Source organism: Corvus hawaiiensis, chromosome 17 (assembly GCF_020740725.1).
Source record: "Corvus hawaiiensis isolate bCorHaw1 chromosome 17, bCorHaw1.pri.cur, whole genome shotgun sequence".
Lineage (NCBI taxonomy): Eukaryota > Metazoa > Chordata > Aves > Passeriformes > Corvidae > Corvus > Corvus hawaiiensis.
Genome location: NC_063229.1, coordinates 5,763,741 through 5,906,432, shown reverse-complemented (window position 1 = coordinate 5,906,432; position 142,692 = coordinate 5,763,741). Strand labels below are relative to the sequence as shown.

The following is a 142,692-nucleotide window of genomic DNA, read 5'->3' as shown; positions in this document are numbered from 1 at the left end:
TCTGCTGGCAGTCCCTGTTCTGGAAAGCCCAAAAGAGAACAGGATTGATTCCAGGACTGTATAACCTGGGTTTTATGAGGCAAGCAAAGCAGCTGAACACATTGCCCAGGTCATTGTCCTAAAACGCACCATAAAAGTGCTCTAAATTCTCTCTGTTTTGGGGATGGAGTGGAAAGCTCACTTTTCTCCCCAGGTCCCTGAAGTTAATAAGTTTCTGTGGATTATAAAATCCCAGAATTGGATTTCAGCACAATTTCAATTTGTTGTTTCATTCTGTGCTATTAATCATATTTATTTTTATGAGCCCCCTTACTCTCCTCAGTCCCCAGAAACGAAGGGCACATCCTGCCGTTTGCTGCTGGCCCATAACACCGTAAGTTCTCCTGGGTCCCTCCAAGTCCTGCCAAGAGCTCCTGAGAGCGGCTCTGGACCAGCTGAACACGGGCTGAGTACAGGCTGATGGTCTGGGGATAACTCCAAACGTGGGATCGTAACCTCAGGAAATCCAGTCACTGTCTTGCAGCAGCACTGCCTCTGGAAAAGGCCCTGCACACCAGCCTAAACACATATCCTTAAGGAGTGCAAGTACTGCATAATTCTTAGCATTTTTCCAGTTTCCATTTAAGTCAGTGGGGATGAGAAGGAGGGAAGCTCCTGGCATCTCACCAAGCAAAGCCGGAGCACTGCACCCACCTCCTTTTCTCCTAAACTGGGTGCTTTGGGCTCATGTTGGTCATTTCAGCATTGCCATGGACAGCAGAGCATCACAGCCAACTCCTCTGGGTTCAGAGTGGCAGGAAGAGATGGATCACTCCCAGCAGCTTGAGAAAATACATTCTGCTGGGCACAGTTTGAGATTATTTAGTCAGAGAACCTGGTGTTTGACATTCCAAACCAGCTTGGAAGCACAGAAACACAAAATCATTAAGGTTGAAAAGGACCTGGTGAGAGCATCTGGTCCAACCATTAACCCAGCACTGCCAAGTCCACGACAAAACCACGGTGAGAAGCACCACACCTACCTCAGCCAGAGCTTCTCCCTCAGCCAGTTAAGGACTTCACATATTTCCTCCTCACTCTTTCTCCTTAAACAAGGAGGTGCCAGATTTTCCTCTTACCAAATTGCTTAGCAGACATGTTTATTCTGTCATTGTCCTTGAGATTTTATTCATTTATCTGCTAATTTTGATTCTATTTTCCACTGTAGTCCTGTGAGATGGAAACTTAATTGAGGTTCCTTCCTCAGCTGTAACCTGATCAGAGAGCAGATCACACTTGACACAGGTTGCTTTTGCCAAAAGTGACTTATAAACAGGGAGGAGGCCAACAGTGTTAGTGTATAAACTGCCATCCACACTGCTAATCACACTTGTTCTAAAATTTAGGGAGGAAAGGCTCCATTTTTATAGTTATTTAATTCAGCTCAATACGCAGAAGGCAAGAATCAAAAGGTTGGCTGTTGCCCACAGAAGATGAGTCCAGGTGAAGCTGATACTCTCCCAGGTACTCTGCAAACTCCACAGCAGCTGCTAAAAGCTTTGCCTGCAGTAAACCAAGCTTCTGGCACTCCCAAACTTTCAATCCTGCCATGGCAAGATCCTTATCCACCTAGCAGGCATAGGGGAGCTATTTTGTGACTATTTCTAAGCAAAGAAGAGAGTTAGTCATCCATTATTTTGCTTTTTGCCATGATGTGTAGATGGTTTTGATTTTGGGTTAAGGGGTTTGGGTTTAAACTGTTGAAACCCAAGAAAACTCCTTGTACAAGAGCATGAAGCACTCAAACAATTAACATTTTCCTGAGATGAAGCAGTTTGGCTCTTGAGCATTTTGGAGGCAAAATCACTATTTCTCACAGCTGAAAACAAATTAGACTGTGCTAACATGTGTCTCTTGCTCTCCACAACAATAAAAATTAAAAACATTTTCACAGGAGAGCTGGCTTTAAACCCAGAGCCAGCACTGACCTGTGAGGCTCTGGCAGGGCAGCAATGTTCGTTACCCCACTTTTCTCAGCCCACACCTGATTCTCTCCCTTCTCTCAGTAAAGAAAGTTTCAAAATTACATTTGTTCTTTTTTGTACTCTGCTGGCCAAGGAGAGCACTGGTGCAGAGTCAGATGTTATCAGATCAGCACAGATTGTAGATGTGCACCGTTTCTGTGTCTGATGGGGGAGTTTGAAATCAATACCAAAGCAAGAAAAAGGGGTTTATTACCAAAAATCACAAGTAGCCCCTGCCTCAGTGATGTCCAGAGCATCTCACAGTCTACACAGTTTTTCTGGAGGATTTTAGCATTCCCCTGCATGGATTTTTCAAGAAGCATTTCGGGATTACAGGTGTATTGCCACAGGCAGGTAACTCACTGCAAAGCAAATCACTGCCATGAGACAGGAGAGGGAGGAAGAGCTGAGTGTGACCATCCCAGGCAGCCACTGAACCCATCTGCCTCGACTGCTGCAGCTGACCTGGCCAGACAAACCAGCTCAGGCAGGGAACATCTCCATTGCCCACCTCTCCCTGTCTCAAACACTCTCTTTTCTGGGCTGGCTCAAAGGGCTGACACAGAAGTAGCAAGCAGTGTGTGGCAGGTCCGTGGTGGGTGCTCTGCACAGGGGTGTGCAATGATGAAATTCCCCCCAGTGCTCCAACCCTTGGCTGCCCTTTCCTCCTCTCCCCTCCAAGAAGTTTCTTTTCAGATGTTATTGTATTTGCACCATTAATGTCACCATCTGAGCTCCTCAACCTGCACACAGCAGCCCTGAGATGGTGGATTTATTATCCAAATGCCAAGAGTCTTGTTATCACTAATGAACTTTGGGAAGCAGGAGGACTCGCGCATGATGGTCTGGGTTTATTTACCCAGCTGGCATCTTTTAACTACTGAAAAAATGTTACCCCTTTAAATCATGTAGCCCCAGATATGTGTGTCTGCTTAAAGCCTGGTAACTCTGCTGACAGAACACGAGGTGACCTTCCCCAGCACAGCTGATGACTTGCAGATATTAAACAGGATCCATTGTCTTAGACTTTGTCTGAAATCACTTTCACGGCCAGAAATCTGAATTATCCCAGTCCAAAGAAAGGAAATCTGTGAATTTACATGGGAGATGAATTTCCTAAAAGACCAGGAACACAGGCATGTGGACACTGAGCTGAGCAAGCCATCCACCTCACTTTGTTACAAAAAAAAAAAAAAGTATATTTTGATCAGCTAATAATTTATCCCATTCAAAACACTTGAGTAATTTATGCTCTTTCCAGCAGCAAGTCTTGCTACGCTTCAGATCCCAATTCCACAATATATGAGGCAGCTTTGTGATTGAACAGGTAAGTGACACACTGAATGTGTCACGTTATAAACATTGGCTTTGCTCAAAAACTGTGAACTTAATACTTTGATTCTCACATGCAAACTATTAGTTTGGGATACAGAATACTGCTGCACACAACTTTAAACTTTATAGAAGAAAAAACTTTCATACCAGCAGGGTTTTATAGTCCCAATTTTCATGGGAAGTACTTGACAGAGTGGCGTGAACACAGCTGAAACAAATTCACCTAAGATGTTACACACTTCCCTCAGATTGCACATGTGTTTAAGGGTTCTGCTGGGCTATGGACCAAAAAAACAGTCACAGAAATCCTTCTTATTCACTCTGAAATTTTGTTTTAGTACTTCTGGCCCATCCACACACAGGCTGAAGTTTCTGAGAGAGGTCTGCAAAAACAGAGTTAATGTTCACCACAAAATTCTCCCATTTACATGGTGGGGCAAGGCCAGCTGCAATAGAATGGATAAAAGGTGTTGGGAAATGTCCCATTCCAGCAATACCCCCCAAATTCAGCCTGGTTCTCTTTAGAAACCAAAAACTTTAAAGATCAAAAAGTGTTCTGGAGAGATGGCAGGTACCACAGCTTTCTCACCAAGAGAACAAGAGAGCACTTTTGTGAACAGAAAAATTCACAGATAAATTTCTGTGAACAATTAACTGCCCCAATTCTGTTTTCTTCACAAGTATTTACACTCCAGCAGGCTACTCTGACACTCAGCAAATCTTCAGCTACCTCTGATTGTCTGCACAAAGTGTAACATGACAAAAAAAACCACAGATGCAGAAAAATTAATTTATACCATTTTCATGCCTAAAAGAAAACAAACCCCAAAACCAGCACTGGTACAGTTAAGACTTTTTGGATAATAACAGTCAGTTCTTTTTTGACCACAATCATCATCCAACCACCACCATATCCAAACCACTCAAGGTCACGTCACCTCTTGCTCATCCCTTTAGAGCCCAAGGTGCATTTCCTCAATTCCAGTAGCAGAAGTTCCTACAGCCACTTCTAACTGGACATAGATTCACCATGAAAAGTCATTTCCAAGTCCAGCATTCAGCTGCTTTGGCTTGTGTCGGATGTGGAGCAAGTGAAGCAGCACAGGGGGAAAGCAGTTTCAAATATTTTTGTTGTAGTTCATGGTAGCTGCTTGCCAATTCTTTACATTACACACAACTTTCCAAATGAAAAAAATCAGAAAAAATTGGAAGTGAATAGCTCCATATATATATTACGATATATATAGACACATATTGTGAGTATATTGTCCACCCACCTAATAAAAACAACATAAGTAGCTCAAAAATTAATTGGGTTTGTGCTTTTTTTAACTTCAGTTTTTATTTGTCTTCTAGTTCCTGACTCTTTACAGTGGAGCCAGATCACATTTTAAAGCCATTCTCACAAACCACAATTACTAGAAATGCTTAAAACAAAAGCCAAGATTCTCTTGTAGCCCCTTGCCTCCAGGAGCTGGGATAATAAACACAAACCCAAATAGCCCAAGACTCAGTAAAAGCACAGGAACAAGCAACACTGTCTCCATTCTGAAGTGTTTAAAGGTATTAAAAGCCCTGGTCACTAGAGGGTATAAACCAAGCATCACAGGATCTGTGACTGGAGATCCTATTACTCAAATGGATTTGTGCAGCTCTAATTTTATAGCCAAAACCAGAAAAATAAATATGTCCTGCAGAGTGTTATTGATAATTCACCCAGGGCGAGGGACCCCTGTAGATGGGCAGAGGGAGATGTGCCAGCTGGGTGTGAGCTCCAGAGACTCAGCTTGGCTTTGGGGGTGCAAGATCCAGGCTGGCCCCTTGTTGGACTTCATTTGGCCAACTTCAAGGATTCTGTTTGGTTTTCTTCCAACTGCTCAACTTCTTTTGGAAAACAAAAAAAAAGATGGGTATCTGGGCGGAGTTTAAAAGCCTCAGCTGAATGCAATGGGAGTTGGCACATCCAGGTTTTATCGTTGATTTTACCTTCACAAAAAGTTTTACAGCTGCAGATGACCCAGCCAGCTGCCCTGGGCCTCTTGCCATAGGCATGCTGGAAGTGACCTGCCCACTCTGCTCCCACATCTCCTGTCTCTCCACAGGTGATTATTGACCAGCTCAGGGCTGAGATTTAATCCTCATGTCAGTTCACTGTAAGAGAAGAGCAGGGGGCAGCAGGGATGAGGATTTCCCCACTTGGGATGTGCATTAGGACTAAACTCTGCACCCTGGTGTGACAGACACCAGGCCCTGAGCATCACCTCCCACCACAGCCAGGGACGGGCCAGGAGTCAGCCTCGGGAAGGGACTGTCCCCACTCCTCTCCTGCCACGTTGATAACTGACTGACCTCTGTGTCCACCTGGTAGAATCATTGTGGAGCAGCTGCCTCAGGCACGACTGAGATGGACTGAGGATTCAAACCAACTGCTTATGGAAGTTTGGGAAACAGCTAATCCTTTCCAGCACACTGTTCTGAGAACTGGAGCAGAGTGAGGTCATTGCCCAGTGAAATCCTGTCAGGCTTTCCCCTGACACTGATGGTTTACTCAGTAGCATTAATCACCTCCTGATCGATGACTGACTTCAAAGCAGGACACCCCCTTCACTAGAGGATCTCCAAGACCTCTGCCACCATTAATGCCTTTCACAGGATTCTCCACTCCACTTTAAAAGGAGCAAACACAAGTTAGGAGGAGGCCAGTGCTGCAGCCCCATTTGAGGGGAAGAGCTGGGAAGGAAAGACAAGAGCCCTGACTCCCAGCTCTGCACTGCAGGTCAGCATTTCTGAGGCTCAGCTCATGGCACCGGGAATAAACATCCAACCACCCAGCTTGGGTTACCCCCTGAGGATCCTCAAAGTGCTAAAAATAAATCTGAAAAACAAAAGCTCCTGCCTGGCGCACCAAAACACAACAGGCATCAAATTGCATTAGAATGTTTATATTGAGGAAAATTGCATCCTGCAAACTTAAATTATCTCTCTCCTCCCTCTCCCCTCCCACCTGCCATAGCCCATTTCCTATTATATTTTTCTAACAAACCAATAGATGCTTGAAATCATGGAAAGCCATAAAGAATTGGAATCAAATTAAGTCTACATTCTAACTGCATTAGGTGCTGTCAAGCATAGTTTACTCACTCTTCACAGTTCTATCTAGAGGCTAAACAATTTTGTACCCTTTCTCTACTAATCAAAACTGATTACTCTGATAATGGACCCCTGATGCTGAACACTTTATGAAGGTAAATTATGCCATATCGAACAGGAAGGGGAATGGAAAAAATCACCCGGAGATGAATAGGCCTAAAGACGCATATATTGATCTCACACTCATTCCTTCTCTCTCTCTCAATGTCTCTATGGCTAAAGGTTCAATCAATACCCCCAGTGCTGTAATGCCATCCTTTATAATCCCATCATAACTGGCTGTTACCATCCTGTGCCCTCGGATTGGCTCGAGCTTTTTAGAGCTGAGATCTTTTGTTTCTTCCCTTCCCAGGTCACGTTACTGAAGGGGCAGGTTAAACCCAGCCCCAGAGGTCTCTGAACCAGGACCTGCCTGCAGACCAGGGCAAGGGAGGGCAGGGATGCTCAGCCACAAGCTGGGATGGCTGGGAAATTCTGCTAACAGTCTTCCAATTCATTCACCAAGGAATGCTCAAGTACAAGCAGATCTTATGCTTGGGCATGTTGATTTTTGATTGAGAGAGACAATACACCTTCATTCTTCTGGATCTTCAAAACTCTTCCTGTCCCCAGAGAAAAGGATGGCTTCGCTTTACAAGGTTTGGCAGTTGGCAGAACAAGCTGCTCAACGGAAAGAAATGCTCATTTGGTGCCTACCCACCATGAATTTCAATAATTCTGGACTGTTCTGGCAAAGGACAAAGAACAGAACTGCTTCCCAACCCTGCCCACGCAAATTCCCAGCACAGTGCCCCAGTGGCCTCCCCTGGGGTAGATTTAGGGTTCTCAGAGACAGGGTGCTACAGGGAGCACAGTGCACACATCCAGAGGGGAGGGGAGTCAGGGAAAGGTCTGTGAGGGGGGTTGTTTTCACTGTGGAAAACCTGTATTTGGTCACACCAGGCTATGGCTGTACTGGTTTCCAAACACCCTCCAAAGCTTCTGCTTGAGACACCACTGGAACAAAGTTGTGTTACCCTGGGGTAGGAACCCCTCTGGTTTTGAACCAGGCCCAGCATCTTCCTTCTCATCCAACTGTTTATTCACTGTAAGAAGATGCTGTGTTTTTACAGAAACCAAGAGCATCCCAAAGGGTGGCACATCAGATGCTGGTTTCACTGCTGCCTCTCTGGGGCAGAGTCAGAGGTGCTGGGTTGTCCTGCAAAGGCCTCACCTTGCTGAGCTCAGTTCTAATCAACAGCAGAAGCCTCTGCTGTCAGAACAGCCCAAAATCCTCCACAGCCACAGAGGGCAATACAAGCATGAAATTCTCAATATCACAGGTTAGGGCATGATATGAGCTGGTGCAGGTATCAGTAAACCTCTTATTGGGAATCAGGTAGCAAAAAAAAAAACCCAGGTAGAAAATAAGAACAAAACAGAAAAACTGCATGAAAGCACACACTCCACAGAATAAAAAGGAGCCTTGATAAAATTCCTGAATTGCATCTATAAATGTTCCATAGGATTCCTTCACTGCACCTATAAATATTCCACATGTAACTCACATATGAGACAAGAGAGATTATAAATTGTTGGGATTTCTTGGGCCAAGATGTTTAAGCATCACCCAAAACAAGAGGAAAGTTTGTTGCATCACATACAAATTCTACTACAGAAGGTACAAGCTGCTCTTTGCTACCTGGATGTGGCCAAAGAATTCCACTCCCCCTTACTGATTCAGGGATTTAGACTGTTGCAGCTGTTTAAAGGCATCACAACAAACTTGATGAAACAAAATAAAAAGGCTCAATAAACAAGAGCCTGGTTGACCTGATACTGGGCTAAATCTTCTCTCTCAACCCATCCAGATTTCTCATTTATGTGTCTCTCAGTGAAGTAGGAATTTATACCCCACTCTCCACCCTCACAAAACATCCTGTCCTCTCCCCACGCCTGTGAATCTCCAGGAGGCTAAAATGCTTTGCACTTCACTAGAACAGGATCACTGACTCCAAATTACACCATAGGAAAGCACAGGGAGGATCCCTCTGGGAGGCCAGCAGGACTATTCTGGGAACTTCTTGATCAAGAGGAAAAAAAGGCAAGGAACACTCTCAGAAGGCAGGTTAATGCATACACACAAAATAAAAAGATGCATCAGGGTTCAATTTCCCACCCATAATTATACCCAGCCTAGACAAGACCATGGAATATCCTAATAAAACCCTCATGCCTCACCAGTTGAAGGGTTGTTTTAGATCTACATCTGCTGTTTGAATAAAGATGTCTGCCCTGAAAAGTCCAGGATTATCTTTGGCTCCAATAAGAGAAAGTTACTGTTTCAAACAGTTTGATTTGTTAAACTAACTCTTGGAACAATTGGGAGATTTTGCTTATCAAGGATGAGCACAATAGCTTGGATCACAGTCTCAGGAGTCTTATAACATCTCTTCGGGTCTCCTGGGGAAATGGCTTTCAGAACAATTGTGGGCTTGTTGTGGAATATTTAAAAAATTAAAACATGAATAACTGGCACTTACAGGTCAAAGCAATCTTAAATCCCACCACAGTCCCCACCCAAGCCACCCACTCAGGCAAACAGCACATACCAGCAGCCAGGGCTGCTCCTGCATGCTCAGCCAGATCAATGTCCCCCCTCTCCAGGACGAGATCCCCATCCCACAAATCACTGCTCTCTTACCCCTGCACCACCCCTTCCCTCTAGGCCTCCTCCATCACTCATCCACCAGAAGAAAACGCAAAGATTAATGATAATTAGACAAGTACAAATAGCAAGGTGGTGCTGGGGATGGTGCTTTCCCATAAATACCCAGCTGTTCCCATACCAATGGGCCTGACTGTGCTCACAGACCCTCCAGGGCTGGCACAGCAGCCTTTATCACCCTTCTGGGGTGGCACTGCCCAGATCCTCATGTCGCCTCAGTTTCCCTTGGACTGGTTCTCCTCAGGAAGGAGATCTGGGAAAGGCTCCATGTGAGCAGCCCATCAGGAGGTGGCTCAGCTTTGAGAGGGGGTACAGGCACAGAGAAAGCAGTTATGGGATGGACCTTGGGTCCAGAAGTGGGGGTGGGACAGCCACACTCTCACCTGCACTTCTCAATGTCTGCAGACAAGCTAAGCAGGATGTCTAAGCTGCATGAAAAAGTGGGTGCTCAAAAGGAAAGGAAAAGTGCTTTGTTTTAAGAGCAGATGTGAGAAACCCCCTTTGGGATGCTGCTAGCAAGGTTAACAAGTCAACTTGAGATATTTGGGGAAAAAAGCCTAGTGCAGGGCAGTGATGCTCTTTGGAGCGCAGCAGCACCCTCCTGCACCTGGGCTGCTCCAGGGTCATCTCCTTCATAATTTTCCCTGTCTGCCTGAGCATCTCACACCTGATTTCCTAGGAAATAAAATAATGAAATTTAACAGGCTCAGTGAGTATAGAACCCAACAGGGTGTGCAAGAAATACTTGTGCACCCCACAGTCACACGCCCAAGATCCCTGAGCTTTTAAAAATCTTGATCATTGCTCTGAACTTAGGTAGTGAAATCTGGTTGAAAGTCAACACCTGAAAACACCAAAAGAAGCACAGTTTTACCTTTCTGAAGGGACAGACATGCAAAGGGTTGCAGTGGGGGTTTCCTCTTTTTCCCCACTACGTGTTCCAGCCTTCAAAGCTGGAAGACCCAACAGCTAAAGAAAAATCCCAAAACACCAGAGTGCAGGTTACCAGTTTTTCTATCAGGTGAAGGGATGGGGAAATGGGAGAGGAAGAAGTCAATCATTTTCTAAGCCTTTGCAAAAGTATTTCATGAACAAACTGTTGCTCCATTTTATACCCTGCAAAGGTAATCAATTTTTCTCCCCAAAGTTTTTATTTAAGGTTTTATTATGAGGCTTAGCAATCACACATTGATTTAATTTATCTCTCTTTGCTGGCTGATCTGACCTTGCTGTATATAAAACAGTCAACATCCCATTTAAATTTAATGCTTCCAATGGCAACCCTACCCATTAAAAAAACCAGAACAAAACCAGTCTTCTGTGTTTAGGGTCTTCAGCTAGGAATTTAAGGTCCAGTTGTTCCTACTATCATAGAAACCTGATGAATCCAGCAATTGCTTTAACCTCTCTTCCCTGCAGCTGAGGTACATAAATCCCTTCTCCTCTGTCAGCTTCCTTTGTGGACTCTTCCCCAAAAACACCTCCTTTGGGGGGACCTGCCCGTTCCTGTGCTGAAGTTATTCACAGCACATATGCTTTTAGGACACTACATCATCACCACAGCAGGGATCTCATGTCTACCTTCAGTTAGCAAGTCAGTATTTATTTCATCTTCCTTTCCTGCTTCACTGCACGAGGGAGGGGGGCAAAAGCCAGAGGAAAGACAGGAGCCAGGGGAAGTGATCTTTCAAAAGAGACTAACAAAAGGGTGGGGTTTTTCCTTTTCTTTCGCAAGTAGCTCTGTTTTCCCAGTATTCAACCACAATAAAGGCAGGTAAAAGTGCACGAAGAAAACACTTCATGTGAGCAGATAGCGGTGCAAGTGCTGGGATAACTAAAATAGCTCAACAAAGCAGCCTAAACAGACCCTCTCTGTTGTTTCTGACTGGTTCTGGAACACTCCCCTTCCCAGACACACTAAGAACTGGAATAAAATGGCAGAACGTTTAGTTCTTAATTCACTTATTCCTAAAGTATGTGAAACAACAGAGATTTTGTTAGAAGATAAAAATAGTAAACAAAGGAGCTATTCTGATTCACTGGCTTTTCACTGTACAGATGCACATGCCCAAGAATTTCTCACTCAAAACCCACATACCTGCAAGGGACGAGCTCAACCTGTGTGAAACCTTTACATCAGGTATTTCCCAGCAGAGAGCAACCACTCAGAACTTCACTCCTTAAAAAACAGGGGAGGTGAAAAGACTCTCCTGATTCCTTTAATTCTAAGAAAACAGGAGAGGAGGTGTCTTCTTGTTTAAAATACATCATCAAGACCCAAAATAAAGTCATTCCGGTCCCCCCTGTAGCTAAGAACACAGCACCATTCATCTCTAATTGTACCTTACCCAGACAACACCTTAAAACACATTTACTTTCCCCACAACTACTTACCTCTCTTTTCACACTGTCCTCTCACCATAAAAAGTATTTTTGAAGCATCTGGGAGTTGGAACAGTTGGACAGTTCCCAACACACAGCAGTGCACAAACACCCTTTCACCCAGCTCTGGGGCAAGTTTTGGTTCATGAGGTGGTCAAGGAGAGCTGCAGATTGTGCCCGAGCCAAGCTGACCAGAGCCTACTTCAAACAGGAGATGAGAGCATCAAATCCTCCAGGCACAATTTGAGATATTTCAAGGGGGAGGAGGCAGGGAACAAACTTTTGTTAATTTAATTATTGGTCCTATTTGAAATGCCTGTGTCCTGGGAGAGGCCTGTCCTTACCTGCCTCCCTCAGCCACGGGCAATTAGAGGAAATCAAGGAACACAAATCACCTGATGTTCCCTGTGTGAACCCATTCAGGGCTTGTGCTTTGAGGGGTGTTGAGGTACATGTGCACAGGTGTCAGCACAGGTGCTCAGGTGACCAGACTGACCCATGTAAGCCTTGGGCCATGACCCAAAGCTCAGGTGGCTCCTGTAGGTGTCCTGATAGAGCTGCTGTCCCTCCCCAGCATCACGGGCTCCTCTTTTCTCTCCACACAAAATCCACTCAGTTTTCAAATAACACAGCAAACCTCATGCCTCTCCTCTGTGCCTCCCAACAAAGCTGCTCTGTCTCCTTTGCACTTAACAAGACAAAGAAGATGGTTAACAAGAACTTTTGCAGATATGTTTTATTTTTATTTTTAAGACCTTCGGAAGCCAACTCATCTGCTCTCATGGGCTTCTTGCTGATACGTCTCACTTTATTAGTGACTTTGGCCTTGAGTATCTCAGCTGTTTGATCAATACTGCAGGGGGTCAGTGATATTTTCTCACTTTTAGTGTCTCGCTGCCTTTAACTTTGTCACCTGATGAACAGCACTACCCCTGGAACGCTTATCTCGTATCGATTTTCTCCAGGCTCCTGCTGCACTTCCAGCTGTCCCACCATTTCCCTCCCTGTCACCACATGCCCATTTAATGTTAACTTATCCCCTTTCTCCCAGGCTTTTCATTCTTACAGGGCCTTTTGCCTCCCCCCTCTGCCCAACAGCAGATTGTCAAAAAAACAATTTCCTTTTTTCACTTGACTCATTGTTATCCTTCAGCCGTTCATTGTTTGTCAGCGGGTGCCCGTGGCTGGGCTGGGGAAAGGGGCTGAGTTGAAGCAGATGTTTCAAAGCCACCTGCACCCAGCCCGGGCTGGAGGGCTCAGATTTACCACAGAAAGTTTGTCTCCCTCACCAGCAGAACTTTTCCTCTCAGCTCAGTAGCTCAGAAAGCAAAACAAGATTATTTTTGCACAGCGAGGTAGAACAAAGAGCACTGTTTAATACCTTCTAAATGATACCAATTTAAAGACCAACGGTGGTTTTGGGGAACACTGGAAAGCAGAGCATTCCTCAGGGCGTGGGGTGTTTACTCCACTGTGCCTGGCCACAGGATGGAGAAGCCTCTCCAGCCATGTCTCTGGAAGCAGGGAGATGGTTTCAAAACTACCAAGGTGCTTCCTGAAAAGAATCAACTCATTCCATGCTCAACATCTAAGAAATGTACCAGGTGCAGGAAGAACCACTCCTGCAAACAGGCTCGTTTCCAGAGCTCTGGGCTTTCTGCCCTGTGCACTTCACCCAGCATTTGGTAATGGCATTTGTTAAGGGCAGAGTACTGTTCACATCTTCAGGTGAGAGTGAGATAATCGTTTCTAGTGAGAGAACTGTAGAAATGTACCTCAATTTAGAGATAACTAAAAGCAAACCAAAGTAACTCATCTGGAATTAAAACCAAAAAATAAATCATAAGATCCAAACCGGTATTTCTGATTTTGCATTCCAACAGAAAATTAAAATGTAAAAGATGTTTCACCTGATACTTGCCATGTGAAAGTTCAGTTTATGAAGGAAAAAGAAAAAGAAGCAATGACTTACACAGTTCTATTTTCAGTCACATAGGTGGGAGCCCACTGGTTTCAGCAGAGCAGATCTAACAGGTTTCTGTGTTGTTTCCCTGTTACCAGCTCTGATCTTTAGCCTTTCAAAGTCCTGAGCTCAGGGCTGGAGAGATGGTGAAAGACAATTGCTTACCTTGTTCTACTTTTGTTGTATGTCGTTGGCTTGAATTGCTCCAGTTTTAGGCAAGTAGTACAGTAAATCTTAGGGAAACTATTCCACTGCCTGCATTAACATAGGAACAGTCCTCTGCAGTAATTAGCCCAACATTTTCCTGATTTATACCTTTTGAAATGTTTATTTTCAATGAACACACCACCCTTTAGCAGTTGAGTATCTTACCACAGGTTCAAAAGCTGCCAATGAAATCTGGGGCACTGAGCAGTGAGTGGGGTTGGATGGTCCCCACATCCAGGAATTACCAGAAGGGAGAATTTATCTGTAGCCCAGCCAGCTGAACCATCACTAAGGAAGCTGGGGGTCAAGGTGAAGGAGGTAATCACCACGCTGTCGGTGAAGCAGCAAGGCTGGCCAGAGCATGCAGGAGGGCCAGGGAACAGTTTTTATCAGTGAAGGGGTTCACAGAAGCTTGTTTCCCCACTGGGACTAGTGGGACAGGAATCACAGGCAAGCAGCACACTCTGCCCAGCAGCAAAAGCAGAGTCCCAGCGAGTGGAGCAAGAGTGCAATGGGAAGAGCTGCTGACATCACCTCCCATCACTGCAAGGATGCTCCACAGATCCTGGCCTCCCAACTCCCTTCTACAGAAGCCACCCAGTCCCAAAGGAAGTTATGGACTGGTCTCACCTTCTCCTTTGCACCTGTGGTGGGTGAGGACAACACACACACCCAGGACTGCAGGGCAGCTTGTCCCTGTCCTGCTCATGGGGAGCTCTCAAACCCCTGGTGTCTTCCCGTGCCTTCCCCCGAGCCATCCCAGAGGATGGAGCCTCACAGCTGAAGGGCCACCTGCAGGTCCCTGTCCAACACTGAGCCCTTCCCAGGGCCACCTGCAGGCCCCTGTCCAACACTGAGCCCTTCCCAGGTCTTTACCCCTGCCCACTCCTCAGCGAGGAGCACAGCCCTGCACAGCCCTCTCAGTCCCTGCCATTAGACCCTGATTTAATGCCCATGTGCTCTTTTATTCATCTAACAAGTTTATTCCTTTGTCAGGTGCAGCCTCACGTCGGACTGCTGCGCTGGGACAGACGCGGGGGGGATTTATTGCGCTCGCAGGTTTATTCCTACAGCAGCTATTCATTTATGCAGGCTCCCCTCTCCTGGCGTCCCTGTGCATAAGTGGAGGCAGGAGGCTCCTGCTCAGAGCGAGCCTGCATTGCCCTCCTGCGGCCAGCACCCGGCTCCCAGAGCCTGCACATTAATCATAGCAGCAGGAGTGTAAAATTCAATTTTACCTCTCCATTCATTCTGAGATGAGTTGAAGGCCGGCCTTGTACATATAAACCACACTTTACTTCATCAGAGCCCTGGTAACAAATGGAGTGTCTTCTTCGGGGAGTTTAACCATCAAAAAACACCGCGCCATTTAATTCCACGCGTGCCGAGGGTCAAAGAAGGAGCTCTTGGCATCAGCAAATGCTTCAGCCCTCAGCTGCGCAGTAAACTATGTTTTAGAGATTGTTCCTCAATACGAAATGATCAGCCCATTTATCTGCTAAAGCAGCCTGTCTCTTTGTTCAGTCTCCCAATATTTTTTCCGCTGACCTGATCTGGACAATAAACCAAAGTCATCTTAAGATATTCACCATTCAATTTGTTACTTGAGTGCCTCTGGGCCCGGCTGGCCCTGCTGTCAGCATCCCAGGCTCCCCAGCCTCCACCATTAACCCCAGTGCCTGTGCCAGGCACCCCTGGCCCTGGGGCTGCACCAGCTCTGCCCAGCTCACGAGGCCAGGCTCCATCCCAGCTCCTGCCATGTCCCAAACCCCCAGCCAAGTGCTCTGCCCAGCATCCGTCTCACACCAAATGCACCCCAGTCCTTGTAGAAGGATTTGTGAAGCTGCTTCTGCAGAGGTGCAGCCCCAGTCCTTCCCCAGGGTGCTGTGATGGTGGTTCCCTTTTACAAGGGGGAGCTGGTCTGTACTCAGGGGGTGCCCAGGGCCCCTCTTTGCACCCTGACCTCTCTCCTGGAGCCGGTGAGTGCCACCACTTGCAGCTGAAGAGGGCTCGGAAGTCCCACCATATTTTCAGTGAGCGCATCTGGGCCATCATGCAGGGCAGGAATTTATCACTTACCTATCTCCTGCTATAGCTGGAATTGCAACTGTTTTGCAGCAGTGTGGTGCAGGAACTCACCATCCTTGCAGTTCTTTGCACACTTACTAGCAAAGGCCAGTGAAATGGTGTGACTGTGTCCCTCTCCCTCAGAAGGGGATGTAACTCGTGCACAGCCAAATCACTCCTGGCCATCAGCAGCTCACTGGTGTCTGAGTTCTGGGCTTCCACTTTTAGAACTGGTTTACCTCTCTCTACATCACTTTATGGGAGGCCTTTAGAAACTCAGTTCCACAAGAGGTTTCACAGTACCTCAAAGAGATGAGCTCCCACAGGCACTACCACCTCAAACTCTCTTTTCCCTGGCTATCTCAGGTATCTCAGTTAGCAAACTGGGTGTCATGCACCTTATCCTTTGGCATCAGCAGTCCCTTTGCACTGCATGGAAGATTAGACACCTACACAAGGCTGTGGTGTCCACTGCAGGAGCCAGACACCCAAAAGTCAGCCCTCACAGATCCCTGACTCACGCCCAGAGCCCTTTCATGCACGTAGCTGTAAACAACTAATGCAAGTTTACACTACAGTGGTGGAAGGATTTAATCTTTAAAGATGTTAAAAGACCTCCCAAACCACCAAACCATCCTGGCTGCACAGACAAGATGCTGCCCAGAAAAGCTGCTCCTTATAATCATTAATTTTGATTCACTTGCCATTTTTCACGCTGTGTTTGCCCCGTGTTGCTCCATGAGCAGCTCCATATCACCTATTCAGCATCACATAAGCAGCAAGATTTTAACAGCAGCCTGCTGGCAGCAGGAGCTTTCTCAATGCTTCCCACCTTGGCTGTGCCACACCAACCCTTCAGCCAAAACAACACCGGCCTGCAGAAGCAAATGAGAGGGGCTGGAAGTCTCTAGAAGGGCATTTTCATCTCACTGCAAAGGCCCAGTGGGTTGGACTGTTGTGAGTGTGTGTGAAGCACAGCTTGGAGAGACACAGCTCAACAGCTGGGCAGTGGCAGACAGTGCCACAATCTTAATTTGTGGGTTTTTTCACTGAAATCTTTCATTAAAAACATTTTGATCTTTTTTTCCCAAGGAGGATTCTAAGCCTTTCTCCATGTTTTGAAGTTTCACCCTGCTTCTTTCACATTTTTTTGAACAGAAAGGGAAGGGAAACAAGCTTCCTTTGCAGGTCTGCATCTTTCTGCAGTGGAAAAGCACAGCGAGGAGAGGGCTGTGGCAAAATACTTTCTTCCACTCAGCCAGAGAGAGTGAAGTGAGGAAAAAAGTGTGACTGAAATCAAGCACAGCATTTAAAGATCAGTCAGCACTGAGAAATATCAGATGTCAGCAATCTGCTCCTTCCAGTTTTAGAAAGAAGGGTTTTCTCTCAAACAGCCTCAGCCAGTTTTGGTGACAAAATTCCAAACATGCAAACCCACTTGCCAAAACCATTTTTGCCTTCCAGAAAGCATCGTGTTTGTGGGTGTCAATAAATCTGACAGACACTGCCATCTCCTACTGCTATAGGAGATAAAATTTCACCCGTATTTACACTTCAGTAAAATGAACTACAAGTGGATTTACCCAGAGAGAGACAAAGTCAACAGCAAAATTCACATGTTCCAGTTCTTTCTGTTTCCAACCAAAAAGTCATTCCAGAATAAAATTCAGAGGGAGGAGGTGGATATACAATGTTTACCTACAAACTTTGGTAAAAATACACAGAACAGCCTACTCCAAAGTTGTCTATAGTGCCTCTGGAGTTCTTGAAGGTGTTTTTCCCTGGAGAAACCACCTTGGGAAGACCTGTGATGGTGACAGGCACTGCGCCTTCCTCCTTGGCTGTGCCCTGGGCAAAGCTTTGTCAGGCTCAGCTCCACCCTCCTCCCACTGCACCTGACGCAGGAATTCTGGCAAAGCCTAAAACTCCTGTCTTGTCAGAAGTTATTGCTTGCTTAGGTACAAGGGCTCCTGGAAAGTTTCCAAACCCTAATGGGAACTTCACTCGAATGACTGAGTAGTGGGTTCCCACATATTTCAGCCTCCCTAGTCGCTGAGATTTCCTCCTACAATACATCTTCCCTCTGTATTCCACTCCTCACACTCACAAGACAACCCTTAAATAGACTCAAGAGGACTTTGTGACAAAGGGACAAGAATTAGGAGGTGTCTGTGAAAAGCTTTTGGATGGAGAGCAGCAGGAGGACATTGAGCAGATCCAGAGCAGCAGCTGCTCTTACCAGCATGTACCAATCACTGCTGCCATCATTCCCTGTTTAATGAGGAGTGCTTCCCACTTGGAGATCCTCACAAGCCTTCCTTGTGGCGCAGCACATCCTCAGGAGGTCTCCAATGGTGCTTACATTGAAAGGTGCAACGATGAATAACAGCAAGGGCACCAATACCCTCAGAGAGACCTGCACGGAGTGGGTGACACCCTGCTCACCTGCTGCACATCCTGCTCACAACTTGGCACCAGCGGGGACACTTGGAGCAGGGCTTCACGAGGTTTGAATGGGGCCATTTGCCATTTGCAGACATCACTTTAAATTAGCCTTTTCTGGTATATGTTTTGTGGACAGGATGAGAAACAGAACATAACATAAGTTTTGACAGCTGCTTGGAAAATCAGCGCTAGGGGATGTGGACACCTTACCAGCATCACCACGTGGGGACCCTTGGCCACACCAAGGGGCAGTGACAGCCTGGTTCCCCTCAGCGCAGCAAGAGAGACGTGCCCTGCTGCCAACAAGAACGCACACACACACACACCCCCCACCATAACTGCCTCCTTCACTCTGGTGAGCCCTGCAAGGCAGATCATGTGCCCAAACCCTGGGCTGACTCCCTGCCATGATGGTGCTCAGACAGGCAAGCTGTGAAGGCAGGTTTTGTAACAGAGCCAGGAATGAGCACCTCTGGAAATGCTCCAGTGCAGCAGGGTTCCCTGCACACAGCTGCAGGAGGAATCACTTTCTGCTTCTTTATCTAAACCAAGAGGCTTAAAGGCTTCTCTGATCGATCCCTCACCACTGTAACATGCTGCTTTCCCACCAGTGCGATGCAAAGGGTTAAATCAGCACCAGCTGCAATTTCAAAAAAACCCAGATTTTGAGTAAGAAAAGGCACTTGTTCAACCCTGCTGCGGTTCTGACACAACCCCCCTCCATGTGCCAGACTGCCCAGCATCCCCAGGGAGCTGCAAAGAGCCTTCCTGGTATCCTGACTGCTCTGACAGCTCCTAATGGCCATCCCTATTTCACACTGTCCCAGCCTGTATTTACATCCAGAGCTGTCTCTGTGATCGATGCCTCCCACCAGCACTGCCCAGCCTGTGCCAGCACAGCAGCAGGGCCAGGCAGATCCTGCTCCCCGTGGCAGAACTAAGCATGATCCTGGCTCTTCCAGGTCCTAGCACATCCCAAAGGATCCCTTCCCCGCCCTGGCTACAGCAGGATCTCTGCACAGCTTATGAAACCCTGGTATCTCACCAGACACCAAAGGGAGATGCAGCAGGACTTCCATAAAACCTGGCTCATGGAAGATGTTTCCTGACATCAAAACATTCCCTGTCTGATGGGATCCTCTCTCTGCCAACAGGCATCTACAATAAACAATCTATTTCTCAGCCTGCAGGGAACCAAGAAGCTGTTGTGATTTGTTGGTGTCTGTCCTGCTCTCTCTCCTGTAAGTTTTCACTTTCCCAAGCCAAGTAGTACAGGATGGAAAGCCTACAGGGATCTGGTGGGTGATCCCTGGTCAGGTGGGAGACTTTGAAGGGAGCCTTGCAGGCAGAGGCTGCACAAGCAAAGCAGGACTCACTGCAGGGAAACCCACCCACTTCCAAGCATGTGGGAAGAGATCAGAAACGCCCCAAGGACAGGAAACATCCACCTCTGACTGCTTCTACCTCAGCTCTTCTCCCCCTCTGCCTCTCCCCGCAGCACTCAGCTTGGGAGGAGAGCACAGGGAGCAACCTTGGACCTGGGAAAGCAAGGAAACAGCAAGGGTGGGATGTGCAGCTGCATCCCAAACATCTCCCAGTTCCACAGTGAACTCATCATCAGGGATTTGCTTGAGAGGTGCTCCCAGTGCTCCTGTGCACTCCAGAAACTGCAAGGGAGAGTTCAAATAAATCTGAGAGACAAATTAAATGCATTTAGTTATTTTAAATTCTAACTATTATTCTAGAAAGGAGAAAAGAGATTTTTTTTTTTTCGCAGGCGATTTTTGATCACTCATAAGTGGCAACACAGCCAAATACAACCCCTGCATCTCACAGCCTTGTAAAAGCCAATTTTGGAATGGAGCAGGAAGGTACTCCTGCATCCTCTGAGACAGATCAAATATGCCATGTGGCCACAAACAGAACAGGGATTTTCTTTTTGTTTGGTTTGGGGTTTTGGGGGCTTTTTTGCACTAAACTGTTAATTTTGTTTATTACAATAGTGGCTAGAATCCAACACATCTCAAAAATTCCTTTGTAGTGAATATGAAGTGTGGACAAACTGCCATTTTTTATGACTCAGTGTGTAAGTGGAAGAACCACCACAGAATTTACCGGTTGGGAATTTTGGGGGGTTTTTAGGGCATTTTGTTTGTTTGCTCTAAACCAGCAGGACATTCAGAGCTCTGGGCTATTCATTAATCTCTGCATTTCAAATACTGCCTTTATCCCACAGCCACCAACAGCTTTTTCCTTTACCCTTTCTCATCCCACTTATCGTTAAACTAATTAAATGTTGAAACTGAAGAATAAGGGAAACTTTTGAAGAATCGGCCAATTCGTTTTTCCCCAAGACACTTCTTGAAACCGGTGCCTGCCATCTACTGGCACTTTTCTCAAAATGCAGCCAGTTCTAAGCCAAAAAACAGAGAAAACAGCTTTTCCACAAGCTACTTAACGTCCATCTTCCAACTCGTTTATTCCAAGCCCCAGCAGAGGCACTTACTCTAAATGCTGAGTTGTGGTGTCGACTTTCTTTGCCAATTGTTATCGTATGATCACTTGATAGAGATTAACACTATTAAATTAGAGGAACAGACCTGGTTCCAAGCTGCTTTCAGTAAAATTGCCTGAGCCCAGTGACACTTACCAGAATCCCGGGATGACCACAGTTCTCCATGATGCTCCCAAAAGAAGGGATTCTGGAAGGCTCTCTGCTTCCCTGCTTTCTTCTCTCCCTTCCTTCCCTACAACCAAGGCTCACAATCTTTAATTACCTGTCTCTTTCTTCAGATTAACCAGGAAGAGTTGTGACTGTTACCCCATTCATTTATCAGAATTACTTTTAATCCACAAGATGGGAACTACATTTCAATGATGGCTGAATCTTTTTCCAGTTTAGCTTCATCTTCTTCTAGAGCTGCCAATTCTGAAGTCCTGAGTAGTAACCCTGACATCACTTTCTGAGGGCCTTGAGGAGTGCACCTTTTTTTTTCCCCCCCAGTCATTCGATGTCAATTTACTTCTTAAGTAATCTGTCTCCTTGCCAGCAGTGGAATGACTTCTATTCCAAGCAGTATTTTGAGTCAACAGGCTGATATTTTAACCTCATTCTCTAAAAGCCAGGGCTCAAAGCCTTAAGTGTTTCATAAACTCCTGACAACCATCTCCAAATGACTCCAACCTCCCCTGCAAGAGCCTGTTTATGCAGCAAAGAGCCACCAACAAGGCAGTGACCCAGCTCCTTACACAAAGCTATTTAAAGCAGAATGCTCTGTACAAATCCAGCAGGGAGCTGGAGGCCAAAGCTTTACAAAATAAAGAGATTGTCAGGGTTTTTAAAGTTTTCTGTCTTCAAACACCTCCAAAGGGCTCACATCTCTGATGAGAGCAGTGTTTTCTCTCTAAACGTGTGACCTTAATCTGGATCCTAAAAACACTTATTCTTGGCCTGCACCTCTAGTATAAGGTCTGCCTGCTCTGTGTGTGGTGAGACCTCAATAGTTTGTAAAACTGCTAAAAAGACAAGTCTCAATTTCTTTTTTTTTTGTTTATAAAGACCTTCTGCACTGATAGAAGTACGATGGCTTGCAGCATGTGGCAAAGCTTGCACACCCCTGGGTTCTGAACTCAGCAGGAATCACCAGCATTCTTAGAGGAAATTTTGCAGCTCTGGAGCCTGGTAAAAGAACATCTGGACAAGTTCAGACCCACCTGAAATTCTCAGAGCTGGCAAATGCAGTGCCCACCCACTGGCAGCCCAGCCCAGCCCAGCCCAGCACACCCAGCACTGGGAAATCAACCCCTGCTCAGGCCAAAGTGATGCATTCCCAAGCTTCCTCAATTCAATGGTTTTATTTTTTCTAAGAATACTTCCAGAGGACAGAGAAACACAGACAACTGGCAAGTCTTCATATTCAGTTCTTTCTCCAATCCTTTAAGAGAAAAAAACCTGCAAATTGAATCTTTTCAGTGAGTTCCAACACTGCTCTCAGCTCTGCCTAGGAGACAGTCCCTGCCCCGAGGAGCTTCCACTCTAAGAGAGTAATACAAAGGTGAGGGTCACAGGGACAAGAACGAGAAAGGTGACACAGTTTTCATGCTGCTGGTGCCATTCCTGGAGACTGGTACATGTGTTTGTGCTGGCAGTCAGGATGGACACACTGAGGAGACCACACAGTGCACCCGGCACAACGTGTTCTCTCTGCAGGTATTTGGAAGGGACAAGGTAAAGAGGATCTCAAGAAAGTTTTCAAGGCAGTCCTGTGATGAGGAAGGCATTTGTTCTATGTAGAAATTTTTGCCTATTTACATACTTTTTTTTTAAGAAGAAAATAAAATAGTTATTATGCCAAAAAACCATTCTTCAAATCAGCTGAATGACAAAAATAAAATTTTCAGGTGATGTCTTTCTAAAATAAATATCAATAGGTAAAAATAGAAAATGGAAATAAATAAATACATGTATCCAAGCTATCTTGTTAAAACACAAACAAGCATAATTCCTTATTGAAAAGTAGCCATGGAATCCTGATTAAAGCAGCGACTGTTCAGAGCATCCTTCTCCTCAGTAACAGAGAAAAATCAGTCCCAAGCAGTAAATAAAAGAATTTCTTGTAATAAAAGAAATATAAAGGACTGTGTTCTTTATAGGAAAGTACAGAAGACTTCCCTGTTTGCTGATCAACAGAGGCTAAAAATCAGTGTTCCATGATGCAGCCCAGATGAAATTTACTGGTATTTCCAAGCAGTGGAAGGTTAATATTTTTTCTCCCATAGGATAAAAAAGAAAAGTAAAGCCCCATCTGTGATTGATTGTGAACACACATGTTTAGTCCCCTGATTGAGCAGAAAATTAATCCATCTTAAAAATACTGAGCTGCTCTTTGTCCCCCTCCCCAAATAGCAACTCCCACGTACAGAACCAGACATTTCAGGACACAGGGACTGCTCAGCACAGCGAGCTGGGCCAGCTCAACCTTGGGCAGGACACTTTTACTGCTTGGGAGCACAAGCTGCACCAGTTTGGGATGGTCCAACACGAGATCAATGTTTCCATGGCAGCACCTTGCATTTCAAGGGTAGTTGATTGCCCTGAGCTCCTGCTGGCAGGAGCCAGGCTCAGTTTGGCCGGTGTAAGTCACAGTGCTCTGGGTGACAGGAGGCAGGGTACCCTACTCCCCATACTCATAAGGCAGTACCACTCCAGGAAATCTGTTTCTTTCTTGAAGGTTTCAGGTTTTTTGTGGTCCTGTATGTCCTCTTACTTTTTAAGTTGTTTTTCTACCTATTTAAAAGGAGCAACATGCCCAGATTAACAACAGAGGTCAAGTAGGCAAGGATTAAAATGTCCACAATGCAAGCTCTAGATTTACAATGTACTGGTCATGCATAAACCCCTACAGATCCTGGCAGGCATTTAAACATTTAGGTTGATGGAAGATCAAATTGCTAATGAACTGACTGCTGAATGGACTGTAACCAGCTTGAAATCACTGGTAGGTTCTCCTGCTGATGTCACAACAACTGAAGTCATGTCAGTGGTCATCTACTTTAGCCCTTTTTGCTTTCAAGGAAAGATGCTGCAAGAAAAGAAAAGAACAGAAAAACTGCTTAGCAGACACACCAAATTTAGAAAAAAAATCAACTACAATGCTTTCAGTCCTTAATAACAACTCAAATAAATTCTAACATAAATATCCACACCCATCCAAGCTCTGCTAGTTACTGACACAACTAAAATAAACCCATTAAATAATCCACATGTACCCCAAAGGGATATTCTAGGTTGGTATAAAATAACTTCTTCTGCACTAACTGCAAGCACAGGAACAATTTCCCACTGGAAGCAATTTTCCAAGTGTAAAAATGCACAGAAAGATGTGCTCCCAACAATACACCTGCAAAAAACACGAGGAGAATGTACGGGAAGGATGAGATTTTAACAACTGTATTAATCCTGAAGTTGGACTGGATCTTTGGAACCTCTGTGCTCTTAAAGGCCTACAAAAATGTGGGATTTAAATATGAAGGGAGTTCTACAAAACTTGGAATGAGAAATAACTGACAAAGATCAAGCTGTAGGAGAACATTTTTTAACACAGAGTCCTGTTCAGTGGTAATTTGTTTTTAACTTGACACAGAAATAAAACCTTTATTATTTCAGGAATCTCTTCCTAGCACAAAGATGTATCCTTCAGTAGAAAAGGGGTCTGAATATCTATAAATTAACACAGATCTGTTTGATTTGCAATGGTTCACTTATTCACATTTTACATATATGACTCAAAGTTTTATACAAGAGAAATATTTCTAATTTTCAAACATTTTATAAGGACACCCTAGCCTTTTGGCTGATATGGATAACTGACCAGGCTGGAAAAGAGAATTTTCCTCAAAACCAGCACCATCCTTCAGAGTTTCCATTTATTTTAGGATGAAAGCAATGATTAGGTCATACTGCAAACTGAGTTCACTTGATCGAATCAAAAGCATGGCAATGGTAAAAATTAGGTTTTGATGTAATTTCATAGATTACCTACAACAGAAGCAGCACTACCCTGAAAAACATGTTCCCTCAGTCAGGTAGGCAGCACAATTCAAGACAAGTCGTCTTTGCTACCACCTACCTAAAGGAAAACCTCATCCCAAACTTCAGCCCATGGAGAGGTCACAATGGGATTTTGTGTGGGTGCAGGATGTTAAATGTAAATTATGTGACAACATGTAAATATGTGAGTCAAAGGACTAATTATTGCAGGAACAGATTTGATACAACATTGGCTCAGCTCCTTTTTACACCATGTCTGCAGATCATCTCCCAGCAGCTGAAGGCTCAGGGGTCTGCCCCACAGGGTCATCACTGCCTTTGTTAAATGTCTTATAGGAAAAAGGCAGAAAATATTCAGATACTTAGTAAGTCCATTTATAGATGGGAGTTGTCTGGGTAATTGAGATGAATTATCCAAAATCAGCATAAAAAACCCTTCTCTCAAGTCGGTCACATGAACAGATGCCAGACTGTTGGGAACTGTAACCACAGAGCTGTCCTAAGGTGCTCCATGCACCACAGGATTCTCTACTCTGACAAAACCCCAAAGAAGTGAAAGAAAACAAATCAGATTCTCCAAAAAGTCAAATAGTGTAGCAGATATATAAACCGGAAACAGACCACCTTTTTCACAGGTCTGATATGCAAATGCATTTTCTCACTCTGATTTTGGAAATATTTCATTAATTTAGAATATAAAGCTCAGTAGTTATTAATGTCCCATGGGAAATTCAAATACAAGATCAGTTTGGTAATCTGTACAGTATTTATAGGCTATGTGGTACCAACAGCTGCAGCAGAACTAACATTTAGATAATATTTCATACCAATTCAGTTCTCAGAATGACCAGTGAGTAAGTCTGGATTGACAGATTCACATGGGACAGAGTCAATAAAGGTTGGTGACAGCTGTTAAAAGATACTTGTAAATAAAAGGTATCTGTAGCACACACAGCAATTTGCAATAAAGGTTTGCACAAACAGCAGCTGTTCTTTGCCATTACACATTTGAACAGATCAGAACTGATTTTTCTGCAGTAAACATAATTAGTACTCAAAAAAAGGCTCAGGATTTTCACAAAGATTTGCAAGCATACAAAGGCTCTCCCAAAATTATTATGCAAAGTGTGACCACTGCCAACCTACAGCGCTGCTCAGGGCAGTGCTACCAAGTGCCTATATTCAAACGTAGAATGGCTGAAGGCTTCATTTCCCAAAGTGATACGATGGAAAATGCAACTTTACCAGCAAATGGATCTCATTTTGTAACTCTGAGATCCACTGGCTGGCTAATAGGGAAAAACCTTTCATGCATCAACTTACTATCCTCTTCCTTCATATTAAAACCACTAGAGCTTCATTTCTGTCCCATTAGACCACACCAAAACATAAACCCTTAGAAAGTTCAGATACAAGAGCTGCTCATGCAGCAATGGTACCGTTTGGCCTTTTTGCCGATTCCGTACCGTTCCTTGCTGGTAAAAGTGAGGTGCCAGTTCCAAGAGCCAGGAGGATTCAACAGCTGTCACATCTCTCATGTAATATTTAGCAGTCTGTATGACTTCATTGTAAACTACCCTGAGAGAAAGGAGACAAAAATGAACAGTGTTTGCTGTAAAGCAATGCGGGAGAGCTATTAACAGCACAGTTTCACACACATGCTGCGAGAGGTGGCACTTACAGAGGGACAAGAGAGTCTTTAAGCTGTAATTCAGCCTCTTGCCTCTTTCTCTCTGGTTGGTCAGAGTTCTCTACTATCTATCTCTAAGAGGATAAGTTAAGACAATCTTTAGAATGACATGAAAACAACTTCCCATACTACCAGACCATATGGATGCAGGTATATATGAAAGAATGGTTCTTATAATAGGGTCTAGGGGGACTCGCAAGTGATGCTTTGGAAGACAGAATATGAGTTACTCTGTGATATCATAAGGAAAGATGGCCAAAGCACCAAAACCCTGGACCCACAACAAGGAGGGCACAAACCCCAGCATGACTATCCCTGGCGCCAGTCTGCAGACAAGTAAGATAAGCATCAGAGGAAGAAATCAGCTTTAACTCCTGCCAGAACATCTCCTGGGAAGAGATTTAGGAACAGCCCACCATGTGGACTCATCCCCACTGCCAGCACAGTAAGGTTGCCAGCATGGGCAACCTATTTCTGAAGTCACCTTCAGCAGGGAAGGTAATTTTCCCCAAGGAAGTGCAAACCCCTGCACTGAAGGGGTAGCTACCAAATCCTTGAGTCACTATCTGCCTCCTATACATGGCAGAGCTGCAAACACCTGAGGTTTGTGGTTTCTCATTAATTGGTATTTTGCTCTCAAAAGCAAAGGGGAAAGAGTCCAAAATTCCCTTTGCCAAATGCAGCCTGAGACATGGCAACTAACACAACTAAAGAGAAATCAGAGGAAAACAAATCAGAATGAGAACGTATTTTCTATACATCTATAGCAGACAGAGAACTGAAGCCCTCAATAGAGGATGGTTGCCCAAGCTGCAGTAGCACTGAAATTTAGGTTGCTAAGTTAAACTCCTATCTGACAGGATGCAATGACACCAGGCCAAGCTTATCCTTCAAAGTCTCAGCAGCAGGCAGTGAAGGACAAAAGTCCGAATACTTCAGGTTGACCACGCTGACCTGAGAGTCAGAAACACATTTCTGTTCATTATCTGAGCACCTCTGACCTGCAGATGGAATGATCATATCCCAGCTAAAGGGAACGTACAACCAGTTCTTCCTTCAATCTGCTGGACAGCCATAATTTTTCACATCATGCGTTCTATGTGTAAGCCCTTTCCTAGCAATCCATTTGCCATTTCTGCAGCAACTGTTTGACAGGATATTTCCTTAGCAGGCTTAATAAAAGTAAATTAACCCTAGCTCTGTCTAGGTACAGAGACTACTTGGAGAACAATCTGCAGTGCAAGGTGTGATGCCCACTAAGCAGGGGCACCTGCCTCTGCTTTCCAACCTCTGCAGGTTCCTTTGGCAGTAAACATCATTCTATTTCCCTAATTTATTTGGACACTCCCTACAAAAAGTTGCAAAGGAATGCCACTTGGATTCCCTCTGTGGGAACTATGACCTTCTACATCTATTCCTCCACTGATGGAGAGAAGCAATTCAATTTGGATGCTGCAAATCCCTTTAAAAAAATCCCCAAAGAAGAGAAAGCAGCTCTAACTTACCAGCGTGGAGGTTTCTCTGCATACAGCACTGAGCTGGGGTGGATATGAAGCTCGTGGTCATCACGGATAGTCCTTGAAAGCAAGATACTATTTCAGACTGTGCCTCTCTTTATTGCTTAACATTTGGTTCCTTTCTGCCCCAGTATGAATGTTTAATAAAAGCAAGAATGAAAGGGCTGGAGTAAATTAACAACATTTGCATTTAATGAACAGATAAAACCAGGCCTAAATCCTGGACAAAGGAACAATCAACAATTTAATGTCCTAAAAGAGTTTTACATTAAATTAAAAAGTAGCATTTCAGGCTTTTATTCATTGCTCTGGGAGTGCTACAACACTGCTGCACTACAACTGTACTTTCTTAACTTAAAACAATCTAATGACTACTAGTGGCAGTTTCCCACTATTAATAATTTTAGTTATATTTGCCAAAGAGAAGAGATAAACACTGAAGCAGTTTGCAAATACAGAACTTAAAATAATTAGTGTATCAATTGCCACATGTTCCTAACAGCAAATGTCTAGAGAAGCATCTGCTTGTTGATTAAACTTAGATTTATTCATCAGAGGAGCTTTCCAATTAAGCAACAGTGGTACTGGAATTGTATATAGTCACCTGTAAGCTCCCGTGGAGTGGAATTTAGCTGCATTAGCAAAAAATCCAGAAACTATGCACCTCAAAACAGGATCTGGATCACCTAGAAAGAAGAATTTTTCTGTAAGATGAGTCAGTGGAATGCCAAAAGTCCTAAAATACCACTTAATCATCTCAAACAACTTTTCAGAGCGCATCAGACTTTGATAGCAAAGGTAAGAGGGCAGACAAACCCTGCAATTCCTTTTGACTTTCCTTTTGACAATTTCACAGCAAATCAAAAATTGCTACCTAAAAAATGAATGCTGCCACCTGTATCTCCATGAAGAGTTTCACAGTCCCTACAGCAGCCCACTGTGACAGCTGAGCACTGAAGGCTGATTTTTCAGAACAGGTAGACACAAGTGCTGAGAAGTAGTCCTGGCACCCATGCACTCACAGCACAGCTGGAAATCACATCCCAAAGATTGCACAGCACTTTGAACAAAAATGGCCTTTTTGAAAAGACAAACAGGGAACAGGGTGACCTATTTATGAGTCTTCTGGAAAATCTGTCCATTAAATATATAATCAGTGGTTATAATCTCTTGCTGGAAATCTTAACTAATGAAGACCGAACGAAAATTTAACTGCACAAATAGGCTAAAGTGCCCTGCTGCAGCCATTTTTAGGAAAAAAATAGGGTCTAAATCAACGTTATTTTGAGGCCAGGATAAAAATACTCCAGAGGTTACAAGAAAAGCAGGGAGCAGACTGACAGTTTAGAAACTACCTTCAATATGTATTAGACAAGAGCTTAAAAAAATTTCACCTTCACTGGACTTCTTTGGCACTTTAAAGCGGACGAGAAGTTTTTTCAGCTGCTCTCTTACAACAGAAGCTCTAACAAGCCCTTTGTAGTTCAGAAAGTGTTCCTGACACCACTGGGAGCTCTTGCTGTGCTGTACAGTGAGAAGAGAAAAAAACTGCAATGAGATACCATCAGCAAAGCAAACGCAGTCTCTTTTGGGTAGCCTTGCTCTGTTTTAATTCTGTCTCCTACAACACATTTATTGTGGTTTTCCCTGAAAATTACCTATTTACAGAGCAACTACCGAGGGTATGTAGCATTAGTAACTGAAAAATGTGTCTCAAACAACTTCTAAATAGTAGCAGATCAAATGCTAGGGGGTATTTTCAAACAGATGTGCTTCATTTCTTCATATGTGGTGAAAGAGAAGAGCATCAGTCATTCCATTTAATTCTGTCAGATCATAAACTCGTCTGTTTTTAACCTCAAAATGTAAACAACCTTTTCAGTGCTGTTTTCATTGGTCTTCTCTCTGCAAAGAGCTGTTTCTCCAGAAGCCAGCACTCACTCCAAGACCTTTTGCATCTGACTGTTTCTAAGAGAATTACACAGATACAAAATGTGAAGGGCAACATTTCAGTTGGTGCCGGCCTGGCTGCTTTGTGGCTAGGGGAAAAAAAGTCATGTTTAAACACTTGGGTGGTTATACTGCTTCAACTCAGCACTGCTGCAAGTATTTTATTACAGAAGTGCTTTATACCAGCAAAATACACTTCTCCCAAATAGGTGTAGCACTTCAAAATTATTAAATAAACCTCAGCTTACAGAGCAGTACTAAGGTTGGTGTTAAACCTTAGGGAAAATACAATAAGATCAATGAAAAACAGGGTATGATGATCAATGCGTTAATTTAACACCAGAAAAAAGACTACTAGATTTAAATGCAGATTATAATCAGTAGAACATGAGAAAATATTAATTTCTTTAGAAATTTGGATAGTTGTTTTCCCCAAGCCCCAACACAAAATCCCTGTCTCCTTGAAAACACAGCTGTCTACCCATGTGATTGCCATGCTGTAACCCAAACAAAATTGTCTTTACTCCCCGTTCAAAGGAACTATGGAGGGTCTGTGGCAAATGGTGACCAGAGAATCTTTTAATGTAGAATTATCACTTGATAGGCTTGGTAAGTCCACAGCTTTGAGGACTCTGTATCCAGAACTTCCAGATTCAGAAGTGAGAACCTCAAGTTCCTCCCATTCCTGCAAATCCACACCCACTTGAACTGACTTACTTTGACAAAGGCTTCATAAACATTCAGCATGGTGAGATGATCACCCTCCTCCACAGCAAACCTTCTGTGTTGCCTGGCCTGCAGAACAAGAAACATTATATTAAAGGAAGACGGATTTTTGCTGAAATCATGTCTGACATGCCCAGTTCCCTTCAGCTCTGTATTTTCTGGGGACTATTAAAGTTCTTACCCATCTAGGGCAGTTCCTCTGGACAACAGCAATATTTTACTAGCTCCCCTATACTCAGGAACACTTCTAAAACTGAAATTAGAAAAATGAACAGATAAAGAATCTCCATTCATTAAAATCAGGCTCCTGCTACCTATTAAGAATTTGCTACATCCTTCCTGTTTTGTTCATCCCAAAAGGAAGTGGTGTGTGGGAAGGTTTTGGGGGATTTTTTTGCAAACCCTTACACTGACCAGTACTGGTTTATAACCTTTCATGTTTCTGGCCCTCAGGAGAAGGTTTTTAGCACTACTGAAAGACTCCCTTAGGTTCCCCTGTTATTTGATTTCTTCTTTTACCTACAACAAATAGATACAATTCCAGACTTTGTTTTATTTTCACACTAAGTTGCAGTCTGTAATAGGCACCAGTAAAATACCTGCCAGAAGTCGAGAAATGTGGAAGCAATAAACAGAAAACGAAACACAACTGAACTTACAGCCTGAGTTTTTTGACTTGGAGGGATCACAAAGATGTTTTGAATCTGCATCATGGCAGCAATTGTCAAAATCTCCTGGGAGCAGCCAAAATTTCCTGAGGAGTAAATGGAGAAATTCAGTATAGGAAATCTTCCATTCAACTTGTCCCCATATAGAATAAAATGAAAAAGAAGCAGAAAATGTTTTTACAGTATTTAAAACAAAAATACATAAACTCCTGGATTTTTTTTTTTAGTATAAGTCTAAATGTTTTCAATGGAAAACATAGACAAAAGTGTTAGACTTATTACACTGTTACATGTGAGGTGTCCCTGAGCTGAACCAATTCTTTTCACTGCAGACCACACCAAGATGAAATATAGTGTGTCTTGAGTTTAGCAAATATCTAGTAATACATAACAGTTCCATGACTATGAAGAAACTGTTACTTTTTTCCTCCTACCTGATTCCAGAAGCATCTTTGCAAACATAGGATTCAAAGGAAACTCTGCTATTCTCATCCCAAGGGGCTCTGTTAATCGGCAGTGCATATCCAGACCTGCAGCACATTAATAAGTGTAGCTGGGACACAGGCACAATTGTACAGCAAGGCTTCTTTTAGGCTTAAAATATACTAAAGAGCAGAATTACAAGCTAAAATATAGCAAATGCACCTTAGAGTTGCTGAATGTGTATTACACGAAGCTTAAAGGCAAGCCTTGATACCCATTTACTCTCTCATGGATCACCAGAATTTTTTTCCAAAAATACTTGAATACACAAGTTTTTTAATTTTGTGCAAGTTTCACTGTTACTGTCAATAATTTAGAAAAAAAAGTCCAAGTCAATGCCATGGCCAGAGGGGAAATTAGCTGTCAGTCTTCTGATCCCCTTTTCAAATATTTAGCAACATCTTTGTTCATGGGGATGTAAAGCAGATGAGAATGAAAATGGGGATAAACATGGAACAGGCATTACTGCAGAAACAAGAAGCACTGCTGGGGGTAAGGTGTCATTTTTCTGAGTACGTCTACTCAGGTCATGGAGCAAAATAATTTATTTTTATCTAAACAAGAGATGTACAGCTGATTAAGGTTTTCTACAGTTTAGTCTGCCTCATGTATCAACAACTCAACTGTCAGTCATGTTCCAGCTGTGCCTTTTCCCTGGAGATGGCACAGAAGGGAGGCCTGACAGCTTGATCTGTGATGCCCAGTCCTCACTGAGCAACCCTGCACATCTACCATTTTAGAGGTCTAGCTTCCTACAGACAAAACCCTGCAGCATGGGTGACCATGCAAAGCACAAGGTCGCAGTCTAACTCTGAGCTTTATGCTGAGATTTCAGGGAAAGATATAAATGGAAAAGCATTTCCTGTGCAAGAGGACATAAAGTTTAAAAAATACAATACACAGGGAGCGATAATAAGAAAAAAGCTTGCTAAGAAAGGCAGCAAAGAGTAAAAATTGAAAGAGAAAAGAAAAGCTCAAGAGGCTGAGTTGCATGAGGTATGACAAGTAGGCAAAGCACAAGAGAAAGGCTACACAAGCAGGGATGAGTGAGAGCCCAAAAACAAGACTTTGGGGCACTGCAGGTTGCATAACCAACCACAGCAAAGTGACCTGAGGAAACACAGCCATGGCTCACACATTATATAAATACATTATTTGTCAGACTGTGTGGTGGTAACAAAGCCACAGCTGCACTGCAGCTCTGTTTCACAGAGAAAAGCAAAACCACAAATCAGGTCAAGGAATGAGATCTCCTGTAACTCATGTCAGCATATCTGAACCCACAGATCCCTCCAGCCAATGTTTATTATTTGATATGCTATCAACCCATGACAATGTAGTAATTCACTCACCACACCCCTACAGTGTTCAACAAAACCTACCAGGCTCTTCACATAATGTCCCAGTGTTTTCCTCAGAAACAGGTACAAAAGGCAGCTTTCGTGCAATGATGAACTAACATAAAGTTATAAACACAAAGTCACAGCAACTGCAAAAATTAATGTATGACAGCTTTCATTTGACTAGTGCCACATGAGAAGTTGAAGTTCTACCACAATTAATAGCTTAGATAGGCTGTCATATACAGAAAGACAACTGCATTCCTAAGTAGGAAAAAGACATTTGCCTATATTTATGCACCACTTTCTACAGGTGCATCAAGCCAAAATCCTTTGGCTTCTGCTGCATCCTACAAATGTCAATACAATTTTGCATGATCTATATATGGGTTGTGCACAGATGTATTTGTAGTAGTAAGCCTGAATATAGCCTGCAATGGATACTAGTTTGGAATAGGTAAAAGTTTCCTTCAAATAATCCTGGAAGCAACCACTGAATCTGCATATTACAGGAAATTAAAGATTTTAGAAGAAGATATTACAAAGATTTTAATTGAACATGCTCAGGAGAGATGATTCAAGTACAATGACACTAAAATGTTTCAAGTAACCAGTCACCAGAATGTGACAGGCTGAGGGATTAAAACACTCCTTTTTAAACTTGGGTAGAGTGGTTGTTTCTGGTAGGTGACAACTCACAAACAAATCTTCAGCAAAGACCTGAAATAAAGCTAAAAGTAAAGCCACTTTTTGCCTGCTTATTTACCTCTTAAATTATGCTTAAAACCAATAAACTCCAACTGACAACTCAGACTCTCAAAGGGGCATCAAAGGGAGAAGGCTGAGGAGAGAGACTCCTGATGTAATCAGTCTGCACCACTGTAAAAATAATCCCTCTAAAAACAGTGATGTGTTTATTCAACACAACTATCTCAGCCTTAGGAGCATCTGCCCTGCACGAGTTGGCACCACACTGGCACAACAGGGGCCTGACCCCAAACTGCCCATTTGCATGTGACTGCAAGGCCAGTGATGAAATTCATGTTCCTACTTCCATAAGAGAAATTTAATCCTCACTGCACCTGCAAATGCTTGGGCAGCTTCACCTCTGCACCTTATATAAAATCTTCCTAATAAACCACCTAAAACCTTATACTTCAGAAAAACTGGAGAGTGAATCTGTGTATCACACATATGCACACACATTTCTTCCCATCTGAAACACCAAGATCAGTACTTCTCTGCTCTGCTACAAAGCTGTGCAGACAGAGAATAAGAGCTCTTTGAAGCTACATGAGCAGAACACTTCTGCCAAAACATCACCCAGCTAATCAGTGAGTTTATTGAACTTTCCTCTCCATTTCCCTAAGGTGTTTTTGGCTGTGAATTCATCCTTGCAACACGTTCCTGAGCCACTGTGAAAGTCCTTGTTCCAAGCTTGCAGAGGTTGCCAAGAACCAAGTGCCTTAAGTGAAACCCTCCTTTGCGAGATGGAACCCAACCAGCACAGGGCAAAATCCTGGCCAAGCAGAGTTCCAGCTCATGAGAATAGAAAGAGAGCAGACTGCCACAAGTTACAACACAGCAATTGTGAGACCGCCACAAACCTCTGGAAGCTTCCAAAACTTGCACAATCTCCTTTATGCTGCCTCATGTTTACATTATGGAGCAAACATTGTCAACTTTGAATTAGCTACAAACAAGAAGCTTAAGTCAAACAGAGCTTCATTTTGATTACTTGGCCTCATGTCAAGTTTCTGTTTTGTTTAGTTTGTTGCATTCAAAAAGATTAAGTAGCTGTCAAAAAACTCAACAATATAACAGTTCTTCCTATAAACAAAATTAGGCAGCAGGCATCCCACTCACCACACAAAAAGGAATTGAAAACTGTGTATAAAAACATATTACTACAGTGTGATCTGAGTGTTAAAACTATCCAACAGCAGCATAATGAATAAAACCAGAACGAACACACTCAGAATCAAAAACTATCTCAAGTTGGAAGGGACCCACCCACAGGGCTCAAGTCCAACTCCCTGCTCCTCACAGACCACCTAAAACTAAACCATATGCCAACAGTGTTGTTCAGGCTCCACTGAATTTGAGAACAAGATGTGATTAATAACTCAGAGAACAGAACGTTTAAATATTTTAAGTAGCTAAATAGTAGAAAAGTACTTTGAATTATCCTCTCAAGATCTGTCAGACTAATCTTTTCTTTTCATTACAAGTTTGTGTGTATCTGTTGACTTGTCCATAACTGGCAAGTTCAATACTAAAATTAGAGCAGAGTCTTTGCAAGCTGCATGCATTTAAAAGCATGAAAAAACAGCAAGCTGTGCACTGCAACACAGACTGCCTTGAGAAACAGAGTTCCAGTTCATCCAGGAGAAAATGTGCTGGTTTTAGGGATAATTGGGGGGTCTTTTTAGTGGTTGTATCATGTAATCACAGCTAATAGAATCAGAACAGTTTGACTTGCTGTGGGTTTGAACTTTGCCTCAGCTGCAGGACCAACAGCACCAACACCACCAAGCACTACACTAAAGCAGGTGTAGCCCTTCAGCCACAGCCCATCTTGCATCCACAGCAGAGAACAGACCGGAATTTATTTTAAAAATTACAATTAAATTAGCTCTTAATAACTTTTGTCAGTCAACCCTTCAAAATCATAGCAAGGAAGCAATTTGAAAACTATCACACTCTCTGTGTGGTTTCATGCACAACCTCCATGGACTGAGCTCTCCCAAATTCAGGCATCACATTTGACTCACAGTGCTCAGGCAGAGTTCCAGCACCCACACAGCAAGATCAGATAATGACTGCAACGTGTTAACAGGAAATTTACAATAGACACGCTATGCTTTTTAAAGTCCCACTAAGGAACAAAGTAGCAATTCTATCAGCCTTGATAAATTCTAGGTTGTTACAGTCTGATCCTGAAAAAGATACCAAATCTTGGCTTTCAACATTTTTTGTTTATACCTGCAAGTGTTACATGTTTCCATTGGTGGCACAGTAACATGAAATAAAAGATGACCACACCAAGTCTTAGGTATGTAACAACTAACAGGATGCAGGTAAATTTAGTGTCTAACTCCTCTACTGGTCTAATTAGTGTCCAAACTCCCATCTTTATCTTCATACCACTCCGTAAGGACTGAAGGAACACAAAGAGGATCTGCCAGGGAACAAACACCCTCATCAGCTCAGAGCCCTGTTCCGAGCAAGGACAAATAGCTGGTTTCCTCCCATGAAAATGCAAGGAAATACAGAGAAAATAGCTATAAAATACTCAGTTACCCAATCTAAATAGTTAAATTCTAGTTTATACTCTACTGCTGCAATTTGCTTGCTTACCTGTCTGAAATAACCAAAAGAAAGTAAATCCAGAAGAGACTGAGGTATACTCTAAAAACCCACCAACAAAAAGTTTCCACCAGTCACAGCTGTGCTTCTTTCTTTCTCAAAGCACAGTTCTCAAATGCAACTTTGATTAATATCCATCCAATCACCAAATACAAATTACAATTTTTTTTTCCACAACTCCTGTAATACAGCTACAAATAAAGTAAAGCATTACAATCTCACCTCCTAAAGCGTACAGCAGTTCTAAAGCTTGCACCATTGACTGTGCAGGGGGGGGCTGTGAAGAGAAAATGTGCATTGATTGAAGTTATCAGCACAGAACATGAGTTCATAGATCTTCCTCTTTTGCAAAATCCTTAACTACCTACTCTCTGCTGCAAAATGAAGGAAGAGCTCTCATACTCTTCCTTGTTCGTAAATTCAGTGCAAAGGGACCGCAGTTACAGTTCTACAAAACCTCACAGTTTGTCTTTTTAAGACTTTCTTGACTTCTCAACAATTTTAACACCAAACTCTGAATATAAATGGTCGTTTCTAAGTTGTCACACACATTATTTGCACTATTGGTTCCCAGGAACATGCTTTGCTGCCTAACAGGGGACAGAGCTTTCCAAATCAGCAGGGCAATGGTGAATGGTTCTGTGGACTATCACCAAGTCATCTCCTGATCTCTCTTCACCCCAAGGAAAGGTGACAGTGTTTAGAGCCTGGGACTCACCGAAAGGAAGGGGAACCTGAGCACGTTGTCGATCCCCAAAGCCTTGAGCTGCAGGATGACAGGGGCCAGGTTACTGCGCTGCATCTCCGGGACCGTGGACTTGGGCAGCTTCTCAAAGTCCTCCTCTGGGGTGGGAGAAAAAAACAACTGGGGACTGAGCTTCAAGTCCCATTCTGTGCAGTCACCATGACACAATCATACCCATTTCAAGTTTAAATTATCACATATGGATACTTAACAGGTGTTAAAAGATGATCTCCAACCCAAAGATGATCTTTCTCCAATTACTGTATTTCACGTTACTTTCATTTAAATAGAAATTCAATGGTTTTGGCTACAGTGCTGATTCTGTAGTTGATCCACCCACATTTCAATTTGAATTGAATGTTATAAATTCTTCACAGAAATCTGGAAATGTTTTCTTTCTCTTCTGTTAAATGCTTTTGTCAGAAAATAAAAGGCAGGATGGAATACTACAAAAAAGGCTTTTTTTTTTCTTAAAGAGACATGGAAAAGTTCCAAACCAGCACACTTTCAGTACAAGAACACTATTTTTGTAACTGCTTGAACAAACAGAGTATAAAATATATATTTTAAATAAAGATTAAGGATGGAAAACCAATTTATTTAACAATGCCTTTTTAAAATCACATTCACTATGAAGTCCAAGTCTGGAAAAATACTCCATATAAGGATAAAACTTCTGTAAGCTTCCACTAACCAACTTTTCTGCAGTAAAGAAAAAGGCACATTCTACTTTATTTTCACCCAAACTATTTTTCTACAAAACCCTTTTCTATCTCAAATGTTCCCTAGGACAAAGACAGTGCATGTTTCTCTGCTGTTGTTCACTCAGTGCACTTTCTCCTTTTCTATTTTATTGTTTCTTCCTTTAAAACACTTCTTAAAGCACTCCCTAGACCAGTCCTTGAGCACACAAAAATATCTTCAGTGTAGCCATGGTTTCTCCAGTAAAACACTGACAAAGCTATGTAAGCTTGGGATATTGTGTAGCACACATTGTCTCCTGATTCTTACTGGATACATATAAATTCAGAGCATAAATCATGGCTTGGTTTAACGTGGCAACTGCTGGCAAGCACATATACATTTCAAAGGAAAATGCTTCATTTCTCAACGTCTCAGAGCTCCAGTAAAACTGGAGGGGACCTGAAGCCCATCAGCAATGCTCAGCAGTGTTCAGCTGCAAAGCCTTTTCTCATTAAGCAGCTGAGAACGGACACTTTGATTGCAGCTTTCTGGACAGTGCAAGGTGGCCAACAGATTTATTTATAACAGTAATTTTTGTACACTGCCAGGGTCATTGATTCCAGGGAAGAATTTGGGGTTGGCAGCTATTCCTAGGAAGAAAAGAGAGACAAAGAAGTTTTCTCTGAGTCATCTAAAGGATTTCCAGAGCTCTTTTGTTAAATGCAAGGTCTAATGCAGACTTCAGTCAGAGAAGAGAGCACCACTGGTAAGTATTATAAATTGAAACAACTGCTCAGAAACCAAAATCACTAAAGAACAAACTTCTTAATAAACTCACCACTTTAAGAACTGCATTAACAACACAGGTTTGCAATTGCTGACTCTGCTCCATTTGTGCTTCTGATTCATAGAAAGATTCCATTTCTAACACTGAGCACATAAGAACGAGGTATTTCTAAACAAGCCAGAGGAATAACACAGGGAAATGCTGTTCTCTCGATGAATGAACAAACAGTTTTTCCTTAATCTCACACCACAATTAAAACCATAGTGCACAGAACTGGAGCTCACAGCAGGAAGCTCCCCCTGAAGCTCCTGACCTGTGTAGAGCCTGTAGCACTTCCCGGAGCGGTTGCGGCCGGCACGCCCTGCCCGCTGGTTGGCCGAGGCTTTGGACACGGGCACCACCACCAGGCACTCGATGGCCGTTCTGGGGTTGTAGGCCCGCAGCTTCACAAAGCCACAGTCGATCACAAAGGCGATGCCATGGACTGTGATGGAGGTCTCAGCGATGTTGGTGGCCACGATCACCTGCAGGCACAGGCACAGAGAGGATCCTGTGAGCTCCCTGCTCTCAGTGACCCCATCAGGCCTTTGCACTAGCACCCAGATATCAGCCATGTGAGACATCTCAGCCGTGACGGGCCCAGGACACACTCTGGAGCACAAAAGGATACGGTACAAGCAGCAGAAAGAGCTGTCAGCTTGAAATAAGCCCAGTTTGCATAGCAGTTTTCACAGCTTCACAATCACTTTCTTATTCAAATTTATTCTCTCTTCATAGAAGAAGAGCTTGGCAGTGTTTGCAGAGAAAATCACTGGCAGTGTTTGCAGAGAAAAGGATTAACTGACTGTAAATCAAGTGTTCTTATGTAGCAAACTAAAGATATTTTCCTTCTGCTTCTCAGTTACTATTCTTTGTACACTGAGATGAGGTGGGGGATAGGAGGGGAACAGAGTTGATTAGGAGTTCCACATTCAGCATTCCTGCAGAGATTCACTTATATGTGTATGTCCTAAAATATTAAAAAATAATTGTTCCCAGACAACAGTGGGAAATCCTTATTTCACCTGAAATTAAAAAGTAAATTTTGAAAGTTAATTGATTCATGTCATATCCTGGAGAGAAAAGGAAGTATTTATATGAAATGTTCTTCAATGCCAGATGAACAATTTCACTTGCCAAACTCCAGTAGGTACAAGAATTATAACAAGTTACTGGTGTAGTTTTGTCAGCTTATTTCAGCCCAAACACAGGCACTGCATAAGCAGAAAGCACTAATCATATCCAATGATACACTTCTCTGACACTAAATGTCCAAACAAGACTTGCAGAAGTCAAAACAGAGCTTTTTTTTTTGCACTGAAGTCAAGTAAGTTTGAACTTGTTTTTTAGATAAAAATACAGTATTTACCCACTTTGTCACTAATTTTTCCACTACTGGTGGAAAACAGCCATGGACATTTAGACCACAAAAAGAAAGAAAAAGATAAAAGCAGAGGAGTTCAGAGTGTAAGAAGCTGCAGCTGAATGAAGACAAATGCAAGCTTGTATGGAGACACTTAAAAATTGCAGAGTTGATGTGAAGACAGAAGAGCTGGAACTGACATGTCTCGGAGTGATCAAAGATGAAAAGGGAAGCCAGGGAACATGTTCTTGGTTCCCAGTTTGAAAGCTGACAGGCAGTGATGGGAGATACAGAAAGCCTCCCTCAAATCAGCATTTGCCATAGTCCCATGATGTGAAGCTGATAAACGCAGCCTGAGTGCAGCAGACGCCCTTCTGGGTGGTAGAAATTGAGACACACACAAGAGCCTCACCTTCCTGACAGTGTGAGGGACTCTCTCAAACACTTTCAGCTGCTCAGGAGAAGGCAGCCCGGCGTACATGGGGAGAACACGGAGGTGCTTCTTCATCCCAGTGCGAGCGAGGGCCCGAGCCTGTTCTATGAGCATGGAAACAACAGTCTCCACTTCCTCCTGGAGCCAGAGCAGCACAGGGCACAGAATGAGAGAGGTTTCACTTTAACAGCACATTCCTGTCACCTAGACACAACAACTGCACCAAAATAATACCACTGTAATTGTCCAAACTCCAGGACTTTGACTAGCTCACTCCATGTTGTAATAGTCTTAGATAAATTCCTATTAATAATAAATAAAGCTTGACATGCCTATTTATGTTCACTGTTATTTGAGTCAACGTCACACCACAAACACACGAGCAAAATCACAGGGGAAGGACTGAACCAACCTCAGGAGGAAGCAGGTTAATTTTCCTGTCTGTCTCAACTGGTGAGAGCAAAAGGGGAGGTCAAAATATTTTGACAGTGTAGAATGCTGCGGGCCTGGATCAGGAATGGCACAGGAACAGCATTAACACCTCTTGCTAAACTTCACGTTTAACCTCAGCTGTGGCACCTCACTCTTACAGACAGAAAACAAAATGTTCAAACAATGCCTCATAAAATACCAAATTCATTATTCCAAAGTTAAATCAATAACAGGGATGAGGAATTGCTTTTGAAAATATGCAAGATGTTATTGAAGCTCTTCAAGGTGGCTCCTCACTGGAGAAATGATGAGTTACCTCCCATTTGCTCTTCCCCACTGCAAAGTGAGCTGACAAGCATAAATAGAGCAGAAGAGACCAGTACATTTTGATCTCATGGCAATTTGTTTTTCTGTCAAACACTTCGGATGTTAAGCCTAACTAATGTGAATCCATTTGCCTTAAGTATTAATGATGACTCACTGTCATTTTAACAGCTGGGTATGTGTGACTTGCACCAACAAACCACACAATATTCTACTCACTACCACGGCTGAGAAAATACAGTATTAAATGACAAAAACTATCATCCCTCTCTAGCTTCAATAAATTCAGGCCATATATTGTCTTCACATCTTTGGGACTGGCCTAGTTTTGCTCCCATCAGTACAAAAATGTTTGTCATCTTCACTGAGAATAAAGTAAGTACAACTAAGGAAAGCCTCAGGAGACAGAGGCAGCTTTGCAAAGCTCACAATACAGCACTGTAAAGCAAAAAAAAAAAACTGCTTATGTCTATACCTGGCCAGTTAAAAATGCCAGTATATCACCATCATTCTCCATCTGGTGAATTTTCATTGTAGTTTCCACAGTTGACTTTACATAGTCAGGAACAGGGCTATGGGGAGAGAAAACAGCAGAGACGTGAGCAGAAAAACAGGTACAGACTCCTCCCCTGTAGAAGGGACAAACCAGAGCTCTAACCTAGACAAAACGATAGCACAGTTGCACATTTTCACTACTGCTAAGAGCAGACAAGAACACACCTCTGCAAGTAAAAGATGTCCACTGGAAACGTCCTCCCCTCCACAGTAAGGATCACACTGGTGTCTTTGCTGGGGTCACCGGTATCGTTCTGATTAAAGAAATCCCTGAATTTCTACATTAAAATAAAAACAAACACTTTCAGTTTGACAGTTCAAGGAATGGAGGGAAAAACCTAAAGACACGAAGAAGTTAAATTACTACTACTTGGATGTTTACTTCATCTATTTGACAATGTCAATTCAAAAATGTGAAAGTTTCATTTTGTTGCCTTCCATTCTGTTTGGGGTTCAGGCATTTAGCACAAAAAGTCTTGCATGTTTATTACTTTGAGAGGTAAAAATTGAAAAGGGACATTAATTATATCAGCTGATACAAAAAAGAAAGATAAAGAAAAAGAAGATAAAGAATCTTTTAACTGGATTTATCGCATTAGCAAAGTCACAGCTAAGAACTTAGAAATGATTGGTGCAAAAAGATTTGTATAGGGTCTGCATATTCTCATCCATTTTTGGATGAGCAAGTAAATTTTCCAGCTCTTACTGAACACCAAGATCTCACTTAATAAAAGCAGAGTTAGGCATGATTTATGTGAGGTTTTGATTTATGAATTGTGAGACACCTTCATAAATTCAGATTTATTGTCATGAAGTATTTCCAATAAATAACAGCAAGAGGATGAACTTAAGAACCCAAATAACTCATTTCAACTTTTACAGGCATTGTAGAGATAACCATCAACTCTCTGTATTAAAAAAATGTTTATAGAGTCACACCAATCATTTTGCTCCTATTAACTCATTTTATATTCACTGTCAACTATTTGAAATGTGATTTCTGGCAGTTAAAATTTTGCACTGTGACATACAGAATATATAGAAGTGCAAATACTACCAAAGCACAGCACACTACCAACACTCATGGCATATGATACTTGTCACTAAAGGAAATTCTCAGTGTGCCCACATCTTCAGTACCACATGAAAGCTTTCACCACCGCATCTTATTATGGACAGACGAGTTAGGAAAAGTGGAGATGAGGAATGAATATGATGCAGGAGATGGAGCAGCTGCCATATGAAGAGAGACTGAAAAGGCTGTTCTTGGGGAGCACAAAGTTGAGAACTGAGAACACACAGCTGAAGTTTACAGAATCAAAGGTGACAAAGCAAATGTAAAACTGGTTTTGGGAGTGCTTTTCTTAAACACAAATCCCCAGTACAAGAACTAGGAGATCCTTGATGAAACTAATAGGTTTGAAAGAACTTAGACCAACTACTTCATTATATAACAGGTGGCAAACATCTGAAAATTACTCTCACATGGTGTCCTGGAGACTTGCAGCTTCATTGAGCAAATTCAAAGACAAATTAACAAACAGCAGGCCCATAAACACACAGTAGAGGGAAACAGCAGGAAGGTGCTGACTAATATCTCTGTTACAACTACTGCAGATGCTGAGGCAGCCCAAAGAGAACAGACCCACAGCAGGTGCACAGGCTTGCGTGCTCTCCCTAAACAGCATCTCCTGTTGCTGCTGCTACAAGCAGAACACAGGGCTGGGTGAAACACTGCTCAGCTCTAAGAGAGATCTTCTTCTGTTCAAAATCAAATTAATGATGTTTTTACTAAGTTTACATAAGTGTTCACAGGCCACGAGTCAATCAGGGATCTAGTACGATCTCACCGAAATCAAATCTATTCATTTATCACTTATTTTTACTTGTGTGTAATTGCCTCAAATTACTTCTATCAGCAACACTGAGCTAAATCAATGCCTCTTAATAAATTAAGCCAAGAGAACATATTTAATAAAAAATACAGATAAGGAGAAAAAAGACATCAATACATAAAAAAGAGATTCATTTTTAAATTCACATACAAAACAGTTTGCTAATACAACATGAAAACCAGAGCAATTGATCTAGAGCAGATTTTTTTCCCTGCAACCACTCAAGCAGCAGCAATGCTTCCCAAGCAGCACAGAGGATAAGCTGTACACAAATAGCAGTGGAGCTGCCACCTAATGTCACTTCATCTCAACCCAAATCTCTGAGCTGTACCTCTGCATCCAAGGTAGCTGAAGCCACTATCAGGCGAAGATCCCCACGCTTCTTCTGAACCTGGGAGAGAAACCAACAACACCCAGAGTAAAAGCTGTTTTCTGAAATACAAGACTAGAACCAAGAATTAGAGAATCCAGATTACCAGAAACTTCTCTATAAAACTACTTTAAACTGCAAGACAGATGATGAATGAAGCAGCTGATGCCATGAAGATTTTTTGCCTTTTCTTTTATACCCCTGTTATACCTTTTTACAACTTCTGTATTCTTGGTGCTTTTGCCTACATTCTTGGACTTGTTTGTCAAGCTGGGAGACTAAACATTTTAGAAGCTTCGTAGCTGGGGATCAGTGTGTCCCAGACCCCAAGGTCCTCTCCAGAACACGTTCTGTAAACCAAGATAGAACCATCCAGGGGAAGGCTCCTTGGGAAGGGGGGCTCATTCAAGCCTCTCACTGGGGAATCTTTGATAGATGTGCTAATTAGTAACACCTATAATGTTATATCAGATCTTTTGAGGGTGGGCATTGCAGCGTGCATTTGACCTGGATGTGGTGCACCAAAGGATCCTTAAAATAAATATCAAAGTAAAATCCCTTTTCCCCTTCTAACCGTGTTTGACTCTTGATTTTAAGATCAGGAAAAGGCATCACAGCCATATCATCCCATAAGTTTCAGAACCTGATGACTGTTTGGAGTTTTATGTATTTATTTTAAGGGCATTCAGTCTGTTATTTTAACTTACTCTTAATTTCTGGTGGGAGTCAGAGCTTTAGTAGGTTGAAAGTCAGCAACAAGCCCCTATCAGATCACTTCACATGATCAGCGGCAGCAGAATCAACACTGTATTTTTGGTACTATCAGCTAAGGAGAGATTTCAGCATCAGGGGGAAGAAATAGAGGATCCTGAATGTCAGACAACCAAAGAAAATACCTGGGTATGTACAATAGGCTGCAGGATAAATGAGGAAGCAGCAATCACACTCCCTCAATTACCAGCCATCAGGATCAGAGGTTTAATGAAAAGGATGGAAATTAAAGCAGTTACAGAGAGCTATAATAAAATTACCAAATTAAAATTACAGAGAACCGTGAATTAAAAAAGAATTACCTTTTTTAGTAAGCCAATGGCAATGTCTGTATAAAGAGTCCTTTCATGAGCTTCATCCAGCATGAGGACACTGTGAAAAAAGCAGAAAGATGAGGTTTCAGAAATTACTTGACTGACATTAGAATCAGTGTCTCCCTGTCTTCTAGAAACACCATTATTTGAAGTCTGCTGCTGGACTTTTACTGTTCACAGCCACTTACAAAACTGTGGAAGTTAAAAAAAACTTGCAGCAATGGAGCAGGGAGAAAAATGTACCTGTCGTCACATGGGACATACACACTGTTCTCTATTCAGGTTAATTTTTGGAAAGGGGTAGAAGAAAACAAGTTTATGTTTACTGTACTGCATAGGTCTTCTGGATATCAGAAAAGCCTGTTTGTTGTTGATTTTTTTTTTATTAATATAAAGAAGAAAAAATAATTTAAAATTGGGAAATGAAACAATTCGGACTCCATAAGGCCCCCACTTAGCTTTTGTCCCAAAACTATAGAATCAAATCCTATTGGTTTTGGTGTTGCAATGATCAACTAGCAGTCTTTACAACATAAAGAAGTCAAACTTCTACAGTAATTTTCGCTTTTTTGGTATTTAATTTATAATAACCACTAATAATTTACAAAAACCGCTATTGTAACAGGAAAAAAATGCAGGTTTTTACCAAATTGCACTTCAGCAAGCACTCATTCCATGTTTTCTTACCTGTATCTTGTTAATAAAGGATCAGCCATCATTTCCCTCACCAGCATACCATCAGTTAGAAACTAAAAGTGAATGGAAAAAAAAAATGTAGAAAAATCCTTAAAAGATAGTCTCAGCTAACTGTGATTTTTAAAGATGATTTTCTAGGCTTTTGCCTGAATGTTTCCTTGCCTTTAATTTTCTAATGATCTATCAAATTAGACTGTGACTGCAACTGTGGTCTTGAACTAAGCAAGAATTGATGGTAAAACCCTCCAAATGTCCAACTCTAAATGAATAACCATCATGCATAAAAGAAAAAAATTAAGTTCAGCTCTATTTAATGAACAAACATCTCCATTTCTTTCACTGTAAAAGGAACACCAGCCTCTGGAAAAAAAAAAAAATCATAAAGCAAATTGTCTCATTCATCATCACTGCTATTCCAGCACAACTAAAGCACATCATCTTCTAGAGGAACAAAAGCAACACTAACATTGCTCACAGCCCTGAAGAACAGCTGCAAAGCTGCTATTTAATCTACCAAATTGTCTCTTAGCCTACTCATTTGGGTTTTATCTGTGCTTTTAATCAAAATCTATTTTCAGGGTAGGGAGGATACTTTTAACTGTGATTCACTGCAGCCTTTCCCAATGACTTTGAGTGACACACAGGTCACACCAGTGCCGTACCAACAGCTGGCCATACCTTGGAATTGTCCTTTAGACTTAAAATGGTGCTTGTCAGACTATCAGAACAGAACAGGTACTCGTTTTATTAAGGTTTGGATCACCACAGTCATTTCAAGCACAATTTTGGGGTGCCCACCTGGGAAACTGAAACGTTATCTACTCTCTTGACTGGGCATCACATGGTTCTCAATAATTTTGCAAAAGTACTTGAAGAGTTTCAACTAATTCCTTCAGAGTAACCACACAGTGTTCATGTTTCACCTTAATTCTTGTAGCCTGTGGGTCTGTGCAGTCATCAAACCGAATACAATATCCAACCTCATGTCCCAGCACTGCACCTCTTTCATCAGCAACTCGGCCTGCAACCTGGGAAGAGAGATCCTCAGAAGCAAGAAACAGCTCAGCACACTTCAGCCTTGTGTCATTACAAACTACAAAGACATCTAAAGACACAATAAAACTCCACAATACATAAATTAGTCCCACTAGAATTACAACAAGAAGCTACTGTCAGTCATTTGAGTGACATTCTAAGCCATACCTACAGGCAGTGAACTCATGATTTCAGCTGGAATCTTATCACCCCATCACCTTCAGCCCAAGAATCCAGGGTAATTGTCAGTAATGCAAGCAGAAGTTCAGGAATTTCTGAATATATCTTTGCAACTAGCTATCTTTATTTCTAACAACCCCCATGTTCTAGATGGGAGAGCAGATAAGTCATCTATTAAAATAAAATATCATTTCCAGTTCAAGACAAAGCAATAAATCACCAGCTATATTTCTCATCTACTGTAACAGCCACAGTCCAGGCAGTCTGCAACAACAGTCTCGAGCAAAAACCCTGCTGTGTCTATGTACTAAGCCTGAATGGAATAATCTATTTTAGGCTTGAAAATGACGCATTAAGACATGAAAGGGAAGAGAGAAGTGAGTTTGCTGTGAGAAATCATTGCAGCACTCCCAACATCTCCTGTAGAACTTGTGCTCTGTCAGCTGGATGCCCTATGAAGGAGAAAAGGGAGGACACTGCAGGCAGACTGCCCAAAGCACAAGATGCAGAGCACTGCTAGAGACTGTTCCCTTAACCAGGCTGGATCTGGTCAAAGAATACTGGATTCTACAGTATTTACCAGAGGTAGATGCTGGTGTGTTGTAGATACCATTTACTGCATTACAGAGAACAGGCAAAATGCGGGTTATAAAACAGCACCTCAGTTCTCTGTATAAAAAGAATGCTGCAGCAGAAACTTCACCTAAGTCAGGGGCTGGCAGCAGTTGTGAAGACAAGGAGCACTGGATGCTTTCTGTGCACACTGTTACCAGAGAGGAGAAGTCGTTGCCCTCAGCATCTCCTCTTTTCCCCCTCATAGCACATCCAGCGGACATTACGTTCTCCAAGACATAATATGTATATGCAAAAATTTCTCACAATAAAGCTGTTCTTCTTCTGCCTGACATTTTTACAAGGGGAAACCAAAAAAACCACACCCCATAATAACAACAAAAAACAAACACAGAAAAAAGATTAAAAACCTAGTTATGAATTGCTAGAAAGAGGTACACAACCTCTTGTTTCTTCCACTGGCTGCATAACTGTATGCAGATTTACATCACTGTTTCACCTTGTGAAAGAAGTTGAGGGTCACACAAGCACAGTTCTAGTTCTGAGTCAAACACAGCTCAGCCCTAACTTCCGTACACAGTTCTGCTGACATCAGTCAATTTTACTTCAAAGCTTCTACATCTGCAATTCTGGAGCTGAAAAATGTTTGGCCAGACCCACTAATGAGGTTGAATTCAGTGTGTAACACCAGCAACTCTTACAGAAAGATAAGCAGAAACATCTATTCATTCAGGAGCTCGTGCAGATTCCTGCTATTGAGCAAAACCCGCTGATAAACTGGAGGTTATAATGACAACAGGCTGGGAAGATTTGGACACTCACTGAAACAGCAGCGACCCGACGAGGCTGTGTCACCCCAACAACTCTTCCTTCAGCTGTCCAGCCAGCTTCTGCCAGGTACTGCAAACAAGAATGGGGATAAGAGAGGCCCTGGTCATGCTGTGGTTATACCAAAGTGTTAGGCACTCAAACTTTGTGTTTTGACCTGGTTCTGTTCAATATTCCATGTAAAATCCCCTGAGGGAACACCTGATTTTACCAACCTAAACAGACACTTACTTGTGGAATCTGCGTTGATTTTCCACATCCTGTTTCCCCAATAATCACCAGAGTCTGGTAATTCTCCACTAGGTAAAGTATGTGATTTCTTAGCTGAAAGAGAAAATGACATTTAAACATAAACAGCAGATTGTACAAAAAAAAGAAAACAATTAAAATGACAATATTTACATATCTGGCAGACACAGTAACTTCTTATTACATGGAGTTCACTGCCAAAAGCTGTGTCCTTTAAAATCTCTAAATGACATGTACAACATATAGTAAATAATATACATCAACAAAGCCCTTAAAACTGTGACTTACAGTTGTCAAACAGGACAATAAATTCCAATAAATAGAGAGCAAAGTCATAAATTTATTACTTTATGTTGCAAAGTGATTTTATACTGCCCTTTAAAAAAAAAAAAAGACAGACAAGCCAGACATCATACAATGCATTTAATATATCAAAAAGAACTTCTGTACCTTAAAAACAGGCAGCTTTTGCCTTTGCTGTTCAATGGAGAGGGAAGCATAAGGGTTATAGATGACGGTCACAGCACTGCTCTCAGCAGGACTCTGCCTCTCCTCCGAGACACTGACACCAGGACCTTCTGAGCCTACATGACAGAAGTGAATTTTAACTGGAACAATACACTACTGCCTGCTGTATCACAATACAGCCAAAATAAATACGTTTCATACAAATAGGAATCATGGGTGGCAGCATACTAAAAAAAAAAAACAAAACCCAAACAAGTTTTCTGTGAAAGCAATCAAAATACTAACGATAAACAAGGGATACACCCCTCTCTTCAGCTCTGAAGTTACCTCAGGAACTGAAATTTGATTTATTCCTGCTGCAAATCATCACACTACTACTGACACCTGAAAATGAGCAATCGAGGGATCTAGAAACAAAAACTGATCTCAAGAACAGAACATGTCATCTCCAGCTACAGACTCAATTGGGAAAGTCTGAGAGCAAAGAGGAGGATTCCCCATTTTGTAGGATTTGCTTGCTTTCATTTCTCCCACTGTTAGTCCCTATTCAGAACTGCCAAGCAGTTTTACCACAAATTAACTATCACTGTGATTGTTCCCAAGGTCCTTCTCCATTGAGCTGCTCTCCCTGCTGCTCACCAGGATTATTTCCACCCAAGCCCAGGATTTTGCTCCTCCCTCAGAACTCCTTGGGATTCCCCTGCACACTTCACAGCCCGTTGAGACTCCCCAAAGGGCAGCACACCCACCCCACAAACCACCCACTCCATCCCCTCCCCTGCCACCCCATAGCGGGCACCACCCAGCTGGAGCCACAAACACCCCCTGCTCTTTGGCAGCGAGAGGACAGCGATTTCCCCACTGCCCTCATTGAATCATCAAGGTTGGAAAAAACCTTCAAGCTCATCCAGTCCAACCACCAACCCTGCACCAGCACTGTAAGCCCTAAACCACATCATCCAGCACCATTCAGACGCCTCTTGAAAACCCTCAGGGATGGTGACTCCACCACCTTCCCGGGCAAATTATTCTAACGTCTGACCACCCGAGCAGCGGTAAAAAAAATTATAATAGCTAATCTGAGTCTCCCGTGTCGCAGTTTAAGGCCATTTCCTCTGGTTCTCTCACGGCAGACACCGTAGAAGAGACCGGCTCCCACCTCACTACAGCCTCCTGTCAGGAAGTTGGAGGGAGCGATGAGGTCACCCCTAAGCCTCCTCTTCTGAAGACTAAGCAAACCCAGCTCCCTCCGCCGCTCCTCGTAAAACATTTCCAAGCCTCCTTTCCGAGCCTTCTCGCCCTTCACTGTAAACACTCCAGAGACCCCCAAGAACCGAGGGGGGCAGCGCTGCCGGCTTTCGCCGCATCTCTCACCACAGCCAGGCAGGTCGAAGCTCTGTCCCCCACACCGCCCCCCCACCACGGCCAGCCGAGGCTCCCTCCCCCGTATCCCTCACCGCGGCCAGCCCGGGTCGGGGCTCCATTCCCCGCACCCCCTACATCCCTCACCCGGCTTCCAAAACTTCACCGGCCTCACGGGCGCCGCCATCTTGGGGTGAGAGGGCAGCCGGAAGCGGAGCGCGGGGCCCACGTGACGCCCCCCGCGTTGCCGTGGAGACCGCGCCCCCTCCCGGCCCGGCCCCGCCCGCCCCCGCCCGGCCCGGCCCGCCCCCTCCCGGCCCCGCCCGCCCCCGCCCGGCCCCGCCCGGCCCCGCCCGCCCCCGCCCGGCCCCGCCCGGCCCCTCCCGGCCCCGCCCGCCCCCTCCCGGCCCCGCCCGGCCCCGCCCGGCCCCGCCCGGCCCCGCCCGCCCCCTCCCGGCCCCGCCCGCCCCCTCCCGGCCCCGCCCGGCCCCGCCCGGCCCCGCCCGGCCCCGCCCGGCCCCTCCCGGCCCCGCCCGGCCCCGCCCGGCCCCGCCCGCCCCCTCCCGGCCCCGCCCGCCCCCTCCCGGCCCCGCCCGGCCCCGCCCGGCCCCGCCCGGCCCCGCCCGGCCCGGCCCGGCCCGCAGCGCGGGAGCGGCTGAAGCGGCCCGGCAATAACAACGGGTTCTCTGTCTGCCCTCACACAGTCCGCAGCGCCAAATCTTTGCAACCAAGAGACAATGGAGTCGTTGTTAACACTTAGTAACGTCTAATGTCCGGCAAACTACAATGAGAGTGCGCGGGTTGGCATCGCTGCCGTGGTTGTCTGAGGAGCAGTGGCCCGTGAGGGATTAAGGTGCAATTTTGGATTAGGTGAGGCCCTGGCGCAGAGAAGCTGTGGCTGCCCATCCCTGGAAGTGTCCAAGGCCAGGCTGGACAGGACTTGGAGTAAGCTGGGATAGGGGAAGGTGTCCCTGCCCCTGGCAGGGGGTGGGATGAGATGAGCTTTAAGGTCTTTTCCAACCCAAACCATTCTGGGATCACTTGGTGGAGCACATAGGATTTAACAGGACTGGGAGATCACTGCCCAAAAGTCGTTGCTCATTAATTAATTAGAGCTGATTCATTCTCCAGTGGAGGATGCCTCCACACTATCCATGCCACAGCTGCTGCACTTTGTACCAGGGAGCTGAAGGACAAGAAGGAAAATGATCACACTAATAGTGAGTAGATGCAGCTGCGCTCCCCCACAGGCTCCTTACAGCCTGCTTAAACCACAGACACACCCATGAAGGCCCATGGAAGTTAGTACTGAATCAAACTTAATGTAGGCTTTGAGTAAATTAAGGACAAGCTAGACGAAATATAAAAAATAGAAAGCCCAAATTGCTTCTAGTGAGTTCAGTAATACTGTCAAATATTCATGCTTATAGGAAAAAAAATAAAATCACATTTTATATTCTTATACCTTCCCATGCTAGCAGTGCAGTTATGGTGATTAACACAAACAGCACCTCACGGCACTCTACCTCCGTGGCCACTTGTTACGCTGAGTAACCACATGTAAAAGAGGTTATTAAGTTATAATTACGATGTTCCTAAAGTTCTAGGTATATATTTCAATATACTTTTGATATTAAGTCCACACTGTCAAAAATAAACACAAATCATAGTATTTTGTATCATCAATATATTAGTAATTGTTGAGAAAAAATCCCACATGGAAAGAGCTGCCTATTGATAACATGAACAACAAAGTGGAAAAGTTATATTTGAGAAAATCTATACAGATAATTATTATGAAAATAAGATTGCACAAACAGTATTTTGCATAGAGTACAACATTGTATGGGTTTTGTCTTTATGGAAAATACAGGTAAGAATAAAAATACATATTTCAAACTTCTTTACATGTGGATGGAAGTTAATAGTACAAAGCTATATACTATTGAATATTTACAGATTAGGAGAGCCAGAATGATTACATTTCAATGATTGTAAGTGCAGAAGAAAAAGGGCCCAGATTAGTTGCATATTAATCAGTACATTATTGCATTGTCCATAAAGACATTTCTTGTAAGATCCATCTGTCCAGTTTAATGCTATCTTGCTGCTAATTAGCTGAAACCCATGTGAAATTCCCCAGCTAAGTTTTAATCTTCCTTTCTGAAGCCCAGAACCCACAGGACACTCACACAAGCATCTACCCGAGTATTTTGCAGTAGAAGAGCCACAAGAACAACCTGAGAAATGGTAAACCTTTGCTTTGACTAATGAGTATTTGCACTGGCAGGCTGCTGGAACTTCAGTACCTCAATGTGCAGCTGTTTGGGAGGATAGCTTATTCATTTAAGGGTGGTTTTGTACCTCCAGAAATGAATGGATTAAAAAATAATAATAAAAAAAATTGAGCATCCATGAGACCTTAAAAATGGTTCTGTTGCTGACTTTTGTGTCATTGCATTTCTGATGAAATTTGGACTTTTGTGAAGATGCAGCAGCTTCACAGATTTCAGATCTACTCAGCTTTTCCCACAAGATCAGACTGTGGCAGCAGCCACAAAGAAACCAAAAAGATCTGGCAATGCCAAGGAATTGGTCTCATTTGGCTCTACTACAAACATAGTGGGTCCTTTAGAATATTATCACTTGCACACATTTATTGCATGATGTCCAACAGTCCAGTCTAATATAAAGGTCATTTGAAATTCAGTCACTACTAAAACCTTGTTTGCTGACACATTAGCTCATTCTGCCTGCCAGCACAGCTTTGTGTGAAGAAAATGTAGCATTTGAGGAGTAGTAGTGTGGTACTGACCTACTAGTTTCTAGATTAGGGTTACTCCAGTTCTGTGTCATGAAACAGGTGGTGGAGAGTTTGTATAACACAAGACCAAGACTGATTGCAGAACTGAACAGCAATCCTGCTTTCATCCTTAGAACAGACTTTTAAGCAGTACTAATTTCAATACCCAGATTTCTTAGAAATAAGGGTTGAGCTACTGAGCCATGACGCTGCCAACCCATCAGCTTAAAACATGCATGAACAGGTTGAGAAATGAAAATTTAACAGAATAGTAGAAGTCAATAATGGCTTTATAGTGTTCTTCAAGCAAAGCCACAATTCCAGTTTCACTTTCTCTCTGAGGTTTCTTTCCCAGCTGCTCTCACAAATGCACTGCAAGATAGTGCTGGACAGGGATGGATGGACGTGGTTCCTGAGGTTCTGCTTCTTGCTCTGTGTGGACATGCAGTTCATCTCTCTATGATCCAGTGTGGCCTCATAACCAGGGAGCCATTCCTCTTAGTCAGCGGGGGGGAGGTGTGCATCGTGTTATTTGGGGTGTACACGGCCTCCCTGGAGGCGTGCAGCCAGCTCCTCTTCCTCTTCAGATCTCCTACAAATGCTCTCAGATACAAAAATTCCATTCTCAGGAAGTGTTCCCTGGTCACATCTCTGGAAGCCACTGTTATCCTGAACAGCTGGTCCCACACCCTGTTCTTCTTGCAGCTGGAAAACTCTTTGAAGTTGATAGGCTTTGACCGTGAATGAAGAATCCGAAATTCCAGGTCAAAGTGCGCAACTGCAGGGCCTGACAGGATCAAAATGTTATTGCTGTTCAGCTTCCCATCTGTCCACGTAAAACTAGCAAAGGAAGAGCGGAAAAATTATGAGTTAATTCAAAATAATTAGTAAAGAAAGTATTCACTGAAAATTCTCCTTCATCACATTTAGTTATGTTGTTCTTGCAACCCAACTGATGAGCAGTGGGGTCTTTTAAGGATAAATGTTAGTCATAAAATCTGATAAGGAAAGCAACATTGCTGGCTTTACTTTCCACGTAGAGAAATTATGTTAAGCAACAGAAAGAAATCGGCACTTGCCTGTAGGAGCCTGTTGTCACTCGAATGCCATCAATTAACATGAACTTTTCACGGACTTTTCCAATGATTTTGACACCTGACCTGGTGCAGTATGTGCTCCCCGTGATAATTCGAACCCTCATCAGCTGTTAAAGACACAGCAAGAGTCAGGTGGACTGCAAAGTTCAGTGATTGCATTTAAAGGAGTAACACAGGAATAACCATCCCTGCTGAACTGCACACTGGCACAAGACTGACCCACTAGGAACCAAGTGATGATTTTTGTCTCATTTTTGTAGGAAAAGAGGTGACACTAAGGGGCAAACCCATAAACTGACTGTGCAGAATGTGACTGTGAAAATTCCTGTCACGTAATTGTCAGGATCCAAATTCCACAGACTCCTGAGAACCTGCTTCTCCATCAGCCTTCAAAGTCTCGGCGAGCCCAAGCAACTCCAGTCATGCTTTAGGAACTGGACATTCCTCCTGCATTTCCTTGAACATTCAATTAGTATTTGTGCTCAGAAAGCAGCTGTAACATCCAATTACAAATATTTCAGATTTTCTATTAATTGCTGCCTTATGTAAGAATTGTTAAATCTTCCAAAAAAGAGCTGGAGCTACATAACCCCCATTTTAAGTTGTGGCAGCAGGTGTAATAAATTCTTCTTTTGTCAGCTCAAAGATTACACTCATGAGAGAATCAGTTCCCTACCCCTATAAATATGACAAGGCTCACCTTTTCCTGCTCAAGGTCAACTCCCAGATCCTTGCACATTTTTAGAAAGTGGGAAAACGAAGACTGATCTAGAAGGATATACACTTTAACTTGCCACTGGCTACAGGCTTCCAAGAGGTCTGTGAAGATATCAGTATCTGTGAAGGAATCCATAACCAGGGCAATCATCTGCAACGAGTTTCAGAAAAAACCATTAGGCTGTTTCCACAGCATCGCAAGGGAGATAGCACATGAGAAATTTGATTTTCAAATTAAATATTCCCCCCTGCCTTTTTTTCAGGTGGTTATGGAACATGGTACAGTCTTCCGTGGTACAATGCATTCTTCCGCACCCTGAAATAGAGCTAGACCCCTGGTTTTGCTCTATGTTAGGCAAATTTGATCTCTTCCTAGGCAAGAGGGGATTTTTCCGAGAACAGATGTCTTTTCCTCAAAAGCATTGCCAGAAGAAAAAGGTGAGCTTAATTCCAATGCTACAGTTTTCCAGTCTTTCAACTTTTCAAATATGAAAAGAAACAGTAAAAAAACCCAAACCCACCAGTGTCTGACTGCTCTTTACATCTCACCTCTCTGTTTAAGATAAAAGGTTTGTCTTCAACTTATTATTCAGATTCTCATATTTCAAGTCAAGAGCTGAGCAAAACGTCCATTGAGACTCAGCTCCTATCCCCGCAGATCTTCCCCATGGGCTGAACCCCAGGGTGTGCCGTGGATCCTCTGCAGGATGGGGAAGCAAAGGCTATTTCAGAGAGCCGGGAATGGGCACACTCGGGATGTATCGCTCACAGGTGCCAGCTCCCTGAGGGAGCTCAGCGGCACCCAGAGAGTCCGGACTCGGTTTCCAGCAGTAAGGGGGGAAAAAGCTGGCAAATAATGAACGTGTTTAAAAAATAACTAGAAAAGACGGTGGGAAAGATATAAAGCAATACGAAACAGCAGAGTAAGTAAAATCGGGAGTTTATGTAAGAGTAAAGTGAAGCGGGGAAGGACGAGGTGGCCCCCGGAAGCTGCGCAGGGCGGCGCGGGCGGGAGCGGGGCCGCCGCGGGCACTCACCTGCCGCGCGGAGCGGATCTGCCGCCGCACCGCCTCCTTGCAGCCGTAGATGCTGTCCCCGCAGCCGGGCTGGAAATGCGCCTCCACCCGCGGCAGCCCGCGGAAGGCGCCGCTGGCGAAGCCCGGCCAGCCCAGCTCCAGCGCCGGCGGCTCCAGGTCCGAGCGCTCGGGGAAGTAGGTGAGCGACGAGGCGTCGAGCGAGGCGCCGGCCGAGAGCTCGGCCGCCGGCTCCGGGCCCGCGGCGGGCGGCAGCGCGGCCCGCGCGATGTCCTGCACCTCGGGCTCCGACAGGAAGGGCGGCAGCTGCTCCCGCCGCAGGAAAGCCCGCAGCGCCTCGGGGCCGCCCGCCACCAGCTCCTCCAGCGCCAGCCGCTGCGCCTCGCTGTACGGCCCGGCCGGCGGCGGCCAGCGCCCCGAGCCCTCCTCCAGACACTGCGACGCGTTGGCCATGGCCGGAGCGCCCCGGCGCTGCCCCGGCTCTTTATAGCGCTCCGCGGGCTCCTCCGCACCTCCCGCCCGGCTCCGCTCCTCCCGGCCGCTCGCCCACGGGACAGTCACGGGTGGCACAGCCGGCAGCCTTCCCCACGCCCAGGGAAGCGCCCGCAGAAGCGCCAGCCTCTAAGGAGGAAGGATAAGCCCAGCCCTGGACCTGCTGCCCAGCCCGGATCAAAAGGCTGCTCCTAAGGTTGGAGAGGGCAAATGGCCCCAGGAGGAAGGCACCAAGCGCCGACGAAATGACTTAGTCACCCCGATTTAAAATGCCAAATAAACAGAAACAAAGCTCGGCAATGATCAGGTGAAAACCCCATGGCAAAAAGGAGTTTATTTGTAAACTGTTTCTTGTTCCTGTTAGAGTACCTTAACAGCTGCATGGTATAATAAAGTTTAAGAGCACATAGAACAAACAAGGTGATTTTACATACATTCAAGAACTGAAGGACTTAAGCTCTTAAAAATACAACTCGATGTTGGCTTTGAAGGTGTATCTTGGCTCCCTGCAACTTGGTTTGCTGCCAGTGTTCCAGATTTGGGGATCAAGCAATAAAGTACCTTATCATTTTCAACAAGTGCAGACAAAACTTTTTTTCCACACCTCCTACTTTAGTGAAGGAACGGCTGCTTTGAAATCCAAGTAATAAAAGTAGCTAAGCCTCTTTGTCCATAGAGATTTTGGACAGTTAGTTAGAGATTTCAGTGTTAGTTGCTCTCAACACTTGCAATCTTTTGGAGTTACGGATATTTTTATTCATTCATTCAATAATCAAGCCAACAGCTGAAATGTGCCATCTACTGGACACATGTACCCCTAAACAATAAAATACATAACCCAGACTCTGATTAGATTTGGCAGAATTCAGTGTGGTTGGTCACTGAAGTATTGAGATGCAGGTCTAAGGAAAAACAGTACAGGTCAGATCTCAGGCAAAGACTGCACACACTGCTCAGGTAAGAGACCCAGCAAGCACAGACATGCACAGAAATCTGCAAACAGTCAGATAAAGACTTTCCAAAGCAGCTTAACCTAAGGTCTACTCAATATTGAAAGTATCTTCAAAAACTAGAGTGGCACTTCAGCTCCTCAAACCAAGTTAGTAGGGTAAAAATGATAGACAGTGCAAGAAAGAGTATTTCAGATAAGACAGTTAAAAAGAGAAAAATGTTTATTTAACTCCTACAGTTACTTGTAAATTAACATTACCCGACATAACCCATAAGATTTCGTAGTGCATTTGTCAGTTTACTTTTGAACAGGGGCTTTGTCACATGACCTCAGTAATTGCCTCGCCACAAAGTTCACTGCAAAGAAGGAAGCACACACATACACACACATATATTTATATATCTCTACATAAAGGCACGAGAGCATGATCAAACTAAAGAGACAGCTCAGTCTGTTTCAGAAGGCTTAAACAATGAAAGAAGAATACAGTTGAAGGTAACTTGCAACTGTTTCAAGAGACCCTTTGCAACTTTAGTGGAAGAGTAACATATATAACACAGAAGTTAGAATAAAATCAGCTTTATGGCTTTTTGTAAAAGCTGATTCCTCTCCTGTCAAAGATAAGGTAGAAATAAAAGCCAATATTGGGAAGAAAGATTGAGAATTCCTTGGTATAAGAAAGACCTACAAAGCCACTCTGAGCAAGTTCATTGTGACTCAGATTTTTCCAAGTCTACCTAAACTAAAACTAGGGCATTAACAATCCCAGAAAGCAGTAACAAGTTCAGCTTTGAGGTTAAATACCCAGAATTAAAATGATCTTCACCACTCATGCATACAAGAGGAACCTGTAAGTAGTTACCATATAATTCCTCTTTTTCATCGCTTACATTGCATAGTGTAAAACAAAGTGCTGGAGAGTGACGTACACACCTATTAAAAAAGTAAAAGTGCTGGATGGAAGTGGAAGAATCTTTAGATACAAAGTGACAGCAACTTGAGACTGGGGTTTGTGCGTTCTGTGGTCAGGGCAGGAATCATTTATTCAGGGAAAAGAGCGAGGCGCTGCGGAGGCTGTGCAGGCTGGCACTGATGTCCCGCCTCTGCTTTAGGCTGCACCTGCCAGGGTACTGGGTCATGTAGCTCCCAGGGACACGACCCCGCCGGGACAGCATATCCACCATGTGGCTCAGCTTCGACCTGATCGTGGAGTAGTGGAATTGCCTCTCTTTATGCAGTTTTTGGAAATATTGTGCCCTGTGACTGCTGGAATATTCAAAGGACCGGAGAGAAGATATTGAGCCTGCAGAGCTTGCAAGAGAGCATTGGGATGATGATGAAGACAGCGAGTGCAGGCTAGAACTGGATACAGCCTTTCCAGACACAGAATATTCTTCTTTTGACAACTTTCTGGGAAGGAGGGGTGTTTCTGTGCTCTCGTCCTTGGTCTGTGTCACTGCAGTCTTCAGCAAAATTGATGTCTGAGTGCCTGTCACTCTGGCCATGACAGAAGCCTGAGTGCCAGCATCTGCTGTGGCAGCACTGGCCTGAGTGGCTGCATTACACGTGGTCACAGCTGCCATCTCTTCCCACGGGCCAGTTTGAGTTGATGCACTTTTCTGTTCCACTGTGGCCCCTTGATTGCTGAATGACTCCTCTTCACACAGGCAGGAATGCCCCAGGTTACAAAGCTTTCCTGCAGGAGTATATTCAGTCTGATCTGGTTTTTCCAGCAATTTCTTTGGAGTGCTAGACAGTCTGGCAAATTCTGCTCTCAAGTTGCCTTCCACAGTATATTCTTTAGAGGACTCTGTTCTGGTCAGCAGGTGATCAAACATGCCACTATTCCTGCAGCTGGACGGTCGCTTAGGGCTGATGGGCAGTGACTGGGCATAAAGAATCCTGAACTGGAGGTCAAAGTGTTCAACCACTTGACCTGACAACACCAGCAAGTTGCTGCTGTTCAGTTTCCCATCGGACCATGTGAAACTGTTGAAAACAAACCAAGACTCGCAGTTAATCTCCAGTGCATTTCAACACATACAGCTACAGACAGCAAGACAGCTTAAAAATGAAGGCAAGGTAAGAACAACAGACTATTCATTTCTGCAGGAAGAACTCTATTTAGCCATGGCCAAGCCCCCTGCTAGCAACAAGTTGTGTAAACCAGTTCTCCAAAGGTGTTTTCAGATTTATGTCAGCTCCATGTCTACTCAGCTAGTCCATGTGCCATTGGCACTCATTAACACCAAGCAAACAGCAAAATTAATACATCCTTCATGCAGCAAATCCCCCTTCTTGCAGCAAATCCCCCTTTCTACAGCTTCACTGGGCACCAGCAGACCCCAGTACTTGCCTGTAGGAGCCTGTTGCCACTCTAATGCCATCAATCAACATGAATTTCTCCTTGGCTTTCCCAACAATTTTGGCACCTGACCTCATGTAGTACGTGCTCCCTGTGAGAGTTCGAACTCTCATCATCTGGTTCAGAAAAGAGAGGAAGAAGTAACATCAGATTTAAGTTAACTTCAAAAAGCTTTTAATTAGCAATTCTACTTAAAAGCAGCTACACACACCATGGAAGATAGGAATGAAATGAACTTTTTTATACAGTCTGTATATGAGTATTATTAATCACACAGTGCTAAATTTCTGTTAGATTGAGTGAGAACAGTCAGTTCCAATTAATCATTTCCCAGGAAGGGCATCATTCCCTGTCCAGAGAAACTTCTACTGCAGTGAACATAAGCCTAGCCAAGCCAAGCTATAACACAGCCACGTCAGTTTATATTCACAGCAACTAAGCAAATCACCTGGCTCACATCATCCAAATCCTTTTAAAATAAAGTATTAGGAAAGAAAGCAGATGATACCAGAGCTATATCACCCTTGAGCTTCCCACGTTTCTGTTTTCCTTAGCAAGCAGTTCCTTGAGCCAAAGAATAAAGCTATTTAAATATTGCAAAATTAAATCCCTGAAAATTGTTGCATCCTCAGGACAGGGATCCCAGTGCACACTGCACCCAGCACATGGGGCTGGTGCACACCATGGTTGTAGCTCCTACATATGGGCAACAGACAGGTTGCTTTAGCCTTTCAAGGCAGTCTGATGCTTTACAGAAGTGTTTCTTTGATATACATAAAGTGTACCACAAAAATAAAAACAAACCACCCTGACCCTAATTTAGTACTTACACTTTCCTGCTCAGGACAAACTCCCAAATTGTTGCACATTTCCAAGAAATGGGGTACAAATTCCTGGTCAAGAAGGATGTAGACAGGGACTTGGCGGTGTTTATAGGCGTCCTGAAGGTCACTGAAGATCTCAATGTCTGTGAAGGAATCCATCACAAGGGCAATCACCTGCAAGGAAAATCACAACACTCAAGGGATTTATTTTACACATGGCCACTGCCTCCCACAGCCATTTTCTCCTGCTGCTCCCAGTGTTTCAAGCAGCTACAGGAGAATTAGCTCAAATGGCCTCCTTGCTGTCACATCTCACAAACTCCAGCTGATTTCCAGACTCCTCCTGGTTTCTAGATTCTTACTGAGTTTCTATCCCATATCTTCACAGGAAACCCCTCCACTCACCCAACAGTTCTTTAAAAAAGGCAGATCCTAAGATGGGAAGGTCACATATTTGAACCATCTCTCCAGCTAATTCAGAGCCACCTCACACACTGATGTGGTGCTAGAGTTCTCACCCTTCAAAACCACCTCTGTGTAGGGACACAGAGGCATAAAGGATTCAGCTTCGTTACTGAATTTTTCATTTTCCTTCTATTAAACCAGCATAAAGAACAACGATTATACAACCACTGTGGGTACCTGGCACTTGCCCTTACCAGATGGAGGCTGCTGCAGCACACCCAAGGTGTGTAAGCACACAACACAGCTGCTCTGTGTGTGGCATGGCCTGTACTCACAGGAAACATTTCCCACAGGAACAGGCTGAGCTCTGCATTCCCAACTCTGTCCTGCTCCCTAAGGGGCTGGTTCCATTTGGCTGAGTTGTTACATATAACCTGCACAAGCACATGGGTATTTCTACAAAAAGTTACTTTATGTTGGCGCTTCTTGCGTGCGTCCTATGCTTCTTGCCACCCAATCACTTGGCTAAGCGTTGAAGAAGATAAAAAACCCAGTAAGATGCTTTTGGCAAGACCAGACAAGTAAGAAAACCATCCCTGAAAACAAAACAATTCACACTAAATCCTTGGGAACACTGACACCTTCACATGACTGCTCAATTCACAGCACGTTTGAGTTCTAGTCCCAGAATTAGCAGCTGAAAATGAAATACAGTTTTGCCCAAAGTGCTTAGAGGAAAGAGAGAAAACCCTTTTCTACATTCATCTATTCAGGATAGCAAGGACAAGATAGCAGCAGTCACTTAAACTAACTGCATTTGAGTGCGCTAGTCAGGGAAGAAATTATGCAGCATCTGAAGTTTTCCCAGTCTTCACATTAACTTGAGGAACTCAGAAACGATTGAGAACTATCACACAGAATCTGACATTCAGTAAATTTTAGGGTGTCAAAAATGTCCTTTATGTCCACAAAAATGCTCCCTGGATCAGCCACAAGCCACAGATAGGGCAGGAGCAGCTTGCCTGGCTCTTGGCTCAGTTTGAGGAAACGTGTTTGTCAGGATGCTGCAAGGAACAATATTACAAACAAGTACAGCTTTTGGGGGGAGCAAATGTTTTTATGGCGTTTACTCGAGTTACCAGACTGGTCTCATATACCTGACAGGGATTGTTTGAGAACAGAGCTTCCTCTGTGACCGTTTCTGGCAAGGAGCCCGTCGTTCATGTCATCCTCACACACACCCTAAGCTTCTGCCTTCGGAAGGGAATAGAGACCAAGCTCAGTTGCTGATTCAGGGTGTGCCATGTGCGAGCACGTTACACAAAGAGACAAGGGTTGCTTCACCTGGCCACCCAAAAAGGAAGCTACAAATTTAAATTTCAGCTGAGCCAATTGAATGGCTGCTAAGGAGAAGGGTGGTTCCCGGCTGGGGATTACGGTTGGAGGCTACGAACTCCGGGAATGCAATGAGTTACAGGGAACAGTTACAAGTTACTACGCCACGTGATTTTCAAGCCATACAGTGCATCAGAACAAAAGCGTCCACTCCTGTAGGAGGAAAGTCCTGTCAAAAACAGGTCTGTACGTCACTTGGAGGCAATTAGTGACCTAAGGAAGGGAAATACAATCATAGTGTTATATCTGTAGGTAATGTTCTTTTATAAAAGAGGCCTGTTCTGTGTTACACCCTTTAAGGGACAGTAGGAGGTTTTTGCAAGAGAATCTATCTGGCAGAGCACATCAGTAAGGAATCTTGAATAGGAGACCGTCCACTCCGGGTGAGATCCAGGATCAGCTGGATACAGCAGCCGTGCTCCAAGGCAGCAGCGCTGCGGGACGGGGAGCTCTTGGCGCATCGCCTCCGGAGTAGCCGGGAAAGGGAGAGCTCGCAGATGCAGCATACGGAGTGCTGCCACTCTTTGTGTATTTTCGAGCTTGTCTTCCTTAATGAGACACTGTCTGCTCGACAGGGTTTTAAAGCCACTTGGCTTTGCTCGGTGACCCATGGAGACGCTTATCGATGCCGGTGCCGGCTTTTGATGTGCTTGCAGACCCAGGGGAGAGGGACCCCGGGCAGGGCAGGGAGGTCCTCGGGCACTCACCTGCCGCGCGGAGCGGATCTGCCGCCGCACCGCCTCCTTGCAGCCGTAGATGCTGTCCCCGCAGCCGGGCTGGAAATGCGCCTCCACCCGCGGCAGCCCGCGGAAGGCGCCGCTGGCGAAGCCCGGCCAGCCCAGCTCCAGCGCCGGCGGCTCCAGGTCCGAGCGCTCGGGGAAGTAGGTGAGCGACGAGGCGTCGAGCGAGGCGCCGGCCGAGAGCTCGGCCGCCGGCTCCGGGCCCGCGGCGGGCGGCAGCGCGGCCCGCGCGATGTCCTGCACCTCGGGCTCCGACAGGAAGGGCGGCAGCTGCTCCCGCCGCAGGAAAGCCCGCAGCGCCTCGGGGCCGCCCGCCACCAGCTCCTCCAGCGCCAGCCGCTGCGCCTCGCTGTACGGCCCGGCCGGCGGCGGCCAGCGCCCCGAGCCCTCCTCCAGACACTGCGACGCGTTGGCCATGGCCGGAGCGCGGGGCTCGGCCCGGCGGGCGCTTTATGGCGAGTTTGAATCCAAACAGCGCGGCCGCCGCTTCCCCGCCCCGCGCCGCCGTTGGCTCCGGCAGGGCGGCACCGCCTCCCCGGGCGGGACGGGGACGGAGCTCCGCGGCTGGGACACAGCCCGGCCCCGAGCCCTGCTGGCCTTCGGGGGTGGGAGAGATCGCCGAGCTTTTGCCCGGAACAGAATCAGACCCCTCTGAGAAGGACGCTCGTAATGATGCGCGCTAACAAATGCTGGAGCCGAACACTCGGACACTCCCAGGTCCACGGGAGGCAGACACAGCTTGGGCTTTCCAGCTTATCTCCAGCACCCACTGCCGCTGCTTCACCGAATCACAGAATATTCGGTGGTGGAAGGGACACGCAAGCCTCATCAAAGTCCAATTCCCGGCCATACAAAGAGCAGCCCCAAGAGTCCCACCATGCCCCTGACAGCATTGTCTAAACGCTTCTTGAGCTCTACATTTGAAACAAAAATTTACACCCACCCACTGCCTAGATTTCCTCTTCTAGACATCCCCTGGCTGTAGAGAGTTGAGAGGCAGAGACATTTAACAGAGTCCCAAGACGTAAACCAATTAAAAAAACAAAAAAACCCTCAGTGGCATTTTTGTATTATTAAAAGAAATTTAATATAATTTTTAAATTAAAAAATTCAATCTCTCTATTAAAGACACTGAGTCAGGTGCTAATACTGTCAAACATACCCTTTTGGCATGAGTTTTACATAAAGTTTAAGATTTTATGCATTGCTTCAACATGTTAAGAAACCATCTTCATACTTACAGTAGCAATAAAGTCAATTCCATACAATATCAAATATCCTTTTTTAAAAAAAGTTTTAAATATATTAGACTCTGATTGCCAAAATGCCATTTTATACACAAAGCTGCTAATACAATATACAGTTCTTACATTATTTTTTTTCTTCACATAAAATACATCTCATCAAGTTTTATTTGTACATCGCTTACTACTGATCAATGGAATTACGAGTTATTGCAGAAGGCTTGCCATCATCTCTCACTGTCCTGTACACGCAGCAGTCCCGCCAAGCTGTACCAGGGTTATCCACACGCCTGCAATCTCACACTGCAATCTAAAGGCTGAAGACATAATGGTGGCAATACTAAGGCTGCATCTGCACTGTTTAAAAACCCGTATCTCCCCTCCTGCTGCGGGTGGAGATCATTGCATTGGTGTAGCTTTGGGAACAGGTATCTTGAGCAGAGTCTCCTCTACTACAGCTTCCACGGTTGAAATACAGCAAAATATTCTAGGTTGTAATTGTGCCATGGCAGATGTTGCCCAGAGAGCCCAGTGGTACTTGAATTGTGTGAAGGAACTGAAAAGTCCATTACCAGTTTGGCCAACATGAAAACAGAATAGAGGTGAAAAACAACCAGGGAGAACTGTGCTGTTGCACAGCCATGGGCAAAACAAAACGAAACAAAAAGAGGAAATGTGTTCTGTAGTAAGAGGCGAGACTTTGCTGCTACAAGCATGTTCTGGATTCTGCCTGTAGAGAACTGCTACACCAAAGCAGTCAACGTGATTTGTTAAAATAGACTAATGAAGCCCCTGTGCATTTCTGTTCTGTGTATTTAGGAAGAGAGAAGTGGCAATAATGAGAGAAATTGAAAGAGCAAATAACAATGTCAAAATCTGGCATGCTCTGAACTGTTATCCCCTTGCAAAAGTCTCCAAGTTAAAGATCAGCAAGAACTGTATAGTCACCACAAACCTTCCAGAGACAAGTTACCTTTAGCAAGTATAAGGCACAGAAATAACCCAAGGTGTAGGGAGAAACCTTCCAGCAGACAGACAGCAGTTCATCCATGGCTCACTGCAGATCAGTGCTATTGCCTTCTCAGGATATTCCCTTTTCCATGGTAACGCTGATTTTGTTTTAGCAGGGACAATGTGGGTAATCAGAGCTCCAAGACTGAAGAAAAAAGGACACTAGACAGAAGTTTTAATGCCATTTGGGAGCTTTTAAGGGACTTCAACCCTGTGAAATAAGACCCTGCTCAATAAGCTCAAGAATTCACTGCCTCCACTGAGTATTGCACTGTCATTATTGCTGTTGCCTTGTCATGCTCTTCTCCTTCCCTACCAGAAGTTCCTCATCCAGGTGGTTCTTCAACCACACCTCCAAGATGGCACAGAAACATCAGCGAGAGTCAGTTCTTCCCAAAACTGGGAGGGTTTTAAGATTCGGGAGCACCAAAGAAGTGAAATTAAGTGGGCTGAAATCGCATCATGTGGTAATGTGAAACACAGAGACAGGTCTGATTTCAAACAGATCCCAGCAATGGTACTTAAGCCCTTATCTAACTTTTCAGTGCTGGGGCTTCCTCGCCTGAGCTCAGTAAAGTAGAGACACTGTTTTGAAAGACACCTTTTTCTCCATCTAACAAATTTCTTTCAATATGGAACATAAGGCTGCTCTCATCAACCACTTAGTTTGCTAGAAACAGGACAAATTCAGCACACAGGAAAATGTTGGGAGCAGGAGGGTTATTCTTGTGCAGGACTGCCTGCAATAGACCTGTCAATACATTCCCATTCACAAATCTTTGCACAGTCTCTGTGAACAGCTACAACCTTTGGCTCACTGGTAACTGAACTGGGATTCTAATCCGGCCTTGAATCTGTAATTAGATATTTATTGAGCCTATAAATATCATAAAAACCTCAAATGTTCCTCTAATAAACTAAGATATGCCAGTCACAACATGACTTCTAGTTTCCACAGCTTTTTAGCCATATTAAGATCCAATGAAACAGCCAAGTGCCCTCTGCTTTGTACCTCAGAGCTTTCCACTGGGATGGCCTTTAAAACACACATATCAAAACCCCACTGTTGTCGTAATGATGCTAAATTTTACAGTGAAAAGCCTTATTCCTAGAGGTAGGCTCCTACAATGCCCATGTAAGAGAATCTATGTGTTTGTCATTCCCCAAAAGCCTGTTTTTCTCCACAAAATAGTTCACCAGAAGCAGGTTAATCCACTTTACAGAATCCCTCATCCCAGGCCCATAACCAACAGCTCTGCCAGAGCTCCACAGGCAGTGACCATTATATCTCAGATGTCAGCACAAATAAACACAAATCCATTCCAGGCCATTCTTCAACAGCCTTCCAGCTCACACCTGGGTGCAACTTCAGCCCAAAGCCAGTGGTAGCTAAATACTTGGCAAGGCTGTGAAACATATCCTGGAAGATTCATCCATTACTGACTTTCACCATTAATAACTCTCCTGTCTGAGCAAGAATGGATTGCATTTGATCAGACACCACTAGACTTCACAGCTAGGATGATGAGTTCCTAGAGTTTTACATATAAACAGGGCAAAATACCAGTGGAAGCCAAAAAGCTCTTATCTAAAATCGACTGGATTCCTGCAGCTTTAATGTATTAACAGCTCTCAGTGAAAGCAAGCCCCAAACTACTTCACGTTATTGCATTCTATGATCTCCTTTTCATTTCCTTGGAGCTAGGCAGGGTTCAATACACTTGCTAGCACAAAGTTGCTCTGAGAAGGAAAAGGGCCCTACTCCTCCTTTGCTGGGAGGGAAGGCAACATCTGGGCCCAAATTTTGCACCATATACAACCTAGTAGACAGCGGCACCAAAATTTGTTACAGTGAGTTCAGAAGTCTCATTAAGATGGATGTGGAGAGACAAACCTCACCACCATGGGAGAAGAGAGGCACCTGAAAGATCATCTCCCCTGTTCTGTAACAGCCAGGCCACACTTGGTGTTATCCCAGAATAATTGACTCAATAACCACACACAGATGCAGTAAAGTCTCTCCAGTTACCAAGCCATCCTCTTTCTACTAGAGAATGGCTTTAAAAAATCCCTTCACCTTAAGGTGAAGCACAAGGAGTATTTTCTAGTCCTATAATTAGCATCTGTTTCAACAATGGAGGGAGCCCAACTTCTTCAAATGCTTCAAACTCTGCCTTTAGCAGAACTGGGGTTTTAGGTGAATCAGATCAACTGCTACCACTTTCTAGTTTGCACCTAAAACTGGTGAGGAAAGAGAGTTGTATATCCATACCATTCAAACCAGTAAATTGTCAGCCTGGTAACGACCTCACAGGTCCAAAAGTGTCTCCTGCACAGCGTGGCAGTGGTGGTGACACAGCCACCTCTGCTGACTCAAGGAGCCCAGAGCCCAGTGTGGTAATGTATCCAGCCCCAGCAATGGGTGGATTTGATGGGGGGCAGAGGGTAGCACTTAACAGTCACTGGCAGCCTCAGTCAACTTTTTATAGCCTAGAAAAAAGTTAAGGCTGTGAGGATTCCTCCAGAGGGAGAGTACATGTGAAGGGGCATATTGATGTCTAACAGCCACCAAATAAAAGGAAAATGGGTGGAAGCTGCACTTGCTGTTGCTTGGCTGAAGCACATCTACGTGAGCTGGATGTAATCCACTGATGGCTTACAGAGACCCAAACAGGTTTATGTCTTCAGAGTTTGGAATTGAAGCTGCCCAAGAAGACACATATTCATGCAGGCAAACAGTTACGTGTGTGACAGCCCCTCTGAGCAGAGAAGGGTTTAAAGATTTACAGTTACTTCTGAGATACAGCTGAAGTGTGGCCAGGTCCTCAGAGCTGTCCCACACTCTCCTCTCACCTCCCCCAGGTACACAAAGCCTGAACTCGCTGCAAAGCCAGTGCCAAACGCCCAGGTTACACCGTGCCAGTGCTTCCCAGGAGGCTGTCAGAGCTCACATGAACTGCACCAAGACACAATGTTGGCGCTGCAGCTGCTCCTCAGCAGAGAGGCTTTGTTAGGTATCGATGGTGTCAGGCAACTCCCACAGACACAGAGGCATTTCAACCTTCCTCTGCCAGCTGCTACCCACTGCTGACAGCTTCAGCAAGGGGGCTGGAAAACCGAACAAAACATCTCCTGTCCTGCTGCAGTGTTCAACTACCACAGCAATGGTTAAAGTTACTTCTCAGCCAAAGACTGCAGGTTAATGCAAGTGTCACATCTACAGGATTAGAAATGCTTTCACGGCGTTCCTAGGTTAGTGTTGGCAAGCCTTTCCTTCCCATCCCTCCTGAGCCCTGTTGTTCTGGAAATCAGAAAGAATCAGAACGCAAAGCATACTGCCCCTAGTATCTGTGTTGAGCGTACAGAGTAAACAAACAGAATCAATAGGAAAGTGAGATCAACAAAAGTCTTTTCAGTTTTAACAAATTAAGAGTCTAAATAGTACAAATAAGTTTTTTAAATTACTTATCCCAATATAGACCTTTGTCAGTATTTTATTGCAGTAAAATTCTATTGCCAGGGCCCCTTTATTGCAACATCAGTTTTAAAGCCTATTGAGTGAAGCCTGTTCCAGGAAAAGTTCTGCTTCAAACCTGATGGCAGTCTGCAGTGACAAGCTGACATGAGCAGAACAGGACCCAGCCAGTGCACAGTTTGTCATGGTGAGCTGTCACTGCAAGGAGGTAACACCTTGGATACTTCCTAAGTGCAGCATCTGTGCTTGCTTGTTGCTCAGGCCTAGGAAGTGCTGGATCCAGCTGTGTGGGAAACAGGTCTGTCCACTCTTGCAAACCTCATGTGGGGGCTGACCTCCCCTCCAGGATATGTGCATCACCCAAGAGTGAAAACACAGGAACTGTCACCTTCCAGCTGCTCGGTGACTAACAGCAAGAGGCTCAGACACAAAGATTTGAATTCAGATCCTTTCTTTGTTCCGAGGCATCTCATGACTTCCCAAGGATGGGGAGGCAGCGCACCATAACTTCTTCCCCAGGGAGCAAGACTAAGGAGACTCTTTTGACATCGTACTGATGTGCATCCCTTCCTCTCCTAAGAGCCTTGCTCCACCTGCGTTACTCATCCAGCTGCAATGGAAATAATTGGCAGGGTAAAGTACAATTCGAGATGAACGAGGCTGCCACAGTCAGGATGTCCATAACCAAATTCTCCCTTTGGAATGCAAACAACCTGGCCACTGCGATAGCTCCAACCAGGCCACCCACGTCTCGCTTCCTCTGGGGTGAGACACAGAGCAGACTAGGAAATCCTGCAGCACCCATGCACCTTCTCTTCCATTTCCTCCATGGGAGCTTTGAATTTCAAGAGCGGTGGATCACCACTGGACACTGTGTAATACACTGAGGTCCCATTGGAGCTGTAGGGAGAAGTCCTGGATTCGATTAAGTGCGACTTGGCCTCGCCCACGTTCTCAGCAACTCCTGCCATGCCGGTGCTGAAGTGGGTGCTGAGGAAGGGGTGCTGGAGGAGTTTGGCTGCAGCTCGCTGCCGCTTCAGTTCCGAGAGCGTTTGGTGGTTGTGCTCCTTGTAGGCGCCCCAGAACTGCGGGGCCTCGGGCAGCGCGGGGTTGCCGTAGGGCAGCACGTGGCCGGGGTTACTGTCGGGGTCAGCGTGCATGCTCCAAATGTCCCCGTTGGAAAAGGTGTACTGGTAAGGGCTGGCAGATGCCATCAGTCCGTTCTGGAGCGGGATCTCGGTGTCACACTGGGTGCTTTTGTTCGCTAGCTCCGGGAGGAGGGAGGAGTTCTCCAGCACTGAATTCTGTAACAAGGAGACATGAAAGAGCATTTTCCCCCATTGCCCACAGCAGGGTTCATCCCTGTGACAACATCCTGAGTCTGCTCACACTCAGCCTTTCCACCAGACAGGCACTGCAGCACGAACACGGAATTCCCCCACGAACAGGACCCTACAATGCTGCGGGCCCCAACCAGGAACTGGTTCCCAACCAGGACACTCGGAAGGTCTCACACACACACAAGAATACTAACATGCTTACCTCTATAATATGACAATAACTTTATTAAAAACAAGTAACTGCAAAGCAAGTTTACAATTCTTTTGTGCTTACCACTTTGTGAGCTTTAGAATGAAAGGCACAGGCTATTTTTTGGAGCATCCTGGTTCATTTTTATCTCAAAACTATGTATGCAGCTGTAAATCCAAAACAGGCTTTCCACTTGAGTGGGACAGCTTATGCCAAATGAGAATTTGGTCTTTTGCTTACATCTGATGGATGAGGTCTACAAATTTTTCAGCCACCTTCCACCCACTGCTACTGAACCCGCACCACCAGCCCTCCTCAGTGACTCCCATGAAGAAGAAGAGATTCCTTACAGGGTCTGTATTCTCCTGGTCAGACCGAGTCTCCCCAATTTCTCCAATGACACCTGAGTTTCTTCCTTCTTCTGATGCCCCCAGTTGCTGCCACACCATGGCCTCCTTCTCACACTCCTTCCTGTAAAGGTTTGTCCGGTCCGAAAGGCTGGCCCTCCTCACCACCTTCCTGTGGGACAGGGACAAGGGGCATCAAGGCTGTGAGCAGGACATGACATTTCCTCTTAGCCTGAAGCTCTTCTCACCTCCTCCTCCTCCTCACACTTCACAGCCTCTCCCTCTGGAATGGAACGTGGATTCAGCTTCCTGGCACCCACACAAAGGGAAGGCACTGGCATGGATACTGAAGGTGGGAGGAATTTTAAGGAGTTCTAAACTAGCACTGCAAATCTGTGCTAGAGCTCATACAGGTCACCTTATGGACCTATTCTGCAACCAGTGGAGTAAATGTAGAAGGAAATGGCCCACGGGCTGTTTAGGGAGCTTTGTGGTCTGCAGGACTGCTTTGGTGTCTAGTGAACATCTTAAAAAGACCTCTGCAAACTGTGTCTGGGCACTGTGCCTTGGCCATGTGACATACTACTGAAAAGCTCAAGTTAATGCACTTGAAGCACTGATTTTCCAACACCAGTTTCAGTGGTTTAACAGGGTAAATTCTCACCATTTGGTCCTGTGCTCAGGGCAGTTCTTAAACCACACCAGCACAAAAGCATTTTCCCCCCAAGAAACAGCACCTCTCCCCAGTGATAAAGCCAGTCTTCAAAGGAGCTCTGCTTTCAGCAACCAAGGTGAGCTCCTGCCTTTCCTGAGTTCACTCAGGAAGGACAGATGGGTTGTTCTCACTGGCCTCAGGGTGCTCTGCAACCACACCTGGGTGGCCAGGCCAATGCCCCGGGTGACCTGCAGGGAACAGCACAACTCACCCCCGGCTGCCAGTGCTGGAGGTCCTGCGGCTCAGGGAGGATTTATGCCTCATCTGAGACTTCATGATCACGTCATGTTTGTGTTTCAGCTCCAGAAGCAATACTTTGAATTCCTCCTCTTCACACAGATCTATGGCACACACACAGACCAAGCCCTTTATCAGACAGTTCTCATTAACACCATGTTACTAATTGTGCCTTCCTAGTTACACACCCAGGTCTTAGGGCTGCACACAACAGCAGGGAGGCTCCCAAGCACAAGGGATAACATAGGAAATGCACAGGAGGAAGACTTGGGGCTTGGGAAATGTCTTCTTCCTTCTTTTTATGAGCAGGAAGAAGCATTTTCAGTAGTAAAGTAGGTGCTTCAAAACTTCAGCCCCAGTTAAGTAACTTTGATTCTAAAGACACCTAAAAATTTATGTTAATGCTTCTGAAAGCACCACGTGAGGACTCCAGCCATTTCTTAACCATTTCTTTCTTTAAGCCTCATAAACTCACCTATTGGCATCTCATCCAAAGATGTCCTGGCACTCAAACTAGCCCCATGGGACACCAGCAATTCAGCCATCTGCATCTAAAGAAAGGCAAGAAAGCTAGGTTGACAGAGATATTTTAGACAATTTAGGCTTTCCTCCCCAAAGCTGAAAGGTTGGGATAAGATGAGAAGCAATGGCACTCGCCTCAAATAACTCTGGCATGTGTGTGATGGTAAACACTGTTCCCACCATCCACCTGCACAGACATGCTCTGCCTGAACTTTCTCAGCAACCAGTTATTTTTGGAGCCCAAGATGCTGCCCAGAGAGCCCAGCCCAGTAGAGATTTATTCCATTTGCAGAGTACTCCACAGTTTGTCCAGGCAGAAGGAAATGCCACCCTCACACGTGACACTTGCAGCGAAATCCTTACCTGTCCCCAGAAAGCAGCAGCATGAAGAGGTTCCCAGCCATCCCAGTCCTTAACATCCAGGCTTGCCCCCTGGTCCAGAAGCACTTCAGCTGCATGCAGATAGCCATTGGCTGCAGCTATATGCAGCTAGGAGATAAGGAACAGAGCATGAGCCACCTACCTGCAAGGGCCACGAATGGTTTCATACGCCGAGTTTCAGCAGATTTTCTTGGATAATGTTTGAGCCTAGAGCTGGACAGGCAGCACATTTCACACTGGGCAGATGGCACCAGGTCAAAAGCAGGTCGTTCCTGTTACTAAAGTTCAGTACTGCCTGCATGTAATTCGGTTTGGAGAGGAAATTGCTTAACAGTTCTTAGAATAACTTAGATATATGGATGAGAAAAATAATGTATTCACATTTTAAATCAAGGGCTTTTAAGTGCTTCCCAATCTGTAGGGAAATAACACCATCAAAACATGAGCCTGCAATGCAGAACATCATTCACTGTAAGCTCTGTATTCCGCATGCCAGTGGAACATCTCCTCTTCCCCATTAAAGTGCTGTGCATGTGATTTGTTTGAATCAAATTAACAGCCTGCTTTACTCAGGACTCTCTCTGTGCAATTGCACTTCCAATCACACTATAACTATTTTCACCATTTGAAAGTAAAAAAAAAATTAAACCTTGGCTACTTTAAATTAAGGGAGTATGATTTTTCAGATATTGGCTTCCAACCACAGGCACCACTTTGGAGACATCAATAATGGTGTCTTTTAGTCCCCCAGCTTCATGTCTCTGAAGATTTTCATAACTGCAGCCTGCTGTTGCATGTCTGAGCAAAACACTGACCCATGCACTGCTCTGAAGGGATTAACTCCACTCAGAGCTCCTCCTATTTCAATTGTGCTAAAGGGGAGAATCAAAGCTTCTTTTCAAAAAATTTTCATGGGGATTCCACCACATGAAGTTAAAACTTCATCTGGAAATAAACTCTGATGCTTTCTGGCAACTCAGTTAATTTCTACATAGATTTTATGCCACTCAGTCATACCTTCTAGAGGCCACATTAGTTAATAAGGAATCACTTGGGGGTGCTACAAAAGGGGGAGCCAAGAATCCTGCTTAAATTTATGTATATAATCCTTGTTAAAGTGGAAGATGTGTTAAAAAAATAAGCTGCAATAAAAACTTCAATCATCCAAGCTTACCTTGGAGGGAGCCTGCCCTCCCCTTACACTTCTGGTATATGCTAAAGGTGACATTTAGATTGAGAAACTGGAATGCACTGCCGTGAACCAAGTGTCTGTTTATCAGTTATGTCTGGACCCAAGCATTAAATGACCAAGGTTGTATGAAATTCCCAGCACATATGAGCTCATTACTGAACTTTCCCTAAGTTGGGACTGTTGTAAGACACAGTTTAGGAGATACATTTGCAGGGGAAAAAGAACTAGGATTGTTCAGCCTCCTCAATCCCTGTCCAGACAAACCAGATGCCAGCCTGCTTTGTGCTGTTCACTTGTCCTGGGTGCCCTACTCTGCCCAGGGGCAGGTGCCACCCTGTGTGAACAAACACAGCAGCCACTGACTCCGTGTGAGCCAGATCCCACACAAAGCAGAAAGGAGGCAGAAAGGGTGCCCAGCACCGGATCCTGCTCCCATGAAAACCAGAGGGCTCTCACATCTCCTCCACAGGAGTCCACAGGACTAAGTGAGAAGCAAGAGGTTACTGGGAGGTCTCCCAGGCCCAGTTCCGTGCAGGTCAGCAGATGTGCTATGCTCTGTGGGATTTCTCCTCTTAGTGACTTGCACATGTTGATTTTGTGTAACTCCTGCTCCAGGGCAGGTTTCATAACCTGTGGGCTGAAGGAAAGCAAAACTGAAGTCGCTGCAGTTTCACTCACCAGCGTAGCACCTTGGGCATCAGTCCTGTTCAGGTCCTGTCCAGTCGCAAGAATGTCATGAATGTCACAGATCATGACCTGCTCCGGAGCAGCCCGCATCTCATTGATCCTTTCCTGGGTAATCCCTGTTAAAATTCCAGTTAGAGGAGAGTTGGAAAGGGTCGTTGTCTCCACAGGTTGAGTAAAATAAGAATTATGATCCTGGTTGATAAGACCCCACATCCTTTGCAGAGGGCACTGTCAGCAATCCTTCACCCTCATGATCTTTAGGAATCAGAATAACTAGACAGAGTCAGGTCCCAAGAAATTATGCCAGGAGCAGCTCTCTGCTTTTCTCCAGAGGCAAATGAAGAGCTGAGAAAGAAGGTAATTTTTAGTACCACATTGACCCATTTCGGTATTTTACATAAACTCAATCTCCTTACCTTGATAGGCCATGCAAGTCTCAATGACATCCAGGGTTGGCTCATCTTCACAGAGGTCATATGGCATGTTGCCATCTGCATTTACTGCCAGCAGGTCTGCTCCACTGCAAGGGGAAAACTGAGTTACACAAGGAAGAACCTCAGATATCCTAGAGCAGACAGTGCCAAACACTGGGATAAATGCTTAGGGAAAACTAACTGGGGTTTAGTAATTGCCCAAATGCCACCAAGGTAGGTATGAGATAAGAAAGATTTGAAGCAAAGCTATGGAGATATGAATGGGGAAGATTAATTCCAGAACTGGATGAAAGGCAGCACACTCCACCTCTTTCCTGAGTCAGCAATGCCCTGTGTTCCACATCCGCTCCATTTTTACAACCCTCATCCAAAAACTTCCTAACCCAAGTGGGAGCATCCTCCAAGGGATGCTTGACTGCATCCTCTTCTCTCCTTCATTATACAGTCAAAGAAGAGCGGATTTTCAATGCTCATCTCCCAGATGACAGAGAAGTCTCCCTCCCCAAGGAAGAAGCAGCAGGTTAACACTCCCAAAGCACCAGCACTCTGGGAAAGGGAGGAGAGGGCTCCACACACAGGCACAACTATCTGCTCCAGGCAGGATTCACCACAGCTGCTCATGAAACAGCTCAAAGCACACCTGGTGTCCTCCTCCTGGCTGGCAAGTCTGGAAAGACTTGAGCTTTAGGGCCTTGGTCAAGCACCCTGTGTCACCACTGGGGATCAAACATTGCAGGAAGTTTACTGATCACTAATTAAGACCCAGCGAGACAGGTCACAGAGTTCACCCAGTGTCTGAGTTACACAAACACACTGCTGCCCTCCTACACCAGTGTCTCCTTGACCGGGGCTGGAAGACCTGAAGTGTTTAGGAGCTTGAGGGTGGATGCTGCTGGCTGCTCCTGTTTCTACCCACCCAGCGACCACGGCTCCACAAGTGCGCACAGACACACCAGAATACAGGCAAAAAGGGGCAATTTTTGGCCCAGTCTCCAGGAGCTTTATGACACTCAGCCTAGTCATCGAGGGTTTTATTGTCTCCTCAGCCTTTCTGCTCTTCCTCCTCCACCCCCTTCTCCCCCAAGCAGGAAGGACTCCCACGAGCAGCTTGAAAGCAGGGAATAATCACCACTGCTGGCATCTCCCAAGGTACTAAGCAGTCTGAGTCTCCATCCACAAAAGCTGTGGGTAGAATCAGACCCACAGAAAGGACAGACACAAAAAGCCACCTACTGCTGGATGAGGATCTTCACCAGGTTGATATGACCACACGTGGCTGCTGCATGCAGCGGAGTCCACAGCTCATTGTCCTTGGCGTTGACATTGGCCCCGTGGCTGAGGAGAAGCTTGACTATGTCCTCATAGTTGTCTATGCAGCACTGGTGAGGAAGAAATGCAGACAGATTGGGTTTTTTGAAACTTTGGGAAGGTGAGGGCTCATACCTGCTCAGCTGTAAAATAATAAAGGGCACCTGGACATGGAGACCTACTTCACCCTGTGCTGCTTGGCAAGGAGCATCTCCAGCAGAGTTAAACACCAAATTGAGCACCAGCAGGTCAAAAAGGCAGAACACCTACACTGGACAGACCAAAGGACACTGGGTGTTTTACAGGGCCTTCTGGTGTGGGGGCACAACCAGCAGGGAATAATAGCAAACACGCTCACAGCTTCTATTCCACTGGGTCTTCCATATTCAAGAGCAACCATAGCAGAAATTCAATGTAACCAGTATAACCACATACCAAGGGATGAGCTGACAGCTGACATTCCCTTTTCTTAGGGAAAATCCCACACACTGGCATGTGATGAGCAAGAGTCTTCTCAGGAGCTCATGCTGCCTTACCACAGTTATCTGGAGAGGCACAAACTGGATTCCCAGAGTTATGAGGTGCTTTGCAGGGCACCTTTCATTTCCTGAAAATAACCAGCTTCCTTCCTGCATTTAGTGTAGCCCAGCAGGCCAGAAGGGCCTCAGCCTCTTTCCTTGGGTGAAGGCGGAATTTGCTCTTTGATCCACCTCTTGCTCACCTCTAGACGTGAATGTGCATATGATAAAGACATTAAAATAAGATTCAGTCTTGTGCAAGAAGCCTGTTTGTGGTCTATGCATCGCTGCAGACCCACCCAGCTCAGCACACAGTATGGGCCATTAATGGGGCTGAATTCCAACACACAACAGGCATTTTAGCAGCTGAGTGACAAGGACCCTTCAGGTATTTCTATTTTGTTCACTGTTTGTACAAGGAAGTGAGGTTAAAGTCATGCCTGTCACACAGCCAAGTTATCACGGAAGTGGAAGGAGTTCACATGCACTGGAAGGAATGCTAATGTGTCCACTGAGGGGCTTCTCTGTGCTCAGGGATTCAGTTAATTCCAGTGGATACAAAGCTCCCATCGTAACTCCCAAATGCACTTTTACCATCTCGCAGTGGGCAAGGTGGATTCTCCAGGCTTCAGAGCCTGGCTGGGAAAGCAAGGAGGCTGTCAATGTTTCTCTGAGTGCAGGATAACATCTCTTTGGAGAGGTTTGATGTGCTCAGGACCTTTTGTTCTTCCAGGAGCCAGTTAGCATTTTTAAACAAACATTCATCCAGCTTTGAAGAGAGCAGGCGACTGGCAAAAGAATCCAAAATCCCAAGTCAATGGGAGCATTTACAGCACGGAGTAGTGGCCAGAAACCTCTGAGTGCTCGGGTGACAACCACACCACTGTTGTTTGAGGCAGTGGAGGCGGCAGCTGCCAGGCACAGCCAGTCCCACGTGCCTGAGAGAGAATAGAAAATCCCTTATGGGAACAGCACAGAGGCTCCAGGGAAGGCCACAGACCCCACACACCACTGCAGCAAGTCTGTATTTCACTGGTGATCAGCTGCTGCCATCTCATACAGACTTTGGAAGTCCCTGAGCCTACAACGAGCAGCAGAGGATTCTTCAAGCATCTCATGCATCATTTATTCAAAACTCGTGGATTGCCAAGGTCCCTAAAATTGAGTTAATCTGCTGTAAGGGTTTAGAGCCCAGTCCTACAAAGATTAAAAGGTGGGGAAATGCTGTTTGCATGTGAAGTGCAGCCCTGACTCCTGAGCTCTTATTATCACTGAATGAAGTCTGGGATACAGCAAGGAAAGGGTTTGATCTCAGTTTGCTCCCCAAGAAATCGGATCGCCAGCACAACATGGTCAAGTTTCACTGCTTTAACTGAGAAAAAAAATATAAAATATAAGAGGCCTCCCTGTTGGACCTGGGCAGGTGGGCTCAGCGGGCAGCAGGAACACACAGGGAGGTGTGAGCTCCTCCCACGCCTCACCTGATGCAGCGCAGTTAATCCATCCTCATTGCACAGGTCGGGGCTGATGTTGCTCTTCAGCAAGTAACACACTGCAAGGAAGGACAGAGGAGAGTCAGAGCAGCCACGCTGCCACATCTCTTGCTCTCAGCCAGCGCTGGACAGTTCAAGGCAGGGAAATTCACACCATCAGTGTGGGCAGAGCTGCAGGAGCCACAAGCCCAGCACTGGCTTGTCACCGCAGTGGGAGAAGAGCCTTCCTGGGTTTATCCAGCAGAGAGCACCAGCACACAATTTTCCCCCAACCTCCTTCCAAAGAAGACTGTTAATACAGTTTAAATTTTCATTCACTTGAGCTGGAACAGTCTCCATTTTTACCGTGTGCTTCACAATGCCCCAGTGCAACCTCTGCACTCTGTAGCCCAGGAGAGCTAAAAGGGGATTTTGGGATCCCAAGTTAGAACCATGAGAGAGATCCCTCCCACCATGAGAGGGATGAGGTCTTGCCTCAAGAAGTAATTGATCCATGATGAGAAACCAAATACATTCAGGGCCCTGTCACATCTAAATACACCACTTTGGACACTTTGCTTGAGTTGCTGGGTGTTTGGAGAAAGCTTCCCAGAGGCTTTAGTTTTTAATCACTGCTTTAGGGGGAAAGGGTAAAGATTTATTCCATTAAAATGCAAATTTCTGAAACACATGAAAAGTCATTAGCCCCTAGGTGAAAAAACAAAGTTTGCTCTGAGGTACAGATCTTGCACAGGGCAATAGCAACAAGGTTGGCAGAGGCCATAAATTAACAGCAACACCAGAAACCCTTCAAATTCAACACTGCTGACAGATCTTGATGATCCATACCCTTTTTCTGCCATTTACGTGCTCATTCCCTGCTTCTTCTCCAGAAATTTCACCACCTAATGCTTTTCCTACCTCAAATGTCACTGACAGCACAAGCACAAGCCAGAGGTTCATAATCATCTCCCCAGGGCCAGAGCAGAAACAGATATTCACGTCACATCTGATTTGATGGCAGGGATGCAAGCACTGAGTGAAACCAGAGCTGCACAACAGGGCACACTGACAGAGCTAAAAGGGCAATAACCATCCTCAGAGCTGGCAATCAAAAACACCACAAGGCTGCTCGCTCCAAAGCATCCTGCAGCTTCTGATCCTGTCCCGCTGTCAGAGGGAGCTCTTCCCCCAGCACATCCACGGGGAAAACCATCTGCAGGGCTGTCCCTGGGGACAGAGCACTTCTGGCATGCAAAGCAGAACATGGAAAACACACCCACCATGACATCACTGATGATTTATGAGGCTTTGTTTAAAAGATCTGGAAAACACACTTGCAAGAAAGGCAAATTGAAAGCAAAGTGAGATTTTGGTTGGAAGCCACTGCTCTGACGTTATCACAAAGGAAGGCAAAACCAGGCAGAAGTGAAATAAAACACATCACAGGGTTGTTTCACCCAACTCAAAACGAATGCTTGGATTTATTTCAAGGCATTGACACTTGCTCAGTGGAACTGCTGCAAAAAAGCAGAATACAGCAAAGACAAAACTCATCCAGCATCACAGTGAATCCAAAGGCTCTGTTTTTTTCCAGCTCAAAGGCCAGTGCAGGAAGCCCATGCCTACACTGGACTCACAGCCCCAACACTTGCATGCATAACAGTAATAAGAGCACTGAACCTCAGCCAGTATATCCAATTTAATGACTCTGCTTCTACCGTTTCTGGCCAGCCCTGAGCTCTTGCTCTCCTAATCCAAGCTGAGTGATAGACGAGTCATTCACCAGTGGCTCTGGTTGTCTCTTATTTACATTGGATGCTCTGCCATTAGGGTTTTAATTCAATCTCAGTCAGTTAAGTGCCATTGTGTACTAATGACACACAGCTCTGTAATCATGTTTTGCCTGATTATGGAGATTTGGACAAGTAGATGCTGGCAAATTAACCTTGTAAGAGCTGTCTCTCCATGGGAAGAAGCAGCAGCATAAATCCCAGCTTGTTACAGGGTTCTGTGTCGAGGGCACTGTGATCATGGCTTGACAGAGCTTGTGAGAGGCCCTGAAGGGTTAAGATTCAGGAAAGTTTTAATCTTACCCTAAAGAAGCTTTGAATCCTTCACTAACCCGTGCAGCAGCCCTCGTGTCCCCAGTGCACCTCCCCTTGGCTCCCTTCTGCCCTCAGGACAGGCTCACCGTATTTCCCAGTACCTCCCAGCACAGTGAAGACTAACAGCCACAAGACACCAGAAATGGCACGGAAAAGTCAGATAATGAAGCAAGGTATGGACATGGTACCACTGAGTCCAGGCAAACAAGGCATGAAGAAGAGATCAGACTCCTTTCTGACCCGTCCTAAGCTGAAGCTTGCATTTCAGGGCTCGGTGGGGGAGCACAGGGTCAGGCAGCAAGGAGCCCTCATTTCCACCCACCAGCCCAAGTTCACAGCAGAACACAGCCCCATTCCTGCCCACCAGCCCAAGTTCACAGCAGAACACAGCCCCATTCCTGCCCACCAGCCCAGCAGCAGGGCACAGGGTGGCAGCTTCATCATCCCCTGCTCCCTGTGAGCTGCAGAGGCACACGGAGGGAGGACAGGGACACCTTCCCCATGCCCACTACCCAGGAGCAGCCCTTCCCAAACAGCCAGGAAGAACGAGTTCTCCTTTCTGATAAACTTCATGGGACATGTGCATTTGTGGGTTGTCCAGTGCCCTAAGAATAGGAAAGGGGGGCCAGAACTGTGATGCTTTGCAGTGCTGGAAGCTGCGCCCTCAGCTGTGGCAGTGCCACCGACCTGCTCTGCTGCCTCACACACAACATAAGGGACAGGCACCTGAGCATGCAAAATGCTCCTCTCTTCAAGCCCTGCCGGGGTCACACGCTTCTCTGCAGAGCCCAACACCTTCTCCCCCACCTCCAGGCATGACTGATGCTGTACAGGTAGGAAGCAAACACTTCAGCTCCCAAGGACACAGATTAATCACTCAGTGCCAGCTGATCGCCTTCTGTCAGCTCAAGCCTCGGCCTCCACTCGTGGAAGGACCATCCCCCTGCATGCCTCCGGAACAGCACGGAAACGAGCCCTCTGCAAGCCCCTGAGCCCAACAGAAGGGGCTCTTTGGGGTCACATCAGCAGCTTCAGCAGCATCAGCCTCCACTCTAACACTGCGATTAACTTCTTAGAGAGCTCAGTGCCAAAAATGCTGAGCTCTGTCGAATCTGTGCGCTGCGTGTAGGCGGAGGCAGGTGGGGAGCAGGGGCTGCGAGCGTGGAGATTCTTTATTGCGTGTCGAGCGCAAGTTGTGGGAAGCAGTTCCAAACGCATAGCAAATGAAGGAATGAAAATGATCACAATAAGAGCTGGGTGAACAAATTGTTGTGAATAATTCATTCCAAACTGTATTAACTGAGCAATCACTCAAATGTATTTTCCATTATTCTCCTTGATCTGCCGATAATTGAACCTCTCACATACCACGATGGTGTACATTAATCTTCAATTTATATTTTATCATTCACATCTGTGCTGTGTTAAATGGAAAAAGCTCCCACAACAGCTGTGAAAATACAGCCTCGGTTTTAAGCCGCCTTCCATCAGATGTCTTGGGGCAGCCTTAGAAAGATTCTCCTCCCCAAACATAGCAAACCACTTCTCAGGAGCTCCCTCTCCTCCCAGCCTCACTTATCCCCCCCAAAACTCTAAAAAGCAGGGGAAAGGCAAAAACAACACTGCAAAGGTCCTAAGGAAAACTCAACATGGGGCAACCGACCCCCACCTGAAGAGATATTACAGCGCTAGCATTTTTTATTGGTGTTACTTCCCACTGAGTTTCCACGAGAAGCAGCTTTTCCAGAAAAGCTCCTAAACCAGATGAAGAAAAAAAAGCCTTTGTCAGTGCAGTTTCCCCTAAGTCAATAAGCTACACCATAAAATCCTGGATACTATTACACTCCCATCTATCCCAAGCACTCGCATACCTCAAGCATTAATAACTCATAAGAGAAAAAGCCAACTGGAACTGATATGGATACCATGGAGGGATTAAAAAAAACCCAACAGACACTGTCCTGATAGGAGGTCCTGATTCCTCCCAAAAATATATAGTGGCAAACTGTCTCTACTGGCAAGCAGCCTCACCTGTGTGTTCCAAGTTTATATACACACACAGGCCATTACTTTTTAAAAATCCAGGTTTATCTCGATCTTTTACACTCAACAACTTCTTTTTGAAGTCATTCAAACCCTTCTAGTTCACCTTCTGGTGAACCAGGCACTTTCAGGTCTCCACGGCAGTAGAATAATTTCTGTATGTTCACACATGATTTCACTGCATAAAATGAAGTTTCACTTAGGTTAATAAAACATTTTTACACATTGCTCCAAGTCCCTTTCACCCAAATGAAGTGTAGCTTTAGTCAGAGACCCAGTGTAGCAGAAGAAGCTCCTTCCAGCATTATTTGTAGTGACATACACGCAGGGGTGTTGGCAAACGTCTAGAAAGGCTGATCCCAGCCTGCCAGGCATGGGACTATGGATGGGCTCAGCTACTTCAAAGCTGCATGTTTACTGCTGTGGTTTTGCAGGGATATTTATTGCACAGGAGAAACAATGCCAGGAAAACAGCACTGAAGCTGTGAGCACTCTGCCAGCTTCCTAGCCCAGCATACAATGATACTCACATTTTACAGCATATCTAAACTCTGAGCAATAACAGGATGAACTCGCTCAGCCTTATCCTCCACTCCCTGCAATGTACAACTGATAGCCCATGCTGGTCCATTGATAAACTCCACAGCTCCCTAAAGCTTTTTGAAAGACAGAAAAACCCCACAGAAAGCAAAAAGCCGCACTCAGACAGCTTCAAACACGTAGTACACCTAAAAATAAATACGGCCCAGTTTGCCTGCTGAGCCAGCGACGGAGACATCCCATCCCGATTGATCACTGAGCTTTCTTGGGAAAGTTCAAAGCCTGTTAAACACTTCCCACCCAGTGTACAGCCGGGCACACACATTGCTTCTAATAGATCCACAAAATCTGGGAAGTCTGGAGAGAGGCCAGCAGAGCCCCATCTGCTTCATGCCACGTTCACATGGGCAGGGACACTGCACGCGGCTACACTCAGCCCAGGTGCTGCTTCTCTCAAGGAAAACCTATTTCTGACTTTGATGCTTCTTACTTAAGAGGGCACAGCCCTCCTCAGCCCCGAGGAGCCTGTTCTTCACAGCAGGCTCCTCCTGCAGGGTTGGGGGCCGGGCTCATACAAGTTTTATTCTGACAGCAAGTCATACATTTATTTAACGCACAGGGTCCGATTCTTTCTCCCCATGTTTGTGCATATTTCAATCCACTTCTGCTTTATGCTTTGACCCTTATCCATCACTGCAGCACCTGAGCAACAAGAGGAATGCTACAAAGGGACAGCCTCCTACAGCTGCTTCTCCAATGGATGGGCCATAGCCTGGCCCCCACAGCCTTCTGCATCCCACGTTTCTCTTGTTCTGCATGCAGGACTCCGAGCTCTGATAATCCACTTAGTGCTACTGATGATAAACCATCTTTCTTTAATGGCTGCCATCCACCTGGGATTAGTGGGATAAGGAAGCGTGCAAGTTACCCATCTGCAGCCACAGTGCTCAAAGGGCACAGCAGAAACAAAGCCAAATTAATTTCAGCTGGGAAAATAAAAATTATAGGATGCTGCCACCTGACACGCCTCTCTAAGGATGTAGTGTCATGTTCAAAAGTATCCTGATCCTCTTCTCCTGTCAGAGTAACAGTGAAATTGGTCCACACTGGAAATGTTAAATACATAAAGCAAAATTAAAGTCAAAGATTACTTCCCTGGTTTCCCATTTGTCATCTGGTATTGGAAGAATAAATAAATCATTTCAGGATGGTTTTTAAACAGATGATGGGATTTGAAAGGGATGAGTGTTTTATATAACCTTTGGGCTCAGCTGCCTTCAGCAGGATTGCTGTGGGCAGGGAGCCAGGAAAGCAGATTCCCCAATATCGCTGTGACAGAAACACCTGGGCTGCCAGAGAGCCTCTTCTCTCTTTACGAGGCATTTTGGAGTAGTTATTTGAATGGTCCTGATTTAAAGAGTACTAAAAAAATACATTAACTCAGACTTCAGGAGGCATGGACCAAGCAACCCAAGGCCAAGTTTCCCAAGGATGACTCAGGAGATTGGCAACCAGCAGAGCAGTGCTGGCTTTTTGGGTTTGACAGTTCACAGAGGGAATGGTCCTGCTGTGGTGGAAGCCACATGAGGCAGTGGCCTGAGCAGAGAACAACACCACAAAGCGAGGGATGGTGGACAGCCACGTCCTCCAGCAGCAGCTCCAGGGGCACCTGCATCCCCCATCTCCGGAGTTCACACCTGAAATTTTGGGTTTGGTGGACCCAAGCAGGTCCACATCTCATTTCTCTTTGACTTTCAGGCAGAGCGAGACAAAGGGCACCTAGAGAGCCAGTATCTCAACCAGGACCTCCTGTTCTCCTACTGCTCTGGCTGCTTCCAGCTTTGCTCCTACAAAAACCACTTCTTGAAGTCAAGACAACACATGCAAATCCATTCAGACAACACAACATCAACACAACATGTGCCTTTTATCTGAGCAGCACAGAGGATCTCACTTATATACACGTTCAGAAACAATCTCTGATGTGTTGGACCAAAATCCATCGACTGAGACATGGAGCAGTCAGCACCTGTCTGTACTAAGCTTATTAGAAATTAAGTCTTTCAGGGTACCAAAAAGGAAATGCATCATAAAAGTTAATTGGCTTTAATAGAAATGACAGCCTGAGAAGTGTTTAGATAAAAGGGAGCAATGTTGTCAGGAGGGAAACTTCTGCAGCTGTCTGAGTCCATGAACAGCCTCCCAGCTACAATAAGCTATTGTGTTATTATTAACACAACAACCTAACAGGTGATCAGAGGAGCAGAATTGCAAAGGCCCCCTCCAACCTCTGTGCAGAGCCAGACTGTCAGGATTTGCAAGAGGATACTCTGATGTGCTCTGTGCAGCAGGAAATAGTTCCTATTGCCATCTGAAAGTGCTCTTAGGTTCCAGAGCCAACAGCCTCTGCCCCAGCTCGTATTTCAGGCATCCCATGACCCCAGTTAAGCAGCTGTATGATGACCTGAACCACATGAATGTTTTTAAGAGTCTCAATTATAAACCAGGAAACTTTCTACTTAGAGTAACGGAAGAGAGGTTGTGGTGGAGGGTGGGGAAATACAGATCTGCTTTTCAGGCTGCCCTGAGTTAATACCGAACAATTCCCTGCAGTGACAGCCTGCAAACCACACCCCAGGAGCTGGTGGCACACTGGGCTCCCCTCCTCTGCCCCACTTGAACGACTCCTGCTCTGTGTCGTGCCACTCTAACCCCACCCCGGGCTTTAGAGAGTCCTGGCCTCTCTTCTCCATCTGCTCTGGCTGTTTCAGCACCTTCTCCACTCTGACCTCAGTCAACACTGCTTGGTTTTTTTTTTCCCCTCCTTCCAACTTTGTCTCCTTTTAGTTTAGGATGGGTACGCTGGGGATGAAGATCTTTAAGAGCTACAGATCCACGTCACACCCTCCGGTCTGCTCCCATGGGTGGCTGCATTCCCGACCCAGGGTGCCACGAGGCCACGGTGTGAATGCCGGCGAGGGCAGAGCGCAGTGTGCCAGGACACGCGCCCGGCTCTGTGCCACAGTGCCACAGCGGGAGCTGCTGCCAGCCCACACGTGGGAGACCACAAGGGACATGCCAGCAGTTAAAGAGTAATCTGCTAAAACCTCACCCTCCGCTCCTCAGCACTGCTCCTAACTGGAAATGCTGTGCTGCTGCGCAGTGCAGGAAGGGAAATGCCTGTAAAAGCAGAAAATCATCCCCCCCGCCCCCTTCTTTAGTATCAGATAAAGACAGAACATGGTTTCATTTTAAAAACAAACATTACAGCAAAAACCTTCATGCAAGTTTAGCAGCAATCTGAACTTTACCGGAGAAGGACTCGCAATCCTTAGCAACCCTTTTGCTTTTGCAACCTGTAATTATTCAGCAGCAAATTTTACACATTTCAGAGATTTGGATTTCAACAGCACCTTCCATCCAGAGATCTCCCAAAGTGCAGCTGCACTTAGTGGAGTGAGCTCCAGGCTGTCCTGGGATTTTACCATCAGTTTTTGCCTCATTTCACAGCTGTGACATCTCAGCCCAAGTTAGACCAAGGCTCTGGAGGCTCAGGGATCTTTCTTTGCCAAGGTCACAGTGACAGTCCATGGCACAGCTGTGACACTGCCCTTAAGCACCAGGTCCCAGCTCTGTCCTTTAAGCACAAGAAAACTCCACTCTCCCCCATCCTTTCCGTTGTTCAGCCAAGAGCAATTGGACAAAGCAGCTGAAGCCTCAGTGCTAACAGCTCTTTTTTATCCCTCCTGCCACATGCCCAAGTCCCAGAAGTTTGCAGTTTTAAGGGCTGATCAAATCTCACTATTCCCCCAGACTTTCCAATCACTGTTCCTTCAACTTTCACTTCAGCACCAGTCTCACAGACAAATCACACAGCCCACAATTTAGTGTTCATATTAACAAAGCAGTGCATTCAAATCTGCTCTCCAGGTCAAGCACCTCCAATCCCAAAGCAATCCCCAAGGTCCAGTGTCCCTCGGTTACCAACAAACTCCGGCCAGAGAAGCCAAGAGAGTTTATCTGTGAACGTCATCACCAGAGGTATTCGGCACTGCATGGAAACCAATCCATACATTTAAGAGTGGAATCAAAAGTTAGCACCTGAGCTTGGCAGAAATGCAGGTTTTTCACAGCTAGAATAATGCTTATAATCAATGAGACAGACACTGAAAAAAGGCCTTCAAATAAGGTCAAAACAAGCAGGCACACAGTGCTACAACCTGGCTTGGCCTATAACCTGACTGTGAGTGCTGTGCACACAGATCACCTTGTTTTAATAATTATCTCACCTGTTCCATTACACAAAGTTGAAAACTCCCTCCAACAACTTCTGCCACAAGCTCCATGTGATTTCTGCTTGCCACCACCTCAAGAAGCAGAAGATGAGTGTTCCCAGGCTGGGGGATGCAATACAGCTCTGTGACTGCTGGGAGGCCCATGGAGAGAGCTTGACAGGTCATTTAGACCTTAGAAAGGCAAAACAAAGCCCAGCTGGCTGTCTTCACCCATCCCTGCCATGTGCACAGACACCAAAGTGCAGCCTCATGTGAACTGAGGACAGCTTTTGCTGCCAGCCCTCCTCTGCTGAGCTTCCAGCACTTTGATGCAGAAAAGAAAGGAACTGAGCACAAGGTTGGCAGCACTTTCCTTTTTCACCTCACTTTCAAAAGCCATCTCCATCAGCTTCAATCTCTCATCTGCACAATGCAGCCTGAACTCCGCAAACCCCTCCAGATTAGTAATGGGCAGAGAGAGAAAACCTCTCCATTTCCTGGCAGGGCAACAAGGAGGCTCCCTCGAGGAAGGAGAGGTCTGCGGTCCAAACCTGCAGCAGCTCTGACTGGAGCTCTGAGCTCAGGACTCTACCAGCCTTCAGGGGCAGTCTGGGAGACTTTTACTTAACCTAAAGAGGAAAAGAGCTGGAAGTCTCCTCCAGAAAGTGCTCGGCCTTACTGCTTCAGGCCAGGGCACTGATGTGAGACGAGCACTTCAGTCTCTGTGCATGCACTGATTTTTTTCTTTTTTAATTCATTGCTTTGTGTTTACACACTGATCTTATTATTATTATTATTATATCTATTACGTGTTATATAACTATATTATTATTATACATTTTTTAAGAAGACATGGTTTAAACCACCAAATTAAAAAAATATGTCATTCCTACAGCTCTTACACAGGTTCAAAGCACCCCACTTATCAGAGCAGTATCTCTGAACATTGAAGCCACAACTCCTTGATGCTGGGAACAAGGAGTGACAGGCAACAGCAGGGAGCAGAGAGAGCATAATATATCCCACTCAGAATCACAGAATTGCTAAGGTTGGAAAAGACTTTTAAGATCCTCAAGTCCAACCATCTGTTGACTTCCCTCCCTTCATCCCTGCGAGAGGACTCTAATCCTGGGATGAAAGACCAAGTCTCCACGTCAGTATTGCAAGTGAAATGCCTTCCCCAGCCTCTGCAGCAAGAGGCAGCTCAGAGGAGTTCTAGTTTTCCTTTCTGCACCAGTGGAGAACTGCTTCAGTTTTCCAAACTATATCACATTTCCCAATAAAATAGCAGTTTGCAAAATAATTAACAGCCATTAAAATTCCCCATTAAGTTTTGCCACTAACAACAGCAGGACCATTCTCCTCCCAGCAGCAGTGAAAACTGCTTATTTCTGTAGTAAACCCAGTGTTGTTAATGAGCCATTTTATCCCATCCAGTTTGCTTCTGAGAGCTCCCCCACCAGCAGATCCCTCTCACTGGGGAGTTTTTCATTACATATTTAACACTACCAAGAGCCTGAGCACATGGACCACCTTTGAGCTGTCACAGTGCAAGAACGGGGACATCCATCTCCTGGTTAGTGGCAGAGTGCCCTGTACTCACTGCACCCCTTACACCGAGGAGTAAAGGGGGAGAGAGCCTCTCCCCTGCCATGCTGCTTGAGGAGAACAGGCTACATAATCAAATTAACTAAAATAACCCCGATTCTGAAAATTAAGGCAAGAGGAAAGCCAGGCTCCAGCTTTGTGCCATCTCCCACCGATTCCACCCTCTAATATTTTGACTTGAACATTTACAAGAACAACAAAATGCTTCAGTAGCTCAACCCACCTTGGTAAGTTCATCAAAGAAATTAATGCTGCAGTGGCTGCTTACACCACTCTGCTGACAGCATTAATTACAGGCTGCAGAGGTGGATCCCAGTGACAGCAAAGGGGTCCAGGAGCTGGCTGGGAATGCATGGGAATGGGCAGATGTGCAGCCCTGTGCCACTGCTTGGGCTGGACCCAGCACTGCCCTGCTTCCTCCTGCTCCTAACCCCAAAATGCAGCATCTCCAGCACTGAGTGTAACTGAGCAACTCTGGCAGCTTCTGCTGTTTTTCTGCCAACCAACACCCAGCAGAAGAGGCCTGGAGCATCCTACTAAACACCTTTTTGAGAGCAAGCCCTACATTAACAGGAGTAGGGCTGGCTAACCAAGGTGACAGGGCCCTTACAGACCATCATGAGGATAGCAATCCAAGTGTTCTGGTTCCTGGAGACATCATGGACCATTTCATCTCCTGTGAAATTAAGTGGGAGGGTTGTACTCTCCCTCACTAAACACAGGGTATAACCTTCCTCACACAAGAAGTCCTGTCCTGAAGGCATGGGCAGAAACCCACAAGCTCAGCGTGACTTGTGCCAAGAGCACTTGTGTCTGTTTTGGGAGATGCAGAAGATCTGATCCTCATTGCTAGATCTGTGACCAAGCACAAGGTCCCTCCCCAGCTGTTTTTAGTTCACCTTTGTCTGGGAAAAACACAGGCTTAAAAAAATTTATTATTTTTCCAGTCAGCTGTTTGTAAAAAAATGCTTTTGAGCTGTTTCTCACATTTCACAGGCTGAGGCAATCCCACTCTAACCCTCCATCAGCACCCAGTTAGTGCTACAACAGAGAAACCCATTTCTTTCTGTTCATCTGGTCATAAAGAATCACTCCCAGGGAAAGGAGCCCTCCCCACCAGAAGCATCCAACGAGGTCTGGATCTCACACAAGCAGCTGCAACCAGTACAGTTGTATAATGGAAACCTGACCTACAAACCCTGAACCAAATTCTAGTTGTTCCCTTTGAGAAGTGAGCACGTGAAGGCCACACACGTCTTCTGCCCTGGCTGCTGCCTCCTCCCACAGCTGTAACCCCAGCTTGGCTCCACATCCTGACAGGACTGTTACCTCTCCTCCATCCAGCAGAGCTGGGAGGAAGGGGACCACCAGCAATAAGTGAGTTAAAATGGGCCCTGGTTGCATAAATTGCATCATCTGTGCCACCTACAACTGAGGGATGGCCGTGTTTTGGTGGCCAAGCTCTCCACACATCACCACCCGCTTCTGGGTTGAAGGAAAGGAACACAAAGGAACAGCTGGTGCTGCCTCTTCCACCCAACAGGGCACCAGCAGCACTGGAGCAAGCACACATCCCTCATGGAGCAAACAGCCCCGTACCTGCTCTGGGGACAGAACAGCTGTGTGGGCTCTAAGGACAACAGGGTGACACAGAGAGCTTTTGGGACAGACAGCATTACCCTCTCTGCTGCTGGAGCCTTGCTCTCCAGTGCAACCCCAGTTCCCCAGGAGGGCTCTTTCTCTACACAGACCCAACAAACCAGATGGGTTTGAGGTGTTTTGTGCCAGTAACGCACAGCAGCATCAAAGACGTTAAGAAGAAGAACATATTGCAGCAGAGAGTCTAACAAATAACACACCCATAAAAGCAGAGAGGAAAGCTCAGCACAAGCAGGCAAATCACAGCAGCTGGGAACTGCAGAGTCACCCTGGGAAGGGGACAGGAGGCAAGGCAAAGCCATCTCCTCCTCCACCGCAGCACCAGCCAGGAGGGTCCCGGTCAGATGGGAATTCGGACATACCTGAGCCCCAGAGAGCTCAGCAAGATGCACAAACCTTCCCTTGGGTTTCTACTCGGCAGTAAAATTCCAAGAAGCATTAAAAGGAGGTTCTTGAAAGGACTGTGAAAGGAACAGGAGCTCTCACAAGGAGGTCCTTACACTGTCAGCAGTTCTGAGATGCTTTGCAACCATCTGATCCCTCCTTCCCCCACACAAAGTATGTAAATCAAGGAGTTTCTTCAGAGAGTGAACTAGATTTGAATGACAAGGTTTCCCAGCTCCTTGGCTGGAAATCCCTTCCTTTCCTACAGTCTTGCTGGAAATACAGAGAAATCTGCTGTTGATGAAGCACATTCCCAGCAGCAAAAGCCAGCAGTGATAGAGAGGGGCCAGGCTACGCTGACCCACTGACCAGTCCTTCTCAGCCACGCTCCTGGGCCAGCTCCCACGTGTCCATGCCACACAGGGTACAGCATCTCCCTTCATGGATGACGCTTCCCTCTCACAAGAAAAACAGCTGGATAAAAACTGCCCTGTTGGACTTACCCCAAGAGAAAAGCCAACCCAGTCTGCAGTCGGGAAGGGGCTGCATGAGCCAGCAGGGAAGATGCTCCTTCACCCCCATCTGCCTTTCCCAGCGGGCAGTTTGAGCGTGTTACAGCCACCAGGAGCACAGTGAGAGAGATTTTGGCCATCACACGTAACCACAGTGGATAATAACAACTCACTGAACACCTGATTTACTTAATGACTGTATCAGCAGCTTTGCAAGACATGGGTGATTCCAGAGGCAGTCGGTGCTTTGCTGCTGCTCCAAGTCACAGCAAGTGCAGCCAAGCCCCACAGCAAGGCAGGAACACTGAGACTTCCCCCAACTGTTCTTATCTTGTCCCACAGTATTGAAAACTGGGACCTATCGAGACCAAACAAGCCATGGCATTCACTGAACTCTGCTGTGGCTGGGAGTGCTGTAAATCACATGCAGGGACAGGCTCCTCATGCAGAAGTGACAAGGAAGATGCATCTGCAATGATTTTATGGCACATCAGCATAGAAAATGGTTTTGTGTACCTAAAAGCAGGTGATTAAAATTCCAAGATGTCACAGATTTTAATCCTGAGCTAATTTTTTCCTCTCTTCTATGCTGTATCATACATCACCGCTATCAAGAGAGCAGAACTCTCAAAAATCAGATGTCCTGAAGCTAGAGTACAAGAAAATTATGTTTTCTACAGCAAATCAGTTCAACAGAGGCTCAATAAAACATGATTGATAATTAGTGTTTTCTTTTTGGCAGCTAGTAGCAATTGTCTTCTCCTTAAGCCTGGTGCATTTGCCAATTTAAAACTAATCTGTCCAAAAATGAAACAAAACATCTGCCAAAAAATATCCCAGTGAATATTGGTTAAGATTTACAAAGTTCTACAGCAGAGTGTCACCTGCTACAGCATCGGACAACTCAACAGTAATGAGGGTAGAGCTGAGACAGCCTTGTGGAAAGAGCCATCAGGCAAATGGAAAATGGATGGCAATAGCTAAATCAGTTTAGATTTCCTTAACAGAGGTAGATCAAAAGAAAACTAACATGGTGATTAGGAGGGAGAGAGACACTGATCCAGATTCATGGAGCAAAGCAGAACAGCTATAAAGTGATATTTATGCCTGTTTTCCTTTCCAGGGCTGCACAAAGCACCAGCATGTACCAGTAGGTCTGGCCCAGATTTATGGGCTAAGGGTAGACCCTTTTAAACAAGGACAACTTCTCTTCCCCAGCTTACTTTCCCAGTTAAGCAACTGTCCAAAAAAAAAAAAAAAAATTTAAATAGGCCATAAAAAAGCCTCCCCAATTTAATTAAATAGAGTAAGTGATAGTCACTGCCTCCTGGCAGTGCCATTCTCCCTGCTCAGGGCACCTTGTCTTGGTTACAGCAGGGCAGGGATGCACTGCCAGAGCCCGGCTTTTGGCTCAGCCCAGTTCACACAGCACCAGATTTGGTGCCAGCACTGGCTGTGGCCATGCACAGGCCCCTGAGCATCCTGCCCTGAGGGTGCAGGCCGGTGTAGTTACACAGCCCCTGACACCAGGCAGGGCATATCCCTGCTGCTGCTGGCACGCTGCAGCACTGAATATTGCAGGAGTACAACACACACCCACCCCAGGAGCACCGTGCCTGCCTTCCCGAGGAAAGCCTGACACAGATCCTGGTCCCTGAACCTGCCACCACCTCCTCCAGCAAACCCTCTGCTGCCTGAGATGAGCCCACTGCTACTCAGAGCTGCCACCACTGCTGCCAGGGGCTCATTTCAGCTGACTGCAGCACTCAGTGCTTTGCTGGGTGTCCAGGCTCCTCATTAGCCACCACCCCAGCACCCTGTGCCATGGCCACCACAGCCACCAGCCTCTCCCTTAGCGCCAGGGCCCCTTTGCGGCAACACCCACCTGGGCTGCCAGGGTAAAAAGCTCCCTGAAGCCACTCCTGCTGTCCCCAAACCCCACGGGAAGGACTCACTGCCCAGAGATAATGACAGCACAAAAGCTCCCCGCCACCAGCAGTCTCAGAGAAGGCCACCCTGGCTGTGTCCCCACATGCTCCTGGCAGCCTGCTGCTTTCCAGAGCTGTGCATGTCCCAGGGGATGTGTGAGCACAAGTACACAGCTTTTTTCCATAGCAAATGCACTCCCAGGCTGACACTTTTGTTCAGGTTAAACACCTATGCCCCCAAGACAGCATTTTACACCATCACTCTCCACACCACAAATTGTGCCAAATCTAAAGAGGTTTTTGTTGCTGAGGAGGCTGCCCCAGAGCCAGGGCAGGCTGCACCACTCACCCTGATCCTGCAGCTTGTGCCTCCTGCTCTGACAGGGAGACCTCCAGCCTCCCCTTCACCTACCCCATAAGCATTTCCACCAGCAAACCCTCTCCACTCACAGTTCCATGTTTCACCCTCCTGGCTTCCACCCCAGCTGTGGAGAATTCAGACATCGCAACAAAAGCAAAGGGATGCCCCTAATAAAACAGCCCAATGTCCTCTCATATTTTAGTGAGAGATAATAAACACAGCCAAGGCTTTACATGAGTCCCACCAAACCTCCACACTCCTGACACGAGTCAGACACCACCTGACACCTCCCAAGGAGCTGGTATTGCATTGGATGTTATTAGGATCTAACGCAGAAGCTGTTTTGGGAAAGGGCAAAACCAACTTTGCCCACTGCAGTGACAATAAACACCCTCCTCATGCCCTCCAGTCCCAAGATCCTGTGGTCTCTGGGTGACCAAGCTGTTATTTTCATGTCCCAGTCACACAGGACCCAGTGCTGGGCTCTTAACCCCATGGCTCAGCCCGCTGGGTTTCGAAGGCCTCTCCAGCTGTGACACCTCAGGACCCCCACCCACGATGCTCCATGAAGAGCTCTTTGCAGAGGGTCCAGCAGAGAAGCACAGCTGACAAATGAGGTGCCACAGCCATGAGCAGTGTGGATGAGGAGGAGTTCTAAACAGATGTGAGCAGCTCAGTGGGTAGGTAAACAGGATCCCCACTTCTTTCCTGTTCCACGGCTGGAAAACCCACAGGCCCTTCCTGCAGGAAGGGAAGGAGGAGGGTGGGGAGCCCACAGCACTGGGGTCAGCTTCCAAAACTGGGAACTGGCTGTCCCAGGGATCTACTCCTCCCCATGGCACACACAAGATGTTTTCACTGCTGCTGGCAACTCCTGGTTCTGCTCAGGGTAACCCCTGAGGGATCATGCCATGCCAGTGTATTTTAATACCATGGGGCTGTGATTAATGGGGTGGTCTGTACAGCAGCATCCAGCAGGAAGGAGCTGAGTGCTCTTCATGTGGATTCTGTGCCCTGTGGAGCACAGTGCATTAGGTGACCAAACCAATCTGACTGCAGTAAAGTCAAAATACCTAAATATCTTTGGAGGTCTGTGCCAAAATACTCAAGGATCCACAGGAAACCCCCAGTCAGTGGTAGCTGAAGGTGTTCCTATCAGAGCTTGGTCCAGGATGGCTGAGTGAGGAATGTATTTGTGGAAGCACGAGAATGACACAAGGATCAAGCAAAGCCACATGGCCACACCTCTGGCTCATCACCCTTGCCCTGCTCTGGGCACAGCTCCTTCCACCTCTATCTGCAATCCACGCTGTCAATCCCACCTCACAGGAGAAAAATCAGTCAACAAATATTGCCCTTGAGCTACAAGACAAGTCTCTGGATGTAAGCAAAGCAAGAAATATTTCCTGTTCGCTTGTTCCCTGTAGGGTAACTAACAGATCAGTGCTGCAAACATTCCCATTACTGAACACATGGCAAATCCTGGAGCACCAACTGATACAGTGCAATGATGACCCAAGTCCTGAAATCATGCTACAGATCCAGTGCTGACCTGTACTCAGATGACAGCTTTCGTGGCTCTAAAGAGTGGTAGAAAATTGCCACAAATGGGAGTAATTTGGGTCAGGGAACAGAGCAGCAGCTTTTTCATAGCTATTTCACAACTGCATGATTGAAGTTATAAGAAATAAATTTCCTGTGAAAGCAAAAGGAATCCTGCTTAGGTGCCCTTACAGAGGAAATTTTAAACTCATTTGCCCTTTTAATAAAAGCAAAATGGACTTGCAGCACCTCTCCATGACCCACTGTCACCTACCAACCAGCCAGGCTGTGGTTTTGGCACAGCATCCAGCAGCAGGTTGGAAGCTGGCTGGTTACAGCCTAGACTGGAACTTCATCTCACATTCAGGACGTGCATCACTGTTGTGACAGCACCAGCTTTAGGGGGAAAGAAACCCCTGGGATAACTGCCTGACAGGCAGGAGGATGCCACTGCAGATCCACGGGGACGGTCCTCCTTCACTGGAGCTCTGGCTCTTTCTAACGCCTGCTATTTCAGGCTGTTAACACCAAAATTTTAATTAAAAGAAGAGGCCCATTTAAGCTCCTGTGGAGCCCTGATCCAGCCTTGCTAATTAAAGACAAACTGACAGGATCTGAAATGATAAAATAAACCAGGTCTGAAAAGTTTGAGAGGCACAGGACGAGTCTGAGCTCTAAGTAGGTTGAAACTTGCTCTCCATGTGAGCACTGTGTGCTGTCCAGCCCCAGGTTTCTAAGTGAGGTCCTGGTCTCTGTGGAGCTGACAGACTCTCCAGAGGGTTCATCAACGCGCCCCAGGTCAGATCTCACCTGTCTTCTCTGACAGGACATGGGATCTGAACCCAGTGCTGGCAGACACACAAGTTCTCTCCATGTCCTTAACCTGAGTGAAACAGCTGTCCTTTACTGCAGGGTCACTGCACCTTTCCAGCCCCAAGAGGCTGAGAGCTGCGAGGGATTTCCAGGTGGATTCCTTGTCCCAAGTCATGGGGCAAACCACAAACATCCTGCAGCAATGAAACCTTGGTGCAGCAGAATTTCTCCCTTCCTGTGCAAGGACTTCATGCTTTTCATCCCGCATTATTGAACAGGGTAAAAATTTGCTGTTATTGGTAAGACAGACACAGAGAATCCTTCAGATCAGATAATTTAAAAGACCATGAATACACCAAGCCATCATGTCTTAGTCCTCATCATTGCAACCAGAAGCACGGAAGTATCAGCACCTCGCCCCTCACCCTTGCTGCTCCAACTGGAAATACTTTGGAGGTGCCACCCACTAAAACATGGATGTGTCCAGACAGATGCAGGTGTAACACAGGACAAAATAGGAGCTGTGTGCAGGTAACTGCCATGAAAACCATCAGCTGCCACCAGGCTAAAACAGGGCTGGTGCAAGCAAGGAGAACGGTGTGAGAGTGACTTTGAGGTTAATTCCTCCTCTAGTCTCCCATTTCTAGAGGTTAACTCTACAGCAGTAGCCCTCAGAACAAAAAAGTATGAGTGCTGTTTGGTGGGGGGGCGTTGCTTGGGGTTTTGTTATGGAGGAGGATTGTGGTGCTTTTTATCTAACAGGGTTTCTCGTCAGCCCAGGTAAAGGCAGACAAAGCTAAATGAGACTTTGGAAGTTTCCCACTACATTTCAGAGCTTGATGCTCTTACACTCAAGGCAGAGACCTTCTTGCCACTTTGAAAGCACAGCCCAGCACAGCAGACAAGACCACCAGGGAAATGTGAATTAAGGCCTAGCTTGAAAACCTTGACTAAGCTGAGAAATGCTGCAAACTGCTATAAAAACATATTCAGAACAGGAGAAACACCCTAGAGTAACTAAAGCCCCTTTCCCACATGAGAGGCATTTGCAGCCAGCCTACCTCATGCTATCCAGGGAACCCAGAGGCCACATCCAGCAAGAAAAAGTTGCAAATTGCAGGGACCTCAGTGGAAACTGCATCCGCTTGCTAGGAGCTGCACATGGGCTCTTGTTCCCCGAATTAAAAGGGAGGGCAAGGTGCTTGATTGCATCTTGGCTCTTGATTACAAATGCACCAGCAGCCAGAATTAAACAGTTGGCTTCCTGGCCTAATATTTAGCATCCTTTAGTGCTGGGTTAGAGGGTGGGCAAGGCTTAGGGGATGTTTTTATATACCATCATCTTTTTTTTTTTTTTTTTTAATTTTATTTCTTCTCAAGACATTTGCAGTGAATGATAACATTTCCCAAAGATCTGGGCTGGCTCCAGAGGAAAAAACAAGCAGTGGAAGTATCTGTAGAAGCAGCTCTGCACTAGGCTATAAGGCACTGCCTGAACCAGCTGCCATAGCAACTGCTATTAAAGAAAGAATTACAGCATTCTTCACGGAAGTAGGAAAACTCCCAGTCAATAAGCGTAAGGATGAGATGCAAAGCAAAAAAAAAAGGAGGATAAATACAAGCAAGTAGGAAAAATATGTACAACTGAATGAGAAGCAGGGCCACTTGCACAGGTAGGTGTGCTCTGGTGTTGTGGAGATGCCTATAAATACACTAAGATACCTAACTCCACCCTCATTAGCAAACATTTTAGATACAGTTGATCCTGCCTTGGGGCAGGAGGTGGATTACATGACCTCCTGAGGCCCTCTCAACCTCTATTTTCCATGATTCTAGGAGGGAGAAATCTACACCAGCTGAGCTGAGCTGGCCGCATTCCAGAAAGCCAGGAATTTAAATCTGGAAAAAAAATAGATTTAATCCACTTTTCAAGTTCTCCTTGACCAGGAGAAAGGGGCAGAAAGCAGAGCCTGCAACCACAGCTTACAGGCAAGTTCTTCCTGGCCGGAAATGCATTTTCAACCGTACCAGGGGTAAAGAAGCAACATCATGTTTCACCCTTCAAGAAGGATTCACCCCCAAAAGTATTCATTTTCCCACCAACATAAATTTGCAGAGAACAATCATATACGTGGCTGCAGACCTGTGGTTTTGGTTGTGGGCTGTTTTGCAGGGGGTTGTTTTACAAAATACACTTGAAAACAGAATGATGCTGCAAAAAGCCAGAGAGCTCTCGGGATCGATCAGGCTCATGTCCTACATCCCTGCATTAGACCCCACAACACAGCCCTGCAGCAGGACAGAGCCTTGGCTCTCAGAGCTCACAGCCAAGGAGAGAAAGCAGACGAAATTTCACTCTGAGTTGTGCTGCTTATTACACAGAAGACACCAGAGGTCCCTGACGGAGCTGCTGTTTATCCTCTCTGGTTCCTCCCTATCGGAGTGGGACAAAACACGCGGTGAATGGAGCGCAGGAAACAGCACACACCTGGGAAGGCAGCCAGGCAGGCAAGAAACACACTGCCTGCACGAGAAAACCCCGTGTCCCAGCCCCTCGAGCAAGGACCTGGCTGGGCTGTAGGGTCTGCCCTTCCAGGCGTTATCCCACCGAGCAGGCAGCCAGGTGTGCTGCTCTCAGTGCTCCATCCCATCCACGGCCATGCCTTGGCCCCCCTCGTGCACATGGCAGGCAGTGGTCCCCTCAAGAGAAAACACAAGAACAACCAAGCTGGGAAGTTACAGGCTATAAAGAGCCATTGACGTATCAGCAAGTAATTCCAGGCTCAGACTGGGAAGTACTGGCTTCGACATTCGGAGGAGACACCAGGAAACAAGCAGGCATGCAAGGCTGTCTCCGTGTCACAGGAAGCAGAGCAGCCAGCACAGGGAAGGGAAAGGTTAAATGCCACTGATTTAGCACCTGTAGGCAGGGACATCTCCAGGCACCTGGTTGAATTAAGGTCCCATTGATAATCTGCCTTGGGCTCACAAAAGTCTGACGTTCCTGGCGAAGGCGGCTGCTGCATCCTGAGCCCTCCCTGCCGTGATTTGGCTGGGCAGGGTTTGAGAGCAGATGGTGACCTTACATATCCTACCTACTGCACCTTGCAGGCACAACCTGAGGAGTTCCAGCCTCTCCTCCCCATTGCCCAGATCTCCTTTGGAGGCAGGAATACTCCTCACACACAGCCACACTAACACCATTGACAACACCAATAAACCAAAGAAATGTCCAGTTTGTATTTAGGTGCACGTGCAACCAAGGAGACATCGAGTTTCTCCTCCAAAACACACTGTAGCCAAATGTTGGAAAGTGATTAAGTGACTTAAGCTATGTCTAGTAAGAAATGAAATCTTGACAACAGTCATTGGCCAATCCCTGTTTGATTAAAAACACCTTAAACCCAAACAGTCCATTCTTACTGGCAGGACAAGCAGTTTGAATGCAATGTTTATTCATTACCCTGTAATTCTATTACAAAATACACCAGAAATATTTTCAGTGGTATCAGAAATGGTGGGAGGCAGCACACATGTAAAAGCCAGAAAATGAAATGATGTGGAAATGACCAAATTTTGGGGGGAAAAAAAAAATAAAATTTTCTGATCAAACTTTTTTGTTTAAAGAAAAATTTTCAAATGAATTGTTGAAGTTGAGTTCAGATTTGGGGAAGGAGAGGGCCTCATGCCAGGAAAACCTGAGGTGGACTTCCACCATTAATTTCAAAACAGAAAAGCTGGCATTTGAAGCTCTTATGAATATAATTTCCCCACTTGATTCAATTTCAGAGAGTAGGGGAAAAAAATTAAAAAATATTTATGTGTTATGACAACAGAGAAAGTTGCTGATTCAATATTGCTTACACTCCCAGATGCCTCTAGTTAGCTGCCATATGCAAATCACCCCGTGTTGGCATCACATCCAAATTGCATGAAAAAGCCAAGTTAAAATGTGGCCAAATACGTGAGTCTGCTTTTGGAAGACACACCAACCCCCATTAACAAAATTAACGAAATTCATCATTTCCAAGGGCTCCCACATGCAGCTTCCTAAAGAGGACAGCTCTCATTTCCACACCCAGTGAGTTTAAAGCTCAAGAAATGCCTTTGTTATTGAAAAGAAACTTCTAATTTCTGTCTCAAGCCATTCCCAAATACCCAGATACACACTCAGACTGATGGTGATAAGAGATCTTTTCTTTTCAGAGCCTTTCAAAGGGCACAAAACCCAGGGGAAAAAGCTTCTCAGACAGATAAATGCACTTTCTCACAGACCTGGACACAGAAACCCCACAAAAAAGCTTCAGTAGAGTAATGATGTGGATGGAAAATTAAGGCACCTCATAAAAGGTTTGAAGTAACAAGGGAACAGATCACATCAGCTTGGAAAGGTTAAAGAAAGCAATTTATAGACACTAATTAGGGCCTCTTTTAAAAGTGCCTTTGCAAATGACAAGGTTGGGTTTATTCCAGAGAGGTGCAAAGGGAGCGTGGTCGGGGTGGATGAGCCTCGCTCCGCATCACAGCACAGGAACGGGAGATTTGAGGGATGGCACAAAGGGAACAGGGGGAATGTGTTTATATGAACAAGTTGCTTCCTCCCCAGGGAAATCTTCCCCACAGGACCCAGTGAGCCCCAAGCTTACGCCCTCTGCTCTGCCGCTGGGAACTGTTTTGCCGAATGCCAAGTCCAAGGTCACCAAACTCGTGTTTTCCTTCGCTTTCAGGCTCACCAGCCATAAGGATCTGCACGGCTGAACTCCTGCAGAAGCGCTGCTTTATGCAACTCTCTGGCTCTGATAAAGTTTTGCTTGCAGGATGAAGTGCCAGGAGGTGGGAGCTGAAGGACTCTGCAGCGATGCTTCCTGCAGCCATCGCCGGGGGGGCAGCGGCTGCCTGTGGGAGGCACCTCTCATCCCAGAGCAGGAGAAACCAGGGCACCTCCAGCACTGCTGGAAGGTGAATCAATCCTTGGGGTCTCTACTTCCCTGCTGGCTCCTTGAAGGGAGCCCAGCTCACCCTGAAGCCAATTCCAACACCTCCAGTTGGTGTCATTCAAGCGGGAGCTCCCCCAGCAAACAGCCCAGGTGTGCAAAGGGACCTCCAGACAGCAAATGCCACACGCCTGTACAAGCAGCCACTTTACCCACCTCTGGGATCTGTTCTTTCAGTTTACAGAACACCAGCTTGTCTCCCCATGTTCTGAGGCTGCTTTTAGAGGAACTCAGTGATGTAGAAAGACCTGGACACGACAGCCCTGGCTGCTTTTGGGGACAAGGTGCTGCCCTGGGAATGGCAGGACCAGCTTCCTCTCCATGGTTTCAGTCCATCACCTCGCAGAACAGCCTCAAAGGGCCACAGCCCTCAGCAATTTCTTATCTTCTCACAAATCCTTTGCAATCAGTACAGTAGCTCATAAAGCATTCTTTTATTGCATTATAAAGCAACTCCTTCGCAGCCATCGGAGCAGCCCAGAGGCTGCATCCAGCACCACACTCCCTGTAAGCTCTGTGTGGGCTCAGGGTCCTCCCTTTTGCACCATCCCTTTGAAACCAGCTCGGATTGAGCCCAGAGCCATGTGAAGACTTGAACATATTTCCACTTAAAATGGTGCTGCTGCGTGATGCCTTTCCCCAGCATTCCCACAGAGGAGAGGGGACCAGGTCCAGTCTGGCAGCTGGGAGTGCTCTGGTCTCCCACCTTAGAGCTCACCGACGAGCTGTCTGGAGCTATCTCAGCTTGCCAAACTGAAGGTCCAGGCAGCACCATGCAGCCCAGGGGCACTGCTGCCCTCGGTGTGGGGTCACTGCCCATCACCTCGCTGTCCCCAGCGCGACTGTCGGCTCACATCTGCCACCAGCGTGTGTGCAGCGTGCTCCTTACCCCGGTTCTGTCAGCAGAGATCCAAAGGAGCTTTTAATAGCAGCTTGTTTGTGAAACCTGGGATGTTTTGACAGAGCTGTTGCAGAAGATGCAAGGCACAAACTGACAGGAGCCATCACCCCTTCGCAGCTCCTGCCCACGCTGGGGCTGATGGTCCCCAGGAGCCTTCATTCCTGCTTGGCCACCAAACTGACACCATGGAACCACAGAGTCATTTAGGTTGGAAAAGCCTTCCAGGATCATCGAGTCCAACCATTCTCCCAGCACTGCTAAGGCCACCACTAACCCATGTCCCCAGGGGCCACATCTATGCATCTTTTAAATCCCTCCAGGGATGGTTACTCAACCACTGCCCTGGGCATTTCTTTTGGTGAAGAAATTTTTCGTGATAACCAATCTAAACCTACCCTGAGGTGCAACTTGAGGCCATTTCCTCTCGACTTTCACTTGTCACCTGGCCCACAGCAGCTCTCTCAATTACACCCTGGCAAGAGGACAGTGAAAGCAGCATGTCCAGGACCTCAGGACCCCTGAAGAGCGGGGCTGGGTTCTGCACCCCCCAGCTCCATCCTACAGGGCTCAACTACCACCTCAGGAGGCGGTCATACACACCACAGCCTCAGCCATCATCTGGACAAAGAGCCAACTCACTGCCCAGCTCCACTTTCTCCTCCCTGATTTCATTGCACAGCACCTACCACCCTCCCCTCTCCCACTTCAGGGGTGAGAATGATAAAAATAAACAGCAAAGTCACAAGGAATGGAAATGGCACAGCCGCCCAGAGGCAGCTTGGAGGTGACACGTGCCAGCTGTGCCCCCAGCTCCAACCTTCCTCACACTGACTTACCAACCTCTTAATCATTTATATTTCACCTCCCCCTCCACATCCCACATGGAAACAAAAGATGATTCATATATCAAAATAATCACCTGGGACCTCTGAAAGCCCACGAGTTTCCTCACTTCCTTGATAAGGAATTTTGCCAGTTTGGCACCTGGGTTTGACTGTCCCCTCCTCTCTTTATACTGGTCCCACATCACAGAGGGGGCAGAGCAGGCACAGAACCTGCCCACACACTGATTAATTAAATCAACTGAGCTCAAAACAAATTCACTGTAAAAACGTGAGGCATCTGAAAAATCCAGCTACTTGGGAAGCACCTGTGCCCTGGGAATACTGCCCCTCGTCCTCTCCATAGGGTGGGGAGGTCGATTTTCTGTCAGCAGGGAAGTGGCTTTACAACATTTGAGTTTTATCACCAGCATCACATTGGAAAGAGCAACTGCTAGTTCAAGCCCACCATGGCAAGCCCATGGAAAAAGGTCAACAGGATTATGGTGCCAGAAGAGATCTTCAGCAATGGATTTTCCCTCACAGGAGGAAAAGAGTGAAGCTGGGAGCTGAAAGCTCAACTCTGCAGCTTCAGCAGTGAACTATCCACATCCACACGCGGTGCAAGACCACTGTCCACAGGACCCTGCCACCAGAACACTGCTGTCACTGCCTGCACACAGGGCAGCCCTGCCTGCTCGCTGCCATCAGGGAGCACAGCCATCCTTCCCCAGGCCCTGGTCACAAACACCTCCACCACTCCTGCACCCCTCACAAAATGAGAAAGCATCTGTAGGACAGACAGTGAAGGAGCTTTCCTCCTTCCAAATGGCCCAGATCCCGCACCAGAAAGAGCTAAAAGCAAAACTACGAGGTTGGGCCTCTCACAGACCCATCACACCCCCCACCACAGTGCTGAGCAGAGGCACCAGCGCTGCACAGAGAGGAAGATGGTAAAACTCTCATCATCTGCCCCAACGCTGTCAGCGGCAGCTGAACAGCTGGGTATGAAACCCAAACCACAACCTGCCAATACCTGCCAGCACAGGCAGAGGTGCTACAAGTCACAAACCTGTCCTCTCAAGCAATGCCAGCACTCACAGGTTCACAGCTGGCTTCACTGTAGGAGCCCTCCTAGAAGACCACAACAGCTCAGAGAGAGAAACACGGGATCACTGGAGCAAAGAGCTGGAAAGAGCTACAAAACCTCTAAAGCAAGGAAGGAACAAATAAAAGCCTACAGTTCCAGGGCATTATCACAGGTCTGCTGTCCCAGGGAGGTCACAAACGCACACAGAACCAGAGCCACAGCAGGGCTTGGCTAATGCAGTGACAGTGACCAGGCAGTGCCACCACTGTCCATGCTCTGCTTCCAAACAGGAGCAAAACACACACACAAGGACAAGTTACAGTGCACAAAAGGCCTGCTCAGAAACAGGGACATGACTTTGGGGAGATTCTTCACGAGACAAGATGAGGTCCTCGCCTTCCACTCACACCAGGCAAGGATACACCGCCTCTTGCAGAGGGTGCTGCAAACTAGAGCAGCATTCTCTAGCAGAGATGCTCAGCTGGCCAGGTTTCCTAAGCACCTTCCTCTGCCATGCCAAGGGATCAGGAAGATCACACCAGTTTCGCTACCTTGCAGAGCACCAACCCCAAAGGCTGCTCCAGCTCTGCTGCAAGAGATATTTTTATTCCTCTGCAGAGGAGCACTCTCCAGCTCCCCAAAGCTCACAGGTTTTCCCCCATGTTGTGCTGAGGCTAATGGTTATCGACTTTTAGACATTTTTTTCTCCTCCCCTCAGATTTTGTAGCAGAAGCAAAGCACTTTCATCCACTTTGAAATGGTGCAATTAAACCAATTTCTGAACAATTTGCAGTTCTGTTCTTCAGGAAGCACTAAGCAAAGCCACGCTTCCCAGTATTTTGGGAAAAAATTCATCCATCCACACAGCTCTGAATCCATGCCCTCAAGCAGGGAAGCTGAAGAGATTTACACTGACATGTAAATCCCTTCTACAGACTTCCATAAAACCACTGAGAGGCACACCCAGAAGGCAAGGAAGTGTTTCACACCTCCTGTAAGTAGGAAGTGTGAGAAGGAAAGAGATGAAAGCTGCCTTCCTTCACCCAAACCTCAGTCACAACTCCTGCCCTATCCTGGCACTCGTGCACCCACTCCTGATGCCAACCAAGGTAACGCTGGTGTCACACGGGGCTTTGGGGACCTCAGAGCTGTATCAGAGATGGCAACGCTTTAAAGCCCAACACCACACCAAGGGCAGTCCATGGATGACAGCACAGATGCCTCTGCACACCAGAGAGGACTTCACACCACATGGAGCTCACAGGCAGCCAGACAAAACCCGCCAGGCACAAGTGCCGTACCTTCCTCCACGTCATTCCTCAGAGAAGCCTCCAGCAGAGCAACGCTGGCTTCAAAAGACACTTTCTTTCTGTTCACAGCATTTCTCTTCTTTTCATGCTTCCTCTTCTTGTGCTGCATCTCCTTCTCATACTGGGCCCATTTCTTCAGCTGCTGAGCCCTCCGTTTCTGGGCTGCCCGCAGCCTCTCCAGCGTGGGCACCTTGTCCAGCAGCTGCAGCTCGGTCAGGAGGTCCACGTGGGCATCCATGGCTTCTGCCGAGAGAGGGGAGCGGGAGGATGTCCCAGTGGGAAGGGATGTCCCACCACAGGTCCTCTGGATGGCAGCCACCTGCTGCTATACCAGCATCCTGAGCTGGGGAGGGCCCATGGCAGTGTCTGCTGAGAAGGAGGGGGGACCTGAAATGAAGACAAAAGCAGGAGAGATCAGGTGTCATCAAGCACGTGAGTGCAGCCTGCTGGAAAACACAACAGGCAACATCTACCACTGCAAAAGGCAGCTCAGTTAACTGTGCTTTAATTGCTCTAATTGCTTTAATTGTTCTTACAGGCCTTGGTGATTCCCCCCTTCCCCCACTCCAAACATCCCAGCAAAACCCTCTTGATTAAGCAGAAGTTCTACTGAGACACTCGTTAATTCTACTCTCACATTAACCCTCTCCTACAAGCAGAATAAAGTCTTAGTGAGCAAAGATCTTCCACATGTTTGATACCATTTATCAGACAACTCAGGAGCAGTCTGAGTACTGAGACTCGCATCCTTCCCTGGGCTGCTCCCCTCCATCACCCCTCGTTCCAGGTGTCCCCACCCCGCTGTCCTGCTCCGATGCACACCAGCAGCTGCCTCCCTGAGCAGCAAAGCACAGGTCAGAGGGAACCAAGGCTGCAGGGGCAGAGCCCAGGGCAGCCACAGACACCGGATGAGGCCATTCCAGCACAAACAGCCCAGAAGCCAGAGGCTGGAGAAACCTCGGGCTGCCTGTCTGGTGCTCCGAGGCCAGGCAGGTTTTCCCAGAGGAACTCTACCCACCAGGAGCATCATCTGTGCTGCTCTTCTTCATCCATCCAGCCCCTTCTCAGCCCAGCCCCAGCTGAGGACAGATGGATAGACCTGGCTCCCATTAAGAACACTTAAAGCACCTGAGCTCTTAAAAACATGGTGTTGTGTTGATTTCTCTCTTCCTTCGGGTTTTCTCCTCACCACACACTAAATCACTTTGGTTTTGCTGTTCAGGCTCCACAAGCACAGCAGTGAGAGCAGTCAATTCACAGCTCCTGACCCTCGGTGTGACCACAACACAAACCTCTGGGCAGGGCTACCCACAGAGTGACCAACCAGGGCCCCATGGGCAGCTACCCAGTCACCTGCTGCACAGGAGGAGGAAACACACCCCACATTCTGGGAGAGGTCCAACAGGTATATTTGAAATAAAGCCGACATCACAAGCAAATTGAATGAATCCTTTCCAAACAGACAATGTGCAAAGCACATTGAATGGCTCGTGCAAAATCCAGGTAAGCAGTAAACAACCAGGTCTGAAATGAGAGCTCTTGTGGTTCAGCCAGCTTGGAGGGCACAAAGAAAAAGAAAGTGTTGATGGGAAAGGGAGACTGAGAACTTAAGTATTCACAAGCACCTGAAAAAGCCTCAATAGGACAGCTGAAGCTCAGGTCTACTGCTGCAAAAGGGAGGAAGCAACAGCCTTGTAAGCACTGGATGCAGAGAATCTATGGGAAAAGCAGCAGAAGAGAGGCAGCCAAACCCAGCTGAGAGCCATGGTGAGGATACCACACCTTACCCTATCCAGGCAAGCCAGGAACAGCCGCAGCTCATCCCTCTCAGAGGGCAGAGCAGCCCATCGAGGAGACCTCACTCTGGGGGGCTGCAGGGAAGTGTCCACACCATGCAGCACATCCACCACATCCCAGGGAACTCCACAAGGCTGAGGCATCCACGCCTACTAAACACTGCTACAGACCTTCCACAGGGGTTTGACCTTACCTATAAATATCTGAGAGCAAGACACGCCATTTCCTCCAACAGATAATTGGTTTGGGAACTGAAAACAAACAAACTCAGCCAGAGCACAACAGGCAGGTCCAGGCAGCTGCTTTATCCAGTAAATGGCCAAGGACAGCTTCAGCAGCACCTGCAAACCTTATTTTGAGGACTTCAGGATAGACTTGAACAGAAAAAAAAAAAAAACCTGTTTAATCCCATAAGAATTTAGGAGTGCCAAAAAATGCTTTAGTTCCACACAAGGAAAAACCCAAATCCTTGCAAAGTATTTCATAAGGGAAATACTCCCTAGAAATTCAAATTCAATTCACTTGCTTGAGATGGAAAAAAACAACTTGTGGCTTTAGCATGGCACTGGAAAGCAAGGGAAGGGTGCCGTGGCTCCTCCACAGCACGAGAGCCACACACAGCTCACCCTGGTGGGTCCCTGCCCACAGCCCCCACGGGCTGGGACTCACCATAGTCCCCAGAAACCCCACAGAAAATGCATGAATGCACTTTCCAAAAAGCTTTTCTTTTGGGACAGACGCATTTCCCAGGTGCAGGCGCTCGGCTGGAAAGCTCTTCAGCACCTCCTGTGAACTCAGCTCCTGCCCCTGGCAAGCATTCCTGGGAGTATCTTTGTTGGCAATCTCAGTCTCTGCTGCAGCAACACAGCCTGCAGATCCGAAGCCCCAGTTACAATACCTCGAAGGAGGGGAGATAAGGGCAGGAAATGCCTCTCGGAATACCGCACAGGCACTCCCACCCTGCTCCTTTTCCATTGTTTGCTAAAAGATGAACAAATATTTTCCAAAACACACCTGGAGTAGAAATGAGGAATGCAGGATTATTAAAGCAGGAAACTTTTTTTCAGCATTTCATAAGACAGACTGGAAATTTTCTTGGTGGGTTTAGGACTGCACCCTGGAAAGAGCAACAGGACGTTGATTTATAAGGAGAGGACAAGTGTGGCTGGGCTTGCCCATGTTTCAGCTTTCCTGCAGCTGCTCCTCTGCTCTCCAACAGAAGAAATGGGAGATTCAGATGGTCTGCAAAGGGGAGTGAAATGGAGAGGGGAGAGATGCACGGGCATCAAGACATCTCTGGAAGTACCAAACACCAGCATCTCCTCAATCAAACCAGAAGATGAACCTCTAAAGGAGCTAAAAGGTCACCCTGAGAGCTCTTCCTGGAGAGGACACAGTTCAACTCCTCCAAGACATAATTCCCTATCACTCTCACAGACCCCAGAGCCCCAGAAAAGATTTTTGTCCCATCACTCTGGCTGCCTGTTTTCCAGTGACCTGGTTCCTTCCCTGTACCTAAGAAATGGCACATTTGACTTCTGGCACAAACAGGTCAGGCTAACTATAGCACAAGTTCGGGCCCCAGCATCTGTTTACCTGCAAAGTGACACAGAAGTGGCTGTGTGGGTGGCTGTGGCTTGCAAGGCATTGCATTTTGGTTTCCGTTTTATTTAAAAAAGAAGAGGGGGGAGAAAAAAAGTGCCATTCCTCGTGTTGGAGCGAGCTGAGCAGTTTCCATGAGCTCAGCAGATCTGCTGCCACCACGCTGAGCACATCCTGCCACACACACACACAGCCCCTGGCCCTGCAGGGACAATGGGGACTATTTCAGGGGCCAAAAGGAAGGCAAGGCACTTGTGCCACCCCCCTCCTCCCAGCACTGCAGCAGGGAAAGGCTCGCTCTCACTGGGTCAGAGATTGGTTCCTGAGAAGGGCACACAAGTATTGGCCAACACCGCTGTGGGGTTTTTTTGTAAATTTGCATTTCCTGTATATTTTGTCTCACCTGACTAAGCCCAAAAGGGCTTTCAGGGCAAGGTTACTCACTGACAATACAAGAAGAGACGGCAGTTCCGTGAAGTGAGAGTTTACTGAGTGGTTGCAACTTGTGCCACCAACCCTGTCTGAAGGCGTCTCTCGCACACACTCCTTCCTGTTTCACATCTTGGAATCCCCCAAAGGTGAAAACCAAAGGTACTCACTTTCCTCCACCAGCACACACTCAGAGCTGCCCCCCTGACCTTCCTACAAAGCATTTGGCTTGCAGACACTTCGCCATAACACTGCCGAGGCTGGAGCTGGATCTATTAAAGCAGCCACACTGCTGAGTGAGGCTGGAGAGCCTCCTCACCCCCCCCATCTGATGATGAAGCTGGAGCTGAGACCTGCAAATCCTCTGCCACATCTTCCCAAGGCAGCAGTTAAAGCACAGCATGACGCTGATGCAGAACACAAACACTTACAGAAGTCCTTCACTTAAGTGTCATCAACTAATTTCAGTTTTATTCCACTTAAAAAAAAACCAAACACAAACCATGGAAAAGCAACCCTTGAATGGGATACCTTGAAGTGAAAGACTGGAGATTTCTTAAAGCTTTCAAGTAAAGGGAAAACTGAAGGCCCAGGTATGTGAGTGGCCACTCCTGAAGTTAAGGAGATTGTTCCCAGTCACTGGATTGCTCGTGGGGAGACACCTGCAGAACAGGGCCCGGATGATCAGGTGAGGTGTCTGCAGCACAAAGTCAAGTCAGTGGCATGGAGAGTGACAGAAATAGCCTTCTCCTCCCCACGCCAAGCTAATCTCTCCACTGGAATTGGAAACCAAGCACGAAAGCCTCTAGCAGGGATCTGAGTGCATAAGCAGTCAGCAGAGGAGGTGGTGCATGACTTAATTATTTTATTAACAGTCAACTCCTGCACCGTGGCAGGGCAAGGAGTTGCCAAACTTCACCCCTTCTGCTCCCTGCGAGGGCCAAGGCCAATCTGTGTGTTCCTGGCCCATGTTCCTGGCCCATGACCAGCCCACTGCAGCCCTTCTGCTGAACCCATCCTCTGGCAATAGGCACCACTGAAGAACCCGCAGGCTTCTCCTTTGGGCATCACGTTCAGGATTGTCCCTGCTTAGGGTTACAGAGCAGCCAAAGACACATGGGTACTCCTGCTGCTGGCCAGGATCTTCCCAGGGTCTGGAGGCAGCAGCAGAGCAGCTCTTCATCACTGGGCCCCCAATGAGGCAAGAGCTCACTGGAGCCCAAAAGCCAAACACCATCCACAGCCAGCCAGAAAGCCACTGAGAGAAGGAGGTGACAGCCCCGGGGACAGGCAGGAGCAGCAGGGAGCGGCAGGCACAGGAGCTCAACCATCCCCAAGGGAGGACAAGGCAGGGGATGTGTCTTGAGGCTGACCATACACAAAGAGCTGAGGTCCTTTCCCTCCCTCCCACAGCCCAGACTGGGTGGGAAGGGCAGCAGCGTCCCCCTCCCACCCCTCCCAGAAGAACTCGCTCCAAGTCACTTCCTAAGCCGTGTCCCTGCAGAGCACATACCCACGAACAGCTCTGCCAAGGCACTCCCCACCCACCGCTGACACGTGAGCTGCTCTGATCTGCAGCACCTTCAGGAGGACGGGAAACAAGCCCCTCTCCTGTCCTACTGATGAGAACAGAGAGCCCTGTGCTGGATCAGGAGCTCTTGGCGTTTGTGAGGTTTATTTTTTTAATTAGTAGAGAGTGCATCAAATCAGGAGGGTCCTCCATGCTAAGATCACCACAGTCTAAAACCGTTTCTTATATAACTGCCTCTGTCACCTCCTGCCTTTTGGAGAATCATTTCATTAGAGCACCATCAGCAAGGACACTGCATCGAGCCCCACCTGGCAACTGCCCCAGCTGTTAGAGCCTCACACACCTACAACAGGGGACCTGGCTGCTGGGTCTTCAAATGAAGACACAGTGGTGGATACCAACAGCGACCACATGGCAAACTGGGGAGTTCAAATCACAAGAGCTGCCCCTCCACCGAATCACAGCCCCAAAACACTCATTTTCACTGGCAGTGCCACAGGACACAGTCTCAGTTCCTACAGAGCAGCATTTCCAGCCTCTTGAAGGGTTTCCTTTTTTTCCTGAAGCTTAAATTTTTATTTCTCCAATATCACCCTCCCAGACAGGTTGTACCATCCCCTTTGTCTGGATCTCTGTGCACGGACTGTGACACAGGTGGGCACCAACCACCATCTCCTCTGGACATCAGGGCTGGTGGGAGGGCTGAAGGCAGAAACCTGAACACAGCCCAAGGCAGCACATCAAACAACAGCTGGACACTAACCCCAGCCAGTGCCTTCACAATAACCTGCAACAAACCCTTCTCCAGAGGTCAAGAGCATCCACTGGTGAGCACATGAACACAGAACAGGGTCACTGGCATTTCTCTGGCAACAAACTCACTGCAAGAGCCACACCACCACCTCAGGATTGTTATTTCTAGTCCTGTGCTCCTGCCACGAGGTGCTGGTGGAAGCTACTCGTCCCTCAGCGCTACTCTGAGAGCTCTGGCTATTGCTTCTGGTGGCAAATTCTTCTTGTACACACCGTGTGAGTCTCTCTGTTGTGCTGTGAGCCCCACAGCACTCACAGGTTAACCACACAGAGGAGTGAAAATGATGAAAATTGTTGCTGCCTCATTTAATTTCACCGGCATCTTAGAAGTAAACAGCTCCTTTCCTCACTCAAGGCTTCTGCAACACTGTAAGCAGCAGATGCTCAGCACTACCAGAAGAATGGTTCCTCCTGAAGGAATGACAGGGCAAGTAGCAAGAAATATCACTTAAAAAATTAAAAAGAAAAAAAAATATATATATTTTAGCCAGGAACACAACTCCTACATCTGCCCTGGGGTGCTTGTGGGGAAGAGCAGGTACAGAAATCTTCTGGGTGAGAGATCTCATCAGAAATTGGGGGTTTCAGGAAAGATTCTTGGCTTTCCCACAGGTTTCTTGTATGCAAAGTAAGTAACTTAATCTGTGCCCTAATTACCTTCTTAAAGTGAAGATACTGTTTTACCATCTGCAGCAAAGGAGCTTTCATTGCTGCCGGCTGCAATGGTGGTGAAGGTGCATCACTGTAAATTATTTTTCCAGCTTGATGGAAAGCTCAAAATTTCAAGCTAAATTCTTCTCCAGAGAACTAAAAACATTTTGGTTTGGCTGCTTTATCTCTATTTCCAGATAATCTCTCAGTCTTCAATGAGCCCATTCCCAGCAGACGGGATGAAATACAAGCAAGAAGAAAAAAGCCAAACAGCAAGTCAAAAAAAATCTCTTTGGAGCCAACACTGGTAATAGAAAGTTTTAAGTGCCTCTTTCTTTTCTCCTCCCAAGTGCTCCACTCCTAACAATACTGGCAGTTGTTTGAGGAAAGCCCCTCAGCATTTTCACTATATATTTCCTGTAAACACTCAACACAGCACAATATACATTCTTCTTCCTATCAATATTTCAACGTGGGCTTCCTCAAAAAAAATTTAAAAACAGCAAAAAACCTTCTGTGCCAAGCAGTCCTCCCCCACATCAGCGTGCCATGAGGAGCAACACAAACCTGGTGGTGGTCCCCAGACACAAAGGGCTGGACAGCTCAGTCTCAGGGTTCAGCAGACACAGCAGGGAAGGGCTTTGCTTTGTGTCTGAGCACAGTTTACACACGATTGAGGAGCAAGCCAGAGCATTAAAGCTAAACCAGCTCAGATCTCACTTCCCTCCCCACGTGGCTGCTGTGCAAAGCTGCTCCTGGAGTTCCCAGTGCAAGGCAGCAGGACTTGAAGGCGTTTTAAAAACCTTCCTCTAAAAGCTCTGTAGAGCAAATGCACCCTTCTGTGCCTGCTCCAGCACAGCACTTCAGAGCTGCCACTTTTCTGCGTTAAACTGCCCTTGCCTGGGTAAAGTTTCAAATCTAGAACTTCCATGTGGGTGGTTTTCCCACTCACTAATAGTTGCGGGTTTCTTCTCCCCTCTCTGTTTTTATTCCCCATCATCTTCCTCACCAGCCAAGCTCCACTCTCACTGGCTCTCCCACCACATCCATGGGCAGAGGGGGCTGTTCCAGCCCCAGTTTGAGGTGTAGCTCTAGAACACCTTGAAGGGTACCTCGGAGCTGTAAAAACTGCTCAGCCCCCTTGCACTTCCCAAGGGGGAAGCCTTGGGTTCCCCTCCTGCTTTCAGGTCGATCAATGAATCAGTAAAAACAGACACCCTGGGCCCTTGGCCACTAAATTCCACAGGGAGAAGGGAGAGGGGCATTTCTGCCAGCTGGAACATGAACATCTAACGGTGATTTCGAGTTGAGTTAAACATCAGAAAGTAAGTTCAGGGCTCAATTTCAAACAAAACCAGAGCAAGGCATTCCCTTTTAATCCAGAGCAATAGAGAAACCCACTCAGCAGCGTGCAAAGCTGCAGACAGCACTCACTAATTGTCCTGGTTCCTTTTCTCCCTGAGCTGAGGGCTGAGCACACATAACCAGGAGCAGAGCTCTCCCCTGCTCCCCTCTGACTGTGCCCCAGACAGCACACACAGCTCCAGGGAAGATGATGCTTGAAGACAAGGAAATTTTATTCCTTCAAGAATCCAGCACACGCACCACTCCCCTCTCCCCTTTGCTCCCCTTAGCAGAAAAGTGCCTGCTAACAAAATTTATCTCCGGCATCAGAGGAGCAGCAGGATCCCTGCCCTTAGGCAAAGAGAGAAGGATCAGAATGGGATTTCTGTGCAAACATGAAGCGAATCCCAACTTCCCTCGCACGAGAGCAGCCCCATCCTCTGAGCCAGGCAGTTAAACATTGAAGGAAAGGCATGCAGCAGCTCCGATTATGTGGAACAAAAATTAATTGAGGGCATAAGTCTCTGGTTGGGCTCTCCATTTCTTTTTTCCACAGCACATTATATGGGAGTGGGGGGTGCAATGCAGACACCTGCAGGGAAAGCAGCCCGACCCATCTGTGACAGTGATATTACCTCTTTTTATTTGTTTTTCTGGTTAGAGCTTCCATTTTTTATCAATCCTGCCACAGACAGATGTGTGGAGGCTTCCAAAACTGCATCCCTCTTCCTGACATTTTCAGCTACACACTGAGAGATCTGTAATTTGGAAAACAACAATTTTCCCTCAAAACAGGCTTTAAAATAAGACATGGGGAAAACAAATTAAAAAAAAAAAGCAAACCCAAAGCTAATTTCTAACAGAATCTCAAAAACACCACTGGAAGAGCCCACACCCTTTCCCTCAAGATATAAATTAAAGCCCTATTCACGCCTGCACCCCACTTTTTTTAACAGAAATCCTTCCATTGTTTAAAGCCATTTACACATATTTTGGCCAACGGAAAAAAAATAATCCTGGGAACAGCCCTATTCTGGCACAGCAACAAGCTAGATAAGTGCCTGGATTTTCCATTTGCAGCTCCGAGGCACCTCACGCCGTGCCAGCGTGGGATGTGTCAGCGACAGGGCTCTTGTGGGCTCCCAGCTATGGACAGGGATGTGCCTTTCCCTGGGAACACCCACACCGGGCATCCCATCTGCCCCCAGACAGATGTGCACCCCCAGGGCTGTGCCTTCTTACAGGGAGTTACCATCCAATGGGACTAAATTCCTCGATTTTTAATGATTTTCTGGGGGTTTTGTCACCAAAAGAAAGTCCTGCCTTCATCTTCTCTTTCCAAGGCAAAGGTGTGGTTCTGTCAGCTTTATGGCACCACGCTGACAAAGCCAGTGATTGGCAGGATTTAAAAGTGATTCCTACACACCTGACAGGAGGAATATTGATTTTGTGGGAGATTTATGAGAGGATTCTCTTCCCAAACATCTGATCCATCCATTTTAAATAGCAGCTGCATTTAATTACTACTAACAAAATGCTTTCAACTCTAAAGCTTATGGACATTATTGAGTGTATCTATAACAATTCCAATAATCCTCAAAAGGTCTTAACTAAATAACATAAAAAGATGCCCTCTGACCCATCCTGCATCCATCAGGGAGCCCAAACAGCTACTCAGGGTAGTGTTACCCTCCTGCCTCTGCTGTGCAGGGACCAGTGGGGTGCCCACAGGCTCTGCTGGGAGAGTAAAGAGGTGAGACTTTGGGAAAAATTAATTATCCATGCTACAGTGTGGGATGCTTTGTTCCAGACAGCTCAAACATCTGGATTTGTTGTCTAGGGCTCAGCCCTTATACCTTGGTGAACTCCACAATGACTTATTGACCTACTAAGCCACGCACATGTCACCAAAAAATTCATCGTCCAGTCACCCCAGATTTTGCAGGTCATGGTTAGCCACCAGCATGCAAGAAAGGGGCCCTGAGGCTGCTGATCCAACACTTACAGAGTGGGCCAGGCCTCCTGCAGCACCCTACAGCTGCTACAGGGTACCGGGGCCAGCCCATGCACAGCGGCAGCCGTGATCAGCACGCCCAGATCAGGGAAATCCAGGCTGTTTTCCCTGGAAGCCTGAAGGAATATTACAAGAGCATCTTCTAGAAAGTGGAACCACAACACTTGGAGAGGACAGAGGCTCCTTAAGATGCAGATGAGCAGACAGCCTGCACGGGGAAAAGCAGCTCCAGCACCACCTCTCACTTCCACCTCTGCCCGAGCCCCGCTCCAGAGGAACTCGCCGTATCTCACATGCAAGCCATGAGACTGAAACGAAATGTTTTGCTAGCAGAATGCTAACAAAATGTTAGCACAGCCCTCTGCAGTGCCAACATCGCCAGTTTCAGTCTGAAATCAGACTCTGGGAGCAGCTTGCCACTGCCTTGCTGGCGAGGCAGATTTTCTGTTTCTGAAGAGCCTTATTTTTAGGCGCAGCTATCAACCCGCACGTCACCATACGTGCCCTACTTTCTGTGTTTTCTGCGTCTCCTCTTGGCCACAGTCAGGAGCTGTTGTTGGCTTGACTCGCTGCTCTGACAATACAACTGCTCTGACAACCAGTTCAATCAAATATTTACCACTTACTAGTTTGAAAATAAGATTTTGGATACTTTAGATTGACTTGACTTACAAGAATGGAAGCAGAATTGCTGGTACAGCTCTCCTCCTCATCAGTCCAGTTCTTACTTTGCTTCTGCCATTTCTGGGATTACCAGCACAGGGGCTCTGCTGCCACAGGCCAAGGAGAACCAAGGAAAACCTTAGGAAACCTCATCCGCTCATGAGCCCAACATTCAGCCATCCTTCTCTGCTGTCCCAATGTGCCAACAGTCAGACCTGCCCAGAAGAGACTCTTCCCAAAAATATCAAGATCTAAGGGCCAGAACTCGGCTGGGAAGAATGGCTGCTCTTAGGAGAGACTTTCTAGAGGGCTTCTTGGACAGAGGTGCCAACCCTGCCATTCGGTAGGTACCTCACTTGAATGTTTGTTCTGAGAAGCAGCGTTATTTGGACGGCAGAAAAATCAGTGTATAAGTCACATTCAGGTAGCAGGGGCACCTCAAAGCCTGAAACCTGATCTGATCCAGCAGATGGTGGGGATGGCCCTTCTGCATCCCACTGACAGACCTCCAGCACTGCTCCCACCGCTGCTTTGGGGGGTTAAGCAAGGCAGCAAGCAAAGCCCACCCAATACAAAACCCACTTAACTTCACGTACCAGATGAACTCTTGCTTGAGACCTCACTAACAAAATCCCTACATCTCAGCTTAGCCCCACCAAGGAGAGAAAATGAAGGTATTAATGGACACCCCATAGCCAGCACGGGGCTCTCCTGCCTTCCTTGGTCTTTCTCTTTGTATGGGTATTTGACCTTTGAGCTGCCGTGCCAGTCATCAAACAGAATCCGTGCCCGTGAAATGCTGCCAAACTCCAACATCACCACATGGAGCTGCCTTAGAGCAATGCCTCACACTTGGGGTTTTCCCATATGGATCATTAAGGATGCCGTGGCTATGCCACAACATCAAATGGAGCAGGTGGGGCAAAATTAAGGCAACTGGTCCTGATTAGGGAAGCTGTGCATCTCCATCCTTCCCTCCTAGGCTGTCCTCTCTCCTCTCTTCCAGAAATACCCAACCTGCAACTTCTGCCCCTTGCCAGCTCAAGGGCAGAGCAGCAAGATACAGCAGACCCTCACTTACAAAGCAGGGGCAAGAGCAAACTCAGAAGGAAGATCTCTTGGCAACTCAGGGTGAGAGGAAAAGGGGGGAATTGCTGCCAGCTTGTTTGTGTGCACTTAGGGTGGCGTTTCTAACCCTGTAATTGTTGCATAATGAATTTAGTAATGGAGTTCAAGAGCTATGAATCATTCAGGCCAAGAAAGCATGAGTCAGCCCCCGAAGAATCATGAGATGTTAAAATTACATACATTTAACTTGAGCTTGACAAATCCAGAGGGGCGATGTCTCAGCACAACTCAAACCATCATGACAATATCCCCACTGCTCCTCCCAAGGGACACAAGGCCAGAGCAGCACCAGAGCAGTGCCTTTGGCCACTGCAAATAATTCACACCTGCCACCCCTGCCCAGCCCAAGCTATCAGCCCCAGCTCCCAAAAAGGCACCTGATGCTGCCTCTTAGCTGGTGCTCACATTGACTCACTGAGAAAGGTGGTAAGGCCCAGCCAGCCTGGGAAAAGCTCTTTGCACAGTCCTGACATGGACTGAGCACTCAGGATGCTCATTTCACTGTGTGTGACCTGCTCAGGAGCTGGATGGGGACAGGGGAGGACAGCAGAGGTGGCTGTGGGAGCTGGCAGTCAGGGTGTTGGAGCAAAGCACAGAGCTGGGGGTGGGAAAAGAGTGCAGATCTCTGCACGGCATGGAGCGTGAAACAGGGCAGATTCATGACAGGGAAGGATGCCTGAGTTAGGGAGTGTATGTGGATGCAGAGAAGACTTCAGGAAGAAAGTGCTGGGGATCCTGCTTAAGCCAGGCCCTGTATTCTGCATTTACAGGGCCTGCATATATGGAAGGAAAGTTATTTTGAAGTGAGATAGGGTGCAAATTCAAAGCAGAACAACTATTCTGGGTTAACTCCCCAGGTGGCTTCTTATTCTAGAGTAGCAGTACCTTTTTCTAGTTTAATTCACTGTAAAAATAGATTAGGCTAATGGTTCTCATCTGCAGGGCCATGGTAGCTGGCCTGCTGCTCTTAGAGCACCCTTAATTGGAGCCTGGCTATGGGCACATGGGGGGCTCTGGGATGCAGATGGGGTAGTCTGGATTTGGGAACATCGCATTAACTTAAACCAGGAAGGAAACGACCGCCTGCAGGAGGGTCTGCACAGGCACAGGGCTGTCCCTGCAGCAGGTGCATGGGACACAGCCGGGCAGGGGACAGCCCAGGCAGTGCTCTCTGCCCACCATAAACCCAGCAGCACCACACGAGACCCACAGCCTGCCCTCTGCACGCACCCCGAGGCCTCCGTGTAAAGCCAGTTTTGTTTGAGGTTCCTTTGAATTTACCATTTATCAAGCTTCCATTTAGCCCCGTTAATCACAGCCTATCAAGCTCTTTCAAATGCAAACATGGAAATGTACCCAGCGACTGCACTTCTCCCGTTTATCCTTCTCCTGCTGGAATTATGGAGGGCTACAAAGCAGGAATGCCAACCCACCTGTCTCATGCTTTTCAACCACTTCCCATGGGATAAAATCAGCTGACTATTCTGGAAAAAAAAACAGACTGATCTCTTTCCCTGCCAGCTAGCAACATTCAAGGAGAGCAAACAATGTGTTGTGCGGGAGAAAGAGCATCCCTGTGAAAGTCAAGGGGAGAGGCAGACGGGCGGCTCCAGCACCTGCATCAGCACATGGATGCTGTCTCTGGAAGCAGGGACAGCCAAGCCACCTTTGTCAAAGGCTTTGCATTTCCTAGCTGGGCCTCTAGAGCCAGAGATCTCACAGCTCACTTAATCCCCGTCAAACGATACACCATTTGTTTGCTTTGTTTGGGTATTAAGGCTTAGCCTTCCTCAAGCTATTCATTCTTTTTCCTCAGTGCCTACGTGGCTGTTAACCCCGGTGCTGACACGCTTCTGAGAGCTGCAGGCAAAAGCCCTGTCAGGAAGAGCCACATCCTTCTGCAGGTGACGCTTGTCCCAGCCGGCAGTGCCGAGTTCTGACTCAGTCCCGTGTCTGCAGCTTCACTGACAAACCCTTTCCCATTTTGCCGTGAGACCCCGGGTGTAGCATTCATTCCCTCACCTCCCAAAGTCTGACAGCTTTTCCTGCTGCTCTTTGCTCAAGCCGAGTCCAGCACTGCCCAGCAAAGTGGGATCTACCCCGATTCCAGGGGCGAGCTGCAGGTGATTCCCACCCACCATTACCTACCCCTGGTGCTGCTGCTGGTGGCCAAGCACCCCGTGCTCCATGCTGAGCCTGCAGCCAAGCAGGACCTGGCATAGGAGCGGGGCTGTGCCTTAATCAGAGCTGGACTCAGCTTGCTGCTGGTACCACCCTGCACCTCCACCCCAGCCAGCAAAGCACCCGGGCTCCGCTCTCCTTTCAGGAGCGTCACCTTCAAAAAAAACCTTTAAAAATATAGTGTCTCCCTCTATTTGTATAAAGAAAAAACGTGTTGAACAGTAAAAAGTGACAGTCCACAACTGTGCATGCCCTAAACAGGCCCTGGCAAGCAGCAGAGCTGGTGTGGGCCGGTGGCAGCGCAGCAGAACGGGGCTGTCGGGATGAATGCGCAGGGCAGCACTCGGGAAGGAGACAAGCAGATTAATAGAAGACAACAGATTTCTAGTAAGATTGCGATAAGCCTCTTGAAACTTCCCTAAAGGATGAGCCAGCTGGCAAGACCATCCTAGGAGGTGGTGTAAGTTGACTAACAGCCTTGCAAAAAGCCAACAGCTGACCCCTTTCACACGTCCCAGCTCACTCCTGCAGCTCCTCAAGCAAGGAAAGCTGAACAAGCCACACCTGGATGCCTGTACCCCAGCACTCACTCGCAATTCCAGCCCTCCTTGCAGAGAAGCCACTGGCCCTGAACTGTTCTGAACAAGCAGCGAGGTCGGGCTGACCGCAGCACGGGCAGAGCTCACTGTCCCGCTCTCCCTGGCCGGTCACCCAGCACGTTTCACTGCCCACAAGGGGCTAATCCTGACCCGTGTCCCCAGTGTTGGGCCACAAAGCTGCCAGGCTTCTTTGGGAAGCGGCACACGGCTCCTGGAAAGGGCTTTGCCAAGCCTAGATGGGAATGACGAGGTGATGAGCAGGGCTCCTGCATTATGCTTTCCCTTCCTTCCTAAATTCATCTCTGCTGGGATCCCCCCAAATCCAAGTCCTCCAGAAACACCACACCCCAGTGAGCAGTTGCACGTCTGAGGAGGAAGAGGAGAGGGCTATCCACAGTGGAAGGAAAGCTTGAAGTGTTAAGGTTTTTATCCTTCAAAGGACAATACCTTCAAAACCTGCTGGAGGTAGAGTGGACACCACACCCAGGTATGGCCAAAAGAAAGAGCTCACTATATCCCCCTACCAGTGCCACAACAAAACCCGTCACCGTTTGAAACTGGAGGTTTCACCTGGAGCATCTTCTTCAGGATAATGAACAGCAGCAGCCAGTTTATTTGATATCAGGCAAGTTTTTCTTCTTAGGTGAATTAGCTGCTGATATAATTTGCCCACTGAGGTCACTGAATCATCATTTAGCAGTTTCAAAGGAGAGGAGATGAACTGCAGGCCAATTTCCCCCCTCCAGCTCAATGAGTGATTCAAAATGCAGTTAATGATAGTGGCTCATAAGTATCTGACAGAGGATTTGAGAGAGCAATTTATTGCCCAAAAAGAGGCTGATCTCTTTCAGCCAAAGCAGCTCAGCTGGTGAAGATGTAGGATCTGATTTTGCCATCTTACTTGACAGTTGTTAAATACTCGAGAGCTGCTAAACTTAAATCAGGCACAGGTAAAAGGAAAAAGGAGAAGCAGACTCAAAATCAGGGTAAGGAAGGTCACAGTTAAAACCCACTTCATCACCAGCAGGCAAGAGACCTTCTAAAGGATGAGGGAAAGAACGGAGTAATAACCAACAAGACTTTCAGCACAAATCCTGCATTTTTGTGAGTTTATATAAGATAAAAATGAGACACCCCCTCATCCACAAAAGCTTCATTATTTGTCAACCTCAGGCTCCATAACCAGTAAACACTGGTGGATGTTTTTCTTCTTGCTGGATGAAATGTGCCTAGAGGCAACAGGCATTTTATAAATTATCAAACCAAGGGAAAATAAGGTTCCAACAAAGTGACTGCAGAAGCACCAAGGAGCTGGTACAATTGGTACCAGCACATTTACACAGGGTCATTTTTCCTGCAACAACCGACTCAACAAGAAGACATTGTTGGAAATGCACATCCTGAACACGTGGTCTTGATGGCAAAAAGAAGATGCGATATCTCAGCATTTCATCACATCCATCACACATATCTGAAGTTCAACACTTTAAATCTTATTTTTCTTATGAAACAGTCACTTATGTTTTCCAGTCAGAGGGAAAATAAGCTTTTTTTTTTTTAATTCCAACCTCATGAGAGATCTCAGGACATGAAGCAGACCCCATGAAAATACTGTAATAGGAGTATTTTATATCACCCATAGTTTTTGATCCAACCCATAGCATTGAGAAGGAAGGAAAAAACATAAATGAAAAAGTATTCTTCACTCTCAGAATTTAATACATTACATCTTTCACAACAAACAGAATCCACCTCCAAATTAAGTTCTGTCCAGCCAGAAAAACCCCTTCTGCTTTCTGCCATAACAGCACTTGGCCCTGCCATCTGTGAAAAACCACTTAACAGTAACGGCAGGGCTCAGGACACCAGGTCAAGGAAGGCTGGGTCAAGGTGAGAGCTAGGGCAGCCCAGGCAGCCGCTGCTCCCGAGGTTCACTGAGCGCTTGTTAGGGAACAGGAGGGCTCAGAGATGGGTTTGGGTTTTCTTTTCTAGGTTATCGAACCCTCTCCTTTCCCTGACAATTTGTGAAAAGCCACTTTTCCTGCTACTACTCTACTGCAGCTTGAAGCATCTTCCCCCTCCTCGAGCAGTTATCATCATGCAGAAAAGATCTTTTCATGGTAAGCAAGCAGAGAAATAAACATGAATTCGGTGGCTTGTCAGAGCCAACCAAAAGCATCTCTACCACCACGGACACCTCAGGCCCTGGAGCTGGAGAAGGGGCTGAAGTTCAGCCTGAAGTTCCCCCGGTCTGCCAGTGTCTGAAGGAGACTCTCCAAGAAAGCCCTTCACCCCTCACAAAAACCAGCACTTGCAACCCCGATGCCATTTCAGGAATTACGGTTGCCTGTATTTATGCTACCTCGAGTAAATTTCTTCCACAGCCCTTTCGTGCCAGAAGGGAGAGGAATTCTACACGCACTAAGCAAAACCCACCCACGGGCAGCCCAAAACACCCACATCTACAGCGGGCTGGCTCTCGCACGATGCCCCACGGTACGCACGGCACTTCTACACGGGCGACAAAAGCTGCGCGGAGTCGGGACTGCCTTGAAAGGGGGAACCGCGTCCTCATCCATGTGCCACGATAAGGTGGCCGGGCTGAGCCGGTGCCGGGCTGCCCGGGGAGGGCAGCAGCTCCTGCAGCCCGTTCGGGGCTGGAGTTACCCAAACTCCGCGCTGCCTGCGGCGGGGACCGCACCCGCCCGCGGCACGGCAGGACCGCGGCAGCCCCGCGCAGCATCCCCCGGGCCGGGCCGGGCCGGGCCAGCCCCAATCCCCGCTGCTCGCCCCCCGCACGGCCCCGGCCCCGCACTCACCGCGGCAGCTCCGCGCAGCGGGCCCGGCCCCGCGCTCCCGCGGGCAGCAGCAGGCGGACGGAGGCAGCGGGAGGCAGCGGCGCCGCGCAGACCCGGTCCCCGCCCGCCTCCGGCCCCGGTTGCGGCCGCAGCTCCGCCCCGAGGAGGGGCCGGGGCCGGAGGCGGGCGGGGAGCGGCGCCCGCCCTGCAGGTGAAGGCGCGGAGCATCCCCGGGGATGCTGCGGGAGCGAGGGCTCGTCCGCATGGGGCGGGCGGGGCTGTTTCTGTCGTCGGGAGGGGTAATTAGGATAAATAAATAAGTATTTTTTTTAAAAGAAACCTCTTTGAATTTCAGTGGAAGGTCGCACCCCTGCCTGCCCGCCCAGCTGCCTGTGGATAAGATTTACCCCGACTTCTGGCTCGGCACAGGGTGAGGGATGCTGCTACCCCCACTGAGGCTGGAAGGTGGATGTGTGGTTTAGAAACTGTTTTGCCAGGGTTTTTGGCACAAATATCTGAGCCCGGCAGCGGGTTCCTATTTGCCACTGAGTGATTTGGTGCGAGGGATGGGATCCCAGACAATTTTTAGGAGGAACCAAAATCCCCCCCCAGTGCAATGTAACATCACATCAGGCTTTTAAACACAGTGACTGATACCAAAACCCAGTGCCATTCTTGAAGTGTGCCTTATGCCAATTTTAAAGGCAGATAAGACCCTTTGCCAGGGGTCAAACCAGTCACCAGAGCTGGGAGAGAGCCAAGAAGCCTCCTGGGCCAGGGAGTGGCACTGGGGAGCCCACACTCACCTACTGGGAGCAGAGCAGAGGATTCCTCATGCTGCTGTCAGGTACTGTGTCTGGGATCAGTTGCCTTTTCCAGGGTGAAATAGGTTTCAGAAGGTTTGGAGGATTAATCACCATGGACTCTATTTCTCCTGCGGAAAGAGCCTCCTCCCAGACTGAACAGGTCAACGGCGAGCATCTCTGACACCGAGCTGTGGGGGGTTTCACTGAAACCCTTCTAGCCCAAGAGAGGCCTTCAGGTTCGAAATGTGAGTCACTCCTTGAAATAGGACAAGGTGTAGGTAAGTGCTCGTGGGTAATAAACCTGGATCTTGCAATTGTACGGGAGTGTGAGAGACCATCCAGAGCGTGAAGGTCTGATTAAGGTGGGAGCTTACTGTGCCATGTGATTGAGAGCTCTGTCCAGAATTCACTCATTACTACTCCAACATGGCAGAACCACAGTTTAAGAGTCAGCAAGTGAGCCACGGAGACATGGCTTAACTGTAAAACTTGGCTTATTGCTGCCTCTGTATACGCAAAAATCTGAAAACAAAGCTGATGAGAAGAAAGCACATCTGTGTTCTCCACCTCTCTGGATCCAGAGAGCTATAGGTGCAGGATGGATGGAATGGGAAAAGCTTTAGCCAAGTTAGAGGTGAATTACAGCTCTGGGACTAGACTTAGATCACCAGCCAGGACCTCAGCAGCCCTGGGCTGCGCAGGGTGGAGGCAGCTTTCCAAAGCCCAAGTCTGGCAGCAGGAGCCTTAGCCCAGGGCACTGGGAGAGCTCAGCAACTTTGCATCAGTCTCTGAAGCCCATAATTCAGTTGTCTGTTTATTGAAATTGTGTTGTAAGCACAGCTGCTTTCTGAGGCACGTATGGAAATGAAGGGGGAGCCTCATAAATACCCTGGCTCTGTGCCAGACCAGTGAGTCAGCAAAAGAGCTGAAATGCAGCTTAACAGCTATGAGATTAAAAAAAAAACCCCAAAAATATCCCCAAACAATGCTCCCCCAGCTCCCCCTCATTTTCTGTTGAAATTCGGGTATCAGCACTCTGATTGGGAAGATAAGGACAGCTACAACCTCGGCAGGATCTTGCAGTGCCCGGGGCCTGGGACTGGAGAAGGTGGAGACCTTCAGGACAGAGGCAGGGCTGAGCTCATCTGAGAGCCGGCAGGCATCTGCATCATCCTCGGGTTTGCTGGCAAATCAAAGCCTTTGCTTCAGTTGCCAATACAAAGATTTGGAGCTAGAAGAGAAATACAATGTTTGTTTTCTAATACAGTCAAAATTCACTGCATCGAGTTTTCTTTTTTTTTTCCCCAGTACGAATAAAATTTTGCAGAGACCTAGGTTAAGAAAAAAAGACATTTCAAAGGTGAACTTTCATAAAAAGCACCACTAAAGCAACCAGCATTTTCAAAGACCCAGTTCCTAGATTCCCCTTCCTCATCCAGCCTTCAATCCAATTTCACAGGTAGTTTTGGTCCCTCAAATTCCTTTCTTCCAGAAGCCCACTATTTGCTGGAAAGATTTCACCCAGGCCTAAGAAGGGGATTTTTCTCTTGTGCTTTTATAACGCATAAGTTACTCAGCGGTCAGACGAGCCCCCTGGATTAAACAAGCAGGCAGAGAGCTGCAGTGGCTGAAGGACACTGAGCAGTCCCCGTGGCTGGGATGCACAGAAGGAGCTGCTGTGGGCTGTGCTGGGAGTTTAAAGTGAAGAAGTGAGGTGACAGCAAAACTCTTGCCCTGCTTCTGCAGGCATGCAGGGCACGTGTGCCTGTGGTCTCTGCTTCAGCCTGCAGCGCTGGTGTCAGCTTGTCAAACACACGGCTGAGCGCAGGTGGGCTGCGGCCCCACACGGCACTGAAGGTGCTGCTGGGTTTTCCTCTCCCCTCTTCAATTCACGCTTCCAATCGCCGCAGTTTTAATGCCCTGGCAAAGTTTTCCTTTCATGATATTTCTGGTCTCCTGGTGTAGTTTATTCCAGCTCAGAGCTGCTGTCTGATGGCGAGCGAGCAGACCATGTCCTTACTTAAACCTGCTGCAAAGGAGCAAGAGTCTCTGCAGAGCAGAGGAGCACGTCCTCTCCCTGCCTGCACATCCAAACACCTCTGGGAATGCCCATGGGCAGAGTCTGGCAGCACAGTGAGGTCTGGGCAGGAGAAACAAGTCATGAGACAACAAATGAAGGCAGAAGTTGGTCACAGTTGGTGGACATGGGCTGCTCCGAGCACTGGGGCTCGCCCAGTGCAGGAGGTGAGGCCAGCTGGGCAAGGGAGGCACAGAAAGCACTGCAGGGGGGTGCTGGAAAGGAAGGTGGGTAAGAAAGAGATGAGGAAACAGAAGGAAATGGGCAAACTTGCAGGTAAGGGCAGGTTTCAAACAGAGATGGTGGGAGGAAATCAGTGGTGCAGCACAAGGGGAACTGTGGGGTGGTGGGAGGGGAGGGGTGATCCACCTGTGGGGTGTGGGTTCTCCAGAAGGCAACAGCAAGGGACAAGAAAAGGAAATGATGCTCAGACCAGGGGGTTGCCAGTGGTGAAACAATATTTTAGAGTAAGATTAACGAGTAAGAACACTGACACTGATTATTCTCTGTGTAACAAACAAACAAACAACAGATTCAAGGGCTTGGAAAGTGCTGATGTCATGGGAAGGCTCTCAAATGTCTCACACATGGAATAACCAGGGCCTGACTTAAAAAGGAAAGTTAGATGAAGGAAATCAGTAAGAAAAGAGAGGACACAGGAGGACACCAAGGGAAAGCTGAAGTAGCAGCAGAATTGTGGGACTAAAAGAGACAGAGGAGTAGATCTGGGATACTCATGCTGATTTCAGTAGAAGGCCGGGAGAGGATATCAGAGATTAGCTGAAAAAAAAACCAGGAGGCAAAAAGAAGGTGCATACACCTGGTGCAGCTGAATTAGAAAGTGGTGCAGCAAAAAATAGTCCAAAGTAACTGATATTTCATGCTCTGGCTTCAAATCAGTAAAAAACTTTGCAAAGGCTGGCAGGAGGGGCTGTCACCTTGAGGACATCACTCCACCTGCACCAGGAAAGTCCACTCCAAACTGGGCAGTGAACTGGCACAAGGACTTCCCAGCAGTCCAACAAGTTCTCCAAGTGTATCCTCACCACCCCTGCGGAAAAATTAAGACTTGGGGTGGAGCCAGTGGCAGTTTGTACCTTGTAAATAGACCAAAAGGAGAAAAGTGATTAATTGATCAATCCCCAATATTTGTACAACACATCCTTATCACAGGCTGCCACTCACTCCTCCTCCTCTGCAGGCACAAATGCCAACTCCCAACAGGCAGAACATTCAGTACCAGTCCCAGCACTCGCCCAAGGCAATGGAAGCTGCACTGTAACATCCAAGACTTTCCCAGCAGGGCCACCTGCAGACACAAAAGCCAGGAGCAGGTCTGGAGAGGAAAACCTCTCTAAACCCACAAAGAGCCAGGACCAGGCTGACCTATGAAGGATTTCAAGCCTTGACAGGAAAGAAATATTACAGGCTGGTGGGCAAAGATCCATGGCTTGCAAGGTTACAAGTCAGAATCCCTGTGGTTAGGAGCTGGCTGCTTGCCCAGGGTGAAACTGTATCCCAGTTATTAGCAGCCTGCTCCTCCTCATCCTCCGGCTGAAGGAATGGGCACTGCCTGCCCCACCTTGTCAGGGCTGCCTGTACCCAGAGCCAGTCCCCTGGTGTCAGGTGAGCACATCCATGGGATCACTTGAGGGCCTGGCCTGAAATCCTGTGGGGTTTGCTTTGATGGGATGTGCTCTGGAGGTGGTTTCCTCCCCCCAGCTCCGCACAGGCACTGCAGTGACAAGCAGGGATTGCACTGCAGCAGAGCACAGCCCTCCAGAGCAGTAGCAGTCCTGCAGTAGCACTGGTTTAACCTCACAACTAATCCCTACCTCCTTTCTAGTGCCTCAAGTCCCTGATGCAGCCTCCCTCCTGCTGCAGCAGAGCAGAGCAGAGCAACATGTGGGGTAGGTGCCACCTCCAGAAGTTTCTGGGGAAGACCACACAGACAGCCCAACACTTTTTTCTGTCCATGGGCTGAAAACCTTTTCTGTCATTACAGCTTGTTTCTTTCCTCTCACCCTCACATGGCACTTTAATACCTGTTACTTACCTTCTTCACAGCAGTTTGGGGAGATTAATTACAAAGATCGTCTCAAGGTGCAAACTTTGCACCTGGCTAGAGGTTTTGAAGGTCAGCAGTAAGCTGCTTTATGTTTATTACAGACTAAAACATAAAAGCACAACCCTCTGCTGGTGCTGCACAAGCTCACTGCACTGACATTAGCAATAGATGCTGTCTCAGGGAGTTTAAAAGCCACAGCTACTCACGAGGAGGGGAACCTCAGAAAACAGTCTCCAAAAAGAATGACTCAGAAGCCAGACCCTCTGTCTACCTGAAATCAGGCATTTCTGGACAGCTCTGGTGTCAGTGATGAAGGATTTTAGGAAGAAAATATCACATCAGGCAAAGCAGGATGCTCCTAGAACAGCTCAGCACTGGGCTACTGAAAGATGGTTTAGCATTTAGATAAGACAATGATATTTTATTTGCAACTGTCACTCCTGATAGCATCCTTGAATTTCTCAGTTTCTGGCCTTGAAGGAAATCACCCAGCCCATAATTCACTTGTGGAACAGGGGTGGGCATTCACCTGTAATTCACAAAACCGATGGAAATTTGGAAAATATTTGCCATGCTCCTGTTGTCCAGCCTGGGAACTATGCCCAGAGAAAGCAGAGACTTACACAGAAACCCAGAGCAGAGCTGTGCTACCAGGTTTGGTACACCAGCAAAATGGGGTCTGCACCATCCTCAAATACCCACAGCACCACACATTTCTCTAACTTCTGTTTTCTTTAATCTGTTAAAAAAAATCCTGACCCAAGAATCTAGTCCTTGATCACAGGAACACAACAGTGTTGAGTGTAATGGCAAATACGAAGAACAGCCCTGCTTTTGAAAGGAAATGTCACTTTTGTAGAGGACTGTGATTTAGAGGGATGGTCAGGGCACTACCGGAGGAAAACCATGAAATTTCTACACAACTCACACACACTGGTCCCATTAAAGGGCCTTCTGCCTTCTATTAGGCAGCCATTGATTGCAATTAATTAAAATATCTCCTGTGCACTGGACTTGAAACTCATCAGTGCTTTGTCATCATCTGTGAGCTTTCTCCCCAGTTTAAGCAAATTTTGTCTGATAATCTGATTTGCAGTTAGCACACAGAACATTTAGCCACCAAATACCCTGTGGCATTCAGGTATTTGACAAGCTGAAGGGTTCAAGGGTGTGCCTGGCATTTCTGTTTAGATACACAACTGTGCAACGTATATTTTAATCCAAGCTCAGAGAGAAACTTGGCCTCAGAAACCTTTGGAACAGAAAAACTGCAAACACGTTTCTGGAATCATAACCCCAAGCCCTTGGCTTGTTCTGGCACTTAACCCTTGAGAGGAACCAGCCATGCTGTGCCTTGCAGCCTGCTCAGTCCCCTGGTTCTGCTCTCTGAGGAGTTTCATCTTCCAGTTTCCAGGGGGGTTTATTCACTGGAATTTCTCTCCAGCCATTCCCATGGCTCTGGTGCCTTCACTCAGGTCCTGCTCCTCTCCCAGGAGTGACCACTCACTTTGTCCCCTGGAGCAGCACCCCAGAGCGAGCCTGTGAAAGGCTGGCACTGCCATCCCTGGCTCTGAGCAAGTCCTCACAGCAGACAGCTGTACCTGGCTGGGCCAGCTTCAGAGAGGCCCCGAGGTCAGCAGGACTTGACCATCTGTGAAGCAAAGGAGCACGAGGAGACTGTGAATGCTGGGGCTGCTGCTCCGAGCCCAGGCAGCGCTGCCCCGCCGGGAAATGATCCTGACAGGCCATGCATCTTTAATGATGCTCTGCACAGAACACACTTGATAGCTGAAGGCATAAAAGCCTCAGCAGGAGTGTCAGAAGCCTTTGTCCACCTTTCAGAGCCAGATCCAGTTTCTACAGTTGATGAAAGTCCCCCTGTTAGTTTTAGCAGGGCCTGAGGAAGGAAAGCTGCAGCTTGGACTTACAGCTGTGAGAGTCAGGGGCTGGGTTATAGGGATTTAAACACAGAGATTCTGTGCTTAGGACTTTCTCCTCCAGAAGAAGGGTGGCTTTACTGGTCAGCTGCCCTGACAGGGATGATGCTGTGCAAACACAAGACTCTGCTGCAGCAGCATTCAAATAACCTGGGTTGTGTTTTCAGAGTCCAGTCAGTCATACATGCCCCGTGTTTCCAAAAGGGAACATAATGCCTTTGCTCTTTAAATCCATAAATTCTCATTTAAATAATCAGCATTTAAGAACAGTGAGAATGAGAACAAAGCAACACCAAAAGACACATCAGGAGCCAGCAGAAACTCAGCCCTTTATCAAAGTTCCTTGACATTAGAAATACAGACTCAAGGTTAAGGTATCTTAATTGAATATTCAGTATTACACAACACAGACAGCTCTAAAAGCAACATCAGGATTCTTTTTTTTCCCCCTGAGGCTATTGAGACCTGTTTTAATGATGTATCAAGACAACCTAACAGAGCAGAACACGCAGAACAAAGCCTGTTCCCTGGTTATGGCAACACACAAGTGGCTCCTGCCCCAAACTTGGGTTTTATTTTGCAACACCCCAGATTTTCCCACTTTTATTGAGCTTTTAGCAAAGCAGATGAATGGTTTTTTCCTTTCTCAGTGCATTCAGCCATTCATTTGGGCATGGCTCTGCATCTGTTGCAGGTCAAGATGTTCCTAATTGCTTTCACATGTGTTCCAGTTAAGTTGCCCTGGTCATGTTACAGAACAAATGGAAGACCATTTTTTCATTGAGATCCTAATGAGTAGAAAAGAAATCAATGCAAACAATGTAACAAGAAAAGTGATGATGACAACATACATTGTGCTGCAGTATTTAAAATGAGGGGGGGGGAAAAATGGATTCTCATCAGTATTAGTTGGAAGTTTCCTGCTCTGATACTCTGAGTGCTTAATAAAAGTCTGGTTCACAGTTGTGCCACCTAGTCTGATCATGGACATCACTGTCTCACAGACTTTGTCTGATATTTTTTGACACAAGGATGAACTTCCAGGAAAAATAAATATTCAGAAAAAGAGGAACAAAGAGCAGGATGATGGTTGTTTCACAGATGAGTTCTGCTCACATACTTCTCCATTTTATAAGAAATAAAACCATCAATTTCTAGTTCCCTCTAGAAGATTTGATGCCTGACCAGACAGGGTGCAGAGGGCTTCATCTCAAGTTCTTATCAATGTCCCACATCCCCTCATCAACTGCTGCTGCTTGTTTAACAAAAGCCATGTTTTAACCATGCAATTATTCAGCTGTTCTAGAAGTGACTGGATGGATAAAAACTCACAGCACTGGGGATGGAGTAATCAAAACTGAGCCTTTGCCACTTACATTACATAAACAACACTTATTTCAGTCTGAAAGCATTACAGGTGTTGACTCAGTAGCCAGGACAAACACAGAGCTACCACTATGCTCAAGTTCCCAGGAAAATACCAGTGCAGAGAGGAAGATGACATTCCAGAAATATAAGACAACACTGGGTAAAGTCATTGCAAATCACACAAGACTCTTCCAAATGCTGATAACTGCTTAGCATTAATTATTTTTTTTTAATTCCACCCACAGGTGAAGGAATAAAGCCCTGATGTTTGAAATGAGCACTGTTGAAGGCTCAGCAGAATTAATGGTGCAATGACTCAGGGCTGGTTACCAGAACAACTTGAACTGAGGCCTGGTGGCACTGAACAGACCCCAAAGAGACAGGGTCAGCTCACAGCAGTACCTGGCTGTCCCAGTGCTCTGCAAGCCTGACCCCACTCATTTCCTAAAGGTTTTTGAGAAGGATTATTCTGGAGGAGAAGGAAAGAAGGGAGGATTTGTGGTGGTTAATCTGAGTAGTCTTAATTTCTGAAGGAGTTACAGTATTTTCATACTCATAAGAGGAATCCAATTCGGGTAGAATTTGGGATGTCTTTCTCCATGACTGGGGATGGACCAGCTGTTCCCTGGTTTGAGAAGATGCTTTGGCATCCATGCTAAATTATTCCTCAGGAGAGTGGTTAAAGTGGGAGACTTCTGGCTCTGCAGCCAGGTCTGGCAGCAGGGATGAAGCCTCTCAAAACAGCCACCAAAGCCTTCAGGTATGGGATTAAACTACCCATCCCTTCCCCAGAAACCCCTGCTCAGCACTTTGGGACACTAAATAACATACAACACAAAGTGCTATGGCTAAGCTTCTTTGGTAAGGTCTTAAATTTTCTCGGTAATAATGTTTTAGAGGCATATGGGGGGTGAGGCATCAGTGAAGTCACCAGAAACACAGATTTATGTCTATTAAGTTTCACAGCTGCAGCGAGTATTCACATTTTGAATTATTTTCTTGGCTGTGCCTTAAATCACACTCTAAGAAATAATTTTTATTTAATCAGGGCAGCCTGATGTTAAATATCAGTACCTTGTATCAAGGAGATATTCCTATCCCTGACCATGAAATAGTGGGGGGGAAAAAAAATCATCTAAATCTGAAATACAGTAGGAAAAAGGAAGGTTTCCAAAAGCAATGAACATTGGTTTAAGTCTGCTCCCATAGATATCAACACAAGGTTTGTCTTGTTATCAGGCTGGACACTTACAAATTGCCTCATAATGCCTGAAATGCCAATTTTGCTGAACAAGGGGCAAAATCTTGCCTTTTCCTGTGGGTGGTAGGCTGTAAGTGCTCAGTCACGTGTGTGTACCTAAATAAAAGATGTATCCCCACGGAGTGTAGCTGAAGTTTCAGGTCTGACTTCTTTAAAAAAAAAAAAAAAAAAAAAAAGTCAGTTTGCAGCTCTCATGAACACACAGATATTGAGGCTCACTGGGGAGGCCAGGCTTTGGCACAGCTGGCTTGGCAGCATCGTCCCCCAGTCCATGGCAAAGCCCTGGGAGCTGCCTGGCAGAGCCCAGCTGGGGGTGGGAGATGTTGCTGTGCTCCCCTGGGAGCACAAGGGCCGCAGGGTTGAGGTGCACCCCTCTCAATTCACACCTGTAAGGAGGGATAGAGAAAAATCCTCTCCTGCTTCCTTTCACTAATTCATGCAGGCAGCTCCTTTCATTTCTTTAAGACAACAATTAATGGAGTTAATGGGTTGCTATAAATTCCTTATTGCTGGAAAGCTGATGCTTTCACTGCCTCTGCCCAACATGGGCACACAGCAGCATTGGAAGGGAAAAGTCTTCCCTTTGTGTGGTTTCCTTGGGCTCTCACATGGCCTGGGGGACACGCAATTTAGAGACCACCAAGAAATCTTAAATTACCTCTGGACAGGCATGAGCCCTGCCCCTGCCCAGAAGGGCTGCAGGAACAGCCAGAAATCCCAGGAGGAGGCAGGCTGGAGGTGTGCACCTGGCTGGCCCCAGGCTTGCCCAAGGTCAGAGCCTCATTTGTCCTCTGACCACCTCACCCAGTGCTACTGGACACCTCCATTTGTTGTGAATTTGCAAATAACCCAAACCACTCCTATTCAGGTTCCCAGGGCTCTAGCACTGCACACAACATAATGAACCCTCAGCAGCATGAGCCTCTCAAGATCTCAGGCAACACCCCTCCACCTGAGGGAATCATTCATTGCCCCTCAAAGTCCAACCAGCTGATGCCTTCCACAGTGTGCCAAGGCTGCCACCAAACAGGAGTGTCACCAAAAACACCCAGGACCAGACACATCAGCAGAGGTCACGAGCAGAGGAATAACTCAAATAGGTAATTTGTGTCCTGTGCAGCAGCCCCCTCTCACGGTACAGGTGACAGTCCCAGCCCTTCAGCAGTGGCACAGCCCTGCCAGGCTGCAGCTCAGCGAGTCCCCAGCAAACCTGGCAGGACCACACAGTGCTGCTGGCACACCTGGCTGAACTTGCTCAACCTGAACCCTTCACTTCAGCCCAAGCCTGAGCATACCCACACCACTGCTGGAGACAGGTCCGTGACTCCTGGCACTGAGCCTGTGAGAAATAGGCTCTGCTTTCAGCAGTGCTGCCAAAGGTGTTGCAATAGATTTTGCTTCTCTGCAGGGCCACCAGGCTGTTGTCCACACTGTAACAATTGGCTTTTTCCTTCCATCTTCCTGCCCTTAATCACCCCCAGTGCCAAGCCTGGCCACGCACAGCTATGGCAGGAGGGGGTCTGGGGGAGACAGTCCACAGCCCCAGGAGCAGCAAAGCATAACCCATGCTACAGATTACTTTCAGCCAGCAGAGAGATGGGGAAACAGTCCTGGTGATCCCTGGTGAGATGCTTCCCCTCCCTTCTTCTCTGAGCAGCTGCAGTAGGAAACACTCTCAGAGCCGTCATTAAGCCTTCTCTTAATTCAAGAGTGAGGAGACCATTATCTTAGGCATATCTACAGCTTTCTTCCCTGTTTACTGCGTGAAAACAGGTTTTTTCTACCTAGAGTGAGCCTCCTTTAAGCAAAGCAAAAGGGAGCCTGTGACCACTGCAGGGTTTCTGCAAGGAGCTCTGCTCACCAGGAGGCAGCGACCAGAGACACCTGTCCTGCAGAACCACCATTCCAATCCCGTCCTCAGCACCCACCCACCCCACAAAGCTTAAGCCATGCAGGGAATTGAGTCCAGGGTCTAACAGGAGTTACAGGAGCACCTGGGGTGGGGTATCACTGGGGCTACTCCACTACAGAAGGAAAAGCGACAAGTCACAGACACCCAGTACCTGTTTTGGAGGAGGCAGCCTTTTTGCCTTCTCTCCAACAGCCATCAATGCAAACCAACAGACCCAAAATTTCTGAAATCACACAGCTGAGAATCGAACCCCTGTGGGACAAAGCTGATTCCCAGCTGGACAACCACCACACTCATTATCCCCATCCCTCTGAGCTCATCTCCTGCCTGCCCACACCTCACCCCCTGACTGAGCCCACCACCAGGCACTCAAATGCAGCCACCAACACAGCACAGGCACAGCAGGGCAGGATCCCTTTTATTCTGCAAGGATTAGAAATGCTCCAACCAAATGTGCCATGTAATTACTGCAGTAATGTATAAAGCAGAGTGGAGGTGGTGAATAGTTCATGGTGCCTTATTTAGTGGCAGGTGATTAGTTAAGTTACAGGGTTGGGGGTTTTTTTCTTTCTTTCTTAATCTTTCACTCTTCTGTGGAAAAATTCAATTTGCCTTAAGGCAGCATTGAGAGCTGATACTGACCTAATCCCTGAACAGCCCAGACCTGACCTGCTGCAAATTCCCACCTCTATCAAAAACCACATTCCTCTCCCTGATAGTACAATGGCCCCTGGATCCTTTTACCTTCAGACTCTGCTTAAAATGTGGGCTGCAAAACACATTATATAATTGTGAATCAAAAGTCAAATCTGAGCCAGCAGGTGAAAATGTGTTTGGCTTGTTCTGGAAGCCTGAAAAAGCAGAATTAAATGTTTTCTGTAGTTCTTTCTTTGAAGGCTTCCAATATTTCCTTCTCTTCCCTTCTCTGTTAGGATCTTAATCTTTCTGCTCAGCAAGCATTAATTCTCTTCTGTCCTGCTAGGGTTAAAATTGGCATCTCTGTTGATCGTTCTTCCTCCCTTCCCTGTGCACCTAATTGACCATTACCACTAATAATGTCACCAGAAATCTGGGAGGGATGCTTAATGGCAAAGTATTCCTGGGGAATGGCTCAGGGAGGAACTGCAGGCAGAAATAAGCACTCATTTCTTCTTTCACCCCAGCAATAACAGAGAGCTTGACATACACTCTCCTCCCTCTGCATTCAGAAGTTTAAGCAAGTAATTTGAAGGTCATATTCTTGAGCACAAGGGTGTTCCAACACCCTCTCAGTGGCACCCAGCTGTATTCCTGAAACACAAGGGTAATAGTGGCCTGGGACACATGGGTGTCAGCATGCAGCCATGTGGAAGGGAAAAGCACAAATGTATTTACAGTACACAAAAAATGTGGGCTGGGGGCTCAGAGGTGAACAGTGATGTGTGATCAAGGCTGTGGCACGCTGTACCAGTGAGTGGATAAAGCGTACTCCAGCTGCATCATTCTGTTCCTGCTGAAGTCATTCGTGCTGGGTTTCCACCAGGAGAAGATAAGTGCTCCCAGGCTTGAGGACTCGATGGCAGAATGTGCTGTACAGAAGATAAAGGGATGAGGTGTCAGTGCTGGGACTGTGATCCCTGTGGGATGCACCAGGGTGCTGCAGGGACAGTCAGCAGTGCCAGCTGCAGGTGCTGCTTCACTCATGGCAGGGTAGCGGGCGTGGAGCCATCAAACCCTGGTTTGTACATGAGCAAATTACAGGGTACACCAGGGCACCTTTCCAGAGCATCCCACAAACCCGTGGGGACGTGCAGGAACTGAGAGCTGGGTGAAAATCACCCAGTCATGGAATGGGTTGGGTTGGAGGGGACCTTAGAGACCCTCTCTTTCCACCCCCTGCTACAGGCAGGGACACCTTCCACTATCCCAGGTTGCTCCAAGTCCTGTCCAGCCTGGCCTTGGACACTTCCAGGGGTGGGGCAGCCACAACTTCTCTGGGCAACCTATGCCAGGGCCTCCCCACCTTCACAGGGAGGAATTTATTCCTTATATTTAATCCAAATCTACCTTTTTCAGTATAAAATGTCTCTGTGTGCACAGCCTCCCAGGTTTACAAATCATTATGAGCCTCTCTGGAAAGAGTCACAGAGGGGCTGGACATGACAGCAGGGTCATTGCCACTTCTCTATACACGTTCTGCTTCCCAAAATGGCCAGGGAATGTAGTTTTGACAAAAAATGGAGAGAGCAGTGAAAAACAGAGCATATTTTGTGAAGCTCTGACAACCAAAGGCTTTTCATTCTGTGTTTTCCATGAAACAGTGCTGAGAAGAAAAGGGACAACTCGGGAAAATCCCGCTGCTCCACCTGCACCTGGCTGTACTTGTTTGGGCTGGGATAGAATTAATTTTCTTCCCAGTGGCTGGTATGGGCCTGTTTTGGGTTTGTGCTGAACACAGTGCTGATAACACAGGGATGTTTCAGCTCCTGCTGAGCAGGGCTTGCATCGTGCCAAGGACTTTTCTATTCCACCAGCGAGGAGGCTGGGGGTGCTGAAGATGTGGGGAAGGGACAGCTGATCCCAGCTGACTCCGGGGATATCCCAGCCCATGTGGCCTCATGCTCAGCACACAGAGCTGGGTGGAGAAGAGGAAAAGGGGAACATTTGAAGTGTTTGTCTTCCCCAGCCACTGTTACACGTGATGGAGCTCTGCTCTCCTAAGGAGGGCTGAACACCTGCTGCCCATAGGGAGTGGGGAATGAATTCCTGGTTTTGTTTTGCTTGCACACGTGACTTTTGCTTCCCATATGAAACTGCCTTTATCTCAATCCATGAGTTTTCTCACTTTTCTCTCACCCCTCACACTGGGGGAGTGAGTAAGCGGCTCATGGGGCTGAGATGTTGGCTGGCATTAAACCACTACACCAGGGAGGGGGGATGCTGCAGGTGTGAAATGAACCTCCTTGGGATTCTCTCTCCACATCTCAAGCAGGGCATTCTGCATCTTATATCCTCCACTGATCCTATCTGATGCCTTAAACTTCTCTTTCCGATAGCTAAATTATTTTTTAAATCTTGTCATTTACTCATTTGAGGAAACTCTCTTCTCTCTGGCGCAATTATTCTATCGTTCTGTTCCTTCAGTAAGGAAGAAATTAAACATGATCATATTAATTATGGTTCCTCATTTAACATAAAGCTGTAATCCAATGGCTTTTATGTCTAAACAGTCGTGGCAGTGGTACTAAGAAATTGTGGCATTAGAGGCTTGCACTTAAGTTCAAAATGTTGAAATTATACATCTGAAAAAAAACTGATGCCACTTTGAGAGAGGTACAACCTTTTTATTTTCAAGCAGAAACATGAAGGTGCAATACATTTTTAAAATAAACATACTTTTGCTTTAATTTCCAGAAAGATCTTAGGATGTCAAAATATATATATTTATAATAATATAAAATACCAGGGGATTTTGCCTAGATTTTTTTGCCTTCTTTTGAAAGGAAGGGGCAGCCTGGTAGGGCATCTTCTGACAAAGCCCATGAAACAAAAATATGTCAAGGACATGAAGTCTTCAAAGCAGGAGAAATGGGATTTTTCCCTTCTGGCAGGGCTGGACTCACTGGGTTCCTACCAGCCTGGTGGAGACTGCTCATGTCTGTGGCTCCAAAGTCAGACTCAGATTTGAGGACTGATTTCCTGAGCCAGAAAACCCAGGAGCATTTCTGTCTGCATTTCAGGAAAACACTTCCTTTAATTCAGGAGCCGGAGCGGCTCAAACAGCCGCCTACAAGGAAGAAAAATAGGAAATGGTCAGTGGGGCTGCTCAGAACGAGTCACGGAGGGTTCCTTCTATGGGAAACACCAAATTGCTATTTTGGGTTTAAAATCACAACAGTGGTGTTTGGAGGGGTAATTTTTTTGTTGTTTTCTTGATATCTACTTCTTCCAGAGCAGGGACATTCCCATGTGAACCAGCTTCACTTCCCACGTGGCTCTGTAGCTCAGTCCCTGCTGCCAGACCGTGCAGAGGGGTGTTGGAGAGCACGTGGAAGCTCTCCTTGAAACAGTGACCATCTACTTAACCCCTCCCCATAAAGCCCAGAGCTTGAGATAAAAACCCTCTCTGAGCCCTGCTTCCCAGAGCGTAAGGGTGCACTTTGATACCTGATAAAATCAATTGTTGGTGGCTGCTGGCTCCTGTGACTGAAGTGACACTGCTTGTAAAGCTGCCATCCACAGCTCCTAAATTCACAATTAAAAACACATTTCCAAGCTCTCTGTAAGACACACAGCACAACCAGTTCTTGTACAATTTCAAATCCCAGCATGTACAATTGCAGAGTGGGTTGAAGGTGTTATAGTGTTATAAAGCGTGCTTTGAGTTGGGTAAACATGCTCAAGGGGTTTATGGTTCCTGGGAATTGTCATCTCTGCTGCCTGGAGAATCTGTTGTGTGGTGAAAAACAGTATTCAATGAGATTTCTAACATGCCTTCAAGAGACTGGGCTCAGGGGAAGTATAAATATGAGTTATACTCCATTTTTGCATCATTATAAAAGCTGTTTTCACTCAGTACCCAGACTAATGGATCTGGGCAGCAAGGGGCAGAAGTAGACCCCTGTGAATAGGAGCTATGGTAAAAGGCATGGATTAAATTTTATAGCACATGGGGAAGCCTAGCCCTCAGGAGCCGGGGAATCATCCCTTGCAGTCCCTGTGGAAGGAGGCCTGAGCAAAGCTCTCCTGGATGACACACTGGGCCTTTCCCAGCTCTTCCAGGCATAAACCTGCAGCATGAACCCGCTACAAAAAGCTCTGTATCCTCCTGGTTCTCCTCTTCTTAAAAAAACCCTACAAATTCCCATAAATGCCCAATTGCATCTTTTCCACCCGCTGGCACTGCAGCACCACCAGCTGCTCTCAGCCGCCTTGCTGCTGACAAGGGACGCTGCTGTGGCACGGGAGGGCAATGCTGGGCACAGATCGCCCAGCTGGGACAGCCCAGAGCAGCGTGTGGCTGATGTGCGCTCCCCGGGCCATGTGCGGTGCCACCGCAGCGGGACAGCATCCCTGTCCCCGGGCTGGATGCGCCTGAGGACAGCCCGGCTCGGCTCTTCCCGTTCCCAGCCCAGGGGACACTGCCGGCGCTGAAAATCAAAGGCCTCCTCCGAACCGCGTCAGCCAAAAAGAGCATAAATAAAACCTACAGAGGAGTCACAGCAGTTCCCACAACAAGAAGTCACCAGCGGTTAACAAAGGATAAAAGCAAATAACCGAGCCCCCAGTTCCTTCCATCGGCACCACCCTGGAGCAGGAGGGTGTCCATCACTGCTGGAATCAAAGCCTTCCTCTCCATTGTTTCCCAGCAGCGAGGACAGCCCGTGGCCCTCTGCCACAGCAGAGAGGGATGAAAGGAGCCCGGAGCCTCCTTCACAGCGGGGCCCAGCGCTCCTCCTGCCGCTGCCCCGCGGAGCTGAGCAAAGCCCCTCTCGCAGAGCAGGGGCAGGGCCAGGCTCGCTGTGTCCTGTGCCAGCCCTTCACCGCTGGGGCACAGCTTGGGGCTGTCACAGCTGCCTCGCTGCAGCCTCAGCAACATCCCCAGCCCAGCGCTCCAGCACGATGCTCAGTCCAGAGTGGTGTTGCTACTCCAAACTCATCATCCTTGCTGAGCTCTGTAATTTGGGTACTTTAACCTGGCCTTTCAACACGTGTGAGGGCAGGGTTCTGTGGTGGATCCCATGCAAGGACTCCAGGAGCACTGCGTTCCCGTGTCCCTGGCTGTGTAGCACTGACCAGCTGGGATGATTCACCGTCCTCTCCCTGTTTTACACGCACATCACACTGCTCCTATTCCTACACTCCCCCCTCATCATCTCCTGCAGGTCACTTCCAGGACCAGGCTGGAGGAACCTCTGATCCAACAAACCTTTATGTTTATTAAGGGAAATTAATGACTGAGTCTGGACGAAAACGATTTTGACTTAACCGCTTTTATGGTGTCTTGTCTATATGGAAAGTTTGGCCAGATTGCAGCAGGAGTTCCACTGGTCTCCCCATCTACCTTTGCAAGGATACAAATCTCTGCTTCGTCCACTGGGAACTTGCTCCAACAGGGTCTTGATCATCTTATAACAACCAAGCAGAAAGCAGTTATTTAATAGGGAACTAAAAATTCTGTTCACCATTACCAGCAAAAAACCAAGGTTTGCTGTCATGGACTATCTTTCAGGGTGATTCGTATCCTAAATGGGGCTTTTCATGAGAAATCCACTTAGTATTCCTCTAAAATTCCAGGAGGGCGAAATCCCCCACTCCTTCTCTCATTAAGGATGAAAGAATGCCAGGTATGTGGCAGGAATCTGGGGTGAGAGGAGGAGTGGGGTATATTTTAACCAAGCTGTAGAGTGGGAAAAAGAAACTAGTCTAAGGACGAGGATATGAAATGCATTTCCCAGAGCTGAGAAGCAATGCCAGCCAGGAGCACTGTGCTAATGCACAAGGAACTGAGGAACAAAACTGAGCTTAAGGGTGACATATCATTGTGGATGTGTCCAAGAAAGTAGTTTGGGACCCTCTCAAGACATTTTGCCTCTGGAGCAACTGAGAGTTTATCAGTTGATGGCTTCTAGATCAAGTGGATTTATCTAAGTGTAGCAGACAAAACGCTGAAAGGCAGCTGGTGCTCAAGGTAAGGGGGTGACAGAGAAGTCTGTGTACCACAGGGGACTTCTGGTTGTTCTAGCAGGGACTGAGTTATTTCTAAAATTGCGTGGGGAAGCCCAGTGAAGGGGCTCTCTCAAAGGAGATCAGGAAGATCAGACCAACAGGACAGTTCCTCATCTGGACACAGTGGGGCTGCTGTTCAAGTGCAGAAACAAGTGTCAGTGAGGCAGAATAGTTTTACCCATTACTATTCTCCTTTGAAGAGAGTGAAAACACCCTGAAGAAAAAAACCTCCACATCAAAATGTTTAGTGGAAAGATAAGACTATTCAAAAACTGTTTGCACTGACTGGAACTTGCTTCCAAGCAAGCTCAGACAAGGCAGTGAGCTTCCAGCCTCCCAAACTTGTACAGGACAGTTTTCCCACTTGGCATAAGGAGCCATTTAGGAGCATGGAGTGTGCTCCAGAGAGAGCTGCAGAAACAGGGTGATAGTTTGGAGGAGGAAAAATCAGCCTCTGCTGCAGCCAACAGCCTCCCAACCCTCCTGGGCATCAGGGCACTCAGGAAAGTGTCACCACAGCAGCTTTGAGGCTTTGGGGGCTGCAGGTCACAACCATCCCTCAAAACTTCTCCTACTCAGAGGTCCACCATGCACCTTTGCCCTTCACCTAAACAAGGAAGGCACCCAGTGCACCGTGGTCTCCCTGCAATCCAATACTCTATCGCCCACTATAGTCCCAAGGAGCTCAAACAGAAGGAGCTTTCCAAAAGTCTCTCTCCTCTGGAATTCATTTGACATGGGTTTGAACAAAGCCACACTCCTTCCTTGCATGTTGTGAGGCTCATTTGTCCAGCCAGACCTGCCACAAGCTTCCCTGGGGAGGAGCTTCCTCTTGCTGTAACAGCCTGACTGCTGGAAGTGCAGGAACTTGGATGCCTTCACAGAACATCACTGACAACATAAAAATGCTTTCCCCATCAGCACTGCATATTTACCTCCTGTCAGATGAAGGGACAAGCTGCTTCATACTTCCACTCAATTCTGAAATAATTTAAAAGCTAAAAAAATACTGTCCTGACTAAACCCAGGAATTTTAAGAGCACAAAAGTTTCTCAGTCAGACCATAAATCCAGCTTGCTTTGTACTCTGATAGCAGGGAACAGCAATTGCTTAAAAATAAAAGCATACCTGCACAGAGAGATTCTCACCATTCTTGAGACTTCTTCTGGCTTCAAGACATGAGTGGTTTGAAGGTTTTTCCACTTGGCACACTGTGCATAAGCACAGATGGACCAAGCCTCCACGATTTTACTTGCCCTCCCTCCTTCCCCAGCCTCAGCCAGCATCGCTCTCAGGTTGGCTTTGCTGAGACACAGAAGTGAGGGCAGAGCAACAGCCGTGAATTGTCACAAGCAAACATTGAATGAGCTGGATCCATGAAAACGGTTCTCTCATCACAGCCTCTGCTGCATTAGAAAATGGGAACCAAGTCCACTGCTCAAAAAGAGGAAGAAAAGACCCCCAAGGATGTAAAGAAAGCCATATAGTTTAAAAATAAACAGCAACAAAAAAATCCCTTGAAACTATGACACCTTGCTGACATGAGGGCTGAGCTCGTGTGAACA

At 46.6% G+C, this 142,692-nt stretch overlaps 4 protein-coding genes across 7 annotated transcripts; all 4 read right to left on the bottom strand.

The window, feature by feature from the left end:
- Positions 1-22,095: 22,095 nt before the first annotated feature.
- Positions 22,096-50,901, bottom strand: DHX35 (DEAH-box helicase 35). Of its 2 annotated transcripts, none has more exons than XM_048321949.1 (22): positions 50,803-50,901; positions 49,276-49,409; positions 48,808-48,900; positions 48,571-48,648; positions 46,884-46,988; positions 45,952-46,013; positions 45,253-45,322; positions 44,141-44,200; positions 42,080-42,192; positions 41,835-41,931; positions 40,583-40,741; positions 39,082-39,292; positions 37,271-37,395; positions 36,775-36,829; positions 31,795-31,890; positions 31,352-31,446; positions 30,684-30,761; positions 29,411-29,540; positions 28,621-28,702; positions 28,005-28,076; positions 26,249-26,387; positions 22,096-23,841 (listed from the first exon to the last, which is right to left on the bottom strand). In XM_048321949.1, the coding sequence occupies exons 1-22, from the start codon at positions 50,840-50,842 to the stop codon at positions 23,797-23,799; spliced, it is 2,139 nt and encodes a 712-aa protein (XP_048177906.1). In that variant the 5' UTR covers positions 50,843-50,901; the 3' UTR covers positions 22,096-23,796. The 2 variants fall into 2 exon arrangements, with proteins under 2 accessions (XP_048177906.1, XP_048177907.1); XM_048321950.1 differs by having other exon boundaries at positions 26,276-26,387.
- A 1,598-nt stretch (positions 50,902-52,499) lies between these two features.
- Positions 52,500-57,003, bottom strand: LOC125334931 (protein FAM83D-B-like). Its single transcript, XM_048322170.1, has 4 exons — positions 56,310-57,003; positions 55,256-55,423; positions 54,538-54,662; positions 52,500-54,298 (listed from the first exon to the last, which is right to left on the bottom strand). Exons 1-4 carry the CDS (start codon positions 56,757-56,759, stop codon positions 53,908-53,910), a joined length of 1,134 nt encoding a protein of 377 aa, XP_048178127.1. The 5' UTR covers positions 56,760-57,003; the 3' UTR covers positions 52,500-53,907.
- A 98-nt stretch (positions 57,004-57,101) lies between these two features.
- LOC125334930 (protein FAM83D-A-like) lies at positions 57,102-63,937 on the bottom strand. Its single transcript, XM_048322169.1, has 4 exons — positions 63,447-63,937; positions 60,946-61,113; positions 60,107-60,231; positions 57,102-59,739 (listed from the first exon to the last, which is right to left on the bottom strand). Exons 1-4 carry the CDS (start codon positions 63,894-63,896, stop codon positions 58,788-58,790), a joined length of 1,695 nt encoding a protein of 564 aa, XP_048178126.1. The 5' UTR covers positions 63,897-63,937; the 3' UTR covers positions 57,102-58,787.
- A 3,795-nt stretch (positions 63,938-67,732) lies between these two features.
- PPP1R16B (protein phosphatase 1 regulatory subunit 16B) lies at positions 67,733-123,112 on the bottom strand. Of its 3 annotated transcripts, none has more exons than XM_048321788.1 (11): positions 123,012-123,112; positions 105,432-105,827; positions 78,562-78,632; positions 76,488-76,633; positions 75,237-75,340; positions 74,812-74,936; positions 72,924-73,049; positions 72,514-72,589; positions 72,013-72,142; positions 71,090-71,258; positions 67,733-70,513 (listed from the first exon to the last, which is right to left on the bottom strand). In XM_048321788.1, exons 2-11 carry the CDS (start codon positions 105,676-105,678, stop codon positions 69,992-69,994), a joined length of 1,716 nt encoding a protein of 571 aa, XP_048177745.1. In that variant the 5' UTR covers positions 105,679-105,827; positions 123,012-123,112; the 3' UTR covers positions 67,733-69,991. The 3 variants fall into 3 exon arrangements, with proteins under 3 accessions (XP_048177745.1, XP_048177747.1, XP_048177746.1); XM_048321790.1 differs by lacking the exon at positions 123,012-123,112 and adding an exon at positions 114,243-114,324; XM_048321789.1 differs by lacking the exon at positions 123,012-123,112 and adding an exon at positions 107,228-107,339.
- Between the last annotated feature and the right edge of the window lie 19,580 nt (positions 123,113-142,692).

What these genes read in the sequence shown, in the direction of transcription:
- PPP1R16B (XM_048321788.1), bottom strand. Translation starts at nt 105,678, where the DNA reads ATGGATGCCCACGTGGACCTCCTGACCGAGCTGCAGCTGCTGGACAAG. An exon ending in TCCAGCACTGGCAGCCGGGG is followed by an intron (nt 71,259 to 72,012) that starts GTGAGTTGTGCT and finishes CCTGTCCCACAG; the next exon opens with GAAGGTGGTGAGGAGGGCCA. An exon ending in ACCAGGAGAATACAGACCCT is followed by an intron (nt 70,514 to 71,089) that starts GTAAGGAATCTC and finishes TCCTTGTTACAG; the next exon opens with AATTCAGTGCTGGAGAACTC.
- LOC125334930 (XM_048322169.1), bottom strand. Translation starts at nt 63,896, where the DNA reads ATGGCCAACGCGTCGCAGTGTCTGGAGGAGGGCTCGGGGCGCTGGCCG. An exon ending in TTTGTCCTGAGCAGGAAAGT is followed by an intron (nt 60,232 to 60,945) that starts GTAAGTACTAAA and finishes TTTCTGAACCAG; the next exon opens with ATGATGAGAGTTCGAACTCT. An exon ending in GTGGCAACAGGCTCCTACAG is followed by an intron (nt 59,740 to 60,106) that starts GCAAGTACTGGG and finishes TGTTTTCAACAG; the next exon opens with TTTCACATGGTCCGATGGGA.
- DHX35 (XM_048321949.1), bottom strand. Translation starts at nt 50,842, where the DNA reads ATGGCGGCGCCCGTGAGGCCGGTGAAGTTTTGGAAGCCGG. An exon ending in TGGCATTTTTAACTGGCCAG is followed by an intron (nt 40,742 to 41,834) that starts GTATAGACATAA and finishes CTCTGGCTCCAG; the next exon opens with GAGGAAGTGGAGACTGTTGT. An exon ending in GCAGAGAAACCTCCACGCTG is followed by an intron (nt 26,388 to 28,004) that starts GTAAGTTAGAGC and finishes CCTTTCTCTCAG; the next exon opens with GGTAGTTTACAATGAAGTCA.
- LOC125334931 (XM_048322170.1), bottom strand. Translation starts at nt 56,759, where the DNA reads ATGGCCAACGCGTCGCAGTGTCTGGAGGAGGGCTCGGGGCGCTGGCCG. An exon ending in TTGACCTTGAGCAGGAAAAG is followed by an intron (nt 54,663 to 55,255) that starts GTGAGCCTTGTC and finishes TGTCTTTAACAG; the next exon opens with CTGATGAGGGTTCGAATTAT. An exon ending in GTGACAACAGGCTCCTACAG is followed by an intron (nt 54,299 to 54,537) that starts GCAAGTGCCGAT and finishes TTCCTTTGCTAG; the next exon opens with TTTTACGTGGACAGATGGGA.